Raw genomic sequence first — 142919 nt, forward strand, 5'->3', positions numbered from 1 at the left:
TTCTTAAACTTCCTGAAACAGTGTTACCAACAGGGAGCTGCATCTTCAAATACTGTAGCCTATGGAGAAATTCTTCGCATTCAAACCATCACACACAGCTATCAGTCCAGTAACACAGTTTGACAGGAAAAGGTCACGGCTTCAGAGACAGCCGCTGGGAGGAGACTTCATTCCCAGTGGCAAGCCTTTGGAAAACCAATCTTAAGAACAAAGGCAAAGGAAGGCAGAGTGCTAGTGTTCAACCTTGCACTACCTGTGAGCCCCACCCACTAACGTGCTTTTGCGCTTCTGTAGTGTCATTAAAGTAACAAAGGACAATTGCACCAACACATTTCCACCGTCCAGGCACAGCCCTGCAGCCATGGTAACAGACATGGAAGAGGCCTTCAGCGACCTTTTGAGTAGTGACACCATTTGAAGTTGACCAAAGGCTTCAGCTCTCCTTTGTCATGACATCATGGAAAGTTCTTTCCCGGGAATTCTGAACTCTGAGTTCTTTAGAAATCAGGTGACTGAGACAGAGCCTTAAAAATGAGTCAAATGAAAACCTCTGACTCTAAACCAATAGAATCGATGACCTTACAGAGGAGGTTAGAGGAAGGACACTGGGGGACAGTAAAGATGCCAGAGTGGTAAACCACCTGAAAGCCATGCAGAAGTGCCTAAGAAGAAACCAGGTCCACCGATATCCTCATTCCAGATTCTCAGCCTCAAAAGAACTGTAACAAAACAAATTTCTGTTGTGTAATCCACCCATTCTGTAGTCGTCTTGTTAAGACGTTCCAAACAAATAAACAAATACAATATATAATTATTTAACAAAATGACCTGGTTAATGGAAATCTCTAGGAAACCAGGACCGCTCTGTGAGGTCATTTTCCAGAAAGGACAGTGATAGCTGAGGTCACATAGGTGAAGAGTCACGTGACGAGAAATCTCCCAATCTGAAGAACCCTGACCCCAAATCAAACATCAAAACCGAACGGCCACTCACTGCCCTGTGCTGTGTTTATTCAGCCTGATTCTTGGCCACCAGCGACAAAGGCTGACTCTTGTTGCTTTAAGTAGAAAGGACATTTGAGATGCAGTGCGCAGACCCCCTGAGAGAGCTGGAGAAGCAGGAGTGGTGGGTACAGATAGGGTGGAAGGAATAGGCTGTCACCATTCTTTATCCTTGATCCCTTGCATCCTGCTGGTCTCAGTAGATCTCAGCTTGGCACCCAGGCTGAGAGTGAAGGAGCCACATTCATGCACCCAGGCACTGTTACAGGGAGGACGGAGGGTGGAGAGTGAGCTCCTGCTTACATGGCCGGAAGCTGCCCCATTTGCCTGGATTCAGCTTCCATAGTAGGATATAGGCTTATTCTCCCAACACACTCAGAAGGTTCAATAGCCTGGGGATAGTAAGAGGCTGAGTAGCCAAGAGGAAAACATCCTTGGAAATTCTCCTGCCTGGTGCAATCATAGAACACATGGACCTGGGTCGTTGTAGGAATTTTGGGAGCTGTGGGATCCTTTACAGCCCTGTTACGCATGACCCAAGGACCTAGGGTATCAGACACAGTCATTGTCCTAACTTGTTATCTACCACTGTCATAAAGACCATGGCTGAAAACAACACGAGGAGGAACAGGTTCATTTCATCTTGCAGCTTACAAATGTCATAAAGAATCTGGAGGCAGATTCTGAAGCAGAGGCCATAAAGAAGTGGTGCCTACTGCCTTACTCCCCATGGCTCACTTAGCCGGTTTTCTTGTAGGACTCAGGACCAGCTGCCTAGAGGTGGCACCGCCCACAGTTGGCTGGGCCCCCCTACATCAATCATCAGTCAAGAAACTGTCCACAATCCTGCCTGCAGGGCAATCTGATAGAGGCATTTTTCTCAATTGATGTCCTCCCCAGACGACTCTTGCTTATGTGAAGTTGACAAAAAAATAAAAATAAAATCTAACCAGTATAGTCACCAAAGGTCATGCTAATGAAGACTAAGAAGGTGAAGACTAAGAAATGAGCAAAGCTGGAGCTTTATTGAGGAGAACTAGGGAAGACTGAGAAAATGAGGGACAGTGAAAAATTAGGGGAAAGTAAGAGAAATTCTGGAGTGTGTGTGTGTGTGTGTGTGTGTGTGTGTGTGTGGGCGGGGGAGTTCCAAGCCACCACCCTTCCTTCCAGGGTTTTTTTTATAGGTCTATGGTAGGACCAGAACAAAGGATGAGGTCATTGCTGTGGGTCTGCCTAGTTCTCTGGAGCTACTGCAGGAGAGTGTCCTGTGATAGCTCACCAGGTAATGGAGGAACCACATATTCTGTGCCTGCTTCTCTCGGCCCAACCAAGGAGATGTTCACAAGCTGTTCATATCCTCCACATCCAGTTAGGGGTGATTGAGGTGCAATTCTGTCCACCTCTGGCCTGCCTTTTGTCAGGCACTGACCTTGACTGTCTGCTACTGTGAGTGCCGACTGACACGTCCGCCATCCGGCTTGCAGGTGTCCTGCCATCTGTTAAGAAGGCTGCAGCCTCTTTGCTCTCACATTTACATGATCAGCGTATAGTTTTGCCGCTGAGATATAGCTGCAGCCTTCCCTGGTTACCTCGTTCAGCTCTTTTGTCTGTCTGGGAGGGGATCTGGGGTTCCACTTCAGTTGAAGCTCCATGCGATTTGGTCCATTCCGGTTAGTTTCATTAGAAGCCAGAATATGCGAAGTACAGTATCGGCTTACACATGCTCCTCAAGGGCTTCAGGTGAGCAGCAGGTACTCCTCCACTGTCCCAGAGCCCTGCCGGATCCTCTTCCCCATCTCGCTCTGTTGCTGTAAGCTCCTGCAGTCACATTCCTCACTGTTCTCGATCTTGCTTTGCTAATCCTTGGTGGTAGTTTGGATGCGAAATGTCTCCCAGAGGCTCGGATATCTGAATACTCCAGACCCAATCGATGGCACTGTCTGGGGAGGTTTGGGTGGTGCAGCGGTACTGAAGATACACGTCACTCAAGGCAAGCTCTGAGAGTTTATAACCTCACCCACTTCCATTTCCCTCCCTGTGTGCTTGCGGTTGAGGGTGTGAGCTCTCTGCTTCCTGGTCCTGCTGCGGTGCTATTCCACCATGATGGACTCTTATCCTTCTGGAACCATAAACGCAAACTAATGCTTTCTTCTGTAAGCTGCCTTGGTCGTGGTGTTTCATCACAGCAACAGAGAAGTGGCTCATAGGCCCCGACCGAATCTTCCTTTTAATCCCAGCTTCTGTTGTACAGCACACGTGCAACGTAGAGTTTTCACCATGCCCCTCTCCTCTCATTATCTACAGAGAGCTTGCATCAGCCTAATCTCAAACAGCGTGGGCAAGAAGACGTGGTCTCTGGTGAGCTCAGGACTCAGATGACGTGGAGGAGGGACGCGGGCTCCCTTTGAACCTAAACAGTCCTCTCTTCAGAAGACACAGATAGCAAGGCCCTCCAAGGACCCCCGTGCACCTTCAGTGAAGAAGCAGGAGCTGGTCTAGGAGGTAGGGGAAGGGAGTCTGTGTCACATGACATTGACCTGGGATGACCTTGAACATTCCACGAACATGTGACCCTAAATCCATTTTGTGGCTCTTCTGGGGGAGAAAATGGACTATGCCTCGTGCATTCCATTTTTGGCACAACGAAAAAAAGTCTAATAGTGAAAGACCTGCCGCTAGAATTGAAAATACGTGCGCCCAAAACGTGAATAACGAAACTTCTCGATAACTGTTAAAGGTGACAATCGGGTAGGTGGATAGCAGATGGCTGCTTAAGAATAATTGCTGGGTGAGCTTTAAAGGTGCAAATTGCTATTCAAAGAACCCTGGGTTTTAGACAAACTCCCACAGACATCTTGCGAACATATCCTCCGGCTGGATGAGTAACGAAGGCCGATTCGTCAGGGGTCAGTCCCGTGCAGTAGGCGAGCATCCTTCTTCATTAGCAGCCTAATGAATTATGGTTTCTGTGTGCTCGGCGACTGTGCTGGTTCTGTGCTGCTCCTCCTTCTAACCAGCACTTAGCAAGGGCCACGTGGATTATCCAAGCCGTAGCTTTCGACAATAAACATCAAGTGCCAGGTTTTCTTCTCAGGCATTTGGGAATACGTCCAACGATGAGCCGAGGCTTGCTAGCTACATACAAGGCATGTGTGTTCACTGTAATTCTATGAAGCAGCTAGTACTGGGCTGGGTAGGTGGTTGGGGACACAGAGATATTCTATGGCCAGATGTGACGGCCATCAGGTTTTGGTTCATTAGCACGAATCATTCCGTTTTATGAGCTTCAACAAGGATATTACATATACATGCATCATGTTAGAAACGACTTTTCTTCGGCTCTGCCAAGCTCACCACACGTCCAGGTCTTGCTAGGAACCTCCTCTCTGGCCTCACAGACAAGAAAAGAGCAGAATGCCTCTCTGAAAAACAAGTGACGTAAGGCAGGTTCAGATGAGTTTGATCCCCTGGAGTCACTCGTGACCAGAGGCCATCCACAGGTGTGCCAGTCCCTGGAGGTTCACCGGGGCCCAGAAGCAAACCTTGCCTGCGGGGTGTCACTCCACCCTCGAATTGCTTTCTGCACTACGTGGAAATCACCCAACTGAGAATAATTGAACTATAAGGTCTAAGAAAATAACCTCACGGCTTTTAAGTAATAGTCCTACCTAAAATAATAATAATAATAATAATAATAATAATAATAATAATAAGCATTTATTTTGCTCTCCAACAGTACGCCAAAAATTTAAATCCTAACTCTCCAAAGAGATTTGTGAGTAGCTCACTCCAGCAAATCTATTTTCTCTTGCCAAAAAAAAAAAAAGTGCTGGAAAATACCCAGTTATGTTGGATCACGGCTCTTAAGACAGTCGATAACTAGTCTAAGTTAGGTATCTGAAGTCAGGAAACTGCATATGTAAATTTAAAAGGCCCTGTGGAAGGAAGAGGGTGCGGTGCAGCCTTAGTGCACAGGCTGAGCGCTCTACAACCAAAATGGGAAGCAGAGCAGACAAGCAGGAACAGACAAATCCCTCAAGCACCAGAAAGGCACCCACAGGGCCGCCTGATGAAGTGTGCATTTGTGCCTGTGTGAGTGTGTATCCCCGTGTCAGATTCGTGCACACCAGGTGAATCCACTATCTCTTACCTGTTACGAACCAAAAAAAAAATAAAATAAAATAAAACATCTTACTCCGTATCCTCAAGGTTCAAGCTTCTGTTGTGGGCTGGAGCCCCTCTTGCAGATAATCTACACACACCTTTTCTCGGGTAAGTGTTGTAAACCTCAGAACCACGAAAGACACAACAGAACTAAATCCATCATTTTGTGGCAAAGCCAGAAACCAAATAACTTTTCGCTGCTGCTGTTAAAACCACTCCAGTCCTGGGAGGTAAGAGCAACTCTTGTTTTCTTCTGAGCAGGTTTATAAACGAACCTTCACAAGAGGATGTCTGTGAAGTAAATGTTTAAAGGCATATCTGGCTATAAAAATACTCCATCAATAAATATTTGGGGAAAGTCGAGTGTTTGTGAATATAGCGTCACCATGGGCGAGCTCCAGAGCAGGAGGGAAAAGGAGGGTAGGGGTGGGGCTCTGCCATGGGGCCCTTGCATGGCCTGTGTGAGCACTGGGACCATCCTCTGAACTTCAAAACAAACAAACAGAACCTCTCCAATTATAAATGTTGAATAAACATTTATTAACAGACAGTAATGAGCTGTTAAATGTTGAGTCAATTTTAATTTGTTGTTTCAGTGTGATGGCTAATCAGGGTTGTCAACTTGACTGCATCTGGAATCAACTGAAATCCAAGATGCTGGGCGCACCTGTGAGGGGTTTTTCTTGATGAGACTACTTGAAGCAGTAAGGCCCACCCTGAATGTGTGTGGCACCTTTCGGTGACCATCCACATAACGCATGAGGAAGATGGAAAGGTTGCTTGCTCTTTGCCAGCATGCCTTCACTCTCACAGGCGAGTTCTTCTACCCTGCTGCTGCAGCATCCCTTCACTGATGCAAGACTCAACTTCCTCAGGATACCAGTGCAGCCTGAAGATCAGCAGCTCTCCAGGAATCCTCCCAGCCTTCAAGGCCAGATGGAGACTGAGACATCCAGCCTGGCGGACTGAACTACTGGGTTCTCAGCCTCTCCGGCGTGAGAAAGCCGTTGTTACACTATGCAGACCACACTGTCACCCCATCTAATAAATCCCCTTCTAATATATATCCATTCCCTCATCTCTGTTCCTTTAGAAAACCTTACCTAATGCATTCAGGAATCTAACTTTGTTCAAGCAAGGTGAGGGAATTCTAAACTCCTAGGGAACTAAAATGCACTGCAAGCAAAACAGATGGATGCAGACAGTTGAAAGGCAATGAGAGAGGTGTGAAAACATGCTTGAGTCAGGATAGAGAGACAGAAATTATGGGACATGGGAAGAGAAAGTAAATAGACCCTTACTCTAGAGTCTAATTCAGTGGTCCTCAATCTTCTTAATGCTGTCACCCTCTATTACAATTTCTCAATTGTGCTGACTCCCAACCATGAATACATTTTTGTTGCTATTTCATAACTGTAATGTTGCTACTATTATGAATGGTAATGTAAATATCTGTGTTTTCCAATGGTCTTGGACAACCCTTGTGAAGGGGTCATTTGACAACCAGAGGGATTGAGAACCACAGATTGAGAACCACTGGTCTAATGAAAGCCCTTTGTTGGGTGAGAGGCAATTCCAACACTCTTAACATTTGCTGTGAAAAGGCTACAGACACGCAATAATTGTTCCTTTCATGAAGGACATTTATATTAAAGAAATAGTGACCCAGGCTTACAGCCTGGATATGTGTGAACTTGAGTGTTGCCTCTTTCCTTTCCTAAGACATCTAGAAATCTCAAACACAACCATCACAGTGAAAAGAGCCTACTTTGTTGTGTCTGAGCCAGCTAATCCGGTCAGTTGCCCTGTAGGTTTTGTCAGGTGATTTCATTAGTTCTCTTAGAAACATTTGGATGACAGGTTGCTGAAAACTTCGCCAAAACATTAAACACACTACTGTAAAAAACAAAAGAAAGCAGCAACAAGCTGGGAGTAGTGACTCCCCCGGAGAGCTCGAACCCACACTTGGTTATGACTCACTTGCTGCGACTGACTTTTCGAGAAGCCCACAGCCATATTCTCCTGTGAGTCTTTCAGACCTCTGAGAGTTTCCTCTCTAACCTCATGCTTAAAATATATTCAAATATCTCCCTGAAACCCCAAATCTACCTCATTCTGGCTAGTACTAAAATTCCTCTCTGCATCCAAGCCACAAATCAGGAGTTGGCCCGAGCTGAGGTCCCTAAAATTCTAAGGGCCGTTGAGGGTGGAGGAGGGAGTTGTACCCCAATAAACTGGCATCCTAGTTGACTGCTATAGAAAGGATGACCAAATTGAAACACACAGGAAGTAGTGGTGCACACCTTTAATCCCAACACTCAGGAGGCAGAGGCTGGTGGATTTCTGTGAGTTCCAGGCCAACCTGGTCTACAGAGATAGTTCTAGGACAGCCAGGGTTACACAAAGAAACTTTGTCTCAAAATCAAAAATTTAAGTGAATCCCAATACCGGGAAGTCACTTTATAAGCTCAAGCCACAAGCAAAGGCTTGGCTATCAGGAATCACTCATTTGCACTCCACTCTTACTGTGTGCCAGACTGGAATGGACTCTGGTCAGGTCTGTCTTTGGATTCTCAGAAAATGGCCACAAGTCACATTTTTCAGGGGCCTAAAAGGACAAAAGCCATATCCACCGCATTTCTCATCAGCTCCAATCAGGGGCAAACATACATCCTGACGTCATTTCCTGCCTACAAACCTCCCGCCTACATCCAATCAGGGGCAAGTGTACATCTTATTTCTGGACCTATTTCCGGTCCGCTCACCGCCCCCGCCCCCACAGAATCAAGTGCTTGCACATCCGGTGCAGATGGGTCAAATAAGCATAGGACAAACAGGAACTTATTCTTAACTGCAAACAGAGCTGCTAACCTGCAAGGTGTTATTTTTCCTGTCTTGGTCTCACAGTACCATGGAGAAAGTGCAGATACCGAGATAGATGAACCCTAAGCCATGATTTGCTCTCCTTGTGCTCTGAGACAAAGGTCACTGAATGAGGTGAAATTCCAGCGTGCTCTGTGTATCATCCATCAAAACTATGGGACGGTCCCTCGTCTCAGACACAGAGCTCTACCGTATATACAGTTAGTTTACTGGGCTTCCTGGGACTGTCTCATCACCCCTGGGATCCCCACATCCCTCCATCTTGGACCAACTGGTTGCTGGAATGAAGGAATGGTCCAAGTGGGAAGGGAGGTATAGCTAACAGATATCTGTAAGCAAGACCTGGTGATGGCAGACTACATTTGGCCTGATGTGTGAACACGAGCTCATTAGCATATAGATGATAAGGAGGAGCAGGAAGCTCCCCACTGAGGTGAGAACAGGGTAGGTGTCAGTCCAAGTGGGCTGGGTCTCCGGTCCAGGTGGTCTCTAAGGCTCAGCTGGCCTCCCTCCATTCCTCTTCAGGTAACCAACCACACCTGATGTTTGCTGTCACCTTGGTGGTCTGACGTACCCACACCTGATTTTATTAATTCATGCTTGCTCCTTTGTCTTGGCTCCATTCCCTGGCCAGCTGTACTCTCTCTGTTCTATTTGCTATCTGAGCAGTAGCCTCATACCTCCCCTGCCCCTTCTTTTTCCTTTCCTTGTCTGGACTTAGTTCTTTTAATGCCAATAGCAGCTACTGGACGGATTTAAAGAGCCATTCTCAAAGGAAACTCACTATCAAAGTCAGCAAGAAATATGCTTTCTGATAAATCAGTTTCTGTAAAGGAAAGAGCGGGTTGGGAGAGTCCTTCCTCCATGCCACATCTGTTCCAGATGATCAAATCACGCCACGTGTGTGTGTGTGTGTGTGTGTGTGTGTGTGTGTGTGTGTGTGTGTGTGTGACCTACGATTCAGACGGGTCTTTCCACCTCAGTTAACCCACACTAGAAATTCCCTCCCAGACATGCACAGAGGTGTATACGGTCAATAGACCGTACACACCAAGCCTGAGATGTAGCAAGACAGAGCCGACAGCCTGTGGCAGCTGGGAAGACTCTAAGTAGCTTCTGTGAAGGAAAGAGGAGACTGGTTTTAGAGTAGAAACACTATAGGAGAGTGACACTGTGAACCTGGGACGAGAGAGGGGTTAGAAGGGGGTGAGGTAATTATCCTGGGTCCAGAGGCACCAAGGCAGGGGACTGTTTTCAAGGAGCATATTCAAAGGGGCTGGAAAAGATTCCCCGGGACAAATGACAGTTTTCTCCTGTCCTGACTGACCCAAGGCTACAAGTTCAACCCAGGCCACTCTTTTAAAATGAGACTCCGAACTGATCGTGGTGGCCTTTAATAACCACATAGGCGAGTGGATTTCTCTGAGTTCCAACCCAGCCTGATTTACATAGCAAGTGCCAGGCCAGACAGAGCTACATGAGACCTGATGTTGAAAAGTACCAGACTCTATAGGGAACACAATGGCTTTGGCTAGTTGTCACATAAATATTTCAGACTCCAGTGTCCAGATCTGACCTTATTGTTTCCTAGTTGTACAAAAAAAAAATCTTTCTTGGGGAGATGCTACTAACTCCAGATAAGGATTCCACAACAGACCAAAGTACCACCAAAATTCAACTTGATGAAGCAATGAGTTTTATTGAGGTTACTTAGAGGAGTGTGGCTCAGGGCTCACTTACAGGAGCAGAAATAACTCAGAGATACCTGCATCACTAAAGCTCACCCCAGCATGGATGACATCGCACAAAAGGTGGGAACCTGGAGCCCACTGCACAGCCTACAGGCAGTTTAACTGGTCAGAAAGTGTCTTAGTCAGGGTTTCCGTTCCTGCACAAAACATCATGACCAAGAATCAACTTGGGGAGGAAAGGGTTTATTCAGCTTATACTTCCACACTGCTGCTCATCACCAAAGGAAGTCAGGACTGGAACTCACAAACCATGGTGAGATGTTATTTACTGGCTTGCTCAACTTGCTCTCTTATAGAACCCAAGACTACCAGCCCAGTGATGATACCACCCACAGTGGGCTGGGTCCTCCCCCCTTGATCATTAGAAAATGCCTTACAGCTGGGCCTCATGGAGGCCTTTCCTCAACGGAGGCTCCTTTCTCTATGATAACTTCAGCTTGTGTCAAGTTGACACATAAAACCAGTCAGTACAGAGAGTATCCTTTCCGTGTGACTCAAGTGGTCTAAACCTCTTCTAGGCAGCAGATCTGGTCCCAGGGTCTTCTTTGCTGCTTTTATTGCTTAAAGTGAAACTGGGGCCAGTGAATCTGGTTCATTTCAGGAACTTCCTGAGCCTATTTTTAGTTGTTTACCTTCTTGTTTAGGGATCTTCTCTATTAGATAGATTGCTTCAATCTTGGAGGAAACTTCTGCACATTTCCCCGGCTCTGGCCCCATTCCAAGAAGGAGTCATCACCCCTTAAGTCAGAAGCCTGGTTCTGGATTCCTTGTCTTTTCCTGTACTCCATAGTTTCTGCCTTAGTGGCACTGTAGTGGTTTGAATAGGTTTGGTGCCCATAGACTCCTGTTTGAATGCTTGGCCAGTGAGGAGTGGCATTATTAGGAGATGTGGCCTTGTTGGAGGAAGTGTGTCACTGTGGGGGTGGGCTTTGAGATCTCCCTACTCAAGGTCCACCCAGTGTGGAAAGAGAGCCTCCTTCTGGCTATCTGGTTTCCTTTCGGTTGCCTTCAGATAAAGATGTAGAACTCTCAGCTCTTTCTCCAGCACCATGTCTCCTTGCACACCGCCATGCTTCCTGTCAAGATGATAATGGACTAAACCTCTGAACCTCTGAAACTGTAAGCCAGCCCCTATTAAATGTTTGCCTTTAAAGAGTTGCCTTGGTCATGGCATCTCTTCACAGCAATAAGACCCTAAGACAGACATTGCTGAACGCATCCTTTGCTTGCTACCACGACCTCCAGTCTCATCATTGCTTGCCTCAGTGTCAGCAAGAAGAACCTAACTGTCTCCTGAATCTTTGCCTCTTCAGGTCTGTCTTCCTTACTGTATAAAGGGACTTTTGAATGGCAGATGTTACCATGTTTGAATCCCCTGTGCTTTAAGCCTAAAGAATAAAAGCCATAAGCTAAGAACAAAGAGAAACTTCTGAGAAGAATAGGAGAAAACGATATCATCTTCCCAAGATGGACTCTGCCCTCTGGATGAAGCGATAAATCCATATTCATGCACAGGACACTTAGATATAATTTGCCATCCTTCTTTGTGTCTGGAGTTGCCAGTGATCTCTGGGTTAAAAAGAGTGGGCATTCTTCTCAGTGAGATCTCGTTGGAATAAAAATCTTAGTTTATTATTTTAAACATTTGAGCTTAAAAATGGCTCAATGGCCTTAGTATTAGCAGTCGGTAACCAGCCAAATCCCTCTTGGAGACATATGAGCCTAATGTGAGACAAAGGAACACTTTGTTTTCTTTTAAAAAAAGAGCTCAGAGGGTACCAGCACCTAGCACCCTGCCTGATGACCAGGGTTCTATGTCTGGTATCCACATGATAGAAAGAATAGATTCCTGAGAGTTGTTCTTTGACTACCACGACAGTGCTGTGGCGCGCACACACACACAGACACATACACACAAAGAGACACACACACAGACACACAGAGAGACACACACACAGACACATACACACACAGACACACACACACAGACACACACACAAACACACACATACATACACAGACACACACATACACACACAGACACATACATACATACATACACACACAGACAGAGACACACACACAGAGACACACACAGACACACACAGACACACACAGACACACACAGACACACACACAGACATACACAGACACACACACATACACACACAGACACACAAACACAAACACATACACACAGACACACACACATAGACACACACACATAGACACACACACATAGACACACACACACACACACACACACACATTAATGTAATAAAAAATTATTGAGCTAAAGGAAGAGCCTCCCTTCACTCCACCCTCCCTTCCAGATGTGTGTAGCGCTCAGCCCTGGCAGTGAGTGTCACAGAAGCAGGGCAGTCTTTGGAAAACTGAGAATGTGTAATCAACACATATGTATGGCCTCGGCTCATTAGAAAACCGGTGGCGCTGTGAGCGAGACTGGCCACAGTGTTCTCGGAGAACTTGCTGTTTTGTGGCACTCATGGCCTCACGGTACTTCCAATTTCCCAGAGGTTTGCTCTTGGTAAGAAAACACTTTTGCCCAAACTCACAATAGCTATGAAGTATTATTCTGAAAAGTATGTGTCCCAAAGACAATGAGGATGGGACCAGGAGAGATGGCTCTATAGATAACAGCATCATGTACTGCTCTTCCAGAGAACTGGAGTTTGATTCCCAATATCTACCCAGCAGCTCACAACCATCTGTAACTCCAGCTCCAAGGTATCTAAGACCTTTAGCCTCCCCAGGCACCAGTAAGTACACAGACTCACACAGATATATGTAATAAAAATAATAGGGCTGGAGAGATGGCTCAGCGGTTAAGAGCACTGACTGCTCTTCCAGAGGTCCCGAGTTCAATTCCCAGCAACCATACGGTGGCTCACAACCATCTGTAATGAGATCCAATGCCCTCTCCTGGTGTGTCTGCAAACAGCTACAGTATACCCATATAAATAAAATAAATAAATCTATAATAATAATAATAATAATAATAATAATAATAATAATTTAAGTCATTAAAAAAGGACAGCCACAGTCATATCACGATTCTACCCATAGATACCTTAGAAGCAAGATCCAGAGCTTAGGCTGGGTGGTCCAACCTCAAGGTGATGGGTACAATGTCAGGAAGATGTTCCTGTGGGAGTCACTGATGAGGACTTAGAATGCAAAGGGGCACCAAGCATTTGAAAAGCAAGTCTCTGTGGGGCCCTGGGTGATCCTGGCTGAAAGATGCACGTTACCCAGGAGAAAAGATGCCCAGAAACTAACTTCCAACAGACTCATCTCACTGCCTCTGCCATTAGGAACTGCAAACCCATAGCAAAGATTTCAACACACAGCGGTGCAGGCTTATAATCTCAGCACTCAAGAGCTGAGACGGGAGAACGGCGAGTTTAAGGCAGGTTCAATGCCAGCTTGTGTTACGTTGAAAGTGTCAAAAAGAAGGCAAGAAAGATTAAAATATGCAGTATGTAATTACAGGCTTTTAATATGGTCTTTTTTGTTCTTTGGGGATATTGCCTCCTGTTGGTGTCTAAAAGACCCTCTGACATGTTAGGTGATCCAACTCCCTACACCATGAGAGTCCAAGTTCTGTAATGTCTGTCCCATTTGCCTGGTGTAAGGCCAAGTATGGGCTCAGGACACTCCAAAGACCCAGTTCTCAGCACCAGAAAGATTTATTTGCCCCAGAGAAACAAAGGGCAGGGGATAAGAGACAAACACAGGAAATAGAGGTTGAGAGAGAAGGGGAAGGGAACAAGGGATAAGGAGGAAGAGGATTTGGGGCTGGGGATTTAGCTCAGTGGTAGAGCGCTTACCTAGGAAGTGCAAGGCCCTGGGTTCGGTCCCCAGCTCCGAAAAAAAAGAACCAAAAAAAAAAAAAAAAGGAGGAAGAGGATTTGTCTCAGAGGGGAACAGGGCAAAGGAATGCCTGTGGCTAGTGAGGGGACAGACCATACGTGGACATGTTTATTAGGTGAGTCACAGGGGCTTTTGGTTGCTGGGCTTCAATACTTTGATAGCTGGATCTTGGTAGTCAGCCTCAGGAGGAGGAAGTGGCCAAATGAAGAAAAAAGACCTCGGCGTCTAGCTTTAGGAATGCAATCCAACAGTTTTTACCAAGACAGAGGGCACGGGGGAGAAGGCACGGCCTGCTAGAGCCTCGTTCGCCATGCCCGGGCGACTAGAGTTTCTTCACCTAGAGCTGGGTGTGACCAGTCCCTCAAAAACACACCCGTGAGAGTTCTTTCTTAGTGGGCAGTAGAAGGAATAACGTCAAGAGAAGGTGTTGACTGAAGGTGAGACACCCATACTCACCAGAGTCTAAGAATGCACAAGACCATTAGCTTTTTACGTGTTGCATACCATGTGAGGAGCCTTGTGGTGACACGAATTTGTAATCCTACCACTTGGGAAATGGAGGTAGGAGGGCCAAAAATTCATCTTTGGATGCATTGGAGGCCAGTCTTAAATACACCAATGTATACACACCACCACCACCACTACCACCACCACCACAACCACCATCAACAACAACAACAAAACCCACATGTGGCCCACTGTGAATCACCAGCAAGAAAGGGTCCATTTAACACGAACCTCAGATCTATTTTCTGTGATTGTGACTCCATGCAGAATGGCCAATGCAAAACTAAATGCGCTTAATGTGGATGAAAGGTAGAGAGAGCACTTATCACACAAGAGAGGCAGGAAAGCGGACCGTGGGAAGGAGAGGAGGAGCAAGGGACAGTGAACGTGCCCTTTACAGCATCTTAAACAGCACACACGGGGAAGAAGAGCTCTGCCCACCAGTCGGTGGGACAGCAAAACAGAAGAAAAACCTACAGATGGTGTTGTGCAGCTATTTCCTGGGAGTTGAAACATTCTCTCCTGGTGGAGGAGGCGGTCTCTTAACACCAGGAAAGTAAAGAAAAATGTGGTCGGCTCCGAAGCCTGCAAAGTCGCAAGGCTCCCAGGCTCCTCTGGGAAGGCGAGCTGCAAACAGTGGCTGTAGGGACAAGTGTTCAGTGGGGCTGTCTGCAAACTGAGCAGGGAGCTGGAGAGACGGCTTAGCAGTTAGAAGCACACAGGACTCTAGCAGAAGACCCAAGTTCAGTTCCCAGCACCTACACTGGAAAGTTCACAACCACATGTCACTCCAGCTCTAAGGAGTGGACGCCCTCTTCTGATCTCTGAAGGCACTGTGTGCACCTGCACATAACCCTCGCACAGACACGTGATTTCCTTTAATCTACAGGGCGGAAACAAGCAATGTACTAAGTACGTTTTCTAAAGAAATTACACCCATACCAGTCTGTAATATTTAAATACACAAATTGATTGTCTTCCAGTCACAGATAATTACCATTTTAATAGACATTGAGAAATTACAATTATGTATTTTTATGAATTATATGTATTTATATGTATATACAGATGGATTGCTGAACTGATATATGAGTACATATGCAATTAAATCAAACTAATTATCATGTCCATCCCAAATGCTCCTCTTCCTTCACCTCCTTCTCCTTCTCTTCTTCCTCTTCTTCTGTGGTAAGAATATTTGAAATTATTATTGGTTTACAAACAATTCCACTAGGCTACACCCTATGGCTTCCTAGCAACAGCTTTCATCGCTGCCAAGGGTATGAAGAGGGACTGCTTGCTACCCCACCTCCATCCATCTTTCTCTTTCTCTCTCTGTTCCCACATGTTCCCTGCCAGCCAGCCTCTCCTCCTCTCTTTCTCTCTTTCTTTCCTTCTCTTCCTTTCTCTGCCTCTGCCCTTTTCCAGGTCCCCCCTCCCCTCCCTTTCCCAATAAACTTTCTTTATATTAGGCTTGTCACATAGAGTGATTCCTCAGGAGACCACCTCTGCGATTATACTGCGTTATAAAACACGATAATTATACTTAGGGACCTAGACACGTATGTATAATACGGTGCTATTTACCGCCTCTTGCTTACTTTTCTTGTAGTGACACCTGAAACCTGACAAAAGCGACTCCAGGGAGAAAAGGTTTTTTATTGGCTCACACTTGAGGCACAGTCCATCTTGGAGGCGGGAGCTTGAGGAGGCAGCTGGTCCCATCGAACTGGCAGAAGTCAAAGCTTCCGGTTCAGCCTGATTCCTCTCTTTTCATAGTACAAGACTCCAGGCCAGGAAATGGTGCTGTCCCCTTTCAGAGTGGGTCTTCTCTCATCAATTAACCTAATCAAGATGATCTCAAAGAGACACTGCCAGAGGTCAACCTACTTAAGATAACACCTCACAGGTGTTCCTGGAGTCTCATCCCTGAGGTGATTCTGGATCCTTCCAAGGTGACAATCGACACCAGCCATCAACACAACTACGTTTGTCACACTGTGCAACAGGGCTCGGAAAAGAAGAGCAACCCAACGTATCCCTCCGGTCTGAGGTGAGGCTTTCTATCCTCTGATCCACATCTCCCCACCCCCACTCTGACTCCATAACAACCATTTTAATCTCGGTGTCTGGTGTTTAAAATCCCACAGATGAGTGGGAACAGGTGGTATTTGTCTTTCCGTGCCTGGTTTATTTCACTTAGCATAATCGTTCTCCAGTTTCATCCAGATTGCCAGGAACGACAGCATTTCCTTCCCTGCTGGACGTGGTAGCATTGGAATTGTGCGTACGGCGTCCCTTTGCTTCATTCGCTTGCCTGTGAGAACTTAGGTTCCACAGCCATCACTGGGAATACTGTCCCAAGTGACACGGGAGTGCAGCCATCATCTAATATACTGATATCAAAACTCTTGGGTAAGTAATCCAGACCGATGGATCATGCCAACTGTATTTTCAGTTTGCAGAAAACTCTCAATACTGTTTCTATAATAGTGGCACTAATTTTCATCTCCACCAACAAAGTACCAGTGCTTTGTTTCTTGTGTCCTTGACGATGTGTGTGTGTGTGTGTGTGTGTGTGTGTGTGTGTGTGTGTGTGTGTGTGTCTGTTTTGATGGAGATTGAATCCAAAATCTTGGCTAGACTAAGCAAACATCCTAAGTGCTCCATCCTCTTGGGAACACTCTCGCTGCTTACCTTTTCATTTGTTTTATTGCTTTTTAATTTGTTTGCATTTTGCTATTTTGAGACAGGGTCTTCCTAAGGTGCCAGGCTGGCCTTGAATTAACTCTGTAGCTCAGGCTGGCCCTGAGTTTGCACTCTTGTTGCTTTTGCCTTCAGAATGGCAGGGATTACAAGGCTAGACCACTAGATCTGGCTTTTATTCTTCATTTTACAATTTTGGTTTTTATTATGTGTGTATGTGTGTGTGGGGGCGGGGGGTTACACACATGAGAGCAAGTGCCCCAGGAGGCCAGGGGTGTCAGATTGCACTGGAACCTGAGGTACAAGTCAAGCCAGGAGCTATTCATAGTGGGTACTGGGAAGTGAACTCAGGTCCTCTGCAAGAACAGTAAGTGTTCTTAACTGCTGAGCCATCTCTCCTGTCCTGTTCTTTGATAATATCTGGTCTGATAACTGGACTGATACTTAACACTGTGGTTTATATTCCCCAATGTTTAGTGATATTAAGCATGTTTATATACTGCCGTTGATAGTCTGTCCCTTTGCAGAAATGTTTATTTCCGATCCCTAACCCATTTTATAATAGATTATTTTTTTTCCTCTAGAATTGTTTGAATTCCCTATATAGTATTATTGGACAGCCATTTTCTTCTTAGATAAAACATCCCATCTTTGAAAGAAGCTCTTAACTCAGCATGTCCAAAAGGGAGGTGAAACGTTTCATTCTGCAGGGCAATTGGTTAAACCTCATGAAGTAAATTCAACAGCTTTAGGAATTCCCTGAAACTAAACAGATTCAATAGGCCCCACCCCTCCCCAGCATTTATAAGCAGTAAGAGCTCCTGAGAGGCACTCAAACAAGAGATCAACCTCTTCCTCCTCTAATTTACTTTTGGTTACTGCAATTATCATGACATTGGAGTGAAACTATAACAGTCCAGCAGTATCTAGGTCATTTTACTTCCTGGTATAACTTACAGTGCTCTCTCAGGAGCCTCTGGATTTCTATGGTACTTATAACATGAAGTGGGAACTCCTGGTTTTGTTGGAGACCCAGTTCTGTTGTGTGTTGTTTTTCTGGAAGCTGTCTTATGAGAGGATGTTTTTCTGAGAACAGACACGTGGTGTTTTTCTGGAAGTTGTCTGGTAAAAGGGCAGGTGATGTTTTGTTAGAGCAGATGCTTGAGAGGCATGTGATGTTTGGAAAGGCTGATGCTCTTTACTGGTCATTGTTTGGCTTTGCTGGCACTGGTCTTCGCTGCCAACCCTCTTACATTGGTTTGCCTTGCTTTCTTCATTGATGTTGTTTCTTCATGGAGAGAAATGCTGCTTCTTGCCACTTCTGTGGACTGGTGCTGAAGGAGCCTTGTGGTTTCTTCTGGATCAAGCCACTGATGCTGATTTGGATCTGGTGTTTGCTGAGCGGACTGGACCACTGCTATTGATTTGTGTTTGGTGGACTAGACTACTGACGACGAAGATTGGAATCATCCCAAAGAAGTATTTCTAAACAGGTCTACAACCCCCGTTTCCTATTAACCTTTCTTTTCTCCTACGTCTGGTGGGCAGTCGAAGCATTAAAGAACCATAATTAAGGTAGGTTTTGAAAAATCCAAGCCTACAGAAACATCTCTTGTTTCTGATTCACTGAGTCTCCTCTCTTTCCCTTGTAGTTGGTCTTGCTGAGAGCTCCTGGCTTTATCATTTCAGCCAACCAACTCTTACTTTTACTGGTCTTTTGAGTTGCTTTTGGAGCCTATATTTCATCCACCTCAGCTCTTCATCATTTCTTCCTCTCCTCTAACAAACCATAGCTTGTTCTGGAGCCCTAATCCCACTGATTTGTCGTCTTCTTCTTCTTCTTCTTCTTCTTCTTCTTCTTCTTCTTCTTCTTCTTCTTCTTCTTCTTCTTCTTCTTCTCCTTCTCCTTCTCCTTCTCCTTCTCCTTCTCCTTCTTCTCCTCCTCCTCCTCCTCCTCCTCCTCCTCCTTCTTCTTCTTCTCCTTCTCCTTCTCCTTCTCCTTCTCCTTCTCCTTCTCCTTCTCCTTCTCCTTCTCCTTCTCCTTCTCCTTCTCCTTCTCCTTCTCCTTCTCCTTCTCCTTCTCCTTCTTCTTCTTCTTCTTCTTCTTCTTCTTCTTCTTCTTCTTCTTCTTCTTCTTCTTCTTCTTCTTCTGCAGGACTGGGTACTGCTAGTTTCTGCAGCTAGGTGCTCCTTAGGTAGAAGGGGTTAGAACACATATTATCTCCTCAGCTCCTCACATATTGCTTGGCATGCAGTAAGCACTCCAGACACAGTCACTGCATACATAGTGGATAAAACATGGAAGTGGTGACTATTTGCAGTTATTTACGTAAGTTTCTTAAAGCCCATCATTTTGCCTTCTGGATTGTACATTGAGAGAGTCTAGTGCTTCCCTGCTGTCCTAGTCACGTGGTGTGTGTGTGTGTGTGTGTGTGTGTGTGTGTGTGTGTGATGTTTAAGGACAGCCACCAATATGGATAGACTCAACAATTTAGAGTTTGAAGAAAAAAACATCTCCCAGGATGACAAACAGGTCATACAATATTTTCTGACTAATTTAGATGCTCTTTCCTTTCGGACTGTAATATTAGATTCTTGGTAAAGCTATATTCTCTGGGCTAGCAGAGAAGTAGCAAAGGTTAGAGCCATGTCTGGAGTCCCTGTGGCTCTTGGTTCCTGACACAGTCCCCTTAGAACTCCTTCAACTTCACCTCATCCATTCCCACCCCCAGGGTTTCTTTTCGGTTATGTAACCATACACAGATCTTGGCAGGCTCTGCCCACCACACCCCTTCCTTTCCCTGCTGTATCTGACCTCAGTTTTCTCTGACCTGCTCTAGCCCCAGTTCCCAGGGCAGTCGCTATGTTCTTCACAGCTCCTTAGGTTTTCTTTAAGGTGCCTATCATGAGCTTGTGGTTCTTTCCTTCTCCATATTAGCACCCCAGTGGCAGAAACAGATCTGCCCATCTCTCTGGGGATCATCCTCTCGCAGGGCCATGCCCAGGGGCTGGAAAATAGTAGAGGGTAAATAAATACTACTTCAACAGCACTTGCTGCTCTTTAGAGGGTAGACATTTCTGGACTGTCTGATGATTTTGCTGTTCAATGATTTTTTTTTCTAGAAAGGAGGTTATATTTAGTTGACTCTGAAATATACCTGTGATGTCATGAAAATGAGGAAATGTTAAAAAATAAATTACGGGTTAGTGTCTCACTGTTTACTCTGAGAATGGATATATAAAGAAGGAATCTGAATGTAGCTTAGTGGCAAAGGGATTTCTTAGCATGCTAGTCAAGGTCCTGGGTTTGATCCCCAACACACACACTGACAGAGAGAGAGAGAGAGAGAGAGAGAGAGAGAGAGAGAGAGAGAGAGAGGGAGACTTAAATAAATATATAGTCATAGCAGCTTATCACAAACACTGTGTCTTAGACTTTCATCCCGTGACAACAAAATATGTATTTTAGGCTAAACTTCAAATCAGATTCATATTTAAAATACGTATAGAATTTGTCTCCAAAGCAAGAAAAGCTAAGGCGTGTGAGGGCAGTTGCTCTCTGGTCTGAACTCTGAGAACGCAGCTGTGCCCCTTGGAGTCACATCTGCAGCTGACCTCAGTCCACGGCTATTACTTTTTTAGAACCCAGCTGACTTTCATTGTTTTATTTTTGAAAGTGAGGTTGGAGTTTTATTAAGAAGAAGTTTAACAGATTTAAGTGTGGGTGTTAAGAGAGAAAGAGAACTGCTTTTTAAAATATCGAAATTTATTTTGTGTACTTTTCAAGACAGGGTTTCTCTATGTTGTGTAGCCTTGGCTGTCCTGGAACTCACTCTGTAGATCAGGCTGGCCTCCAACTCAGATCTGCCTGTCTCTGCCTCCCAAGTGCTGGGATTAAAGGTGTGAACCACCACGGCCAGGTTAAAATATCAATGCTTTAATTTTGTTGCTGTTGTCAGCTAGCTATCTATTATCTATCTATCTATCTATCTATCTATCTATCTATCTATCTATCTATCTATCTATCCCGGCCAGAGATTACAGGCATCAAGTTTATCTGATGCTGGGAATTGAATCTGGGTTTTGTGCCTGCTAAATAAGTAATTTACCAACTGAGCTATATCTTCCAGTCCATTTACTTGCTTGTTTGTTTGTTGTTGTTTTTTAAAGGACTATTTGTTTTATGTATGTGAGTGTCCTGTAGCTGTCTTCAGGCACATCAGGAGAGGGCATTGGATTCCATTATAGATGGTTGCAAGCCACCATGTAGTTGCTGGGAATTGAACTTAAGACATCTGGTCAGTGCTCTTAACTGTTAAAATTTTAAGCAAGAGCTCTCTGGGTAGCCCAGGCTGGCCTCAGACTTGAGGTTTCCCTGACTCAGCACCCCCACACGCACTCACCCCCAAGTGCTAGCATTACATAGGAGCACCGGCACACCTGGCTCATAGCTGACTCTTTTAACAAGAATTGACAAAGAATAAATTATAACATTATCTTGTTATAAAGCTAACTTTCTACTCAAAATATGAGTCTTAAGAATCATGTTGATGTGTTGTCAGTTTAAAACAAACACAAATTAGGGGGAATTTCCTGTGGATTTGGTTAATCAGACAATCTCTTAAATGTGACTTTTAGGCAGAGAGACATTTGTTACTGAGCTTTTAAAGAAAGCAGCTTTGTCGTGTGTGTGTGTGTGTGTGTGTGTGTGTGTGTGTGTGTGAGAGAGAGAGAGAGAGAGAGAGAGAGAGAGAGAGAGAATCCATCGAGAAAGGGGAAACCTACCAGGAGTTAGATTACACCCCAAAGAATGACTCTTCCTTTCCTGGGAGCTCTCAATTTATTTTGTTCCCCTCTACGCCACTGTTTTGATCCTTATTGATTTCATCCCTCTAAAGAAATACTGTCCTCTTTATCTCATGGCTGAGCATGCACCCTAGATGGAGAGATGCTTTACTGGGCCTGTTTGTGATTCCTAAGCAGTCATTCCCTCGTGTGAAGTGTTTGCCAGGTGGCGGGAGCATTGCGGCTCACTAGAGAGTGTCTACAGAGTTCAGCTCAGTAAGAGGCACTTGCCATTGCTCTTGTTGTTCGTGGTAGGGCTGTAGCTGCTTTACCGAATACTTAGCACAGAGCAGGGGCGGCACATGGAGGAGCACTGCTGGGTTTAGTAATGGCTGTTCTGTGTCTACTCTCTTCTCTGCGTCTCACTTTCCTGGAAACCTACGTCAAAAGTCAGTTACTTTTGTATCAGTGTAACAAAATACCTAAGAGGGAGAATAAGCGAAGAGGGAAGGATTAAATTTGACTCACAGTTTCAGCGGGTTTTCAGTTCAGAAAGTGAGGGAGGCAGCTTAGTTCCTGGTGGAGGGGGATGTATAAGAGACTTGTTATCGTCATGGGTAGTCGGGAGGTAGAGCAGAAGACAAGAACCAGGGGCCAGGCTCTCATGGGGAAATCCCCATCCTGAATGACACACTTCCACTGCTTTCCAAAAATAGCACCACTAGGCTGGGAAACAAGGACTCCAAATGTGGTTCTGTTGGGGTAGATTTCAGACTCAGGCTTAACAGCATATGAGACATCCCCAAAAGGCAGTTTCATATCATGCCATGCACACACCTGTGGAGGATCCATACAGAACTTAGCTGAGGCACTGCTTTGGACACTGTCACTAACCTGCTTCCTAAAAGCAAAGTGGATGTCCCTTTGAAAAGAACATTTCTATTTGGAGTACATTTAAGAACCAGACTCATTCACTTGGATTTAATGTGAACCAAAGAATATTATTTATCAGAACAAGTATGTATAAATAATAGGTTACATGTGTAAGTGATGCATTGTGTGCCCAGTACTATGCTAAACAATATTTACACATTATCTTCACTAATTCTTGCATCATACCCATCTGTATTTTTTACATTTATTTATTTACTTACTTATTGGGAGAGGGTTGTACTCATGTCACAGCCTTAGTATAGAGGTCAAAGGGCACTTCCTTCTACCATGTGTGTTCCTGGGATCAAACTCAGGCTGTCAGGCTTTGCATGACAAGTGCTTTTTACCTGCTGAGCCATCTTACCTGTCCAATTACACCTAGCCTAAGGTGAGAAAACAGGCTCAGGGTGGCCTTGCTTAATGTAGTTGAGTTGACATTTGAGCCCAGACAATCAGATTTCCCAGCCCACCACACTGGGTCTCTCTCTCTCTTTCTTCCTTTCTTTCTTTCTTTCTTTCTTTCTTTCTTTCTTTCTTTCTTTTTCTTTTTTGCTTTTCTCTCAGTTTTGAGACAAAATCTCATAGACCCCAGGCTGACCTAGGACCCAGTCTGTAAGAGAAGCTGTCCTTGAACTCCTGATTCTTCTGTCCCTATCTTCCAACTGATGTACTATTGGTGTGTGACACTGTGCCCAGCTCTTGGAATTCTTTAATCCACAAGACAAACAAGTACCATTCTTGTGCTGAAAACCCCTAGTTATCGACTGGGTTATTGCTGTCCCATTTTCACCAGTAATGCTCATTGAACACTTGAACATGGTCACTGCTTGGGGTGGCTCATTTTCTCCTTTCTTCTGACTTAGAGATTTTTACAAAAAGAGAAAGCCATAAAAGCTGGTGGAACCACAAAGCATTGGCTCACCAGGAAGTACATCTAGAGACCTCATTCCTTCCCAAACACTCAGAATGCTTCACAGATGACTTAACCTAAACACAGTGTTTAGTTCTTCCGAAGTCAGATCAGACTTAAGGCAGGAAGAAGTGGGCACCTCTTCCTCTTCCTTATTTTGTTTCAAGATCCTGGATTCTGTCTACTCCTCACTCTGAGTGGGCACTGGAGCCCATGCCTTCTGCTCCCCCAGGCAAAGCGTCACATTGCAGTCTTGATTTCTACCCAGCTCCATACTTTGATGTGCGGTGTGTCTCCGACCGTTGCTTCCAGTAACCCAAGCATTGCCTAGGCCACACTTGGGCTTTCTCACCTCCTTGCTCCTTTTTAAGCTTTGTGCTCCGGGCAGCTGAGGAGCCTTTCATGGGCTGGGCCATTTGCAGTGTTTGGGGACTCATCTTTTTATACCTTTGATCATTTTCAACTCGCTTGTCTTTTTCAATGTTTCATAAGCTTTTCTTCTTTTGAGACGGATTCAGTCTAGTAATAGATCTAAGCTGTCTTTGAATTCACAATCTTCCTGCCTCATTTAGCAAATACTGGAATTAAGGTATATGACACCTAACCCAACAGGCCCTTAAAAAAAGATTTATCTATCTATCTATCTATCTATCTATCTATCTATCTATCTATTTATTTTGTGTAAATGAGTGTTTTGCTTGAACATATGTCTGTGTACCACAGGTATGCCTGGTGTTATGAAGGGCAATCAGAGGTATCAGATCCCCTGGAACTCCAATTAGAGATATTTATAAGTTGCCATGGGGGAGCTAGGAACCTCTGATCCATCTTTCCATTCTCCAAGACAGGGACTCACGCATCCCTGGCTGACCTAGAATTTACTATGTAGAGGAGTATGACCTTCAACTCTTGATCCTCCTGCCTCTACCATCCTTCAATCCCCTTTCCTCCACCTCTTGAGTACAGGCTTGAGCCACCACATTTCCCGTTTATTTGGTGCTGAGGATGGGACCCAGAGTTTTGTGCATGTTGGGCAAGCGCGCTACCAACTGAGCTATAACCCCAGCCCAGCCCACGTCCATTCATGCTTTCCTTCTCCCTCTTTCTGACATGGTTTAGACAGAAGTCGTTTGGAGTAGCAGCAGTACAAATAGCTAATACTTAGTGACTGCTGCTTTGTGCTAGACCCTCCGCTAAGTCATAAGCTCTGTACTCATCTAGGTAAGTGACTCGCACAGAGGCTGGCTCCTGACATGCCCTCCAGTCTGGATGCTTTTGTTACCTCCACCCCTACCTCCTCCAACCAGGTAAGTCACCTGCACTTTTAGAAGACTGCCTCTTTACAGCTACATTTAAGGAGTAATTTTTTCCATGTTCTAAGAGAATAAGAAATTCCACCACGAGTGCAAGGATTGATGGGAAGGGGAGCATAAAGAACATGGGAGATAGAAAACTGGCTAGAATTCTGACTCTGACGCACACCCCCTCCCATGTGATCTTGCTGACTATGATAATCTGCATTAACATCTGAAGTCACTTTGAAAATAAGAACGGTAACTGTGGCCGGCGATTATAGTGAGGATGGACTCAATGGGCTGCTGGATTTGGATCTGTGACAACATTAAAGATGATTGCTACCGGCTCCAAGTGGCAGCCTTCCTTCCCTGCCCTCACCACCACCGCAGTCAAAGGCTGATTTGACCTCACTGAGGCAATCAACCCTACAGGCCTCTGTCTGCTCCCGTGAGATGACTCATGAGAGTAGCCAAGCTTGGGCTGCTTTTGCTCCGTTGCCTCTCAGTGTGATCATTCACTGAGCTCGCACGGAGCCTCTACTTCTGTGTGTGAGCCTAGGCAAAGGAAGTGTAAATATGCTGACTTGTATTCTGTTGCAGCCTGCCCAGTGGGCAGCTCTCCTCCCCTTGTAGTAGTTCCCTAAAGCTGAGTTGTTGTTGTTTTTTTAAAATTCTTCGTTTTACTGCTTAACCTCTCCCGGGAAGGTTCCCCCCAAACCGAGCACCGGAGGTCTCCATCATCTTTGTTCTTCTATAGGTACAGGGGGACCCCCCGAGCCTTCAACCCTGCTCCCTCAACTGGCGCTGTTCAGGAAGGAGACAAGGAGGAGTGTTGGCGGGAATCGCGCCGGAGCAGTGGAGGCGCCAGTCAGCCAAGCCTTTTTCCCTAAGTAAATCAGCCGCTCAGTCGTCCCCGCCCATTCAGAACGCCCCGCCCCCTTCAGCCAGGCCCCGCCTTTGCTAAGAACTGCCCTCCCCCAGCTCCGGGCACAGTCCCTACTCGCTCCAGCCTCAAATTGCCCACGCCCCTTTGAGCAGGCCCTGCCCACGTCTGCCCCAGGATCGTCTAGGCCCCGCCTCTCCGACAGAGACTCCTCCTCAAAAGTGCGAATCCGTCCCGGGTTCCTACGCCCAAGCCTGAGCTTGACCCCGCCCCTCTCCCGCCCCGCCCACAATTTTGGCACCGCCCCTCCCGCGGTCTCTGCTTGCGCTCCGCCCTCCTCGAGCCCGCTGTTTGCGCCCCGGCCCCGCCCGCGCTCGCGCCCCGCCCCGGCCCAGACCACCTCTGCGCCCGCCGGCGGGGGCTGAGCGCTCTGGGCCGTCGCGGTGTCTGGGTACCTCACCACCTCCGCTGCCTCGATCGCTGTGACTGTGGTTCTCGGAGCGGTGCGCGCCCCCGGCCGGGTGAGCCCCACAGGACAAGGGAGCCGCAGGACCCGTGGGGCGCCATGCGAGCCAGGTAGGAGCCCGGGGCCGGACGGCGCACTCTACCCCCTTGCGCGCTGTGGCTTCGGGCAGCATCCCGGACCCAGGGGCGCGGCTAGCCCCGAACAGCTCCGAACCCCTTGAGCTCCCGGTGCCCTGCCCTCTGTGGTCACAGCCTGATCCGGGCTGCGGATCGTGGTCGCTAGGGCCTGGGGCGCAGGGAAGGCGGAGAGGGGTCGCGGCGCCACCCGCGTGGTTCTGGGGAGGAGCGAAGAGAGAGCGGCTCCGGGTTAAACTTGGTGACAATGCACATTTCAACTTCTTCGGATAGCCCTCCTGGAGGATGAAATTGAAAACTCCAGTTTCTGTCTTGGTGATCGAGTGACCGCGCAGCCCCGAGGTGACAGCGCCGGGGTGTGCGGGTGGGAGCGGTTAGGATAGAGGAGCGTTGTTCTGCAAGTGCTGTTTACCGGGAAGCCGCCCTGCGCCGCCCAGTGTGTCTTGTTAGAGGGTTTGGGGGCCAGGAGGCTCCCCGCTGGGATCTGGCGTTGTAGTGTGCAGGTTTAGGGAGCTTAGTGTGTACTGTGGGGCTGGCTGGCGCTGGCCCTTCCCCGGTGTGGGGCGCTTGCAGATGCCGCGCGGGAGGAGCGGTGGAGAGCAGGCTGGCCGCTCTGCGTACGCAGAAGGTTGTGGAGCCTCGTGGATCTACGAGATTGGAAAGAGAATACCATGCTGGGCTTTATTCATGTTTATTCTTCCCTTGTTAGTGCAGCAGATTGGTGTTCTGTGATTTAGCAGCAGAAATAAAGTTCGTATAACTTTTGCTCTGATTATAAAAGCAATGAGTGCCCAGAGCGGAAATAAACAACACAGGAGATCTACCGCCGATCCCACATTCGTTGGGGGTGGGGGTGTCACAGCCTTGTAGATTTAATCATTGAATTATACCTGGCGCCTCCTTGCCTAATCGGGAGAAAACCCTTGCATGAAACCATCCACTCTCTACCTTTCTGATTGTCTCGTGTCCAAAGTTTGGATTTTTTGATCTGCCTTACCACAAAGGCTGTTTCTGATAGTCACGAGTGCCCTTTTGATGTATGGGGTTTCCCATAAGATGGTGGGTACAGATGGAGAGAAGCGGGGACCCGGTACCTCAGCCCAGTCCGTGGTTTTGGTGTCGAGCCTTGTAAAAATGACAGTAATGATTCTCAATCTGCTTCCTAGGCTACCATAAAATTTAATGGATGGTTTGCAGAGCGTTTTTGGCATCCTTAGACGGACAGCGGCTGTATTTCAATGTGCTAGGGAGCATTTAGCTGTTGTACAGTGTCATCTAGGTAGCTAGGTAAAACAAGCTACCTAGAGCTTGGCTCTCCTGCCCAGGAAGCAAGATCTAGGCAGGCCTCAGGGATCCCCAGAGCACACTCGATTCTCCTGTTGGTGCAGGCGAAGCCCTTCAAAGTGAGAGGCTTGGAAGTAACTGGTCTTCTCAAGGATCCTTCCTGCAGCATCTTTTGGACTTGGGCGGGGGTGGGGGGGGTGTCCTAAAGTCAGGGGGCATTGGTGCCTGGGACATGCAGAGCTGTAGAATGCCCTGTAAATGCCTGCCCAGGTCACCCTCCAAGAGAGAACAGTTGGTCCTGGGAGGACACATGAAGTGAACAACCTGGTTTCCCAGCGATTTGTTTTCGGTCTCACGTGTTTACCGATTGAACAATGACCGGCTCCCAAGCTGGCTGCAGAAATGCCAGCAAGGCCTCTGTGGACTTTCCTTCTTTTCCTGTTGTCCCCAGGATCTGGCACCAGGCTTTACTGTTCTTAACGAACAATTAACAGGGATCCAGACCGAGAGGTGAGGCACAGGCTGCCTTTTGTCCTTACCCAGTCTCCCCGCCCAGAGCCAGAGTCAGGCTGGAAGCTTTTCTTCAGGTTCCTGGTGACCCTTTGATAGTTTTGTTTCTAATTGTTGCTCCCACCAGCACTTTGATGTGTCCTAGGTCTGGTTGCAGATGCGAGCTCAGACAGGGCCTTGGAAGGGTCCAGAAAGCTGGCTGGATAAATTGTTTATGAGGCACCCTTCGCTCTGGTTGTTGTTAACAGAAGTTGTGTTGCTAATTTTCTGGGTGGGAGTAGAAGGGGCTGGGGGTGGGGGAATGGGTCTTCCTAGAATTTCTCTTTTGCCGGTTGCTAATCCAGCAGCAGGCTGGAATTATTCCCCTCTGGGCTGTTTGCTTAGACTTTCTTTTTATTCTAATGTTGGTTCTAGTCTGATAATGAGATAGGAGGATGAATGATGAATGGGGTTTACACCCTCGATTCCTGGGAGGCCTCTTGGATTTGAGTCCTCTGTTCCCAGCCAATTAAGAGCCTTTGGCTTTCTGAAGCCAAAAGGGGTGTGTGTGTGTGTGTGTGTGTGTGTGTGCGCGCGCGCGCGCGCGCGTGTTCATGTATGCGTGCGCTTGTCTCTTGGGGAAGAAGGCCATTGGTGTCTCTCTGAGAACCCTTGACCTGAAGGAGTCCAGAGCCACCGTGCTCCTAACTTGCAATCCCAGCTCTAGGCACAGCATCTTAACTCCCAGTTGGAATCGTATTCAGTGAGTAGACAGCTTTGTGGCTTCCTATTGCTTTGTTATTTTCAGGGTTGACACCTGTGTGGGATTGTGTTACCATCTTTCTCCCGAGACTTGGAATCAGGTCCCTGGGACATTTCCCAGGGCCCTAGAGATAAAGCACCAAGATTTCTTTGTCCCTTTGTCCCTATCTGACGGCCAGGAATGGGGGTAACCAGCAGATAGCTTTGTTAACCACAAGTGCACTGGCTGCTGCATTTGTCGCTCCATTTCCAGCACAGCTTCTAGTGGCTTCGTCTAGGTCCTGGCTTTGGAGAAACTTTGCACAACACAAGCCCTACAGCTGCCCCTCTTTGGAGAAGTGACAGGAAAATTATTGACCAAACCCCAAGACACCCAGGGAACAATGCATCTGCATTCAGTGTCCTCCAAGAAGCCTTGGCCAGCTATTCAGTAGGCCCCAGGGCATCTGTGTTGCATAACTCCACACCCTAGGCATGAAGGCCAGCTCCTGGGAGAAGATGTGAGTCTCCAGAGGGCAGAGATTGCATAGTGCTTCAGAAATGAAGGCGGTGAGGCTGAGTTTTAAGGAGGGAGAGGTGACCATCCTAAATGGAAGAACATCTCATCTGTTGTGCACCTGCCAGATGCTCTGCACCTTCGCACCTTCAGTTGTCAGGGAAGCTCCTTAAACAGTTAGGTAAGCAACTCAAAATAGCTTCAGGAAGTCCCTGAAACTGACCAGACTCACTAGGTCCCTTTCAAGAGTAAGCAATAAAAGTGGGAGTCACTCTCAGGCTGCAAAGAGGACTCTGAGATCAGACCTGCTGCCCGGAAGAAGCAGAAACCATCCTAGCTACCTGGAAGAGGTAGAGACAAACAGAGTTACCTAGAAAGGACACTCCAACCTGTTGAACTGTCTGCAGGCTGTTGCAGTGTGCTCTGGGTTCCCAGCTCTTATGAGCTGTCACCCATGCTGGGATAGGCTTTGGTGACTCGGCTGTCTTGAGTCATTTTAGCTCCAGTAAGTAAGCCCGATAAAACTCATTGGCTCACCAAATTGGATTTTTGGTGGTGGCATTTATACTTTGGTCTGTCATGGGCTCCCCATCTGTGATAAATAGACATGTGTAGTGTCTCCCCAGGACAAGCCTTGTCACAAAAACAACATCACTCCAATGACATTTCTGTATCTTTTTGGAATCTTCCTGTATGCACTTCAGGGAGTCCACACAGATACTCCTGTTGACAGGGAAGCTGGCAGGATTTTGCTAGCTCTTCCACCCCGATAGGTTGATGCATGCTCGAACCAGGATTTGAACCTGGATCAATGCTATCCAGAACACCCCACACACACCCCACACACACAAACACACACCACACACACACACACACACACACCACACACACACACCACACACACAAACACACACAAACACACACACACACCACACACCACACACACCACACACACACACACACACACACCACACACACCACACACAGCACACACACCATCCCTCCTCACTGAGTGCTGAAGTTAAAGAAGCGAACACTCCCAGTCACGCATTTGGGGAGTGCTAAGAAACAGGCACAGAGATAGCCAGATCCCCCTTTCTTACACTATTAAAAGGAGCTCACATTCTGAAGGTGATGAAGCCTTCTCCGCCTCGTGGAAGGCAGCCTTTGTGCTCTCCACCCCCTCCTGCAGCGGGTGTCTTCACCCTACCTGTCTGCAGGGCAGAGCTTGATGTGTCTGGAAGATCTGAGGCTCTGCAGCTGCAAGAGGGCTGGCAGAACTGACTGAGCCTGCCCCGGTACCACTGAGAGAGGTATTCTGGACTGATGACATCACAAGAGTTAAGATTGTAGGAAGGCTGTTAAGTGAGCATAAGATAAGGATTCCACCTTCCTCTTTACAGCCAAATAAATGACACACTGACAAGACTATTCTTATCTGCTCAGTGGAGGCCTGTCCCAGGAGAACTTTGTGGATGCCTGGTATCTCAGCTCTTCCGAGCCCGTTGAATAACAGCAACAACAAAAACCCACAATCCTTCCTTTCAGAGAGTTTTATGGATCCAAATTCTTTTCAGTCTTCTGGCCACCATGAAGATCCCAGAGTTTGAATGAAATCCGATGGCCTGTTTACCCAGCCTCTGGTGTAGGAGGCTAGGTGCCAGGTGTGTGCTGGGAACCTGCTCCAGGGGAGGAAAACAAAGAGCCTGGGTGGCAGCCTTTGCCAATTTTTGTGGTGTAAACACTCCCACCCGGGCTGATTTTAAGCTCCCAACGTGGGCTGGCAAAATTCCTACACGTTTAACCATATGCGGGAGCCAGCCCCCCCAAAAAGGTTTCAGGTCATCTTACATGTGCTGAGCCCCAACCCCTTCAGTGAGGTGACAGACTTGCCTAGCTTGGGCAGGGTCTCCCTGGATGCAAATGTTGCAGAGGTTTTCAGGGGACACTGTGCAACCTAATTTGACCAGCAAGGGAGCTTCAGATGGCTTTAAAATCACTAGGGACCTTAAAAATGTGATTTTTGCTCCCACCTGGTAGGAATCTCTCTGAGTGTAGGCCTCCAGGTCTATAGAGGTAGGCGTGAGTGTGTGTGTGTGTGTGTGTGTGTGTGTGTGTGTGTGTGTATCTGTGTGTCTGTCTGTCTGTTGTACTGGTGAAGGTCAGATCAATCTTACTGTCACGCTAAGGAGCTACAATCACCCTCTTTTTAATTTTGCCCGCCTGTATATATGTGCACCACACGAGTCCCTGGCTCCTGAGGAAGTCACAAGAGAGTATCTGATCCTCTGAGACTGGCATTACAGGTGACACCACCCTGTGGGGTCTGGGAACCCAACCCAGGTCCTCTGCAAGAGAGACAAGTGCTTTTAACACTGAGCCATCTCTCCCGTTCTCCTATACCTTGCTTTTCAAAACAAGGTCTCCCACTAGCCTCAGACTCATCAAGTTATGCTGGACTTGTTGGCCAGTGAGCCCCCAGCCCTGGGATTTCAAGCGTGCACCGCCACGATGTCAGCTTTTTGCAGTGGGTGGGTGGGGATTGAATTCAAGTCCTCCTGCTTTCTAAGGCAAGCACCTTACCTACTGAGCTGCACCCCTGAACTCTCAGCTCATCTGTAACTTTCAAGTGCCCAGGTGATGCTCACATGAAACCAGCCTCGGTACCACTAATGTATACAAGGAGGAATTTGTGCAAGAAGAGAATTGGACAGGCAGCTTGGGGTGAGGTGTGGCCAAAATCCTGAATTCTGGTGTGTGTGTGGGGGGGAGGGGTGATGTTTCCCTGGTGCAGAAGATTATTCAGGGAAGTGCTGTGTTTTGGGGAGGGGTGGGCAGAGGCCAATTTTCCCAGTTGCCCTCTGGAGTCTTGTGTAGTCTTTTCATCACAGAGTAAGTCCTTCCTTGTCGGGTCTTGGTTGCTTCTTCTGGTTTGGAAGAAGACTGGGTAGAAGGGATTTGGTTCTCAGGTATGTGTGTGATGAGGTCATCTTGCATGTTAAAGCAGAGGTCAGGAGGCCCAGCCACCCACCCACTGCAATCCCCACCCACCCACTGCAAAAAGCTGCCTTCCTGGGGACCATCCAGGTAAAGGAGGAAAGAGGTCCAAGGCTCTATCAGGGTCTTTTTGAAATCATTGGGCTTCGCGCACATATAAGGGGTGCTTATATTTTTTTATATTATCAGTAAAATAATTAAAAAGTCTAAGCACACTCTTTAGCAGCATGGAGAGAGAAGTACATGGGAGAGAAGTGTCCTTCAGCCATGGTTAGCAAGACATCTTTAACCCCAGCCAGCTATGGTTAGCAGGGAAGATGAATTGGAATTTTCTTGGTGTGGTATGTGTAGTATTGGAGAAGACACCAGGTCACAGGCTAGGGAAGAGAAGGACCACAAGAAAGGGGACAAGCCTGGGCTCTTCTCTGCTTTGTGGGCTCCAGAGACTCACTGTGAAGCTGCCACTTTGGGCCACCCGTGAAGGTGGGCTAAGGGTCTGCCAGTGCAGAAGCAGGTGTCATCAGGTGCTGTGTTAGTAAAGGGAACCAAGAACCCTAGGATGAAGGCCTGGAGGCTTGTGGGTTAGGCCTGAAGGAGCTGTGCGGTTAAGACAGGGGAAGCCTCAAGGGCAGAGGGGAAGAAGAATTGTGAGTAGCAACAGAAGCAGATCCATCACTTAGGGGTAATCAAATAGACAGGATGACCAGGGTAGGACCAAGATGCTCTCAGATATTCAGGGGCTGACATCACGTGGGCAGTACTATTGAAGGTCCCAGGGAAGAAGGGAGAGACATTCTTCAGGACTAGCAGGCTAAGAACAACCTCCAAGTACCTGTCCAGGTGTTACAGCTGCAGCCCTTACCCAGCCTTTGTGAGCTTTTGTTTTAAGGACATGGCTCATGGGATACCTTCATCCCCTCTGCCTGGTTTCCTAAGGTCAAGAGCTGCCTTGTACCATTTATCTGTCTGTCCAGTGTCCTTTTGCCTCCTCTCTCTCTCTCTCTCTCTCTCTCTCTCTCTCTCTCTCTCTCTCTCTCTCTCTCTGTAACATACTTATGTGTGAGCACATTTTTGTACAGGTGACCATGCATGTGTGTGCATGTGTATGTGGAAGCCAGAGGACAGCCTTGGATATCATTCCTCAGGCACCATCTACTTGGTTTTTCTTTATAAGATGTTCTCTCAGACCTGGAACTCAGCAGGAAGCTCCAGGGGTTGGTCAGTCGGTCTGTCGGTCTGTCTGCTTTGTCTCCAGGACTGTGATTATGAGTGTGTGTCGTCACACTCTGCTTTTAGTTTTATAAGGTTTTGGGGATCGAACTTCATTCCTTTACGATTGGCCTCTTCCCCTGCCCTTTACCTGTTCTAATCTATGCACCTTCTGTGCACAGTGGGGTGCACTAGCCAAGGGAACCACAGTGGTGACTCTGTCTGGCAAGCCTCACTTTCTCTTCTAAGGTATCTTGGCACTCTTAAAATTAATGCCTGACTTTAGTAGTCTGGCTTATGAACAATAATCAGCTTACTTATACGTGCGGTAAAGTAGCCATCACAGAGTTGTATGCAATTTAATTTTTAATTCAGGCAGATATACCCGGCCTTTGTTTACCAGTGTTACATCATTGCTCTCTGTAAAGGGGCTTGAATAGCTTTAGGATACAGAGTTGTCTGTGGGATATCCTAAAAAATTCAAGTCCGTTTACGTGTTTGAAATTCACCAAGAATTAATGGCTCTGAAAGACAGCAGTGCCAAAAGTTTGCACGTAGCCCACACATACGTGGATATGTAATGATCTACTAGAAAACAATTCATGGGTGCCTACGTATCACATATGAAATATTAACACATCGTGTGGGCCCACAGCAGCCTGTGTCCTGTGCAGCCCAGTGGTGCTTAGTGATCAGAGGACAGTCACATAGCCCTGGCTGCTACAGTTTGCTCTTCTCCAGACATCCCTTCACAAAACTTGTGTTTCATTTCAGAAATCTGTCCCCAAAGCCTTTCAAAGAGCAGTTCTATTCCTGGCAGGGACTGGGAAGCCATTGAATAGCTCACCTTTTAAGGGTTGGGGCCAGGAAATGGCATTTGAATTTGGTACCTCTCCAAGGCCATAGTGGAGATAAGACACCAGGATCCATGTAGACGCCATCAGTTGCTGCCATCGTTTCTGTGCACACCTGCACACTGAGTTTGGCTTATGTTTTTATCAGAATTATTCGGATAGAGGCAAAGGACCTGTCAATGTTTGGACACACACGCAGACGCATACACAAGTGCGCGCGCACACACACACACACACACACACACACACACACACACATACTTGAAACAACTGTTCTTTTTAAATGAGTTTTCTGTGATTTCAGGTTCTTCCTGACCTTACTGGGCTCTTCCCTCTAGCAGGCATTGCGACATGTCTGTGACATGTCTTTAAGTAGCTGTTTCTTTGTGGTCAGTCAAATCTGAAATGGGCTAGTTTGCATAACCCCAAGTCATCCAGGAAGATCCTGGCTGGGAATTAAGTGACTGCCTATCAGGTTCTCCTAGCATGTTGCATTTGCACCAGGCCATTGTGGCAAACAATAGCTGAAAGAAGACTGTGCTGAGCTAGAATTTGAGAAGTTCCCTTTCCCTAGGGGCCTCTCCAGTGGCCTTTTGCTGAGCCAGTGCAGAAGAACCTGGGCTTCCCCGTTCATTCCTTTTGAAGTTGGGCCTGTGAGTGGTGACCTCAGGGCTGACCTCTTGCTGTTGGGATTTTTCAGATGAGGTCACTGAGAAGCGTCCGCACCCTGTCTGAGGTGGACTGAGGATTCATTCTGACTTTGGGCCTCTTGTCCATTGGAGTTTGTTTTTAAATATTGAGTGAATGGAGCATGTTGTGGTCAGGGCAGCGACCTGGTGAAGGCGTGACCTGGTCAGGATGTCTCCTGGTGAGAACAGAGTGCTGGGTTTTGATTCTTTGGATTTCCAGCTGACCTTTAAAGAGCAAGTGTGTTCACCTCGCCCTTTGTTCAAGGTCCTGGGAGGAGGAGGAAGAGGAGGAGCCCAATAGAGGTAGAGGAGGGGGGTAAGGAAGAGGAAGAAGAGAGATGAGATTCTGCAGTTTGTGCTCCAGGACCCCAGACATAGGTTGGTCTGCTCTGCCTGACAGCATAGAAAGACCCCAGGAAGGTAGGAAGCAGCTTGCTAGAGGATTCTGTGCCTTGCTTGGCTGGGGGTGGCCAGCACCTTTACAGATGCATGAATTGTCCACAAAACAGATGCTTCTTCCTTTTTAAAAATTATCACACCCCCTAACCAAAATCTGTATTGATTTCACATTATCACTCAATAACTGTGCATTTCTTTTAGAACAAAAGAGAGTGTTAAAGGGGAGGAAGGTCACATCAGCAGTGGTTCACACACCAGGGATGGAGCCATTCACATTTTTTATGTGAGTGTCAAGGTTCGAAGTCATGGTGCTTCTGGCTACAGGGGTCTTTTTCGAACAAATACTGTTGGTTTTGTTTTGTTTGTTCTGGGTGCTTGTCTGAAGTTCATGTTTTCCTGTTGATAAACAGAATTTGCATTCCTGCTTCTGACAGCCAGGTTCGTGTTGAGCTCTGTCGGGTCCATTTTATATTTATTGAGACAGGGTCTCAGTCTGTAGCCCTGGCTATCCTAAAATTCGCTGAATAGTCCAAGTGGGTCTTGAACGCACAGGAGATTCTCTTCCCTCTTTCTCCAGAGTGAGAGCGCTGGTATTAAAAGCAGGCTTAAACCACGCAGTTCATAGTTGCCCAGATCGTAAGCTGCATTCAGGGAACATCTCATAAACATAAGCATCTTTCAGTATAAGCTTCCCTTAGAATTAGTCTTACTTTTATTCTGTTCAAAATCTATAAAGCACCGTGTTTGACTGTTGGTGACTGTCATCCCAATACAGTAAAGTCCCTCACCAGGCGATGCTGCTGGGGGCAGTTTCTGTTTGCTCTAAAAGCAACTTCCCTTCCCCACTCCTCTGAAGGGCTGATTCCCCAAGGCGCACTACTTTTGGAAGTTTGGCTTCTGTTGGGACCCTGGGGTGGGATGAGGAAGGGGACAGATGGGTGGTGACTTCCACCTGTTCAGGTTCAAGAGCTGAGGCCTTGAGCTCTTCTGGTCATGCCACAGTATCTGGGGAAATTCATGGGCTCTTTATCAGAAAGACTGCATTGTGATTTAGCTCAGGGAAGGGTGCCGCCTTGACTTTGGGAATCTCTGCGTTCATTGAAAGAAGCCCTGGTTCAGGCTGCTGATGGCCAGGTCACAGTTCTCCCTCCAGACTGCAGTCCATTGTCACAGGATTTCTCCAGTCTGGCAAGCGAGGAAAACCAATTGATGGGTGGAATATTTTTCTGGCCTGTCTCCTGAGAGTGGTTTTGGCACTGGCTGATCCTGTGACTCATCTACCCATTGGTAACATGAAGCAGCATTTTGGGGGCCTTGTAAAACCCTAAGGAGGGTCACAGAGTGGCTTGACTGGCGGTCTGGAACGCTCAGGGCTCATTAGCTTTGCTATTTGGTTCTGGGTGCCAGGTGCTGCCTTCACTGGGTTTGAGGTCGAGCTCTGGGTTTAATGTTAACCCACTCACTGCCTGACTAGGTAGGTAGAGGCGGTATGAAGACCCCAGAGACAGCTCTGCTAGGGTGTTTACTCACCACAGGAGAAAGTGTTAAAGTACACGGGGTAGGGCTTACAGGTTGAAGTTGGGGTGGGAGAGGATTCCCAAAGAAGCCTTATGGCATGTAGTAACGTGTGGGCCAAGGTAGGTAAGGTGGGAGTTTGTGGGCTATGGGTAGTCAGGTTCCAGGCTTGGGGAATCCAAAGAGCCAAAAAGGGATGCAATGGTAAGAGAGTTGTCCCAGAGCAGCCGGGGAGGATGCCAGAGGCAGGTACTTGGTCGGAATGGCCCTTCTGGGCCCCGTCAGCTTTGAACTTTATTTGAGGACACTGCGGAAATTTGATTAGATGGGTGAGCATGATTTGAAAGGCCAGGGGGCAAGCTGCCCAGGGGGTGAGCAGTCCAGGGGGTGACATAGCTTAGGAGGTGACCTGGCAAGGGACTGAGCCCTTGGGTCCCTTCCGTGAGGACAGGTGTCCTCTGCACACAGAGTTGGGTTCCCTGCCTGCAGCCTCACATGAATGCCACACAAGTGGAACATTTTCCTCCAGTCCCGTTATGAGATTTTTATAAAATTACTCTCTGTTGAAGAGCCTCTCCCTACAGTTCTACAATTTATCGCCCGGTTGCCTCTGCTGATGGGAACAGCTGCGTGGAGTCTGCCTGTGTACTGGCTTCTCTGAAGTTGATCAGGAAGGAGGCTGGTCCTCTATGGAGACCGTCTTCTCTACCCCCAAGTTTACTGTTAATGTGTAGTTCACCGACTACCAGAGTGATGTCTCTCTAGCACACATATGCCTAGATAGTCTCGAGTGTTCTTTGGGGAATTGGATACATACAGCCTGCTTCTAAAGAAAGCGAAGGTCCTCAGCATCCTCAGGGAAAGTTCTGAGGATGCTGCCCTGAAAACTAAGAGTGATTGTCATAAACACCTTTTTAAAAACCATCCAGAAATCGACTGCTTGCTGAGCGTGAGTTTGAATCTTATAACGGAGAGAAGGAATGATTCCTGTGAGCTGGGAGAGAGTGAGAATGGCAGTGGTTATGCGATTCTGCTACACCAGGAGGCGGAGTCACAAGTGACAGACACACTCAGAGCTAAATGCCAATTGACTGCTTAGCAGATGATAAGAAACTGGGCATTATGGGAAAATCTCGGGGCGCCTGTGATGGCGAGATTATTAGTTTGTCTGTGGTTCTCTTTTGACTTCAGTTGGTGCTGCTGGCAGTCATCCCACAGAGCTCTCGAACAGTGGCCTGGAAAGGAACATGCAGGAATCGGTTAGGTGCAAGCTTTGACATGGAGACCATTGGGTCACTCCTCCCGCTATTTAAGGAAACAAAGCAAAGTGTGCCTTTGAAATGGGAGCAGAGAGGGTCAGAGAAGCGGTGGCTGCTGTTTGCAAAGTTCTGCCAGGCGGTTGGTTACTACAGCAGGAGGATCTTTGATTTACTTAGTCTCCAGGGATGTTCATAGGGTTAAATGGTCCTGACCCTGGTTGACCAGAAAGAACTGAAGCCAGATAACCATGCAGGAAACCAGGGCCTTGCTACTTAGAACACCAGGCAAACATGGTTAACCCAGGCACCTGCGCCTTGTGCTTAACTTCCTGCTCCTCTCCACCTCTTCTACCTGAGCTGTGGAAGCCTCTTGTCTTCCTTTGAACTTCAAGGTTCTTCAGGAACTTCAGAAATTAAGTCATTTTCATGGGATGGCAAGTTCTCCCAATATGGACCAATGTGGGCATCGCCTGTCCAGAGGAGAATTCAGAGCTTTGCTTTGTTAAGCTAGCTTTATGGGTGAGAGAAACCATGACCGTACTGATGTGAGAGGCCAAGCTTTTATTGTCTCTCCTCTTGAGCCCGACCTGTCTCTGTTGTGTCAGAGTAATTGTAGTGACAGACAGGACTTCCTTCATTTCTGACAGCCTGTCCAGAGTCTTCAGCATTTTGCCCAGAAAGTTATTTTTCCTGTCCCAGTTGAGAGAGTGAGGAGTCTTACTGTGTAAGAGAAAGTAAATCGCACTGTTAGAGCTGAGAACCACAGAAGCCGGCAGTGAGGACCAGACTGTCTTCCTCAGGCTGCTCTCTCAGCCTGGCCACAGGTCCTCTGGACTCCCTGGGTGGACAGGCCATTGCTGGAACCAGTCCGAGGAGCACAATGGGAGGTGGGAACCTGGAGTGTCAGGTGACAAGTGAGAGGTGGGTGATCGGAGGAGCCTGGTGTGGTCCAAAGGCAGGATGACTGGGTGAGACCCTGGGTGAGAGCATGAGGAGGTGTTAGAGGGGCCTCCATCCTCACCTTGATGCTTGGCTTTGCCGTCTCTCGCCTCCTGGCTGTCCCTAGGTCACCTGTGCTCTTGGCCTCTGGAGCAGTCTGTATACAGCAGTTACCACCCTCTACCCTGCTCCCTCTACATCTCTACACTTGAAGCTTAGGGCAATAGAATCAACCCTGTTCTTAAGGTAAAAGACAATTCTCCCATGCTGTGTCTAGCGTCTGCCCTCACATCAAAGCCCCTCCTCACATCACAGCCCCTCCCGTCCCTTTCCCTTTTCCCGTAGGCTCTTACCATCCAAGCCCTTCAGTATTCACATAGATACTGGCACTGTAGCTGCCTCGTCCAGAGCCCTGGTGCAGAGTACTCAGGTATGATGCGACACCGGCTGCTTCTCCTCATGCCCTCCTTGGCTCCATCAGAGCCTGCTGCCTGGTTGAGGAGATCTGCTCCTGGCCCTGCCTGGTAGGTGTTGGAGAGGCATCTTTGACCTCAGTGGTGTGTGTCACACATCCCCATATTCTGTTCTTCTGGTCACCCACCAGTAAGAAGCTCACCACTTGGTGGACCAGAGTACCTCCTGCCACTTGTACAGAAACCCACCCCTTCCCTGGAGGTGACCTCAGACACCTGGTCCTTCTCACGAGTCCTTGGTGGAAGGAGTGAAGTGTGGGGGCTGTTTGGACCGTGGTGTACCAGAGACTCCGTTCTCAGATTAACCGAGGGATAGTAATGATGTCTGACAGAATGTTCTAGAATGACCTTCCTTTTTCTGACACGGTAGTGATGGCTGATGGAATGTTCTGAATATTTTTTGAACTCTGCTTGGAGTGGGTATTTGGGATTGGCCGTGTTTTTGGTTATTCTTGGGCACTTGCAAAGTGGTTGTGTTTTCTCTGTGACGGAGAACTTGGCATTGATCACTGATGTTGTGCTTCCTGTTTGCTGTATGATGAGTCTCTTTATCAGGCAGCCCCGGTATGGACAGAAGGGTTGCTGTGGTTGGTTCACACCTTGGTGATAGCTTCCTCCCTCTGGTCTTTCGAAAGGTAGACCTAGTTGTCTTATATAGCCCAGACCTCCTTTTCATAGGGATTGTGATACCCACAGTGGGCTGAACCCTCCCACATCAATTATAAAGAATCTCTCCCAGACAAGGTCATAAGCCAGTCTGATCTGGGTTATTAATTGCAGTTCTGCCTTCCCAGGTGATCCTAGATTGTGTCTGATTGACAATAAAAACTAACCAGGATGGGCCGTGATGCTTACTGCAACCCAGGGTTATACCCAGACTCCTTCTCCTCTTCCCAGTGGCCCCTGGAGGGTAGGGAATGCTGTGTCTGCTAGTGCTGTAAGGCATTTTCTTGTTTCTGATATCTAGTTTATTAGTGTGTGCAGTATTTTATATGGGTTTTCCTTCTTTGTGCTTAGTCTTGATCTGTGAGTGACTTTGGAGTATAACAAGGTCTTTCTACCTCAGCGTACAACTCTGTCTTCACGGAAGCTTGGAGATCACGTGTTAACATGAATGCTCATGGGTATCCTGGGACCTTGAAGTCCTGCTACAACCTTTTGTGAGTCACAGTGTGGCCAATGAGTTAGTTGCACGTCTTTGAGCCCTACCTCCAGCTTTCTACGTTTGCTTCCTGGATTCACCCAGGAGACACACTCAATACCCTTCACACATGACACACCACTGAAGTCTTGGCTCTTTTCCAAGAACCAGACTATGGATCTGATGGTGCCTTCTCCTGGCCTGTAGGTGACCAAGGGCCTTGTTGTGTCACAGAGTGAGCCCAGGATAGCATACAGAGTCTTTAGCTGGCTTTCCAGCATCTCACCTTTAGCCTGCCTTCCCTGCAGCCTCTGTATTTACACAACCTTTCATGGAAGGTGGGAGGGAATGAGCTTCCCCACCATTGCTGCCTGGAGCCACTTGAAACCCTTGCAAATTAAGACTTCGTTCTTTGTTGAGACAGACTGGACCTCAACTCACCCTGTAGCTGAGGCTGTCTGTGAACTCCTGATTCTTCTGCATCAAATGCTGGAATTGCAAGGCCGAACCGTTGTTTAGGGCCAACATGCATGGTGTGGCAGCAGACAGCACATAAAACATGTCACGGTGGAGGTTCAGACCTGAGATCGGGGAGCATAAGGCTCTCAGTGATGAGCACAGTGGAAATGCCCAGTTTGTTTGAGTGATCTAAACTCACTATAGACGATTTAGAAAGTCAGAGAAAAAATTAAAAACTTATCACTATTGCCATGAGAAAAATCACACAGACATTATTTTCAAAGTGGAATCCTTGTTGTCAATTTTGCAGCCTACCATTGTTACTGGCCAGGGCACAAGGATAACATCCACTAGTGGACACCAAGGTCACCGGCAGGTCATCCAGTTGTGCGACTGTTCTAGGGGTTAAAAATCACTTTCTGGGCTTCTATCTCCAAGACTTTTCATTGACTTAGGACATGAGGTTGCCTGCTCTGTGCATTCTGGGAAGTAACTGTTTCAACCCACCCTTCCTCTTCAAGACTGGAATAGCCACAGAGCTGTCCAGCTTCACTCTGCCTAGCTGCTTTCACAGAGGCAGAATCATGACCTAAGCCACAGCCGCATTTCTGGGAAAGATGGATGCCCCCTGCCCTTGATTGGACAGCCAGGCTCATCAAGCCTTGTAGTTGCCTAGTCCTTCTTTCTCAGCCTGGGGTCTGAGGACCACGTTGCCAACAGGGACTGCATCCCTGAGTGCTTTCCCAGATCAACTGGGGCTTCAGATTTCAGCAGCTTCTCAGTAACCTGGGGACACAGCTGTAGGATGAAGAATATTCAAGGTCCCGTCCCTGTTTGTGAGGGACCCTTGTGGAAGCACAGGGAACTGTGGGGGATTTTTAGCTTCTGTCTTAGAGATGGTGCACTCCACAGGGATGTTATGATTTAGTGATTGTGGGGTGTTGGGTTCTATTTCTTGCTGTATTTTATGGTGTCACTTAGCTGTCGCTCAGAGCACAGGCTAGTGGCAAGTTTCAGAACATGACAAAAACATGGGGCCTGTCCCTCCTCAGACTGTTCACTGGCTAGTACTAGGGAAAGGGAGGAACTTGAGCTGGCCCACATCTCACCCTGAGGTTGAGTTTCACTACCACGGGCCCTGTCTGTTCATGACATAGGCCAATTTGTAATGGGGATGACGATTTGTAATGGGGCTCACAAGAAAACACCCCGATTAGAAGGGGTGTGGAGTGTGCCTGGCACGAGCCACGGTCCTGCTCCTCGGAACCAGCTGTGCCTAGTCGTATAAACAGCCGCCTTTTTCAGGGGTTCAGGAACTGGCAAGGGAAGGTGGTGAGCAGTGGACCTTGGGAGTCAGTCGTGTGAGGGAGTAGAGTATTTCTGAGGGTGAGTGTGTGCACACAAGAGCTCTTTGGATGACAGGTGTTACTGTGGGTTGGATCGTTACCACAAATGGAATTGGTGCCCTTTCTTTAGAGCCTCAGTGGCAGCTGCCAGGCGGCTTGTAGGTCTCAGGGCTCTGCCTCTCTCCCACTGTCGTCCTTCTGCAAGGCCCAGGGCCTTTCATCCCCAACTGAAGTTCACGGCAGTGGGACATGAGCTCAGAACCCTGGTTGCACCTGAGCGCGGTGTCCTTTCCTTCCCACACTTGGATGGTATCGCCACCAGGCTTTTACTGGCTGCCCGGGGACTAATTCTAGAGTCTGACCAGCAAGGCATCAGTAACCCAAGACACTAAGCAGTTTGCCCAGGCTTCAAGAGTCAGCAGCCAGGCACAGGTAGATAGTTCTGGGACCACAAGATCTGAGAGATCCTGCTACCCAAATCCTCCCAACTCCTGTGTATGAGCATGTATCTGTTCTCCCTCCTCACCTTCCTGTCATCTTCAACACAGTCTGACCCCAAAGAAGCTGGTCTCTGAACCCTGAGCCTTGTTCTCACAGCCATGGGGCCTAAAGCAGAGTCCAGGGCCTGATGCAGTCAGTGGTTGGCTGTGCCTTCTAGTGGTTAGCGTCCCAGTTTACACCTGCAAAGGATACCTGCAGACTTAAAGCACCACTGTCAGGTGAGCAAATCTGTCAGTAGGAATGACTGCTTCAGGCTGAGTACAGATCAGGCAATGACTGGTTTTGTCAATCAATGGTACACTAACTAGAATCACCAGAGAAGAAAGTCTTGATGGATCTGGAAGAGAGGCTTCTCTGGGTCTGGTTAGCTTGTGGGCATGTCTGTGGGTGACGTCTCGATTGCCTTAATTGATATAATTGATGTGGGAAGACCAGACCGGTTTGAGGCCTGGACTGTAAAAGAGTAGAGAAGGCTAGGTGAGTACTAAACACGCGTGTATGTATTCCTTTCTGCTCTTGATTGTAGATGTGGTGGGACTTGCTGCTTCAGGTTCCTGCTGCTTCGACTTCGCTATGATGGAGCTTCTAAGAAATGCATGGATTATCTGTTATTACCTATTATTATTATTACTACTACTACACTATTACTATTATTATATTAAATCCAATATTATCCAGAATTACCTACTTGACTAGGTGGTGGAAAGATTCTGGGGAAGGCAGGTGGAATTCAGACCCCCTTTTTGTTGTCCTGTGGTAAGCACAGATATCACCTGCAGACATTTTTTCCCTGCCATTCCCACCGAGGCTTCAGTGAGTTCACAGACCACTCTTTCAATAACAAGTAGTGACTTCAAGTGCATCCAGATGTCAGGGCAGGTGTGAGGGAACTCGGGGTCTCACATATGACTGCCTGCAGTTAAGCCAGGGCTTCCATCCCCTGGATTTGTGCTTCCTGTTGTGTAATCCACGTGGGAGCTGGGTCTTTGCCTCTCTTGCTGGCAGTGGCCCAGAAGCATCTTCGAGCGGAAGGGGATAGGAGCCAGGGAGGGGACAGGGGCCTGGGGGAGGGGTTTAAAAGACGCTGGCCAAGTGTCCACAGTCCACCTAGCAGTGCTAAACCCTGACAGTCTGCTGTGATGACAGCGGAGTCCTCCTGTGTGGTCATCCCACCAATGACACATAACCGCATAGAGCTAGTGAGAAAAACGCAAGACAACTCCCAGCTGCAAAGCAGCTTTTAAAGCACCTGACTGGTCCTCAGAATTGTCAAGATCACCTAGCAGAAATATATGGGGAAATCACACAGTCCAGACGGCAAGATGATGGGTGATGCCCCGAATGGGACCCTGGAGCAGATGAAAGGACCAGAGGGAGGCAGTAAGTGGGGAAGTCCAGCATCTCCCTTCTCTGCAAAGCGAAGCTCAGCCAGTTGGGCCCCGTCCTTTTCCTATCAGCAGCCTCTTTGTTCAGTCCTGACCTGGACATTTAGAGGTGAGCTAAATGTCCCAGCTAGCCGTGGTTGAGCTTCTAAGCAATGCAGGGATTATTTCTTTGCAGAGCAAACCTGAGGGAGGGAGAAGGGTGCTCAAGACAATGGGCCATTAATAAACTGCTCTGAAATTCAGATCCCAGGGCACCGGGCCTTGGAGTGAGCTGGCAGGTGTATTGGGAACCTGTCAAGGTCCATGCTAATCCTGCCAGTGACTTAGGGGAGGGAGGATGGAAAGCAGGATGGGATTAGCTCTCCTGCAAAGTTGACTGGCTAAACTGCCCAGAGACTGAGTCACATCAAGACACCTGTTGAATTAGATGGAGTTAGTCAGTGTACAAGTGAGCCCAGGTCTTAGGAGTAAGCATTTGCATGTGCTCAAGTCTGTCTGTCTATCTGTCTGCCTGTCTGTCTCCCTCCCCCCCTTCTCTCGTGCGCACTCGAGTGCGTGGGGTGTGTTTTTGTGTGTGTGTGTGTGTGTGTGTGTGTGTGTGTGTGTGTCGGGGGAGAGGGAACTTAAGTTTCTAATTTTAGGAGAGGGCTTCCTTCCAGGGCCCAGCTCACACATGCTGGAATCCTCCAGCCTGTGACTTCTCAGATCTTGCTTGCCTGTCCAGAAACAACCTAGCAATGTAAGAACGCAGCGTGTAGCCCAGCAGGTCCGGGATCGGGGACAGCTGCTAGCACGTACTGTGCAGAGTTCTGGATACCTGTCAGGTGTTCCTATCCACAGTAACCTTCTGAGATGAGATCGCTGAAGAACTGAGGGTGAACAGGCCTGTGGCTTGTGGGAGGGGTGGCACTAGGTTCCAATCCTGGAGAGTCTATGGTCTGTTCCGACCTTCACACCTGAAGCGTCTCAGGGGGGACAGGTGGCCGACAACCGATAGCTTCCACATCCATGAAGATGACTTGGCTGGATATCAGAGGCCACCTGCCTTGGGCCTCTGAGATGTTACAGTTGGGGGTAGACACCTTGAGGACTTTCTTGGTACACACTGGGTGCTGGCCTGTCTAGATGAGAGCCACACCAAGGGGAGCTGACTGGTGTTCCGTGCTTGTGGTCCTCAGAGGCAGTGTAACCGACCGACAGCCAGACTTGCCAAGCCCTGGCCCACCTTTTCCACAGGCACCGTTCTCCTGGGACCACGCTGTCCTGGCTGCACCCTAACTTCACCTTCACCCCACCCCACCCCCACCCCTGCAGGCTTCCTCCAGAGCCCCAGCATCACGTTTTCTTCCTCATGCCAATGCACGCCTCTCTGAGCTTACTGAAGTGTACGTTTGAGGTCTGATGTTAGACACAGACCCCCCCCCCACACACACACATCTGCCTCACGTACCTGGTATGCTCTCCAGGAAGAGCCTGAAGGTTTATGGAGCGCTTTTTCTTTCTTTTTCTTTTTTTAAAGCGAAGGCCTGAGTGTTGTGGTGGAGACTTGAAGGAGTTTCACTCCCCGGGCTGCCATGCACCATGGTCGCAGACCTGTAGTGAGCAGCAGTTCCTCCTCTGATTTCTGTTTACACACACCCTTCTTCAGCGTACACACAAATGCCTAACTCCCAAGACCTGGGCTCACTCAGTATGCTGACTAGCCCCATCTAATTCAACAGATGCCTTGATGTGCCCTCCTCGGTGGAGAAGGACCACAAGGACCACGGTCATCTGTTCCTTGACTCGGCTAGTGTCTGATGGTGCTGAGGTGTGAGGGGCAGGCACAAATGCTGGGCCCCTCACCAGACCCTCGGTCCTTTTACTGCACAGAGGCCCAGGGCTGCCGGTTCATGCGGCACTCCCTGGTGAACCCTCCTGGCCTCCTTCCTCCTTGCAGATGGCGTCTCTCCTCACGCCTGTTTTGGGAGTGTTTGATTGGACACTCTTTACACACAGAATGCAGCTTTGTGTAACTCCCAGCTTCCGACAGTCAACTGGTGTTTTCAGTTGCCAGAGAGGTACGGACACCCCAACAGGAGGATGCTTCAGGGTCCTGGGAGCTCTGACCCAATGAAAGAAGCCGAGTCTTCATAGCTATGGCATGGTGGTTAATCCAGGTGGGGCGGTCCTTGAGTACACTAACCCCACCTGGGAGGAGCAGCCGCGCCTCAGAGAAGAATCTGAGGCCTCTGTTGAGGTTTGGCAAGAAGGGCAAAGAGGATTTCCGGGCAGTGGTATGGGCTAGAGCTGGCCTGGTTCTCTTTCTGAGCAAGATGAACAGGAATCAGGGATGCCCAGGAGGACCAAGCTGAGTTTTCTGAGGCTCTCGTTGTGCTTAGTATCTGTTGCCCCTGCCATGCAAGGGACCAGGCCAGGGGTTCCCTACGCTTTGGGTAGCTGTAGACAGAATGCAGAACGTCAGTGTGGCCGTTGAAGAGTCACAACAGAGAGCTCTTGTCCAGACATACACAGCCACTGCTAGGACAGACGGACTTCAGCCTGTCTTCCCTACCCCCGTTTCAGATGTTTTATTTGTTTTTCTAAAAGATTTCAATCTTTTTCTTCATGCCTATGAGCATTTTTTTTTTTGCCTGCACACATGTGCACCGTGTGTGTCCCTGATGTCAATGGAGACCAAAAGAGGGCATCAGACTCCCTGTGGTGAGAATTACAGATGGTTGGGAGCTGGGAATCGAACCCCGGTCCTCTGAAACAGTAGCAAGTGCTCTTAAAGGCTGACCCATTGATCTGGGCCAGTCAGTTCTTTTGTCTGGTGGATCCTAAGTAAGTGCGGTGAGCTATTCCTGTCCTGACTGTGTGATGACTGTCTGCTTGATTGCATTTGTACAACACAGAGTTTGGTCTGGTGTTCTCTCCTGTCTCTGGCTGCCTCCAGTAAGATTAATTCACCAGAATGGTAATAGAACTTGCCTAGCATGGACAAGGTCCTGGGCTCCATCTCCAGCACCGTTTGGCAGGGCTTAGTGGCGCACACCTGTGCTCCCAGCACCCCAGGTAAAAGCAGGAGAGGCAGATGTTCAAGGCCATCCTAAGCTACACAGCCTGGGTTACAGGATTCTCTGTCTCAAGTCAAAACGAAACACAGCAAAAGGTCAATGTCCCTTCTGCTGTTAGGTGAGGGAGCTTGCTTAATAACCCGTTGGCTTTGTTCACAAACTCCCCTGTGAGTCGTCTCACACCAGCACAGCAAAGAAGCCACAAACCACTGTTCACTCCAACCAGGTGATCAGGTTGATTCCTCCCGGCAGGGTCTTGATGAGATCTTAGCCTTGCTTGAGAGGCTGAGGACCCCCACCCACCCACCTGGAAGAAGATGGTGTTTTCACTCAGCTAAACCAACCCTGATTCCCAAACCACTGCAATGGAGAAATGTTCAACCTCTGTTGTCTGGGGTTATTTGCCATGCAATGCTGGGTTCCTTTTGACCCGCCAGGCTGACCTTGGATTTACCTGTGCGGTGCGTAACTGAATTTCCCCCATTTTCACTGTGGGGATTTCTGTAGCATGCCTTGTCTATGGACTTGTCCCTACTTCTTCCGAAGGGGAAGGGCTTTGTCCTCCATGTCCACCCCAGCGTACAAACTGCCAGAGGAAATTGGATCCCCTGCACACCTCCACCCTTGAGCTGTTCCTCCGAATCAAGCTCCACACTGACCACCTTGTGCTATCGGAGCTGCCCGGGGTGATGTGTATCTGATAGACTCTCAATGCAGGTACACCTGCCTCCCCTCCCCCAACTCACGGTTCTGTGTGTGTGTGTGTGTGTGTGTGTGTGCGTGTGTGTGTGTGTGTGTGTGTGTGTGTGTGTGATTATTTGCATGGTTTCGGTTCACTTTTCTCATTGAATCCTACAAAGTCTTCCAATTTACTAGAACATGGCAAACTGCTCTTCCCATGTTCTTTCACTGTGGGGGAGAGGGGTACCCCACCATGGAGGGCTTTAAGACCGAAGGAGACTCATTGGAATCCTCCTGCCCCAAGGGACACTAGGCAGGATTGTTTTCCAGCTTTTCCCAGCCGAGACCTGGGTGCTCGGGCCCTGGATTCAGCTCTGTCCCAGAGACATCCTCCGAGAGGGCCTGCCTGAGAGCTGCTTTCTCTCTGGGCTCCCTGGAGGTGGCTGCAAAGGAATGTGGGCCCCCTGGCTGAGCGTTCCAAACACACACGCATTCCTGAAGCAAGTTAAAATTAGAAAAAAGGCCGCCACATTTCCTGCCATTCAGGCAGTCGCTGGTGTTTGTTTGCACAAAGGTTCTTCGGTAACAATCTGGACTGGGTTTGGGAGGAACAGAGGTGAAGTCATGATTTTTCGGGAGGGAGGTGAGCGGTTTCCATGGCGACCTTTGTTGTGGGCGTCACCCCGCTTTGAGTCCTTGCGGGATGATCCTGGAATGGAAAAATGCTGTCAAACAACTCCTTTTGATAGCTCGCAAGAAAAAAAAATTTAATTTTACTCGATTTATTTCTAGAAGGCAGCTGGAAAGGGAAGAGAGCACAGCCTCTTCTTCCGAAATGCCTGCCTCTCTTTTTAAATGACCCTTGTAAGTTTGACTGCTGACCTCCGCTTTCTGCCTACTCTGGTGGTGGGAGGGTCATCCCCTACACACTCATCAGACAGAGTCCTCTCGGTTCACAACCTGTCCACACTGAGGTATGAGAGCCTCAGTCTGGGTCCATGTATGAGCACTGTGAACAGCCAGCAATCATCTCTACAATAATGTCTGCTAGCATCCCGGGGCTTCCTCGTGCACAAGAGATGGGGACAAATGTCTTGTCTCATAGAACACTTACTCTGTAGGTACGGGGACAGGGGGAGGTGAAGGAGAGGCAAGTGAAGGGGAGAGAGGGTTGGGCAGCAGAGTATGCAGTGTCTGATGGAGTGTGTGCCCCGAAAGACACCGGGACCCTGGTCTTTGTGATTGTTACCTGTTAGAGCAAAGGGAGGTCTTTGCAGATCGGAGGAGCCTGGGGTTGTCAGGATTTCTTGGTGTTTTAGAGAATTGATAAAGAGGAGATTCAAGAGCCTCCCGCCAGCACAGTTTGGGGCATAGCACTGCTGTAGGAACTTGGGTGGTGAGATCACCAGGAGAGACAGAAAACTAGACAGTCTAGGACAGGGCAAGGCTTGTGTTCATTTTTAGGGGCGACACTACCACCCGATTGCCTTCTGCAAGGCCCCACCTCTTAACGCATTCATCTTAGCATCTCCAGTCTGGGAGACTTAGGGTTTCAGCATTCAAGCCATGTCCCAGCCATCCCATGCGAGGCTCCTACTTCTGTCCTACATGCAGACACACATGTCTCTGTAAGAGGTGGAAGAGAGAGGTGCGACCCGGGGAGCTGATGACAGACAGAGGCAGACGAAACGAGCGAGCTTTGGGTATGGAGGCAGGGATCTGGGGATCCAAAGACTCGACCACTACACAGAGCCTTCCTTCCTTCCCGGGGTTCGCTTCCCTGCTGATTGGCCTAGGACCATGGCACCTGCATCAGTACCCAGACCTAGCTGACAGCCCCAATCCATGACCTCTGGTGATCCTTAGCCTGGGAGTGATCCATGGTGATTTTCTGTATTATTGATGAGAAAGCCACCTACTGGAGTGCAGGTGCCCCTTTTTCTTTCCCCTCTGATCTAGCAGGGGTGTCAATGCATCATGTTAATGGAACAAAATATTTGCATTACTTTCTAAGTTGGATTTTTTTTTTTTTGGTACCAACAATACAAAGTCACCCTCCAACATTGACTAGAACCAGCCAGGAGTCCCTACCCCCATCCTCCCACCCCTCGCCCCTGGTTTTTTTTCTTTTTTTCTTTTTTTTGTTGATCAGTCTTGTGTTTGTGTCCTGGCAAAAAGCCAACCCAGTGACCTAGAGCCAGCTGTACATTTCCCATCTGTTCCAGACTGTGACCACCCCACCCCCACCCCAAAAGCAGAGCCTGGTATTATTTAGATGGCGACCACACAGGATCAGGATTTGGGGCCCTGGGAGGATCAAGGGAGAGAGAAAAACAGCAAGGAATGGCCTTGTGGACATGGAGGCTGCACTGGGCTGGGACCTTCTTGAGGAGCTATGAGACCATGCCTTGGAACTGTTCCTGGGGACAAGGAGCATGGATCCTAGGATTTCTTTGGGGTATGTACTGAGGCCCGGTGTGCTGCCACAGGGGAGCACCCTCCACAGGGAGCACTCAGCACCTGCACTTACCCTGGTTGCCCCCTGAAAGGGATCTGTGTGTGCTGTGGTGTGATACCCATTATGGTTTGCTGCCTCTTGCAGTATGGGCTTCTATTAGGCTGTCTTCGTGACCCCCGAGGGTTGTAAGAAAGGGAAATGTATTGGTCAGGGTTCTCTAGAGAAACGGAACGGACAGAACGAGTATATATGGGATTTATTAGCGTGGCTTACAGGTTATAGTCCCACAGTATAGTCCAGCATGCCTGTTTCCCACTGGAAAAGTCCAAGAAGCCAGTAATTTTTTTTTCTTTAATTGCACGCGGCTGGCTGTCTCAGCACAAGAAGTCTCTAATACCAGTGAAGGAGTGAAATTGCGGTCAAGAGCGAGGGCAAGCAAAGAGAGAGCTTCCCTTTTCCCTGTCACCTATATAGGCTACCACTAGAAGGTGTGCCCCAGATTTAAGGTGCATCTTCCCACTTCAAGTAATTCAATCCAGAAAACTCCCTCATGGGCTCGCCCAGCTGCTTGGATTGTAGTTAATTCCAGATGTAGTCAGGCTGACAACCAAGAACAGCCCTGGAAGGGAGTATTTCTTCTCCATCCAATGGGCGTGGGGAAGGTGACTCCAAGCCATCGCTGTGATAACGCTGGGAAGAACATGGGAGAGGTGAAGTTTGAGCAGCTCGGAGGAGCCTGTCCTCCCTGTTGGCTCACAGTCCTCGTCATTCCGGGATGGGGTTGCCTTTTTTTTTTTGTCTCGTGCTAAATCGTGCAGGCAACTTTCATCTCTCACGTTCAGCCTCACCCCCCTCTATCTCTGATTTCCAGCACACTTGCTAACCTTGCCAAACTGCTGTTTCACAGAGAGAGGCAAGGAGGAAAGGGAACTGATGAGGAGGGTGAGGTGACAGAGCGATGGCCGCCGTAACTTCACATCCCTTAGAACCACATGAACCCTGGCTGTGTGTGGCGGGAACCCAGTTCTAGTGGGCTAACTTTTCGTGACTGATTAATGGGGCTCGTGAAGAAGAAAAGTCGGAATAAATAGGTATGTAGAATAGTCACGGGAGAGAAAGAGAGAGAGAGAGAGAGAGAGAGAGAGAGAGAGAGAGAGAGAGAGAAGAGAGAGAGAGAGAGAGAGACAGACTGAGGCAGGGCCCACTCTCATGGCCACATGGCCTCTCTGGGCAGGTGTGTACCGGATCACTGGAAACACGGCTTCTGTTTGCTTCTGCTTTACCGAAGCGGGGCGGCTGTGGAATCAAGGCCAATAAACGGAGCTAGCTGACAGGTGGGTGGGTCACTCAGCCCTGTACCACAGATCCAAAGGCCTCCCGAAATACTTCACAGTCCAACAGAGAGATAGCCAAGTTGCTGGTTTTCAAGTTTGCATCACTTTCAATTAAAAAAAAAATGTGTGCTTAAAACTAAGACATTGTCTGGGATGGTGGTACACACTTAACTCAGGAAGTTGAGACAGGAAGACTTCAGATTTGAGTTTTTGTTTTTTTTTTTTTAAATACAAGATAGTTCTTACAGACTGGAGAGCTAGTTCAGTCTGTAACATGGTAACAAGATAAGCCTGAGAACCTGAGTTCAGTCCTCAGCATGCACATATAAAAGGGAACCGTGGTACGAGTATCCCAGTCCTGGAAAGGTGGCAGGTCCCTGGGGCTCCCTGGCCAGTCAGCCTGGCCTCGTTGTTGGCCTCTGGTCTTGGTGTGAAACCTATCTTAAAAAAGAAGGCCCCTCCTGGGGACAGCTCCTGAGGTTGATCTTGGCCTCCACACTCGTGCGCACATACACAGGATGCGTAAGGAACAAATAAATGAAAGGTATTTCTTGCGATGTGGGAGTTGCTTTGTGTTCTGGGTAACGCTGTGGTCAGCCCCTAGGGATTTCCACTGAAGTTTCATTTGGGAGAAAAGTTTAAAATACAGACTGGTCTTACAACTTCACGCAGGTTTGGGGCTCCGAGGGATTTTCCTTTCTCAGTTTCCATCTCTGGGGGGGGGCGTGGTGGATTTGAAAGGAACAGCCTGAGATAACCCATCAGATCAGTTAACCACAAGTCCTTGGAAAGTAAGCTTCATCACCCTCTTCCCACTTTGCTCAGACGTCTGGTGCGGCCTTTCTCAACTGTGACTGTCACTCCATCCTGCCTTCCCCCACCCCCACCCCATTGGGAAGCTAAAGAGGGAAGGAAGGTTCTTGATCCACAATGAGTTAGGCATGGAAAGAATTCGGGTCTCATTGGAAAGCTTGGAACTGTGGCTGCATTTCTTTCTCTTTTGCCCCGACACTGTTGTCAAGGTGAGAGGTTGCCAGGGTGAAGATTTGACCTGTAAGAAGGAATTCTGAAGAGGTCAGCTGACAGCTCCATCCTTGGTGGTCCTTGGTCAGCATGGGACAGGTCTCCTCTCCTGGCCACCCGTTCTATGCTGCTGGAGGGAAGGGAGCTGGCTGAGAGGACTTGAGGAAGCTGGAGCCAGTGCTCTGTGAAAACTGTCAAGCCATGTTATCTTATCGCCCGGCCTGGCATCCAGGAGGGAGGATTTTACTGTATTCCAGGGCGGAGCTGGGATTTGAGTGCCTGCTCCTGGATAACCCAAGGTTTCACACACTCACCTTTGCCCCCACTCTGCGGCCCCCACTCCATGTTCCTCAGAGGCCCAGGGCCTGGCCACAGCTGCCTTCATCTGCCTGAGGCAGGATATTTAACTTTATCCCGACTTTTAGAACTGGGAGGTTTTGTCACCTGTAAGGGAAGGAGAAGGAAGGAAGTACAACACAGGACTGCATTATGTCGCTGCCTGCAGACTTCCGGCCCCTGCAGCCTGCTTTGTGAAAGACTCTCCCCTTTGTACTTCATTCTCCAATTATAGAGGTCGCAGATATTGGCGGCGTACTGCATCAGTTCACAACCCCATCTCTGCAGCCTCTGCAAGCCTCTGAAACCTTCCCTACTTGGTGTGCTTGGGGGGAAGGGGGGCACCTGCCAAGCCGCCTCATGGGCTTGCCGAGGAGAGGACCGATGGAAAAACACATCTCAGGTTCGCTATAACAGTGATTTCAAAGTGTCGGCTAGGGTCCTGTAAGTATACGTTCTCAGGCTTCAGCGTCAGGAACCTGGGCAGGGTGAGGATGGCCGTTGAGTGGTCTGTAGCAAACAGTTCTCTGATATATGCCAGTGTCTGGGAACCCCAGCTTTACTTGGATGTAAGACATGGAGTTCTGAGCATTCAGAGACGTTTCTACTGTGTCCTTGGTGCCGAGTGTTGGGTAGCTTCTGTTTTGAAGAAATGAAAGACACGGACCGTCCTCTCTCCCAAGAGGTCCATGGGCTTGTTGGGAAAAAAAAAGGCGGAAAATGACAAACTCATGTTGGAGGTTTTCACTTGCTACAGAGAGCCTTGTTTTAACAGATAGGGCTATGGAGGTCCAGAAAATGTGCTGATACCAGACCCATCAGGCTCTTCTGAATGCATACACACACGTGTGGCTGACGGTCACCAGTCCCCCATCCCAGGTTGTTTGTTCTCACACACAACAAGTCCTGCAAACGGACTGCTCATTCCCACAGGCCCCAGGGGTACTCCTTCACCACTGGTTCCCCAGGAAAGTTGCCAGGTCATAACCGGAGTGCCGGCTGCACTCACCCTGGGGAGATGGCTTGCTTCTTCAGTGGCTTTTAGACAGTGGTCATAGACGTAGCTGGTCAAAGTCTTCAGCCCCAGAGGAAGGCAGAAAGATCTAGAGGTATCTTTGGTATCCTTGGCTGTGTAGTATATAGACCAACCTGGGCTACATGAGGCCTTGTCTCAGGAAACTGAGGTAAATAAAAACTCTTCTGCTAGTACAGGCCAGAGTATGAGGTGGGTCAGACTGTGAGGGTTCTAAGGGCTGGCGAGATGGAGGAGGCAGTTAAAACCTGGACAAACAGCTTTTCAAGAAATGTCGAAAGCCAAGTATTGGTAGTCCACACCCCAAGAGTGGTGCTGGGGGTTAAATACACAGCCAGGCCCTGGAATTTCAGGGCACTCCTAGACGTCACAGGGGCTGGTGGAGCTGACCTGTACTTAGAGGCTTTGGGAGGCAAACAGGTCACCCAAGGGATCAAGGCTGTACCCCTCCTTTATGAAGGACTTTGGGGGGTTTTCTCCTCAGGTTGGAACCAACTCAAGATACTAACTTTGAAGTTGGGTTGGGTTGGTTCTTGCTTTCCTCTGTGGCCACACGTCTTTGCTCTTCCCAGGCCCTCATTGTGCTGGCTGCCCTTGGCACCACTCCTGGCCTCCAGCCCGCACCTGTGGGTGGGGGCCCACTTGCCTCTGGCTTGAGCCTGCAGCCTTCTGGCCCTGTGCCTGTTGCGTAAGTAGCCTGGCATGGAACAGGGGCTTGTAAACATCTCTGGAAAGCCAGGAAACAGGTCTTTCAGCTTTGTGGGCCAGCTTTGTGCCCCCATCATTATAGCACAGAAGCTTCAGAGAAGACAGTAGCTGACATGTTGGTTTATCCAGTGAGACATCAGTGTAAGGAGACTTCGCTGTGAATGTCATGGAATGCCTACCTCATGAAATATCTTTTGATTCATTCCACCCCATCTCCCAACTGTGTAAAAATATGTAAGCATCCGCCTTTTCTGGACCTTACAGGGGCAGATAACCATGTTGGGTTCAGCCCACAGGCCATAGTTTGCCTCTGGTATAGGGTGAGGATTCACGTATTTCTGTCTTGTGTATTTATTTGTTCTAGAACCTCACCACTTGCCCATGGGAGGATTGGAGATGCAGGCAGGAGACTTGGATCCATAGATGTCTGCTGGAACGCCGTCTTGTGGTGCTAAGACAGACTATAGAGCTTGAGCTTGGCTGGATTAGAGAGCCAGGCAAGGCCCTTCGTGAAAGCAAGTGGATGGGTGTGAGAACATTAGCTGTCTCAGGCCTGTCTCCGTCCGCAGCATCCAGAGTGGCAGGACCCTGATACCTTCTGTGTTTTGCAGATGAGAATACTGGGTGTGGTAGATTATTTGATAGACAGTTTTAACGGGGAACCACAAGGCATGGGGTAGCACGGACAGCAAAAATTAGTTTTCCTAGAATCCAGCATGTGTGTGGAGGCAGAGTAGGCTCCCTCAGGGGCTGGGCCTTGGACAGCCGATGGCAGCTGGAGGCCATTGGCCATTGCCAGCATCGCATCCATTTGTTGCTATGAATGCAAGGCCTCTCCACATTTTCCATTTAGCAAACCACCTTGTCATACTTCGTTAGGGCCTTAATTTCATTTTGCTTCCTTAGAGATTCCCTCTCCAGATGGAGTCACATTCTGAGATACTGCAGCCTGTGCGGGAGGTCATCTAAGAACGTGGAAACAGAGGGACTTGCTAGCCATTCTGGAGTAGGGTATGGGCAGTTCTGTTTCTCTGTAGTTTGCTGCTTGAATTTGGTGGGATGGTGGCCACGAACCTTTACTCAGCCTTCTAGCACTCAGCTAGGGTCAAGCTCTGAAGTTTCATGTCTTCCTGGACCATGAGGGATGACCAGAGTGACATGAGCACCTTCTTGTTGGGCAGTGGGAGAAGACTTGAGACTCCTGAAAGCACATCAGTGTGTCCTCTCGGTGTTGGGGCTTGTAGGAGGCTACCCGGATTCCTTCCAGTGATAGCACTGATGCTTCTTGAAGCAAGTATCAAGATGTAGACACCTTCTGGGCTTTATGGTGATTCGGTCTGCCCACATTCATTCATATGGTTATCTTCAATGTTGTGACAACTGATGGGCACTGGCTCCCTAGTCTTTGCACAACCCTTTCTTTCCTTGTGCAGAGACCTTGGGTTTCCAGAGAGTCAGAGCAGGAGGAAGAGACATGAAGTGACCTCTGCTCCTGTCCTCTGGGCATCCCGGCATAGTAACCTCCGGCTAACTCTCCCTCCCATCCCCCAGTTCTGGGAGAGCAGATGGTTAGTGAGCCACAGCCTGGTTTGCTGTGCTCAGGGTCTGTCCCCGTTTGACATGGACTTTCTGACTGTGGGCTTCCTGTAAGTACTGTGACAGGGATTACCTGGAACTTTGGACTCTTTTCACTTAAGGAAGCTGGCCCTTCTCCAGCAAGCCCAGCAGCTAGATAGACCATGGTGCCCTGAGTGCTCCTTCCCACTGGTTTCCTTTAGGATTGAGGTCTCTCTTGTTTATGAACAATTCTTCTTACGTTGTCCTAGCCCTTCCAGTGATACACATCAAGCCGAGTGATGTTTTTCTCATGCCCATGATGTCAAACACTGCCTTTGTGTTTACAAGTCCCATCTGTTTCCTCAGGTGGCATTTCCTGGGGCGCTTTAGTGGGGCGACTTTTCCCCTTTTGGTACATCTGGGATTTGTATTTCCATTGAACCAGAGGTGAAGCCCATTGGGTGTATGATCCATAGATACAGGGACAGGGACCCGGGTGCTGGTTTGTGACAGTATGGGGCACAGATATGGGTCTGTGTGCATGACAGCTGTTGTGTGTAGAGTGGCATTTGAGGTGGGAAAGTGTTTAGAATGGACTCCTCTCCTCCTACCCTGCCCAAGACGGTATTCCTATTAATGTGCACAGCAGTACAACCACCCTCGTTCTCTAACGTTGACCTGGGGTAGATGGCATAAGAAACTCAAGCCTTTAGCCCCACCATATCTTACATGGTGCATAGTGATCAAGTCTGCCCTTGCTGGTGGTCTGTGACTGCCTCACTGTGTCACCAAGATACCTCAGGTATGTCAGGAAGGGACCACACTGCTCCACTGGACTGGAATCTGCCTGGGTTTGGCTGCTGCTCTGATAATAACCAATGGCTGGAGCAGAAGAAGTCCACAGATGTGTCCTTTCAGCAGATCAACCCTGGGAGGCCTGCAGTGAAGGCCTAACTGTCTGTACCTACCCCCACCTCCGCAAAGATTCCTTTCAACAGAGCCCTCTCAGAATCTTCTCACGCTGCCCTTTCTGTCTCCTAGGGCATCCCTCTTCTCCTGGACGGAAGGTCAGGTCTTGGAGTTCTTCCTCTGACATCAGGAGGCCAACATCCCCCAGCAGGTAAGCAGACTGCTCCCTTTAATGTGCACCCAGTAGGGCAGCATCTGGTGCCTGAGATGCACAGACCAGTGCGTGCATGTCAGGGTTGGAGAGGAGGGATGGCTTCCTGCACACAGAGACTTGCTGAAGCAAGGGGAGATACCTTTCAGAAGTCTCTGGTGACCCGCGTCCTTTCACAGGCCCCAACCATCAGCATCTCCCTTATAACCCTCTCTCTCTTCGTCTCCTCCAGTTCACAGTGTGCCCAGCTGGCAAAGGTCAGTTGCCTGAGGCCGGCACCTGTGTGCTTCCGGGATGGCCGCGTTCCTGTTTACTTTCTGAGAATTCCCATTCATGTCCTATGGACAAACCAGCCCGGCAACTTGCTGTCTCTGGTGACAGCATGGAGCAGGGCCAGTGGCCTATCCTGCCTTTGCACAAAGGAGCTGTTATTCTAACATGGAGCTTCCCAAGTCCAGGGATACGCAGTTGGTTCCATTGGTCCTGAGGTTATAGAGCACCCCAAGCCCCACTGCAGGAGCATCAAGAAGAAGGGCTGGACCAGAGGGTTAGTGGGTACTTAGTGTTGAATTCTTCGGTTCGTTTCTGACCTTTCCCATCCGGCTGTCAGTAGGACCAACTGTCACTGTCCCCAGTAGAGTCAGTGAAGGAGGAATTTCCACGTGATAGGGTGGCACCTTGTGTCTTTCCTTGTCCAGTGGGAAACAGTGGCTACTGCTAAGCACGAGGCTCTTGCTCTGGAGACTGACAAGGGAGTTCGAGGACCATCTGCCGGGTCATGTTATCTTCCGGTCTGTACCGAGAATGCATTTAAAGAAAGCCCACAGCGGAGAGTTCCGGCATTCTCTTTAGATCCACGGTGCCCTCTGTGAAGCCAAGCAAGCTGCTTGATACTTGTCTCTATGTCTCTCCCGTCCTTTTTGTCTTATCTGTGTCCATGTGTGCACTAGGGTAGGCAGAGTGCCTGGGTGTCCTGGGATACCACAAAGCACAGCAGGAGCTGCCAGTCCCGGGGTCAGTGTTCAGGCTCTGAGGTCTGAGGCTTAATGCCCAGGAAGTGACCAGCAGCAGGCCTTTTCCTTATAAGTGCAGTTCCTTGCCCTGTAGATGCTGATCTGTTTGGGTTGTGGAAGCAAGCTGAGAGCCATCCACATTCCACACATTCCTTGGTCGTGGCATTGGCCAGAGGAGGGGCCAGGGCGCTGAAATTACTATCAGTTGCTGTAGCTTGATTCTCTCTGGATGAACAAAGGGGTTTCCAGAGGGTTGTGCTGCAGGAAATGGGGCAGGGGGCTGTTTCTGCTCTCCCCCATCAGTCTTACTGGTCTTGGCTATGGGGTAGAGGCTGGTTGAGCAGGCCCTGTTCTAATCTGTGTTAGATGAGACTAAAGGGCGACTGCTCTTTGGCCCCAGCACTTTCCTGGGTGGTATTTGTGTGGTTTGCTTTTTCTGGCACTCTGCCAGATGCACAGGGCCAGTAAGATGTCAGGGGAGAGGAAATAGGAGGTGCCCTGGGTGGCTTTTGCCTTGGTGTCTCCTACTTGGGAACTCAGTGAGGGGAGGCAGGCCCTGTGTGCTCACCCTGCTCACCTTGAGTGCAGTTCAAGGACTATATGCCGGTCGTCTTAACCCTCAGAAAGCCCAGCACATGGTGGCTGTGATTCATTGTGGGCAGGTCCTGTGATTTTTTTTTTTTTTTGTCCCAGGAAAACAAATGTCCTATGTTCTCAGTCTTTACCTTCATAACCAGATTGATTCAGAGGTCATTGTGATAGAAAGCTGCCCAGGGATTCTATACCCAGAGTTCTGCACTGGTGGCCATTTCTGTTGTTTACCTGGAGCCCCTGCTATAAAGGTGCAAAAGCTTAGCCTGCTCTTGACCCCTTTGCTTTTGCTCCAGTTGGAAATATTTTGCCCTGTGACCATGCATGTGGCTGCTCAAAGTGAGGGGCAGAGCGGTCGAGTCATTTCGAGACCAGCGTGATCAGCCCATGTACCAGTGATATAGTCTGGGTGTCTTGCCTGATAGGTTCTACCAAGTAAAGGCAGGAAAAGTCTTAAGCACCGCAGGTAGCATTGTAGACATCGTAGAAACACTGCAAACAGGAGCAGAGAAAGTCAGCAGTCGAAGGAAACGTTTTAGAGGGTTAAAAACACAGGCATACAGCAGGCACACAGAGAAAAAGGCCCTCTGACTGCAAAGCAGAGGGACAGAAGGACATCAGTCTCTTTAGGACTGTTTGTTTTTTAAGTCTCTGAAGTTTTCCCCTCCTAATGTAGGGTTACTTAGTTTGAAGACAGGTATGAAGGTTGATAGGTCCACAACTGTTGTCCTGATCTAGCTTTGAACTTGCTAAGCTGGACCATCAGCAGAGAGCCTGCTAGTGGGAGACAAAAGCCTACAGGATGTTTGTTATAGGCTACCGGGGCTTTTGACTGCTCATCTTGGAAATTAGACACCTTTATTACCTAGCTATGGCAAACTCCCCCACCCCCTCCTTGTCTACCGGGGAGTCTAAATCTTAGTCTCTCACCCAAGACAGTTAGGAGCTCAGCCCAGCAGGTTAAGAACGAGTAGGGAGCCTGAGGTCTTGGAGAACCCGAGCTCTCTGTCCTGTGGGTCCCATCGTCCCCCACCCCAGCCTTGCCACTCTGAGGCCACCACTGTGTTCCACACCTGAGCGTGGCTCCAGCCCCCTGCAGCTTTGATGCTCACCCGCTCCTTTCGAATTTTTTCAGGCCCTGAGCTCTCTGTGTGCCCTGCCCATTTTACAGATGAGAAAATAGGCGTCTGAGAGGGCCTCATTCAGACTTAGCCCAGAGGGGTTAGTATGAAGTAGCAAAGCCCAGGCCTAGAACTCCACCAGGTTTGTGTGCCCTCCAGGCTTCCTTGACTCACTTCTTAGCCTGTACCTGGGAGGCCACAGGAGCCATTGGAATGTCCTATATCCCTGATCCCTTCACTGACCTGTATGGAGAACCACAAAGGAGCCACAAAATAGAAATTAGCAGGTGAAGTTAATATTGGAATGGTAACTGACTTTCAAAGTCAAATAGACAATTAAGAAATTAAATGGTCTAAAAGGAGGGTTCCATCAATCTATGGCGGCTGGCCTTGTTGACTGTTTTCTTTAGGGGGACAGCTCATGGACATTGCGGAGAGTCACTAACAAACTTTCTGACCCTGTGTTAGACCTTATATCTTGAATGTCCCTTGAAGGCCCATGTGTCGAAGGCTTGACTCTCAGTCTGGGGTACCACTGCCGGGTGATAGGACCCTTAGGAGGTGTAGTTTTATGGGACAAAGTCATGGGCCCACTTTTGAGCTGTGAATTAGGATTAGGACACAGGGCAGGAGATAGTGGCTCTCAGACGGAGTCTTAATAACTAATGCCCACAACCCAGCCTGCGTGGAACCCTCAGACCATCTCCAACCAGCTGACATTCAAGTGCGGAGTGGGCCCCCTTGGGGGTCAAGTGTGACCTCATAGTTTCTGGCAGGTGATGAAGGAGGCCGGTGGTTGGCAGTGGCTACAGGAGGTTGTTCTTGGTGTCTTCCAAAACCTCTACCTTGAAATAGCAACAAAATACCTTTGCATCTCCAGTCAGGAAAGGACTTGAGCTGAAGGTAGGCAAGATCAGCAGCAGGGGGTGGGGTGGGGTGGGGAGGCTGGATAGAGAAAGGAACCTAAGCCCACTTGACAGCCTCTTCAACCTCCTTTAAGCAGGTGTGCCCTGGGGACAGGGAAGACATTCTTATCATACTTGAGGCAGGTTGTAGAGGAAGAAAAATTCCAGTATTGTTTATATTAAGGGCTTTAGAATGTCTCGATGAAATATACTTGGACTCGCGGAAGACCCTTCCAGGCCGTTCAGAGACACGCTCATTCCCAGGCCCTGTGCCCTGAGTTCCCTGTCAGCTCACTACTTAAAGCAGGCCGTGTAGACTGACAAGTAGGGAAAGCAGGGAGGTATAGGACGGGGTAGTCTGAAGGGGTTCTGGGTCTCATCACTCACCCCTGTGGCTACCAGGTGAGCTGTGCACACCGTCCACGCGCTTTCCCTACCTGTCAGTCTGCACTGTCTGCCCTCCATGGTGGGGTGTCCCTCTCCCCCGCAGTGAAAGAACATGGGAAGAGCCCGTGTTTGCCATGTTCCAGTAAATTCAAAGACTTTGTAGGATCCAATAAGAAAGGTGAACGGAAACCATGCAAATAATCACACACACACACACACACACACACACACAGAACTGTGAGTTGGGGGAGGGGAGGCAGGTGTACCTGCATTGAGAGTCTATCAGATACACATCACCCCGGGCACTGACTATAATCTACGTCCTCCAACGTACTCCACTGCTGCCCTGTGTGACTCTTAGTACCTGATACAGGGCAAATGCCATCTATTCTTTACACTGTATTCTTGAGGGAGTAACCATGAAGAAAAGCTATTCATGTCTCTTACAGACAATTTCTTAAAGATTTGCTTCACTTTTACTTATGTGTGGAATGTTTTTATCTCTTCTCTGAGAACTCCATGTGTGTCTATAGTGTGTTTTGGTTGTATCTACTCCGTCCTGTTCCCCTTGGACCACCACAACTTCCACATCCTCTTTCCAACTTGATGGCCTCGTCTTTTCTTGTAACCTACTGAGTCCCATTAGTTCTGTCTATATGCACACCAGTGTGAGACCAGCCCCTGGGGCAGGTCCCTCTTACCATGAGGGGTAACCTCAACTTGTGTGTGTGTGCGTGAGCATGCTAAGACAACATTGCACAGCATCCCTCTGCACTCTCCTACTCTCACATTCTTTCTAACCCTCTCTTCCCTGATGATCCCGGATCTTGGGGGAAGACTGACATAAATTCCCCATCCATGGCTGAGTTATCACAATCAGTTATTCTCAGCATGTTGGCCAGTCATGAGTCTCTGAATTAACCTTTGACCTATTTTTTTTTTGTCTGAATCTGTTTACCTGTGGTTGTTTGGATTCCCGGATGAAGGAGTTCTGGTAAAGAGGTTGAATTGTATTTATTTGTTTAGCGAGGGCCTCACATAGCCCAGGTTAGCTTTGACTGACCATGTAATCAAGGGGCTGGCATTGGGCTCCTGACTCTCATGCCTCTGGGTTTATAGGCATGGACACCATGACTGTTACGCAGACTGCACGCTGGGCAAATACTCTACCACCTAAGCTACATATTTAGCCCTGTATTTCATTCTTGAATTATTAAAATTATCTATGCAAAGAATGTATAGCGTGATGGCCCATACCTGTAATCTCATCCCTTGGTAGACAGAGGCAGGAGGATCTCTGCAAGTTCAGACCAGGTAGGGTACTTATATGCACACGCAGTAAGACTCTGTTGAAAACAAAACAATTGTCCTCTAAGTACAGACAATTTTTTTTTTTTGGTTCTAGCCACAATAGTATTTACATAAATTAATGTGGATTTACATAGATTAGTTTAAATTTGCATAGACTAGTTTCCTTGGACACTCATTTCCCCCGCCCTGTAAACAGGAATCCAGAGTCTCGGAAGATTCTCAAGGACTACAAGGGAATCGGATGTGTGCTCAGACTTGATGGAGAAGGAAGGGACTAGACAACTGGAAAGATCCAGAATCTTAACACAGCAGGCCCTAGGAACCAGACCTTGAGAAGTGAAGCCGCCCTTCAGGATTTGCAGAATCACATGTCCGCCCTTGTCTGTCATCCTGCCCTGTCACCAGGCCTCTGCTTCTCCCTCTAGGAGCACCTGACCCAGGGATGGCTGCCAGCCCTTGCATAGTAATTCTTTGTGGGACATGGTCCTGGCCACTTGGGATTTCTTAGTTTGCCAAGGAAGATACTGGGGCTTATGAGTAAGGGACAAACTTGGACCTTGTGCTCCTGCAGTGTGGTCTGTTGTTTTGGTGTGTGGCAGACAGTGGTGAGGCTCATTTTCCCTCGGGCAGAGACAGATCCTGGAGCCTGGTGTGTGGTGTGGACCAACCACACTGTACTAGGCAGTTGAAGAAGCAGAGAGTTGAACATTGGTGGCTTGTGCGAAGCCTCATTGATGAGTCACCTATCTTGTCCCTGTCCAGTGCCCTGCCGGGGTCGCCAGCAGCCCTGGACTGTGTGCTCAGTGAACACATCTTGGGTCCTTTCCTTTTCCCTTGACAACATGGCCCACACTCTGTCTACCCAGAGAGCATTCGATGTATACTGGGCTCAGGAACCCTTAGTGTGGTTCACAGAGGGTTCAAAACACCTGTCGTTCCTGCAAACCTTCACAGTACTTCGGTTTCCTATATACCTTCACTAGATTTAGTTTTAAAAAATTGTGTGTGTGTGTGTGTGTGTGTGTGTGTTTTGGCTGCATGTGACTGTGCAGTGCCCTGGTGGCTGAAAGAGGATGTCAAACAGATCTTTTTGGATGGGGGTTACAGATGGTTATAAACTGCTGTGTGGTGCTGGAAACTAAATTTGGGTCCTCTGGAAGAGCTCTTAACTACTGAGCCACCAGCCACCTTTACCAGATTCTTGAAGGATTGCCCTGTAAAAGTAGCTGGCAGCCTGGCCTCAGAAGAAGGCCTTAAGGCCTGTGAAACATAACTGACCGTACACCAGTCCTCACGAAGGAATTGAATGTCTCCCAGAAGCCACCAACAGAAGCCATTGTCAAACCTGTGTCCTTGATAGATTTTATGTCTTTGGCATTTGAAAGGGCATACACTCATATGTTAATGCGCTCACTTTTGGAACCACCTGCCTTGTGAAATCCCTGTGGATGCTGTTGAACTTGATGGAAATCGGAATGTGAAGGTGCTTTCCAATGACTGACAAGCCCAGGGAGCAGGTCCCGGCCTCTTACTAGAAGGTGGTTCCTGGTCAGCAACTCTTGGTGCTGAGGTGCTAGGGTGGACTTGGGAGGAGATTTGCGAAAGAGGTGGGGTTTTTTGTTTTGTTTTTCCGAGACAGGGTTTCTCTATCTAGCCCTGGCTGTCCTGGAACTCCCTCTGTAGAACCTCAAACTCTGAGATCCACCTGCCTCTGTCTCCCCAATGCTGAGATTAAAGATGTACACCACCAGTCCCCCCTAGGAAGTAGGTTTCAAGTGATGTTCTCTTTGATCTTGACAAAGGGGGATGCGGGAAAACAGCCTGGGTTTTGTTCAGCATTGGTAAAGTGCTCTGTGTTGGTTTATGATGAAGCTTGGTCTGTGCTTAGCAGCGTGCAAAGCTCCAGTTGATTTGTCTTTCTTGATCTGCTCAAGGCCAGGGGCCCTGGGCTAGGCATTCATTCAAGCTTCAAGTTTACAGAGGAGGGACTTGCGCCTCCAAGTTGAACATCGTTAAATCAAGGCCAGCAGCTGGGAGAGATCGATCCAGACTGGGTCATCTGAGCTCAGCACCATTAGCCAGGACCCCCTAAATATCCATGAGCTCAGATGTTGCAAAGCCAGAGAAGGTTCTAAAATGGCCCAGCGTATGAAGACATTGTCTGGCAGTAGCCAAAGGCAGAGAGGCTACGCATGAGCCACTGGCTCTGGTAGAGTGTTGAGCACATGACTCCTGTGTGGCTTTGATCTCTTGGTTTCAGGAGAGCTTGGTGTCCTCTGCTGAGTAGTCTGCATCCAAGTCACTATGGAGGCCTTGACCCAACCTGAGGTGCTGAGTTTCAGTGGATTGTATAACTTGGCCTGACTTCACATATCCCCTAAAGTTCTTTAGTTCTTTATCCCACAAAAGTAGTTTTCAAACTGAGTACCCCAGGGGTCTTTTGGACATGACACCAACCTCCCTGTGGACAGCCCATCCCTGCCACTCAGACCTGATCTGTCTTCAGTTCCCTTCAGAGAAGACTGGGAGGTGGTCCAGGAAGCACCCAGCAGCTAAGGCCAGCTGAACAGCAGAACTGTTCTCTGGCTGGGGCCTTCAGGGCCTGGGATTCTACAGGCTGGGACCATATAAAGTCAGAGTACTACTTAGCGGATAGGGTGGCATCCCCACTGAACATCAGGGTCTATGGTACAGAGAGAAGAGCAGCTGCTTGCTCTCCTACCTGCCAAGAAAGACCCCTCCCCTCAATCCCCACCCACCCCAACCATTTTATGGGACCCCTTTTCCCACTTCCCAAGTGGTTCTTAGGCTAAAGCCTAGATTTGAATTCACACCTTGGCCTCTGGCTTACTTTGTTCCTCTAGAAGACAGGAGTGAGAAGTTCAGCTCTGAGTGGGCTCATACCAAGGTGAGATAAACCTCGAGTATATAGACACTGAACCCACAGTAGGTGACAAGATGCCAGAGGCTGCCCCTCTTCAATGTCTGTATCCAGGTGGCTCTAGGGCCAGACTCCCATCCTCCTCTCAGCTAGGGTCAGGGTTTGCTCAGCCAGTTTGAGTTGGTCTAAAGGAGAATGCATGCACAAACACTTTAGGAATCTAAAGCTCCAGGGACAGCACCAGCTCCTGTGGCTCTCAGCACCTAGAACCGGCCGCCGTTTGCTGGTGACAGCCTGGGGAAGCTTCCTGAAGCCTCCCTTGTTCTGCCTCTTCTCTTTGTAGAGCCTGCCTCTGTATCTGGACACAGGTTTTCTTTCTGCCCATCTGTGCCTTGATCCCGAGAGCAGAAACACGTTCTCACTGTACACGTTTCTCCATACGAGCAACTTTTCAGATGGTTCATCATGTGGGTAAACTCAGGGACTGACAGATTTCAGTTAGGCATGACACTAACCCATCACAGTCCTGGTGGCACCGCACCTCCTGGGAGTGACTTTGTTAAAAGTATTGGTCAGTGTAGTGACCACTGACACGGTGGTTTTCCTCCAACACATCTCACATACACTCCTGAAGGTGATCCGGTAGGCGCTCAGTTTAGGGTAATGCTTTGTCTGATGACCCCCATCTCGAGAGTTTGACTAAGGCTTCTCAGCTCCATGGTCTGCTTGTCCACACTCACTCCATCATGAGCTGTTAGGTTTGTAGCGTTAGGAGGGTTCATTTGTATTTCAGGACAACCTAAGTCAAAGAACGTTCTCAAATGTTCTACAACAGTCTGAGACTTTCAGTGAGTGGAGTCTTCCACTTAGCACGATTCCGTTATACTATGGCGTGCACTAGCATTCTGTTCCTTTCTGAGGCTGTATAATAATTCTGTCTTACTGGTCTGTTCATCCTTCAGGGGTCATGGGGTTTTTTATCGCCTCTTGGCTGTTGCTGTGAATGGTGTGAAGTTGTTTCATTTAATCTTTGAAGAGCTGACTTCTCATGTCCAAGGTCTTTGAGACCTTCAGCCGTTGACCCCCTACTCCCTCCCCCAGGTTTGGCCCCAGTCTAAGCCTTAAGGCTTGGTTTGCCCTGGAACTCCAGTTGTCTTATGGTCCATGTGAGTCAGTCACACATTCTTTGCTGTAGTCCCCAGTGTGGTGTGTCCCCCAGCCATGTCCTAGTGAGCCCCAGGCATGTCAGGACAACCTGAGGCCAGGTGTGCAGTCCTGGGGTTAATCACAGGAAGCTTTGTGAGGAAACAGCTTCCTGGACAACCTCTGAGCTGCAGCGTCTGAGTCCACCCTGAGAACCTTGCTGCTCCTTCTGAGGGTCCATTGAAAAGACTGCATCCCAGGCTGATGGGCCTCTCTGCCCAGTGGGTAGAGGCAAGAAGTGAGGGAGGAAAGAATCTTTACAGCCACTCCTAGGGCTACACAGGTTCCTCTCCTGAGGGATTCCTATCTCCTATAGCCACTTCCCCTTCTTCCTGCCCGCTCCGTTCCTCCCCTATAGCTCCTTCTACCCTGCCCACAACTTGAAAAAAAAAATGTTCCTTTTCTGTTGGGCCCAGAGTGATGGCTGTTCTTGTCTTTGCTGGATGAAGTCCTCCGAGGTGGGACAGGGAACCTTCATTCTGAATCTTCTTGCCACCCTTAGGTTCCACAGCAGGGTAGGCTAGACTTCTGCCTAAGTTTTGAAGCTTCAGAGGCTGATACATACCTTCTTACAGAGAGGGAGAAAAGAAGTCTATAAGGAAAGAAGTGTTATAAGGAGAAAGATGAGCCCATCTCTGACACAGCCAACATAGGGCATACCTGACTGGGTCCGCTCATGCCGATTACCTGACGGCTTCCATTGTCTGGATCCCACCGTCTGTCCAGTCTGTGCTTCTGACCACAGAGACACCTCTGGTGGGTGAGAAGCAGGCTTTAGCTCCTGCAGCTGTCAGTTCCAGCCCTCCTGGCTCCACTGCTAATCCTGCTGTAGCCACCTGTCCTGGTCCTGGTGCTGGGCAGACTGGTGCCTGGGAAAGCTGAATGTGGTGCTGCCTTTGTGCCCAGAGCATGTGTTACCACCATCTTGTCCTGTTCATGGTGCAGAAAAAGAAAGGTGGCCTAGGGCAGACAGGTGGGGAGCCGCCTGGTGTCCTGTGTCACCTCCTGCAGTGCAAGTTGCTTCCTTCAGGAAATTTTCAGGCTGCTTGCTTCCCAACTTTGACCCAGTCCCCAGGGAGGAGACAGGCTGGACCAGGATGAACACAGGACATAGAACCCTTGAAAGCAAGCAGGAGAAGGAAATGACAAAAGAAAGATGAAGAGTCCCTAGCAAGAGTGAGATGAACCCCCAAGCAAGAGGGAGCAGAAGGAGGCCTCTGTGTGGCTAGGAGGCCATGCAGACCCTAGAAGGGGCATTTGGAAGATGTTCTTGAACTGTCCCTTCCCCTCCTCTCTGGCCTCATGAGGCCTGAGTTGGGTGCTTGGTCCAGAAAGGCAGGAAAGAGGATGTTTGTGAGCCTAGAGGAAAGAGATTTTTCAGTCAGTCTGGTAGACCACAGGGCTGGGCCAGCCAGCCATTGGGAGGAAGGGAGGGAGGGAGGCCTGCTGCTGTGAGAGCTGACAGGCTTCCAGCTCCCTCGAGGGCCCAAAAGAAGGGTCAGAAGCAGCCACTGAGAGGTTCGAGAAGACCATATGGTCATAAAGCAGAGGACCCCAGACAAGCCGCTGGCCGAGGCCAAGCCACTTGCTTCTTTAATGACTGTGTCTCCACTGGACCTCATACCGCCCCTGTTGTGTGTAGCCCTGTTCCTTAGGCACTTTAAAGCTAGAGGCAGAGGAGCCTCGAGAAACTGCCCTGTGCCTTCTGACTCTAGGTCACCCTGGCCCTAGTGCCAAGAACCTCTCCCCTTGCTCTTTCCAGAAGAGTTGCAAGAAAACAAATCTGGATTGCCAGAAGGCCCCAGGCCTAGCTGGGCCCATTGTCCCATGAAAACCTGTCTGATAGGTTGCCCATCTGTTGGGTTCCAGCCGGGGGCAGAGGCAAGGGATCACGTTGTGCCATGACTCCAAGGGGAGAGGATAAAGCAGGAAGGTGCCTATCTCTCCACCAAGTGTCCTGTTAGTGCTGATGACCACCACATGCCTGGGGGCCAAGTCGTGGTCACCACAAGTCCGTCACCCAGTGAGGTAGGTCCAAGGGATCAGGGACTATTGGAGGGACCGGCTGGAATTGCTCTTCCAGGACTGGAAGCCAGCTGGTTTGCATGAGACTGTGTAGCTGAGAGCTCTACCCTTCACAAATGACCTTTTGCTGCTGTATAGAAATGGTCCCTCTAGAATACACCAATTTTAAGAGCTCTTTAAGGCCCATTGTCTGAGGGGTTGTGGTGGGGAACGTACTTTTGGAGGGTTGCCTGGCCCTTCAGCCACACACGAATGCTTCTGCAGGCCTGACCAGGCTTCCTGCTCCCACCCGTATTACTCAGCTTGGTTTGCTTGTGTGTGTCTGGAATGGGGGAGGGAGGTCTTCTTAGTGGTTCACCCCCTGCCTCAATGAGGGGGGAGTGAGGTCCTTTAGTGGCCCACCCCTACCTTACTGAGGCTGGCGGACCTTGGCCAGGCGGCCTGGTTCTCCACCTTCATTTCCTCATCTGTGGAAGTGCATGTATGAGTCTCTAGCATAGGGTGGCCACGGTGTTTGTGCAAATCTAGCATACAGAAGCACTCGGAATAGAGTCCAGTACATAGCCACCCGCAGGTGGTACTCTAGTAGCTAGTGGTAGTTGGGGTGCAGCTCAGTTGTAGGGTGCTTGAGCTAGTCTGTGTGAGGTACTAGGTTCTGTCCCTAGTTCAGAAAAAAATTACACTCTCCTATTTTATTCTGTTGATCCAGCCAACCTCAGAGTCAGTATTCTGGGGAACAAATAAATATACTGTTCCGAGCTTTATGTCCTGGTCAAATTTTTTCCCCTGAACATTAACAACATAACAACATTTAAAGGGCACTGGAGGGTACGTATAGGTTATCTGTAAACATTATGCCCATTTATATAGGAGGCTTGAATGTCTGCCAGTTCCTGGGAGCAGTTCCCTCGGACTCCAAGGGAGGAGTAAACCATGCAGAAATGCATTCTCTCATAACCTGGTGGCTAGAAGTTTACACTGGAAATTTGACAGGGCCCCTCTCCCTCAGGAGTTTTGGGGATCCTCTGTACCTTTGCCTCTTCCTGGCTTCTGGTGATGGCAGGGGATAGCCCTAGTGCCCAGGGCTTGTGGCCACATCCCTCTGATTCCCATCTCCCTCCTCACATGGCCAACCTTTCCTCTCTCTGCATGTAATCCTCTTTTCCTTAAAGGGGTAGCCATGAGTGGATGGAAGGCTCACCCTAACCCACTCCGAGCTTGCCCGACTGAACTTGACCACATCTGCAAAACTGTTTCCCAGTAAGCTCACATGCACACAGCCCACGGAATGAGGATTTGGACCTACTGGTGAGGGGCACAGTACAGCTCATGATTGTGGTACTGTTCCTTGGTGTCATCAGCATGGTGGCTTCCACCAAGCAGGGGAGTAGTGACAACTTGGCTTTTCTCTCTGTTTCTGGTAGATGCCCAGGCCAGCAGCTGTGACTTCAGGGAGCCTCCACTCCTCACAGCCTTTGCATCTTCAGAGCAGGAGCCTGCACCATGCAGACAGCAGTCAGCAGTGCACATAAGCACTCCTGGCTTGGGGAGTGAGCACCGTAGACCTCTGTGTGCTGTTTGCTAGGTGATCAGTGCTGAGTCTTGGGTGCTGTGTTGTGTGCTGGAGACCGAAGGGCAGACACGGCTCTGGCCGTGGCCAAATAGATTCGAATGGAGTCAGCAGTTCCAATGAGGTCCTTTCACAGTAAAGCACAGGCCCCTGGGGCAGGTGACCAAAACCTCGGTGTCAACCCAGAGTAGCTTGAAAGATGTTTCGTGAACCCTCGGCTGCAGGGAAGGTGTCACAGGGTGCTGACTTACTCAGAGCACCCTGGGGACAGCTGGCTGATGGGAGATAGGAATGGCCGAGGACCTTCTTGGACAGGTTCCCAGGGTTCCTCTTACATTGAGCACTGGTCAGTGATCGACAAGAGGCATGCTCGGCGGGGAAGGCCAGGGATAACCAGCTGTTCCATGAAGTGCTCTGAGTGGGAGCAGAGCCATCTGCTACTTCTCTCTTTGTTCTCGTTTTCTCGAGTACTTGTGTTGCCGTAAAGAAAGCCTGGGAGAGCCCATCCCCAGTGTGTGATGGGGGCCCACATCCCTGAGCCTGGTGAGGGAGGACCTGCGTGTCCACAGGCCTTGCTCTTGCCAATCTCCCTTCTCCCCCCGACTCACATGAATGTGTTCACACTCAATCAGACTCCGTGTCCCACGTTTTCTTTTCTTGCTATGCTGCCTCCCATGCTCAGTCTGCACCATGGACTGGTTTAATATTCCACTGAGGATCAGATGACAAAGCCAAGCATCACTCAAGAAGACCATGCCAGCCTTGGAACAGAGTGGGCCCTGCTAGCTGTGGGTCATGATGCTGAGGGCTGACCTGAGTGTATAGGGTCGGGCCTTTCTCTTTTAGAGTGGTGGTAGCAGTCTGCTCATCACACAGGCTTCGGAGACAGTCAGGGGACTGGTGTATGTTTGTACAGCTCTCTAGTCTGCTGGTCTCTCCCAGGATTGCTGTCTCTTGAACGGTGGCGAGGTTCAGTTTGTCCCAGAAGACCTGTTTTAAGATCTCGAGGTCCACTGCAGGGCATGTCTAGCCAGCGTGGTAAGAGATGAGTTTTTTGAGGCTCCTTGTCCATGTGGCCTTCTCTCCAGCCTATGCCATTGGTCCCCATTGTGGGGACTGCATGCTTTACTGCAGTAACTATGTGGGTGTCCCTTTGCATGGCTTTGTTGGTTGATGTCTGTTCTGCAACAGTTGCCAGGGCCCAACAGGACTTCTGATAAAAGAGCATCCTATAGCTATGCCTGCAGGGCGTTAGGGCCCCATTCTCTGGTTCTGTTACTCCAATCCTAGTTTCTAATGGGGTGGTGTGTTCCTACTGAATCGCACTGTGCAGACAGCATCTTCCCATAGCCATCTTCAGAGGCCCAGTTACTTGCTTCCCTTCAAATGCCTCTCTATGACTCTTGAAGTAACTTAGCAAGATATTTTAAAATCCCACTTGGGGCCTAGAAGTGTAATTACTGGTTGCCCGCCAGCATCACACTCATCCCTCAGGAATTTGCCAAGCAGGACCAGGCAGTGGCTGGTGGTTTTCGAAAATACACCCAGAAAGTGCAGGACAAGGAAGTCTTACCCTCCCTGTGAGGAATTGTGTCTGGGAGATACTGTTGAATTACTTGTGACCCCAGAGTTTGCTAAAGAGCAGGGCCACCCAGGGTTCACAAAATAGAGTGTTATTCTGCAGACAAATTATAGTTTTAGTCCCTGAGCAAGCTGTGCAGGCTCCCTGGGCTGGACAGGGCCCAGCCAGGCAGAGCCATGAGTTGTGGAACAAGGAAGGTAGTTCTGAGACGTGTGATGCCTTGTGTGACTGTTGTAGAATGTGTGTACGTAAGTTAGACCATCTCTGAATAGGTCATAGGTTATGAGACCACATCACACATGCAGTTCATCATTGACCCTGAAGTACTGTAGGACTCGTGACCTTAGCACATGGTGGCTTAACCAACACAAGAATGTTCTGTGAAGGCCAGAGACTGGAAGTTCAAAACCTAGTACCTGCAAACTTGGTTCCCTGTCAGCAATGGAGGGGAACATCCCCACCATTCCAGCTCTGGAGTCTTGGCATCATTGGCGCATGGAGGTTTCCTCACTCTCTGTATTTTCTCTCTCCCACTATGTCTGTGTCCACGCCCATCTCTTTTCATAAACAAAGGATTGCCCATCAAACTCGGTTAGGGTTACCCTAATGATGTCATCACTTGGTCATCCACAAGGAAGATTGCACCAGGCCTCAGATCAGCGTGCAGGAGGGAGCCAGACCCTCCACGTTTTCTCTGGAGTTAAGATGCCAGACAAAGCCGCTGCTCTCATCCTCATGCTGTACCCCTGGTGAACGAGCCCTCGGCCAGTTCTTGAACATCTCAAGCAACCGAGAAGAGGGTGCACGAGAGTCTTTAAATCTCCAGTGCACACAGCCCACGGGACAGAAAGGCCGAAGGAGGTCGGGCTTAGAAAGTGACTAATGTTTTATAAAGTCAGCCCGCCTGTTTAATGAAGTACCTAGAAACCCTCTGTGTTTAAACCACAGTGGGGTGGGGCCATTAGGAGGTAACAGAACCGGGCAGAGCAGTCCGCAGCCCATGGAGGTGGGGGAAGGCACAAGGCACCTCTATGGGTTTTGACGTACTAAAAACCACAAGCTATCTACAGAGGTTCCCTGCCCTGGCCTGAGTTTCTAACACAAGACTGCATTTCCAGGCCTTATCCCCTGTCTTCTCTTGTTCCACCTTGGCTCAGAGACCACACTAGGGTCTCTCTCCCTGCTTCTCAAGTCGTTTAGCTAAGAGCTAAAGAGTGTGAACTTGGCCCGAGTATGTAAGTATAAACTTGATGTATTCTGGGGGGATCCTCTCTTGGGTACTCAAGGGATAGCTTGAAACCCATCTCAAGCTGCAGAATTCCCCATGAGCCCCTTTAAGTCCTTGGGTCCAGGCAACCCCAGAATGGTGCTTCAGGGAGGCCATGCTCAGCATGCTTTGTTGTTCAGGCCCAGCTCAGGGCTATGGGAGATGTAGGTGGGCCGCTTCATGGGCTTCTCACACTGTTAAATATCAGTCAGAGTCATATGAAGGGCCCTTGCCAGGCTTGGGGGTTATACTTGAGTCCCCACTGGAGTTTACTCTTGCAACATTGGAGTCCTAGAACCAAGAAGGGAGGGGAGGAGGTTGCTAGAGAGTGGGGCAGAAAGGCATAGCAGATCTGCCTGGAAGCTGAGGACAGCCCCTAGCACAGAATTGCCTGATCCCCAAATGTGTGGGTAGCGTCAACGCTGGGCAGCCTGGTTCCTAGACGTAGCAGGGCTGGGAGGGAGGGGGTGAGGAGGAGGCCATGATGTCCTGCCATGTCTTGAGAGTTGGAAATAAGAAATGCCCTATGTGTTGCTCTGCATTTTAGGAGGCGAGGCCATTCTGTGAGAGCGAAATAGTTTTCTGTGGTAGGCGCAAGAGCAGCTTGTTCGCCAAGGTTCCCAGAGTTGGGCGGACAGTGGGGCCGAGCCCGGCCTGTCCTCAGTCCCTCCGTCATCCACTGCCAGTTCAGTGTGACCACAAAAAGCCCCTGTGATGCCGGAGAGGGGCACACGTGACTACTTCCTAGAGTAGGACATAAAGGGATAAAATGATGTTACTTTCCATGCCACGCACAAGAAAGAAATACAGAGCAGGCTAGAATATTAAGATGCTTTACATCTAAATCACTGTGCACATCTAAATTGTTAATGTCTTACTCAAGAACAGGGCCATGGGCCTGAGGCTGCCCACATCTCCGTACGAAACCCTGGGGGTAGAGATGGGAGTAGAGGATGATGGTGTAGTGAGTGTGCTCTATAGGAAGCCATGGGGGGCTTTCTTGAACAAGGCGTGCTTCTAGAGGTGAGGGTGGGGAGTGGAGAATGGACAGCAGGTGCCCTGCGCCCTCCTCGTCTTAGTGGAGGCCAAGCTGTAACCGCCCAGGTTCCTCCTTGGGCTGGCGGGCACACTTCCAGAGCCTGCTGCCTGCCCTGAACCTGAAGGAATTTCCTCCTCCAACCTCTCGTGCTCTTGGCAAGGGAACACTATTAAGGGTTGTGAGCTGTGCTTTTAATGGGCATGGCTTGGGTGCCTTTTAAGTTTCCACCACAGAGTACAAGAGGCTGCTGAGGCTCTGGAGTCCACAGGTTGAGAAGAGGGTGCTGTCTTCAGATGGGAGGGCACAGGACTGTGAGTCGTCAATCCGCCACTCACGGCTCTAACTTTTAGCTTTAGTTTTCTTGCAGCTGAGCAACTTCCAGCCCTGCACCAGGAGGCTGACTCCAAGTGCTCTGAGGGAGCTGAGAACAGGTTAGACCCAAAGAAAGCAGTGATGGAAGCAGACAGGAGCCAGAAAGGAACCCCCAGCATAGAGTGACTGCAGCTGCACTGATGAGAGGCTGAGGATCTTCAAGACGGACACTGAATGGAGGGTCAGTCAGAGAAACTGGGGCAAGTGAGGTTCTGGGGGGCGGAGCTTGCCTGCCAGTCAAATAAGTTAAACTGCAGTAGGAGAGCGTGGGGTATTGTGACAGGGTGGGGAGTAGGAGAGGGCGAGTGGTCTTCTTTACAGAGCCAAGAGTTCATTCAAAGCACCACTACCTGTCCAGATGCTGGAAGGAGAATGGTTTCGAAGTGTGTCTGAGTGTGGGGAGGGATTGGCTGAGAGAGAGCAGAGGTCCCTGCTGTGAGCCCAGTTAGAATCCGGTCAGATCAGAGAGCAACAGAAACAAGGTCAGTCAGATCATGGCTGTATCAGAGACCCTCTGCAGGGAGGAAGGAGGGAATCGTTGGAGAACGTGGCACCGTTGGCAGAAGGGACAGATCTTACTGTCACCGCTACCTGTCCTACTGTTGCTGTCTCTTCCGGAAGAGGCTGGTCCTTGAAGTGTTCTGGAATCACGTCTTTCAATATCTTGTTGCAGGTGAGCAATCTGAGGCCTAAGTCCGCAGGCTACATTTATTCTCTTTAGGGATTCTAAAGATTAATGTTTTAAAGAACACAGCCTGTCTCCACCTCTGCTCACGTTACTCATGTGGGATCAAGACAAGGTGCAGGAGTTGGTCTGTTCCTTCACCGCATGAACCCCAGGATCAATCTCAGGTTGTCCGCTGAGATGCCTCACCAGCCTAAGAGTTGCATTTCAAAGCTTTGGGGTTTGTTTTAATGCATACACATGGGTCTGTGAGTGCGTGTGCATTGTGTGTGTGCATTGTGTGTGTGCAGGTGCCAAGGAGGCCGGAGAGGGCAGCATATTCCTTGAAACTGCAGTCACAGGTGACTGTGAGCTGTTACGTGGATGCTGGGAACCAAGCCACACCCAAACCCAGGTCCTCCGGAAGAGCAGTGGTTCTCAACATGCGGGTCATGAGCCCCCACAGAGATCGTCTGTCCTGCGTATCTGATGTTTACGTTGCAATTCATAACAGTAGCAAAATTAAAGTCATGAAGTAGCAAGGAAAACAGTTTCAAGGTTGGGGGAGGTCACCATCCCATGGGGCCGTCTGGTCATACCTCCAACCCCAAGAGCAGAATTTTTAAAAGAAAGAATGGCACATTAAATTTTCTGTTTGGAAATGTTGACCATGATACATATGCATTTATTTTGTTTGGTTGGTTTGGATTTTGAGACAGGGCCTTCACTATATATCAGGGTGACTAGAACTCACTGTGTAGCCCCAGCCGCTGTTAAACTCATCCTGCTTCAACCTCCCAAGGGCTGGGATTACATTCATGAGTCAGCCTCAGACGTAATATTTTAAATCAGTTATTGACTAGACTGTGAGAAAGAACTAGCATGGATCAGTGTGCCAGGAAGAGGGTGGTAGGTGATGAGGTAAGGGAAGCGTGGCCATGCCGGGCACACTGGTGGGCCAGGGCACCTAGGCCAGGGCACGGAACCCTGGTATGCACCAGTTGATACTGCTTGTCAGTATCTATGAAGCAGTGGCTCTCCACCTTCCTAACGCTGCCACTGTTTAATACAGTTCCTTATGTTGCGGTGACCCCCAACCATAAAGTTATTTTTGTCATTCCTTCATAACTGTAATTTTACCACCATTCTGAATCATAATGCAAATATCTGATATGCAGAATGTCTGATAGGCGACCCCTCTGGGGGTCATGACCCACAGGTTGTGAACTGCTGCTCTAGAGAAAGATTTTGGCTACAGAATTTAAACTGGGTAGATACATAAGTCAGTGACTTTCCTTTTCAAAAATTACTCCCCTGGAAATACAAGAGTAAAAGGAAAAGACGCTCACGGCGGCAACTCCATTGAAACCTGGTTTAAAATATGTCTGAGATGCTTTCTGGACAGGAAGTGAGTTGGCTATTTGAGACAGGTCCCATGTAACCCAGGTTGGCCTCGGACTTGCTGTTTAGACCAGGCTGGCCTTGATTTCTGGATACTTTCATATTCCTAACACCCCCAGACAGGGATTAAGGTTTGGTGAGTGCTGGACTCTGAACTGCACATGCTCTTAAACTTGACATTGGGAGGAAGTAAACCGTGGCCCACCGTTTATGTTTTATCAATAACACTTTATTAGGACATAGTCACAGATGTTTGCTTCATGTTGTTTGTGATTTGTTTTGGACTAAAAGAACAGAATTCAGTCTTTGTAACAACATTTGGCCTTTAGAGTTCAATTTATTCTCTGTCCCCTTACAGAAAATTTAATAAATGGAAACCCACCACACCTTTAGACAGAAAAGACAAACTAACATAAAGATGTCAATTCTCATTGACAAAAATGTCAAGAAAATCCAGTGGGGTCACTCTTTGAGGGAATTAAGTGGTGAGGAAACATTTTATATTGAATTATTCTAAGGCTCGTGCAAGAAAAATATAGGTGTAATAGAACTAAGATAGGATTTTGCAGAAGGGTGTCCAATGGAAGGGTGCCACAACTATCTCAAAGGATATTACCACAAAAATTGTCAGGTCACTGGCATAGAACGGCCCCAGTGAGGACCCTCATGTAGGTATGCATTAGAGTGTGTGTGACATTGAATTAGTCTGGAAGGGACATGTTGTTCGGGAACGTCATGCAGAAGTAATTACTCAGTTCTTTGCTAATTAATTTTGTGACATTCCTCACCGAGAAGCCAAATAAATTCTTTGTACATTAATGTCAGCACACGGACCAATTTTTTAAGTAAAGGAAATAGATGGGAATACTCAACAAATTTTTCATTAAGAGAGGCCATGCTGTGCATCCAGGGACAGCCAGACAAGAAAGATTGATATGAGTGCATAATTCAGACTTCAAGCCAGCCAGTGGATAAGCTGAAACAGCAGGGTGGGAAGGATGCTGGCAGCTGACTCTGTGTGAGAGTCCTCCGCGTGGGAAATAGGGCCAGACAGAGAGATGTGGGCTCTTACCTCACAATTAAGAGCACTGGCTCTTGCTCAGGACCTGGATTCAGCTCCCAGCTTCCACATGGCAGGCAGCACATAATTATCTGTAATTTCAGTTCTAGGGATCTAATGCCCTCTTCTGGACTCCTCAGGTACTATATGCATGTGGTGCATATACATACATGCATACGTTCATTCATTCATATACATGCATGCAAACATTCATATGTAATGTACATGCATATGTCATACATTCATACAAACATACATATAGGAAAACACACACATATAAATAACTTTTTCTTTTTCTAAAGAGAGAGAGAGAGAGAGAGAGAGAGAGAGAGAGAGAGAGAGAGAGAGAGAGAGAGAGAAACGGGCCTGACACATGACAAGGTGTGCTCTAAGACACATAGCATGAAGCCATCCTGTCACTGTTCAGCCGGAAGCCTGACATGACCGTGTCACCAAGTGCTACTGTCACAGAACCACTGTCCTCTTGGTCTGTTGTTGACTGCTTCAGGTGACACTGAGTTCTGGGTGATGGGGAAGGATAGTGACTCAAACTTGAATGTCTGCTCCTACTTAGCAGATTAGTAGAGCTTTCCTTCAGCTGCCTACGAAGGGTGAGAAACAAAATCCCACTGCTGTCGAGAGGTTGAGCTTCCAGAACCTTCCAGCAAGACTTTATTGTTCTCATCTACACAGTCGTCCTAACAACGTGATTTAGAAGCCAGCTGTGGAAGCCCCGGGTTGTGATACCAGCAGTTGGGAAGTAGCGGCAGAAGGACTGCTGTGTGTTCAGGCTAGCCTGGGCTACAGAGTGAGACCCCCCCACTTCTCACCCCATTCCCACACAGAAAAGGAAGCAGGGAAGGAAATCATTCAAAGTGCAGTAAGATTGGGTATCAGAATGAGCTGAGCGGAAGGCATAGGGCATGACGGCCAGGCCTCTGCAGACCTGAGGCTGTTTGTTTGGTCAGTCTAGCTCGACTTGAACTTTGCCCCCGTCTGTCGGGGACTTCCATCATCTAAGGAGTGGGATGGTGAGGGAAAGGAAGCATTGAACAAAGTCCTACGGACTCACCCCAGCCACAGCACCGGGTCAGGGTACCTCAGGTTCTACCCACTGAGGTCAGTCCCCTCCATAGGTGTCAGAGAGAGATTGAAATGTTGGGGACCCACTCGCGAGCACGCCTCTGTGCTGAGAAAGTGGCCTTGCCACATTGCAGAAGACCTGCAAGAGCTAAGGCTTGATGCAGGGGCTGGGAATGGGACTTCCCATTAAATGATGAAAAAAATTAGAAAATAAGGAAATTCAACGTTGTAAAAGGAAAAGGTCCCCGCCGCCCAAGGTCAACAATTTCCTTTTCTGTCAAATGTACGCCTCTGGAAATGCAGTAGATTGAGCATTTGCTGTTAGACTTACTGAACTGATTTATTTCTGTATTACGTTGCTCTCTGAGCTATCCTCTGTGAAGGGTGCCTTTAAAGAGAGATGCTACCCTCCAGCTCACGAGGGTGCTAAGGGCATTCCATTTCCATGGCACCGTGGACAGTTTATCTCCATCCGTAGTTTCCTAAGGACAGATAGACATGAGAGGCGGTACAATGGGTAGAGGGTCCTCCATTTCCCCAAGTGAGCCTTGGCAGAGGTTGAGTTTGCAATGGGTTTATTGCGCTCGATACCTGGTCAGTGACTCATGGGCAGCTGCTCTCCAGGAAAGAAATATGCTTTCATCCCAGGAATTTTACCAATTGCTTACTGTGGTAAATGGTGTCTCCCCTGCCTTCTCTAGAACTGGTCTTACTCTGTATCTGTCATGGCATGTAGCTGTGGTTGGTTGTTTGGTTGCTTGTTTGGTTGCTTGTTTGGTTGGTTGGTTGGTTGGTTGGTGTTAGCCTTTTGTTTGTTTTCCAGTATGGAAATCAGTGACTTCTCAAGAGTGCTGACGTCCAGTCTTGAGTAACGTGTCAGATGAAGTCTAGACTCCAGTTAGATGAATGGACCTCTCTATTTCTCGACCCTGTGACCACACTTGAGAGATAATTGGGCCTTTTCTTCGGGGTCACTGAATGGAGATCAGAGCTTGGAAGTGTGTGTGCTGTCTGGGCTGGTCACAAGATCTTCCTCATGCCCCGTCTGCCGTCAGCTACACCACACACTGGCGTGGTTTCCCACATGGCTCAGCAGAACAGACCACAGACGTGGTTGTGATGAGTAGCTCTAAGGTCCTAGGAGACAGGCATTGCTGTACTCTCATTGGCTGGCCCTCCAGACTCTGAGGTTCTCAGCAGCATGGGGCACAGGGGTTGCTTTGTCCACTACTGCATGAACGGTGTGGACCAGGAACTCTCTTGATCTCCACCACAACCCTGTGCTCTCCCAACTCAGTTCCCTGAACTTTGTTACTGACCCAGCCCACTCTAGCCTGCTTGGTCACCATTGTTGCAAGGTAGCAATGTCTCTGGCCCTTGGGCTCCCCTTCAAGCTGCTGGTAGGTCCTATACATTGTAGGGATGGTTCGTGAAAGCGGACAGGTTACTGCCTTTCCCCGTGGGACATGGAACCTCAGCTGTGACTTCTGTGACTTTATGCCATGGTGGCAGTGGACGTGAAAAGGGCATCTCATCTTTAGAGTCTGAGACAAAGTCTTTAGGCATTCGCACCTCACATTGTCCCCGACTCCCTCAGTGGCAGAGCACAGGCTTCCTGCAGCTCCAAACCACTGCTGCCTACTTTCTGGTCTCACGTGGTCCTGAAACACTCCACACAGGAGCCAGCACTGGAGTCTAGTCCTCAGGCCCCCTTTGGAAGCCATAGGGCAGCATTGTGCTTTATCTACAGGTGGCTGGAGGGAACAGAGAGGCTGTCTGCCAAGCTGTGGGCAGGGTTCCCCTCCCCCTGGGCTGAGCTGACCCCTTCAGGAGGAGGCTTCTGAACGTGCTCTCCTCACCCGCTTCTCTAGGCAAGCCCTGACTTGGAGCCATGCTGTCCCCACGTGGGATAGTGCTCACGCCAGTCTGGTAGAGGGTTAGAGGCAAATTCCCGTGGCTTTGCCATCCCTGTGAGATCGGGTGCTGAAGTATTAAGGCTGTGGAAGTCTTCTCGTCTCAGAGTGACTCCTAGGAAGCCAAGTTGCTACTGTACAGCCATTTCTTAGGGAGCCAGAAAGAGGACAAATACTACGTTTTTTGTGCAGAGGCTGGGGGTGTGAATCACAGGGCAGGTCAAAACTTACACTTTTATTGTTGTTTACTGGAAGAAATCTGTCGAAATCAGCCCGGTACTCCACAAACTGCAAGTAGATGTAAAAGGTGAGTCATGTTAATACAACCGGAATTGGCGAGGGAGGCTAACGTTCATGCCCTGCTCTCCGCCAGAACTTGGCTCTTCCTCTCAGACTCCGGGTTTCGGCCCAAGTCACACATGGTCCTGCTAACCCAAGACACACCCATCTTCGCGCCTTTCCTGGATTGGGTAGTTTCATTGTTCCTGGAGCCAGGGTGTTGGCAGAAAGGCCACCACATGCAGATCCCGTGACTGGGGGTGCAGAGAGAGCAAGCTGGCAGCAGCAGGGAGGGTGTGGAGCGCCTGAGGCAGCCAGCAGGATCTGTCAGCACTTCTGTCTGTGTAAAGTGCTTGCCAGCCTCCTAACCCCTGGGGTCTTGTCTCTAAACAAGTCAGCCCTGACACCCAGAACGGGGAAGCTCAGTAGTCAGAGGAGTAAGACCCACAGCAGCCTTCTGGACCTGCAGAGGGATGCTTGCCTTCCCAAGCACCATCTGGAACATTGGAGTGGAGCTATGTATTGCCTGCCCCTGTCAGTGTCCTGAGAGAGACTAGAGAATAGGCAGCCTACCCTGGAGAAGGGATGGCTGGAGACTGAGACACGGAGGCATCTTTTGGAGAAATATGGCTATCTTCTTTGGCTTGGCCTGGATGTCTGGATACTTCTGAGATACTCTGTCAGTGTTTTGGGGGAGAATCAGCAGGGTGGGTTTCCCAAGTTCAGCGTGCTGTGTGTTATCAAGACACACCAACCTCTTGGCTCCATAAAAGATCATTCAAGATGCTTACAAAATACCTCAGACCCATCTCATCGTGGTATAGTAGGAATTCCTGACTTTGAGCCTGCACAGCACACAGGAGCAGAGACTGGGCGAGCTCACGTTCTACGGGCATCTTGCTAAGGAAGAACAGGACTTTAGTGGTGATGAGACAAGTACAGGAAGAGTGTGGGGTGAAGGTGTTCCTCTTTCTACCGGTCAGATGCTATACATGAGTGAGTGAGTGTATGGATGAATGGATGGATGGGTAGGTGGGTGAGTCTAGTGATTGCCTGGGGATAACCTTTCAGGCCTCTGAAACAGCATGTACTGAGGTCCTGTTGTGGGAAGTGAATTTTGGCAAGACCTATAGGAAACTGACCCAAGAGACAGCAGGGTGGGCATTGCAGGGAGGGCCTGGAGGTGCTGTTAGCACTCCTGCGAGCAGAGAAGGGTGGGTGGAGAGACCTGGCAGCCTCTGACTGCTGATTGAGGTGTGGACTGCAGGATGCAGGCAGCCTGGTGAGAGGGAGCCAATTACTGTAATTGAGCTGAACTGAGGTGGTGTGCTGGTGCTGGGAAGGGTCAGGTGTAGGCTACTCTCTGACAGTAGAAGTGTGTGTGTGTGTGTGTGTGTGTGTGTGTGTGTGTGTGTGTGTGAGAGAGAGAGAGAGAGAGAGAGAGAGAGAGAGAGAGAGAGAGAGAGACTGAGGAGCGTAGGGGGCCCTCTGGCTGCTTGGCTGGTTGGGTGGAGCAGTCAGTGGCTAGTAAGAGCTAGGGAAGGTGTGAAGCTTTCAGTTGGATTTAGACCCAGGAAACCCTAGACACCTATGCGGTCCTGTATTTAAGATTGGTGTGTGTCGAATGGGAGTCTGGCCAGCCACTTGAGCCTTGAAGGACCCAGAGAGTGATAAACAGTGAGGAACGTGGTAATAACTTGGATGAGAACCCTGGGGACACTGGTTGACTGAGTTAGTCTGATGAAGGCTAGCGCCCATGAGTCACCTAGAACTTGCAGAGCCCCTGGGGAAGTGGGTGGAGTCAGGAGGGAGGGGATTGTAGAGAAGCCAGGCTTTCTGGAAGCCCAGGTAAGCCATCCTGAGTTTCATTTGGGCACTGAATGGAGAGTGCAAGGGCAGCTATTAGGCAGGCCTGAGACACAGCAGGTCCAAATGTAGTCAGGAGGGGTGTGCAGCTCCACAGAGCTGGAGATGAAGGTGAAACTAAGCCACAAGGGCGCAGCAGTCCTGGCTGGGCCGCTGACTTGCTTCCTTAGAAACGGGAAATAATCCCTAGAGATTTGAGGGAACAAGATGGCCTAACCTGGGAGAAAACAAGATTCCCACAAGGACAGATGGTGGAAGAATCAAGAAGCTCCCAGCACCACGGTGAGGCTGTGGAAGAAGAGGCCAGCCAGGCAGCAGAGAGCCAAAGCCTCTAAGGAACTATTCCTTGTCTGCAGGGCCACCTGGCCCTCTTGCCAGCCTTGAGGCTGTCCCAAGGCCTCCTGGGGTCAATTGCTTCTGCAAGGTGAGTGAGAGGCTGAGGGTTGGTCCCCAGGTCTTGTCAGCTGTGTTAGAGGTCAGGCCAGGACAGTGAGTAGCCCAAGGGTTTTGTGGGTGATGTCACAGAGGGCAAGGCAACTCCAAGTGCTGGTAGCTGCCACACTCTTTGGATGCAGGGCACAAAGCGATGGAGTTGGTCGAAGGGGCTTCACGTTCCAACTGCCTGGACTGCATTCTGAGGAGAGAGGAGGGAGGCAAGTGCAGAGGGACTAACTGTCCTGTCTCTTTCCTTCAAGAAAATGTCCTGAAAGGATGGGGCAGTTAGTGTCCCTGTTTGCACTCAGTGTGGTATTGAGAGTACTAGGGTCCAACTCAAGGGCTGACCATCACTGGAGGGGAAAAAACTTTCATCCTTGAGGGTTTTTTTCACCAGGAGACAAGTAGGGGTGTGTGTGTGTGTGTGTGTGTGTGTGTGTGTGTACCCAGCTGTGCCTGAGTGAGCACATTGGCACCAGTTTACACACAAGGCATGTCAGGGTACTGGTGGTCACACTTAGGAGCTTGGCTTCTCCATCCGGTGGCAGATCCATAGGTGGAAACCTGTTTGTCCCTCGAATGTCTCCTCTGAAGGTGTCAGGATTTTTTTTTTATATATATCCTACTGGTCTCTGCTGACACCCCTTTTGTCCATCCTCTGGCTCAGGGCACTAGCTATGTCCCTCCCATAAGAGACAACTATGATTCATCTTTTTACAACTCTATGTCCACTCCTGAGGCCTCTCTAATTCAGAGATCTGCCTGCCTCCCGGGTACTGGGATTAAAGGTGTGATCTGCTACACCTGGCCTGCGTGTTCTCTCTCTCTCTCTCTCTCTCTCTCTCTCTCTCTCTCTCTCTCTCTCTCTCTCTCTCTCTCTCTCTCTCTCTTCCAGTTATTCAAGGCAGGGTTCCTCTGTTTAGCTCAGACTGTCCTGGAACTTGCTCTGTAGACAAAGCTGGCCTCAAACTCAGAGATCTGCCTGCTTCTGGCTCCCAAGTGCTTGGACGGTCATGAGAGAGCCCTGGGCTATTTTTCTGTATCGATCACTTGTGTTTTCCACTGACCTCTGAGTCCTTCACGGTGATTGTGGAGAAACTGCAGAGCCTCAGCCTTGCAGACTCGACATACGGTGTCCACCCCGTCTGCCCTGATAAAGCTGCCCACTCAGGAATCTCCCAGTACCTCTGTGTGCCATGGCCTTCTGTTCTAGACTTTGAGAGAGGCGAGGCTATCCAACTGAGCCTTCGGTGTTGTGTTCTACCCCTGCACCTGGCCTACAGCGTTCCACCTTCCTAGACCGGAATGGTCCCAAGGCGTTTTTCTCAACTACATCGCAAGACAGTTCCCAGCCAGGAGTGTTAGTTTCTTGCCTGTGGTTATGATAAAGCACCATGACCTAAAGTAACTTATGGAAGAGAGGATTTATTTTGACATATGGTTCCAGAGGGATAAGAGTTCATCGTGGCAGGCAGGCAGGCATGACAGCAAGTGTAGTAGAAGGTACAGGAAGCAGAGGGCTAACACACTGAACCACAAACACAAAGGCAGAGGGTGGACTGGGTACAGCAGGACCTTTTAATCTCAAAAAAAAACACCCTTGATGACAGACACACTTCCTCCAGCAAAGTTGCACCACTGAAAACTCCCCAAATAGGGCCACCAACTGGCGACCAAATACTGGGGCCTATGAGAGACATTTCTCATTCAAGCCACCACACCTTCAGTGGCTTTTAAAAGTCCTCAGGGAAAGATGAGCTGGCCCATCCAGCCCTGGTCCCCACTCACTTGGCTAAGCACTCCAGGACCCAGCCCTTAAACTCCAGGGCCAGACCAGGCTCAGGGGCCCTTAAACAGGGCTGCTCTGAATCCTCTCCTACGGCCCAGCACATCCCTGGCTGTTTGCATGGGAGCCAAGGCAAGATTCTGCCCGGGGTTCTAAAGGCAGGAGGTTGCCTTGAAGCTTTAATGCCCCTCTTTTGTGCCATCTGGACTCTGTTCTTTAACCCTCTACAAAATCAGTCTTGTGGCCTGGACTGGGACAGCCTATAAAACACACACACACACACACACACACACACACACACACACACACACACACACACACACCTCCTTAAGGGAATAAGAGGGGAGGGATGGCAGAGATGACCAATTCATTTCTGATGGAAGGACTTGTTAGACACAGGCAGGCACAGGTAGTAAATACCTGTGTCCCTAGAGCAGATGAAGTGCCAAAACATATCCCTTTCACACAGGGTCCCAGAGCAGCTCTGAGCTCCACCATCATCATCAGGACAAGCATGTCATGAGCTATCACACCCAGCAGACCTCCTAACCTCACCTTCCCTTCTATATTGACTGCACAGTCTGCTGCCTCTCCTCAGACACCAGCCTTTAGAGTCTCGGGACACTTGGCATTGCACAGCTGGAACACCAACAAGCTCAGATAATGTACAGACTCTCACCCATTTCCCAAAGTGACGTTTCTCCGGCCTGTTTCCTCCGTCCTGATTTTCCCAGTGTCCGTAAATGACAGCGAGTCTTTGGCATAGAGAGCTTGCGAGCAGTGATCTACTGGAGTCTTAAGGTGGGCGAGAAGCTGGAAGCCTTTCTTGGATCTCTGCCCACTGGTCACTGGAGCCGAGGCTGGCCTCTGACGCTCCGTCGTCGTAATTGGTGTTCATTGAGACCTTGCTTCGAGTTCTATAGCATTTCCATCGTGCACATCCCTTTAAAAGATTGCAAGCATAGTTAATGAGGTTTTAACGCCAGGCGAGGAGCGCAAACACTGGGATGGCTAGGAGTCAGGTTGTGCACTGTTGTCAACAGGAGGTGGGTGCCGAGCCTGTTCCTTCTCTGCATGGGTCTTCTGAGTGGGGTGGGGTTGTGGGGGGATGTAGTGCCTGGGGCTGTAAGCTCACTGTGTGTGTGTGTGTGTGTGTGTGTGTGTGTGTGTGTGTGTGTGTGTGAGAGAGAGAGAGAGAGAGAGAGAGAGAAAGAAAGAGAGAGAGAGAGAGAGAGCTCTGTGAGGATGCCACCCGTGTCAGAGGCCCCATTTCCAGCCCTGTTCTAGATGGAGGGTTGAGAGCTCCACTGTTTGTGGATGATAGTGACCGGCTGAGACAGTATGCGTTGGTTTCTGACAGAGAACCTGCAAATTTCACACACTGAAATCAGCTCTTGTTGCTCTTTCTTGTCTGTCAATCCTGGTTTAGGGTCTGCTCCAAGCCAAGTAACATCCCGCTACCAACACTTAAAGCCTGGTCTACCTCATCCCACTCCGAACAAACCGTGCTCACAGTTATGCCCATCACTTGCTTAGGAATGGCAGTTAAATAGTGTGCCTAGTGTCACATGAATTAGCTATTTGGTACCCCTCAAAGACTGGGTTTATGATGTCTGTTGAGGTCCAGTGGAGACTGGGGGTACACAAAGGCAGGGAGCAGCACCTCGTCCCATCCCCCTCCACCCCCCCTCCCAAGCCACCATGGCAAGGCTTCAAGAGCAAATGGTGTCACTGGCTCTCTGTTGTTTGTGCCAAGCCTCCCACGGCTACTCCTCCAATAGGACCTGCCACTCTAGACAGACAGGGACTGTTTTCTTCCTGAGTTCTGGAAGTGGCAGTGTACCACACAGTCGGTGGCTGTCCTCTTTGACTGCATTGAATGGCCATCCAGGTGCTGGGACACATTTCACAGACCCCATTGTGCCCTAGGAAGAGCGTCTGTGTGTGCCCAGTGGGCACGGGATCTGGGCAGCTTGCTGCTTCTGCTCCCTGGCCAGAGCAATGAATTGGGCCTGTCTTCACCGGAATGGTCTGGAAGGAGGAGGACAGCCTCCTCCCGTAGGATTACCCTGGAAGCTATGCTTCGCTTGTTCAGAGGAAATTATTTCTCCTCTCCCTTCAGGAAGAAGCACACTGCCAAGTGGAGCCTGCCGTGTAGCGTGACTGTATGAGACAGCAGCTGCCGTCCGTGCTGGAACTAGGGGAGGAGACATGAGACCATAGTACCTCACCCACCCAAGAGGTTCGCCATGGCAGCCCAGCGCATCCGGGCAGCCAACTCCAGTGGCCTCCCTCGGTGCAAGTCGGAGGGGACTCTGATCGACCTGAGCGAGGGCTTCTCAGAGACAAGCTTTAATGATGTCAAAGGTAAGCTCCAGCCAACCCCTGCCCGAGGGGCACACTGACTCTTAGGTTTACAGTCTAACTCTCCTGCTAGTCCTTCCTGAAACGGTGCCATCTATCTCCGGGAGAAGGAAGAAGGTTGTGTGTACACGTGCACGCACTTACTAACTTATGTGTGCAGGAAACACGTGGGTTAGGAGACACGTGGACGCAGGTTCACTTGGAGGCCAGATGTCACTCAGATGCCACCCACCTTGGTGGTTGAGACAGGGTGTCCTCCTGAACCTAGAACCTATGATAGAGTGCATTAGGCTGGTGAGCTTACAGAATTGGGCTGTTGGGCGAGCCTTTCAGCTATACGCATGGATCCCACCCAGGATGTCATTCGATTCCTGAAACTCTGCTTTGACCTTGCTGGACCACATCCAGTGGCTTGTGCCTTGGGATGCATTGGTAGCATCAGGGTCCCTGAGTCACTGTGGTCAGCCTTCTTACCGCAACGGCAGTTCATTGCTGATGCCACACGTGTGCATACACACACACACACACACACACACACACACACACACACACTTCCTCCTTGAAGGGGACCAGATATCATCGACTGCTCACTCTGAAGTCACTCCTTGTCTTCTTTCTCACACTGAACACTCAGAACTTTATCTCTGTTCCTTCTCCCTTGGCAAACCCAGAACTATGTGATCCTGGACTGAAGCCACGGCCCCCGAGCCTTTTGCACCAGTTCCCTGCTCCCCTGCCCTGGCTTAGGCGAGCAGTATGGAGGGCTGCCCGCAAGTGTTCTTTGAAAGAAGGAGAACGAGCTGGAAGGTGTTATAGCAACAGAGTTAGTGGGAGTTGCTATAAATAATGGAACATTTGGGTTTTTGTGGTTTTTTTCTTTTTTCTTTTTCTTTTTTTTTTCTCTTTTGGTTTTTGGCAGTCGGGTGATGGGCAGCGTGTTCTTACTTTAAGCTTTGGGGGCAGACAGATAGAAAAGGTGAGTGGAGCATGCATGCCTGGCTTGTGCTCAAAACCTAGAGGAGAGAGCTGAGTATTTGAAAAATAACAGCAGTGACCCAAAAGCAAACGGCTTTGACCAAGTGTGCAGAGCTGGCGAGCTGCAGGGAGAGCGTTTGAGAATCTGAGGTCACTCGGGACTGAAGAGCCTCAGTCCTGCCCAGGAGGTCCCTAGGTAGGCCTTGATGACAGCTTCTCCCACCTGGCTGCATCACGTTTGTTTACCTGGTGCCTACATCAAAAGGCACAGCTCTTGCCACAGCACCTGCAGACAGAGTCTTCTGTCCACCTTCATGTTTTACCTACATAAGCACTTAGGCCAGGGCATAGAAAACCCCAAAGTTGCAAACACCCAGGGAGGTATTTTGCACTAGAAAACGACCGATCTAGGCTGTACTCCTCACATCCCATTAAGATGGGATTCCATGAGGATTTGGAGGAGGAAAATCTCTGTCCCCAGGTCCTCTTGTTCCCAGGTGTTGTCAGCATTTGATGGACGTGATGCATGCATGTCCTCCAGAAGAGAACTGAGGACACAGTCCACCGTGGTCGTTCTCCAAGGGACAGGAGAGCCAGATCTCTGAATGAAATGTATTTTCCTGTGTCCTAGAGGGAGAGTGCTCAGAATTTTAAGTCAAACCCGTTCTTATGCTTCAGCCTGGTAAAGCTAAGATGATAATTTGTATTGATGTGTATCAGACTGTGCAAGCATGCTTTAGTGCCTTGGCTCTTCTCTCTTTTTAATTTCGAAAATATTGCTGTAAGAGAATTAATTACTCGAAGAGAACACAACAGGAAAGAACTTTGGAGGGAGCTGTGTATTATTTAATTTTTACCTATGGAGTTGTTTGTTTGTTTTGTTTTGTCCTTTATTTCTAGTCTATGCATCAGGGAAGAAATTGCGTATCCTGTTACTAGAGGGCACAACGGGCCGCAGATGTGGGAGAGAAGCACTTCGGTGGCCTCTAATCCTGCCCAAGTCATTTTCCTTTTCCCACTTGTCCTGCAGAGTGTCTTGGGGCCGAGGATGAAGGCCTCAGAAGCACAGTGTGACCAGCCCCCCTGTCTCTGCCCCTTCTTGACATATCAAAGAAAGAACTCATCAAGAAAGAATTCCTCCCAGATGGTCAGGGAAAGCTCTGAGCCAGGAGGAAGGCCTATGACGCCACCTAGCCTTCCCAAGTCTCTGATCTTAGTCAGATGTGAGAAATTAAGACGCTTACTCCAGAGGAGCCCTGCCCCACGCCTCAAGGAGAAATGACAGAGCCAGAAGTTAGGAGATGGGGTCTCGCTAGGGCCTGGCTTTCCTTCTCATCCAGCTGCGTCTCCCTGCTTGGCCATCCTTCCAGGGTTATCAGTCATCAGTTCCCTTGGCCTGAGGTTCTAAAGCTTAAAGACGTGATTTTGCATCTTCTTGTAGACTGGGCTCCCATAGACAGGAAGTAAGAGCTAAGTGTGACTTCCCTCGGGTTCTCTTGCCCTTGACTGTTACCTGCAGTGTTCACATTAGCACACTCCAGAGAGGAAGCTGCTCTGTCCTTTGGGGGCCTTTGTTTCCTCCTTTCAGTGGCAGGATTTGTGTGACGGTTCAGCTTGACAGAATTGAAAATCACCTACGAGACGATTTAGCCAGTAAGGGAGTTCCCAGACTGAGTTAGGTCGGGTTAATTAGGCTGACGACCTAGCCTAAATGTGGGCACCATCCCCTGGGCTAGATTTTAAAAAAGGAGAAAATGGGGAAGCCATCTGAGCACCAGCATTCATCGCTCCCTGCTTCCGGATTGCAGACCAGCTGCCTCACAAGGCTAACCGTGCATTCTCTGCCATGGTGCTCTCAAAGCGAGAGCCAAAACAAAGCCTTCCTCCATGTCATTGCCTTGGCTGGGTATTTTGTCACACTAGGTAAAGGGAACTAATGTAGTTTGTCACTGTTGTGACTTGTGGCAGAAGGGCCCAGTCAGGGGAATTCTGACTTGCTTGTCTACCAGCACCATGATTCAAACATTCTGGTCCTACCATGTGACTGTCGGCTCATGGATGTTCCCTGCCCACCTACTGTGTGCCAGGCTCCTGTGGTGCTTACAACCTTCTGAGAGACAAAGACTTCCGCCCTTTCAGACATGGTCTCTTTAACAAAGTGATTGATAAGTGTAACACATACAGACAATCTTCATGTATGCTAGCAAGACATGGGAACCTTTAGGGAGAAGTGAAGACCCCCAAATTCGAGGCTAAACTTGAAAGTCTCTAGGCAGGTTTGATGTATGAGGAGTTGTAGGAAAGGGCAACAGGACAGGAAGGTAAGAGTTAAGTGTGCAGTAGCCCATCTGTGTGAGTCCCGTGTCTGGGGTCACATTTGCCTGAGGCACAAGGAGGGTGCCTCCTACCTTCTCAAGGACTCCAGGCGCTGTTGTGAGATTCCTAAATCTCATCAAGTCTGCAGTGTGGTGATTGTAGTGAAGGAACGGGGGCAGGGAGTGTAGATACAGGGAGAGATTCCTTCTTCGAGGAGTCCAGACCCAGGAAAATTCTTCCTTCCTTCCCTGGTTCCCATTGCTAAACTCACACACTTGGACAGACTTGGATCGACCTTGTTGGCCCCTGATTTCATCTGAAAGAGACTATGGCAGTGTTTCCAAGCACATGGTTTTCCCTAAAAGTCATGCACTATTTTCCTTAAAAGTTTCTGCCTCCCTGTACACCCCACCCTTTCCCTTTAGAAAGGAGAGAATTCCTTGACTCCTCTTTTTGCACACTAGTGAACGTTACCTTCTCTTCGATTTAAACTTGCCCTGTTTATTCCATGGAACTTTGAGGGTAAAGGAGAAATTTCCCCCTTACCCTAGTAAGGAGAAAAAAATGAAATTAGAAGGGAGTGAATGGATTTCAAATGGCTTATGTATGACTCCCAACTTCAGGGTGAGCACCGTCAGGCCTCACCACAGCCTACTGAGAAAGATGGGGCTCCAATGGTTACATGGCACCAAAAGAGCGATTCAACTAAGGTCTGGTGAGGCAGCAGCACCAGGGAACTGGTGTGGGCTTTGTGTCCTTCTAAAAGTGAGGGAAGGTTCCAGGGCCCAGGTAAGCCGGGTGCAATCTTACCAGCAAAGAGATTCCTTACTGCTTCCCCAGCTTGACCAAGGAGACAGAATCTGATTTGTTGTGTCCCCTTTCGAAGAAAAAGGAACTGGCAAGAAGTGGTGTCTGGGCAGCCAGTGCGACAGATGAAAGCCCAGTGGCCTCAGACTTCATCCTGTATCCAGCAGCTGTTAAGTTGGTTTAGCTGAGAATTTTGTCCTTTTGCTTGTTTCTAGATACACAGTAGGTTTTAGAAAATATTTTCTTTGTGCTAACAAGATGGTTTAGTGGATAAGAGTGCTTGTTGCTTAAGCCTGACTATGTGAGATAATTCCTGGATCCCACAGTGGGAGGAGAGAATCTAGTCCTGGAAGTTACCCTCGGTTTCCCGCACCCTCACCATGTGCATGTGTGTATAGACAAACAACTTAATATCATTTTAAAAGGAAAGAATGTTTCTCTCTGTTAGCTACGGAGACCATATGTCTATAGACTAAATAAGGCCGTGGCAGAGGGCTTGCCTTGGGGGATATTCCCCTGTCTGTTTCCATCAGAAAGCATTCTCTCTGTCCCCTGAATAAGCATCTCCCCTGGGCCTGGCACACGTGGGAGGTGAACACGTTCATTATTTTTCCAAGTACGCATCCTGAGAAGATGACTTACTTTGTCTGTTCCAGGTGTTGTCTGTCTGTGGTAATCACAAGCATAGCTGGCGAAGAACCGTGAATTACCCTGGGTTGTTTCTAAAGTGATGGTTTCTTAGGCTGTGTTTAAGTAAAAGTAGTCATTGGGTAGTAATACGATGCACGGCTAGACTTCTGATTGTCAAAGAGCCAGGGGCCCCAGGCTTTAAATAATCATTTAAAAAAATAATGTGGCCAGGCGGTGGTGGTGCATGCCTTTAATCCCAGCACTCGGGAGGCAGAGGCAGGTGGATCCCTGAGTAAGGTGCTAACCTGGTCTACAGAGCTAGTTCCAAGACACAGAGAAACCCTGTCTGGAGAGGCGGGTTGGGGACAGACTCCAAACAAACTCTAAATCACTGTCACGTAGTCAGTGAGGGATGGGTGGCGCTTTGAAACGGAGTTAGACCTAGTTGTCGAGGACTTGCTCTGCTCCTCTTCTGTCTTCCATACCAAAAAAGACAAGGACTTGGTGATCTTCACTGGAATCTGAGGACCCTCGTTCCCGGTCTGTACATGCAGCACGCTGCTGCCTAGCCCAGAGCCTCACCCGGCCACTTCCTAGCCCAGAGCCTCAGTACTGTCCAGCATTTCACATCTGTCCTCTCTTTCATCATAATGACAGTCCTGGTCAGAAACATCAAAATGAGATGTTCAGAACAAGGGGACATGTCCACCACCTGTCATGTAGTCTGTCTTTCTAAGGTGGCTGAGGGACATTCTTCCCAGTCCTCTGCCTCAACCGGAAGGTTGGCTCGGAAGGGGTTGAGTGGCTCTTCACCGTGGCTGGTTTCTGTTGTTTTCCTGGCCGGGTTGGTGACTGCATCATGGCACCGTCTGTTTCTAGCCCGTCCCACCCACCTGACCCTCCCAGTCTGGAAGCATCTCCCATACTGGTGCGCCCGACCTCACCCTCTGTCTCTTTATGTTTTACGCAGTGCCTTCCCCCAGTGCCTTGCTAGTAGACAACCCCACGCCTTTCGGGAACGCAAAGGAAGTGATTGCGATCAAAGACTATTGCCCAAACAACTTCACCACCCTGAAGTTCTCCAAGGGCGACCACCTCTACGTCTTGGACACGTCTGGCGGGGAGTGGTGGTACGCTCACAACACCACTGAGATGGGCTACATCCCTTCCTCCTACGTGCAGCCATTGAACTACCGGAATTCTACCCTGAGTGACAGTGGCATGATTGACAATCTCCCTGACAGCCCCGATGAAGTTGCCAAGGAGCTAGATCTCCTAGGGGGCTGGACAGATGACCAGAAACAGTCTGGCAGACCCTATAGTAACAACCCCTTCTGGAATGGAGTCCGAACAAACCCTTTTCTGAATGGGAACGCACAGCCCAGTATGGATGAACTAAACCCCAAGAGTACTGTGGATTTGCTCCTGTTTGACACCGGCACATCTTCCTTCACTGAATCCAGCTCAGCGACCACCAACAGCACCGGCAACATCTTCGACGAGCTCCCAGCCACCAATGGAATCCACTTGGAGCAGCCTGTCAAGCGAGACAACCCCTTCTTCAGAAGCAAGCGCTCCTACAGCCTTTCGGAACTCTCCGTCCTGCAAGCCAAATCAGATGCTCCCCCAACATCCAGCTTCTTCACAGGCTTGAAGTCACCCGCCCCGGAACAGTTTCAAAGCCGAGAAGACTTCCGAACCGCCTGGCTGAATCACCGGAAGCTGGCCCGTTCCTGCCATGACTTGGACCTGCTCGGCCAAAGCCCAGGTTGGGGCCAGACCCAAGCAGTGGAGACAAATATCGTGTGCAAGCTTGATAGTTCTGGGGGCTCTGTGCAGCTTCCTGACACCAGCATCAGTATCCACGTGCCAGAGGGCCACGTCGCTCCTGGGGAGACACAGCAGATTTCCATGAAGGCCTTGCTGGACCCTCCGCTGGACCTCAACAGTGACAGGTCCACCAGCATAAGCCCCGTGGTGGAGGTGAAACTGAGCAACTTAGAGGTGAGTACCTTCATCATCTTGGAGATGAAGGTCTCCGCCGAGGTGAAGGGCGACATCTTTAGCAAAAGCACAGTGGTCCTGCAGTGCCTGAGAAGCGACTCAAAGGAGGGGCCTTATGCACCCATCCCCCTCGCCTACAGCTACGGGGACACCATACAGGTGCAGCTGGACAACCTGGAACCCTGCATGTACCTGGCCATCGTCGCCCAGGGCTCCAACATTCTCTACCCTTCCACCGTGTGGGATTTCATCCACAAGAGGGTCACCGTGGGTCTCTATGGCCCCAAACACATCCACCCATCCTTCAAGACGGTGGTGACCATTTTTGGACATGATTGCGCCCCTAAGACCCTCCTGGTCACTGAGGTTACCCGACAGGCTCCCAGTCCTGCCCCCGTGGCCCTACAGCTGTGGGGCAAACACCAGTTCATCCTGTCCAGGCCTCAGGATCTCAGGGTGTGTATGTTCTCCAATATGACCAACTATGACGTCAAGTCCAACGAGCAAGCCAAGGTGGTCAGAGGGTTCCAGATGAAGCTGGGCAAGGTCAGCCGTCTGATCTTCTCTGTCATCTCCCAGAACCCCAACGAGCTGTCCGACTTCACGCTGCGGGTGCAGGTCAAGGATGATCAGGACGCCATCCTCACACAGTTTTGCGTCCAGACTCCACAGCCACCCCCTAAAAGCGCCATTAAGCCATCCGGGCAGAGGAGGTTTCTTAAGAAGAATGAAGTTGGGAAGATCATCTTGTCCCCATTTGTTGTCACTACCAAGTATCCGACGTTTCAGGACCGCCCCGTGTCTAGTCTCAAGTTTGGCAAGCTTCTAAAGACAGTGGTGCGACAGAACAAGAGTCACTACCTGCTGGAGTACAAGAAGGGCGACGTCGTGGCCCTGCTCAGCGAGGAGCGCATCCGGCTCAAGGGACAACTGTGGACCAAGGAGTGGTACATTGGCTACTATCAGGGCAAGGTGGGCCTGGTGCACACCAAGAACGTGCTGGTTGTCGGCAAGGCCCGGCCCAGCCTGTTCTCAGGGCCCGAGCTGAGCACCTCGGTGTTGCTGGAGCAAATCCTGCGGCCCTGCAAGTTCCTCACCTACATCTACGCCTCCGTGCGGACCTTGCTCATGGAGAACATCAGCAGCTGGCGGGCCTTTGCTGACGCCCTGGGTTACGGAAACCTGCCCCTCACCTTCTTCTGCCGGGCAGAGCTGGACAGCGAGCCGGAGCGGGTGGCGTCTGTTCTAGAAAAGCTGAAGGAAGATTGTAACAACCCTGACAACAAGGACCGGAAGTCCTTCCAGAAGGAGCTGGTGATGGTGAGTCCTAGGCAGGCGTCCGAGCTTCGGGTGAGCTTCCTGAGGCAGACAAGCATGGGTTATACGGGGCTGAGTCACGAGGGCACTGTTGGGAGTGTCGTGGGGTAGGATCCTTAAAGACCCCTAAGGAAAGTGTCTCTCCCCTCTTCTGCCACAGCTCCGAGCCTCTGTGGTTTCCTGTGGTCCTGAATTCACTGGTTGGTTTTTTGACAACTTGACACGACCTACAGAGTCCCTAAGAACTGGGCACATACACTGAGAAGTTGCCCCCATCAGATTGGCTTAAGGTCAATCTGTGGGGCGTTTTCTTGGTTAATGAATGGTATGGGAGGGTCCAGTCCACTGTGGTGTGTGGTGTGCTGTCCCTGTCAGCTCATCCTGACCTGTATAAGAAAGCAGACTGAGAGAGTCATGGGGAACAAGCCCATCCATGGTTCAGACTCTGTTCCTGCTGGAATTCCTGCCCCAGCTTCCTTTGGTAATCAGGATGTGTAAGCCAAATAAATCCTTTCTTCCCCCAGGTTCCTTTTGGTCACGACGATTATCACAGCAATAGAAAGCAAACTAGGACACCATGGGAAAAGGGCACAGGGCTGTGATCCAGAAGTTTCTACCTGGGTCTTTGAAGGGTATCTCTGTCTCATTACATTCGCCTGTAGGCTGTGATGGAGAGGTAGAAGTCTTTGCCCCAAAGCCTGGCTTTTGATGTGTGTTCTTGCCTTATGTTTCCTGGCGCCTCCAACATACTGGGGTGCCTTCTCACTGCCTGGGGTTCATTTGAGTCCATGGGAGCCAGACTCTTGGCTGGTATAAAACAAATTGTGAGTCTCAGAAATGCTTTAGAAAGGAGAGATTTGGGGTTGGGGATTTAGCTCAGTAGTAGAGCGCGCAAGGCCCTGGGTTCAGTCCCCAGCTCTGAAAAAAAGAAAAGAGAAAAAAAAAAAAGGAGAGATTCCATGCCTGGTTCTGAGACACACTGACCTCAGACCAGCTAGGGATGTTACTGGAGACCTCCTCGGGTCAGGCAGCAACCTAGGCTTTGGAGCATAAGGTAGTGGAACGGCCCGGTGTTTTCCCACAGGCCGCTCACCTCCGTTGAGTGGTTCTAACGTTGTCAGTAGAAACACTTGGTGAGCTCCTGATCCTTCCTGCTTCCACTGTCCTCAGCTTTTTGGCCCTTCTACTCCGTGTCCTGTCCCCACCTGCCCTTCTGTGTGACATCATCAAGCATCTCACTGAGTCAGTGCAGATGACCCTCCAAGGTAGAGCAGGGCCTTTGAATAGGACTCATGTCATGACACAGCATGGGACGAACAGGCCTCTGACTCCCCCAAGAAAGCAGATGGCAGCGTGGATTGTGGTTAGGAGGGGTCTTGACAGGTCCCAGGGGATTTTGATGGCAGCAGTTTCATTGGGAAAGAAGCCAGAAGTGAACGGGACAGCCATGGGCTCTGCATGTAGATCTCCCACAGGGGTGGAACAGGTCTCTTTCATCTATAATGCCATCTGAAGTGGATTTCCAGAAGGTCGTGGAGAGTCCCCCTTGCCCTGGCCTTCTTGGCTAGTTGGAGCTAGCATGTGTTCCCTGGGAGCCCTTTGACAGAATCCTTCATTGCCTGAAGAATTAGGCGCATCTATTGTCCCTCCCACCACTGAAGAACATTTGCTTGGAACAGGCCCAGTTCCTTCCTCTATGGGAGATGGGAGCTCTGCACCCATCTCCTGAATACTTTCATGGTCTCTCTTAAACAACATGGCAAGTTTGGAGAAGGTTTTTTGGCTTTTTGGTCTGTGGAAGGGGTCGGGAGGGTTCCGACACTGAGTCCCCTCTGCCTTCCAAACTGGAGGAGATACAACTTGGCCTTGCCTGGAACTTGGCCCTGTGGCAAGGGCAGTTTCATAATAAAAAAGAAAACAGGTTCCTCCGTTTTCTGCTATCCTTCCTTCCCAGCTATCTCAGGCATTGCCTCCCGAGGAGCTGAATTTTAATAGCTGGCCAAACCTTAAAAGCCCACTGCTGGCCAACCCCAGCATCGTCCATCTGCTGGATTTTTCATGGATTCATGACCGAGGGTCCGTTAGGTTTTTCTATAGACTTGGCTGCAGCCAGCAGGTCAGCTAGGCCAGTGCCCTCTTGTAAACTGCCTTAGCATCGTCGCCACCTCTGCTCTGGCAGCCATAACCAGAATAAGTAGGAAGTTGCAGGCTTCAGGTGTCCACTGTGCAGAGTAGAAGGGAGAGGTCTCACCAAGGACTAGAGGCTCCTCTCCATGGCCATCAGGCTCCTCCCCCACACTGTGGACCTGTGGCTGCCCATGCCTCTGCCTGTGGCCTTTTCTCTGTGTCCTCCACGTAGCAGCTGTCCCCTTGCTGGGAGCCCTGGAAGCTGGTGTCTTTCTTGCCTGGAGCTCCTGACCATGAATTCTCGCAGATGTCCACCCCAGTGTCCTTTCCAGCCCCTGATGGAGCAAACTTGTGATCCAAGACCTTCATGGTGCTCTCTCAAGTCAAGATTGCTGTGTATTTGCTTCTCACTACTGCCCTCCATTATACCTGAACTCCATGGAGGAAGGAGGGCACAGAGGAAATCCTCAAAGACAGAGCTGGTGGGGGAGTGAACAACTGGCTCTGTGAGCAGTGGCTTCAGCTAAGAGGCATCTGAGCCTTCTGCGCTCTTGTGGGTCTCATGGTGCTTCCTTTCTCTCCTGTCATTCCTGCCCTGTGTGTATCGAGGGCCTAAGGCACAATGGGTGGGATTTTGCAATGGGAGCTCCACAGTTGGCTTTTCTGCGATAGCCTGCACTCGGGTACCTTTTCGTATTTGATGGGAAGCACTGGTGGTTTTGATGATCAAAGCGGGAGAACCTCTGGGAAGCCTGTGTGTTATGTTCTAAGTCACAGGCTCTTCCCAGGGAGCAGACTGCACTGTTGGGTACATAGATAGCCAGTGTCACTTTGGAGTCAGCTGGCCGAGAGTGACAGGAGACACTTTGAAGGTTCTGAGAAGCACCATCCCTGAAGTCATTGCCCAGACCCTGGCAGGGGTGGGGGACTTGGTTCTGTTGCCTGAAGTTTGGTATGGGGATTTGGGGTTATTTCCCAAAGGAGAGAAACTGCAGAATGTTCTGTTCTGAAGGTTTTAGAATCCTGGTACATCTTCTGTTGTATTGGGTGGGCCATGGGAAGAGGGTTCTCTGAGTGTGTTTGAAAGCCATGTGGGAACACATGTCCATGTATATATATATTCTGTGAATACACTGAGTGAGGAAACCGTTTGACTGCAGGCTTGTGTGCACATTCTAGATCTGAGTTACTGTCATCTCGCCAGCATAGGTCTGAAGTAGCCTGGGGAGAAAAGGGTCATAGGCAGAACGCACAAGGGACCAACTCTAGGGACTGTGATGGGTTGTAGCCAGTAATATGCTTTTTAGTTTAAGGCTTTTAAAAATATATTTGCTTGTATTGGGTCTGTGTGTCTGTGTGAACACATGCTTTGGTCCCCTTGGAGACCAAGGAGGGGGAGGGGGGCATCAGATCCATTGGCACTGGAGTGACAGGCATTTGTGAGCTACCTGATGCGTGTGTTGGGATCTGAACTCTGGTCTTCATGACAGAGCAGCAAATGCTGTCTACTTACTAAGCAGTCTCTCTAGTCCCACACAGCATGCCTTTGGTGTGAAACACTGTTTCCCATTTTAAGGACACCACCTTGAATGGCCCCTGTGGTCTTTGTTCTTTTGGGGGGAGAGAGGTTGTTGGTTGGAAATGAGAGGAAAAGAAATTTAAGTAGAAAGAACCCACAGTGACACCATTAAAACCCTGGGAGGACTGTGAAAGCCTCTCCCAAACCCCAAACCGTATCCTGAAGACAAAACCCCCAGCAGTCCACCGGATCACAGCATGGGACTTATAGAAAGAAAGCTACAATGGGCACATTGCAGGAATGTGTGTGAGAAGGAAGGAGTGAGATTGTAAGGCACAAACTAGGAAGGCAGTTGTTTCCAGCAGGGCAGTGGATCAAGTTGCCCAAGAAACCAAGGTGGGTGGCTATCAAGAGAATAGAAGAGCCTGGGCTGGAAGAGTGGCAGGGAGACTCAGGATGGATCAGGAGGAAAAGCCCACCTTACCCTGCAGACCAGGAGACCACAGAGACTGAGCTGCTAGCTGTGTGGTTAACTGGGTGAAGACACAGCTCCATCAGTCATGTCCCTTGTGTTGTGAGGAATCTTTTCCTTCTAGACTGGAGCATCTCAGGAGCAAACACACTAACAAAAGCCCAAGTACCAGCTTACCTATTTTCCTAAGAGCTCGTAAAACGGGTCAGCAACAACATGGCCTGTGTCCAACTGTTACTGTAAATAGTACCTCACAGTGACAGCGTGTCCCTTGAGCTTCCAGCTGTCTGTAGTGGCTGTGATGGTTAATTTTAAAGTCAGCCTACCACAACCTAAGATTGTTTGTAAAAAGAGTTTCTGTTGAATTGTTAGATGCAGTGGTCATGACTGCAGGGGGATTGTCTTGATTGATGATTGATGTAGGAAGACCCACCCCGCTGTGGGCCGTGCCATTCTCTAGGCATGTAACCCTGAGACTGTATAGAACAGAAAGCAAGAAGCAGACAGACAGGACGGGTGCGTTTATTTCCCTCGGCTCTTGACGGTGAGCATGATATGCCAGCAAGTTGAGTTTCCTGCCTTGACGTCCCCTCAGTGATGGACTCTCACCTGAAATCATAAGTCGGATAACCCCTTCCTCCCGTGTTTCTCTAAGTCAGGATGATTCTCACAGCAACAGAAATCGAAGTGGAAGAGCTGCTGTCTGGCAGCGTCTTTCTGCCCCTTGAATGCTGGGACAGAAACCAGTGGCCTACAAGCTACAGCTTCAATCTGTCCCTTCAGTCATGTTAGCAAAATTCTACCTGAAGTCAGTATCGTGTTTTGTTTCCTTTGGTATTTTCCGGCATGCCTTTGTATACTTGGGTAAACCATGTGACGGGTGGGGACCTCCAGAGCTGGAATCCTGAGGCGCGTTTTCCATTACTAGTACTTGCGTGTTTCCAAAGCTCGCCTATTTGGAGAATGCGCTCAAACACACTGAGTAACAGGCAGAGCCAGGGCTGGGCTCAGAAAAAGTGGAACGAGAGGAGTAGAGTGCAGGATAGGTGAGACACCCTCATAGCTGACGTCAAAAGCACTAGCCTAGTCGTTAACGGCTACTCCCAGAAATGGAGCCTTAGCTGCCCTGGACCTGGCCCTGTGTTCTCTTGACCAACAGTGGCCAGAGAGTGGCCTGGATTTCTCAGGACCTTTGTATTCCATGCCCAGAGCCCCAGGGGACAGAGCTGGTTTACTGGCTCCTGCCAAGAGTTGACTTGAATCAGAAGCAGGTGATTTTTGACGCACTCTGTCACCTAGGATATAAGGTCACCTCCAGAGCCAGGCACCCAAGTGCATAGACACCCAGACTTGTTTGATGTGACTGAGTGACTTGCTGTCAAGCCATCTGTTCATTTGCATCCTCCCCCCAGGGCAGCACATGGAGCTGAGGTGACCTTTCCTGCCTCTGTTTATCCCTAAACTCACAGCCCATCAAACAAAGCTTACACCTGACACTTGACCACCATCATACCACACATCTGCTCCGAGACACATTCATATGATCATAGTTTTCTTTCTGGAACATAAACACATACTTAGTTCTATTTAAAACAGTTTCTTTCCAGATATCAAAATCCAAGCAATAATTAGCCCCTCTCAGGAATACATAAGTAGTTGACATGAGGTATAACCCTTCTACCCTGGCATCATGTTTGGGTCAACACCTGGTGTCATGTGCCCAGCATCATGGAGAGAACCTCAAGAACTGGGACCTGCTTCTGCCGCTGGTCTCCCTCTGGTCTCTGTCTAAGGGGCTCTGGACTTAGCCAATCAGCATCTGTCAATGTGTCCTGTCACCAGCACAACAGACACACTTGGCCAGCTTGAGTCAAGCCTTCCCATGGCTGGAAATACCACTCACCTTCCCCTACTGCCTCTGGGAAGAGTATCAGTCCGGCCCTGGTTCATAGGCGGGTGGCTCTTATAAGGACACTGGCCATGGTGGCCTGCCACTGTGACCTTACCATTGTTCATGTTATATCCCAAAAGCCCTGTAAGGCTCCTCTTGCACATGCACAGTGCTGGGCAGGGGGCCTGTACGCTCCACAGGCCTTAGAACTCTTAGGCAAAAGAGCATCATCAACAGGTTGACTGTCCCCCAGAGCCAAGCCATCCCTGGCCTCATGCTGCATTTCATCTTCCCAGGCTTTGCTGAAAATGGACTGTCAGGGCCTGGTGGTCAGACTCATCCAGGACTTTGTGCTCCTGACCACAGCCGTCGAAGTGGCACAGCGCTGGAGGGAACTGGCCGAGAAGCTAGCCAAGGTCTCCAAGCAACAGATGGATGCCTATGAGTCTCCTCACCGAGACAGGAATGGGGTGGTAGACAGTGAGGTGAGTGGGGCTCCAACCCCTTGGTTACTTTCCTTGCCCCTCAGTCTATCCTAGGACCAATGGGATACAACAGTAAAATATCTACTTCATAGCACTCTGGCAGGGCAGGCTGAGGTGAAGTGAGTTTGCCCAATACGGCGGGAGCCGTAAGCCTGTCTTCAGAGCCTGGTGTAGAGGGATCAGGGCTGCTCTGCCACCATCTGGGAAGTGCGCGCTGCCCTCTCTTACTAATTTTACTTTTAAATGACCTCCTGTAAGATCAATGAGTATATTAACAGAGCCCTGGGGGGTCCACTCTATTGGCTGAATCCCTGCTATGTTACCTAACTTAGACAAAGGTGGGTGTGCTGAAGTCATGCCCATGCCCGACACTACCTGTTTGTGGAGGTGACCCTGGAAAGCTGATTCAGACTCACCAGACAGGGAAGCAGCAAGTCCTGAGCATGAGTGTGTGCTTCCTTTGCATGGGCACTTTCTGATACACGGCTCAGGTGAAAGCGGTGCTATAAGGCAGGAGAAGTCCATCCTGTGACTCAGACACAGGAGGACACCACCCTTCCCCCAGTGCAGGCCATAGCAGCTCCCCCTGCTGCTGTTACAGGAGTGACTGAGGGACCTCACCATCCTGACTTTTCTCTCTTCCTTTTTCCATGTTTCTGCTCCCCGAATCACCCAGGCCATGTGGAAACCCGCCTATGACTTTTTACTCACCTGGAGCCACCAGATTGGGGACAGCTACCGAGATGTCATCCAAGAGCTGCACATAGGCCTGGACAAGATGAAGAACCCCATCACCAGGCGCTGGAAGCACCTCACGGGGACACTGATCCTGGTGAACTCACTGGACATCCTGAGGGCAGCTGCCTTCAGCCCCGCGGACCATGATGACTTTGTGATCTGAGCAGGGCCCCTGCCCTACTGCTCACCAGGGCTGGGGCTCCACCCAGTAGTACTGGGACTCCTCCTACTACTGCTGAGACTCCGCCCACTAGTGCTGGGACTCCGCCTACCAGGGCTGAGACTCCACCCATCATCTGTCCACAGGGGGCGCCCATGCCATCACCCGGTGGTGCAGGGAGGGATGGCCGCTCAGGTCCAGGCCCATCTACCAGCCATGCCCAGGAGGGACTGAGGACTTTGACTCTCTTCCCCTCCCCTTTATCCAGGGGCAGGTCCCAGGGGGCTTTCTACTTCCAGTTGCCAATTGTGTTGCTTTCTATATGTTGAAATGTACTTTAAATTTAAAATCACTTTTTTTAACAGAAGACTTAGAGAGAACGTGAGAAAGGCGGTATCTAATTTTTTAATGGACTGTAAAGGTTATTTAAAAAAAATCCACCTTAGTAAAAGCAAATGCTGTTGAGGTCTATGTGTTCTTTAAAGGCCTTTGTAAATTATGTCCCAGGTGTATATGGATATGTTAAGGCCATGGGTGTTTTCTGAGTCCCAGACATATCTTGCATTTTGACATTCAAAGTGGGAACGATACTGGCTTCATGCAGACATGTTCCACTAGTCACCTGTGAGAAGGCAAGTTTGTGGGCCTGGTGGCTTTCAGTAGGTGGCCCTGAGGCTGCCCACCTTCCCTCCTTTCTTGCTGTCCTCAGCGGCCATCCACACAGCATGTTGCTCTGTGTGCTTCGGTGAACTGCAAAGTCCCTGCACGGTAGCTCGGTACCATTGAGATTCTTCCAACAAATAAGAAATCAGCTGGAGTTGGGGGTCCCTGTCACCCCTGTGTGTTTGGTTATTTGCAGTAACCAGTCTGAAGAACAATGCCCCGAGAGCAAGGTGGTCCCTGCCACTCTGGGCCATTGAATGCTGCCTCCCTCAGGGCAGTCCCACCTCTGCTATAGGTGGGAGGGACGCCCTAGCACCCAGCCAGAACCTGGTGGCCCCTGGCTCTTCCCAAGTCCACCACGGTCACCTGGTGACTTTTCAGGTGACATCACATGCTGGCATGTAGAGGTGTCATCTGCCATTGCCAAACTCCATACCTGATCTCTCACGTTTAACCTCCTCCTTCCTGGTGCGCCCACATCTCCTTAGGATAACAGTACAAGGGGATAGTGTAGTTGTATAAATGTTAGCAGGGGGAACGTTTTCCCTGAGTGATGCTCTCTGGAAAGCTGGGAGCTTGCAGACGATTATATTGAACATCAAGGTGATGTTGACTTCCAGGCTCACACAGAAGCCGTGGCATTTGTGGAGGAAACAGAGAGTAGAACACATACCAGAAAGACCAGCAGTTAAGTGACCCTGGTAATGGGAAAAACTCGAGCTGTCTGTTTACAGGGCCAGTTCCAGACCCGCCATCTGCTTTGCAAGCGCGGGCTGATGACCGGTGTACAGCCTCCGCACTGAGCTGAAATGTCTATAGCTTCTGAAGCGGCACCTGCAGACCCCGACTCAGAAGTAAACAGTGGGCATTAGTGCTGCAAGAACGAAGTCACAGGACCCCCTGGTCACCGCAGTAACGAAGGCCTGTCACGCTGTACCTTCATTTTGTCCAGAGAGCATCTCTTTTGGCCTTTTTCCCCCAAAGAAGAAACAAAACCAGTCGCACCTTAAACCATGGATATTTTTCCTCAGGGGCTTTGAATAGTTTCCTATGCAACAAGTCTTGTAGCACAAATTAAATTCTACAAAAGTTGCGGTAAATTTTATTTGGATATTTGAACTGGTTAGTGTGTGTGTGCGTGCGTGTGTGTGTGTGTGTGTGTGTGTGTGTGTGTGTGTGTGTGTGTGTCTTTCTGTGCCCAGCCAGACTTTAAATAAAACCTAGCATAAAGTCAGTCAGCGAATAGGTTCCTGTCAGTCACTCTGACAGTGTGGCAGTTAATATATAGGGGACGTTTTCTCTAGCTGTTAACTTAATTGTTCCTGAGTGGGTAGTGTAATCATTCATGACAACCAGGTAGGCGTCAGTGTTACCCAGGGCACCCAAATGAAGGAGGCAGATGTCTCCTTGTTCCTGGTTCCTACCACCAGGTAGGAACTGGTACCATCATCCCCCTTCACAGAGTACAAGACCCAGCCGTTTCTGAGTGTGCTTGGCATCTCTGGGGCCTGCTGAAAGCAGCAAGCAATGGAGGCCTTGCCCTGGTTACACTTCCCGTTGTCAGGAAAAGTGGAGCAAGGAGTGAGTGTAGGCACTGGTCCTGGGGACCAAACCCAGCTAGAGGTAGTGGGGAGGAGCTGGGCTCATCAAGAGTCTGTCTGAGAGGGTGTCTTCAATTGGACAGCTCAGGACAGGCCAATTAGTCCTGGACATCAACCCCTGGTTTAGTCCAGATAAACCTGTTCTCGATTTAGGATGATTTGATAAGTTTTTGCCTATTTGGTAGTTGAAGGCCAAGTCCCAGCTGGACCAAAAACAGGCCAGACCTGGGAACTGTGTCTATAGGGTTGACACATGGGTAGCATTGAGAAGCTAAGCCTCTGAATGGTCTAGGCTTGTCAGATGGCCCAGAGCCCTGTGAGCTCAACCCCCTCCATTGTCTATGTCTACGTTAATTCTGACTACTCCTTCCTGGATCTCGAATGTCCCCCACAGGCCCTGGAGTTAAAGGCTTGGTCCTCAGCAGGTCACTGTTGGGGGATGGGGGTGGAACCTTTAAAAGGTAGGACCTGATAGGAGGAAGCTAGGACACGGAAGTGTGCCCTCGATGAGCACTGGGAGACGAACTCCTCCCTTTGGTTGTTGTTTTGGGATTTTGGTTTGGTTTGCTTTTAACCTGGCCATGAAGTAGATGGCCTCTTTGGCCATGTAGTCCCTACTGTGTATGTTTCCAAAGGCTCCTTAACGGCAGAGCCAGTCAGTCCTTGACAACAGCTCCTGATTTGTGAGTCTAGGTAAACCTGTTCTCATTTCAGAAGGATTTGCTGGATTTTCACCTATTTTGCAGTTGAAGACGTAATCCCATGTTAGCCTCATAACTTACGTGTTACACGTGGCTAATAGGAAGATGGATTTTTTTTTTCAAGCGATAAGTGTGGAAACTATTAGAGCCTTGATTAGGTTGGGCAAGTGCTGTGCCACAGAACTATACCTGGGTCCCACCCCCACCCCCCCGCCCCAGGCCAGAAGCAAGGATTTTACCCCAGAGCAGCCCTAACAGATGCTATGAACTTGAAAACCGCAACCTCTCACCATTGCAGAGCCCAGAAATCTAAAATGAAGCTATCAGATGACCTAACCAGTTCATTCCCTCATTATTAGGGCACCAATAGCTGAACTTAGGTCCCACCATAACCTAACGTGGTTTCATCTACACAGACTAATCCAGATGACTCAGAGGTAGCAGATTTTGACACCGTGCAACACAGCATGCCGTGTCTCACCTTCCAAGCCGCTCGGTGAAAATCGGTGTTTTAATTCTGTTGACACAGATACTATTGATATTGACAAGTGGCACACAGCTTGGGAATTTGTAGGTGTCCTTTGGGACCGAATACTGAGAGAAGATGTAAAAATTAGATACAGGGCTTGGTAGCATCCACCTTTAATTACGGCAGGTGAATCTCTGAGTTCAAGGCCAGCCTGGTCTACGTATCGAGACCCTGCCTCAAAAAACTAAAAACAAACAAAAGTAGGGTGGGTGGGGGTTGCTGGAGAGCTGGCTTGGTGGTTAAAAGCCCACACTGCTCTTGCAGAAGACCAGAGTTCAGTTCCCAGCACCCATGCTGGACAGCTCACAACTACCTGTAACTCCGGCTCCAGGGAGTCTAGCCCCACTTGCCCCTTCAGGTTCTTGCTTTCACACAAGTACATACCACATACTACATAGCACATAGCACATACCACATACTTAATTACAAATATAATAAAGCTTTAAAAGAGATAGGCTTGGTTTCCGAGAAAGCAAGACGGGTTTTACCCATGCTAAGTTTTTGTTTTGACCTCCACCCTTGGTACCTACCGAGTCAGACTTTAGAAGTTCTTTTCTCGAGTATTTATCACCGGGCCACAACTCCCAACTTATCATAGAACCTTCCTATCAGGTCTCACTAGAGCTTACCAGCCAAGCAGTGAGGCGGGAAGTAAGATCTTTGCTCTCACCATTGCCAACCCCTCCCCAAATGCACCACATCCTATTTCCGGTGCACTCTAGCGTCTCTCTTCTCCCCTATGGAACACAGAAGTCTTCTTTAAGGGAATTACTGGGGATCGAACCTAGCCCCTCACCTATGCCAGGCAAGCACTCTATCGCTGTGCTAACGTCTCAGCTCTTGATTTTTTTAAGATACAGTCTCGCTAACTTGCCCAGGTCATTCTTGAATTCCCTCTGGAGACGAGGCCTTGGACTTCCTGCATCCCTCTGCCTCAGCGTTCCAAGTAGCTGGAATTCCAGGCCTGGCTCCAGAAATCTTTGCTGCCCAGGTGTTCCCTTCCCTCCCTCCTGGCAGGGTTACACACTGAGCTCTGCACAGAAGAAGCCTGTCTGTCTCTCAACCCCAAGATGTTTGTTACAAGAGGGGGGTCATTGCTATGTGTAATAGATTTTAAACTGAGAGGGCTGTAGCTATTGGAGTGGGTAACAGGCTTCGTGCTGCGCTTACTACCAGCACAAAAGCAAGTGGAAACTTGAATAATGAATGCATCAAAACTGGCTCAGATCCGAAGAGGTCAAAGAACATTTCAGGAATGGAACTCGGTAAACCGTATCCCAAGAACAGGCGCGCCAAGAACCGGAGACCTTTCTATTAGGTACCTGATGCTGTCACAGAATTCCATGCTTTGCAAACTAGCTTGAAAGGAACTCAATTAGCTCTTTGTGCCACGGGCCCCTTGACAATTTAATGAAGGCAAGAGACACCTCACAATTCTATAAATGCTTAAAACCTGGGAGGACAAAGAAAGGCACTCCCCCTGTATATGTAGCAAAGATTATGACTACTTTTAAGTATGCTGCTTTACACATTAATAACACCGCCTAGTGAAAGCGCTCATCTGCACCGGATGCTAAGCACAGTGATTGGAGGTCTGGGCACCACACTCCACAGAGCACACAATGGTTGGACTTCCTGCATTTTACTCAACCAGACAAACAATGGCTGCAGTCTTGTCAGCACCAGACATGTGGCACACTGATGGAGGTCTTATCTGACCAGGCAGTCAAGACAGCAATGGAAGGTCTCATCCACACTAGACACTCAACACATCAGTGGAGACTATTCAATCAGACACAAAATAGTGGAGGTTTTTATCCCACCAGACTCGCAACACAGTGATAAGCATTTAGACATCTGCAAAAAACATTCACAGACATAGAGGTCTGAGAATTCTCTGGAGTGTCTATAAATTAGCTCCTTGAAACTCTTGACAGAAATGATAATGCCCAGAAGATAATAAAAATAAAAAGTCAATTTTCCCTTCATTAAAAAAAAACACTCATTCTGAGGGAGCCAGTCTCCAACACTTTAGCTATCCACATTGTTATAAAAATCTCTTGTGTTAGTATTTTTGCTCCAAGCTAGGAAGGGTGATCATTTAAATTTTTTGATCCTCTAATTTATTATTTTGCCTGATGGGAGAGAGGCTAAGACCGGAAGAAATTAATTGGGGTGCGAGGTCAGGTATCTAAAGTCATTTTTCTTAATTTTCCATTTTAATTGGCTTGTCTTAAAAATATCGGTACTCATATATAAATACATTATGCATTTTTTTATAAACTTAGCTGGGTGGGATCTTGCTCTGTGATTACCACTCCAAAATCTCTCTCTTTTTTTAAACATTTATTTATTTATTATGTATATATACATCATACAGCTTTCTGCCTGCGTGTATGTGCCTTCAGGCCAGAAGAGGGCATCAGATCCCATTATAGATGGCTGTGAGCCACCATGTGGTTGCTGGGAATTGAACTCAGGACCTCTGGAAGAGCAGACAGTGCTCTTACCTGCTGAGCCATCTCTCCAGCCCACATTATGCATTCTTATATGTATACATATACACATATACATATATGAGTAATGCTGAGTATATTTCTCATCTCGGAGGGTAACCAAAGACTTCTCAGAGTGCATCAATTGTCCTGTGAGCTGCAGGTAGGTGGAGCCTATACACGCTCAACAATGCCTGTCACCAACATGGGGTTCAAGGATGTCCCAGCAGGGGACCATCAGTTCTTTTGGGGGAGGTCTTACACAGAAGCGAGCAGGTGAAGGCATGCTCAGTGGAGTGGATAGGGAAGGGGGAGGGGCCCATTGAGGGGTCTCCGGAGCAGGAAGAGCAGCTGCGGGGAGACAGGCAGAAGAACGGCACCCATAAGATACGTACCTGTACCCCTACTAAGAGTACGGGGTATGGGGGAGGCCATGGAGGAGAGAGCTGTCCTGGAGGCTCTAAGAGAGAGAGAGGTGCTTTAGTGGTATTTACTAGGCACTGCCCTAGACTCAAGGGGTGCGCTGTCCCGAAGGAGCCAAGAAGCTGATAGGAGCCAGTATCTACCAAATCAGTATCCAGGGTTAGGTCAGGAAGAAGCCAGAGCTGAAGAGAAGAATTCCAATCCAGGGCAAGAATAGAGGGTAGCCTTGGCAGGGAGGGGAGAAAATCTCTGGGAAAGTGCTGTGTGAAGAACAGTGACTGCAGTTGGTTCTAGGTAAACCACACACACACACACACACACACACACACACACACACACACACACACACATGCCTGATAGAGTGATATAAATTTTAATGATTCTACTTATTATACATTTATTATTAATTTTAATTTTAAAAATTAGAAAACCAAATACCATGTGGTTTTGATAAATGTTTACACTGTATCATGGTTAAATCCAGTTAAGTACTTACCTTGAACATTTTTCTTCTTTTGAGACAGACTCTTGTGTACCCTCAGACTGGCCTCAAGCTCAATATATAGCCAGGGATACTTAGGAACACCTGATCCTCCTGCCTCTGTCCCTCGGGTACTGGGGTTGCCAGTGTGCACCGCCTCACCCAGCTCTCAAGCAAAGTACGTTGTGGTGAAAATTCTCCAAGTCCTTTCAGCTCTTTGAAATGTGTAGGGCACTGTGGCTCTATACAGGCAGCCCCTGTCTAACAGCTCACCAAGCAACCGCTCCTCAGCCTCTTCCTCCTCAGCCCTTAGCTCCTGTGAGATAGGAATTCTCCATTCCATGTGTGGGTTTGAGAACACATATGTGTATGCATGTATAGATATGTATGTACATACATGTATGTATATGATACATATAGATGTATGTGTGTATATGTGTGTTGCTGTTGGCATGGATGTAGACATGTTTCCAGGGTGTATTCATCTTTGCATGCAAGTGGAGGCCTCAAGTCCAGAGTCTCTCGCTCTCGATCATACTGTGTAATGGCTATTCCTGGTTGTCAGCTTGACTATATCTGGAATGAACTAAAGTCCAGAATTGGAGGGCTCAGCTGTGATCCAGATCTTGAGGCTGGAAGACACAAGTTTCTGACCTGGATCTTGGTATGGAGATCTTGAAGCATAGTGGCCATGAAAATCTTAGGCCCAGGCAAGGTAGTTAATCCCAGTAGACTGAGGTAAGGAGATCCGTGAGTTCAAGATCAGCCTGGGACAAAGCAAAGCATGGTTGTATGCACCTTTACTCTGGGCCTCATCTGCTGTAGACCTAACGTAAGGACATTGGAAGAAGGAAGATTCACTCTTCCTTGCCTGCTTGTGTTTACTTTGCCAGCACATCTGTTGGAATCTACTGAAGTCCAGCTGAAACAAGGAGCCCAGTGGGACTGAGAAACTACAGATTCTCAGACTTCCCATCCACAGCTGCCCACTGTTGGGTTAGCTGGACTGCAGACTGCAAGTCCTCACAATAAATTCCCTCAATGTAGAGAGACATTTCCATAAGTGCTGTGACTCTAGAGAACTCTAATACAATACTCGACCTCATTCATTCATTCATTCATTCATTCATTTTTTAAAACAGGGTTTCTTGGTGGACCTGGGGCTCCCTGTTTTGCATAGACTGGACGGCAAACAAGCTCCCAACTTTACCTGTTTCCCAACCCCCAGTTCAGGGTGACAGGCGCATACCATAGCAGCTGGCTTTTAAGTGGCTTCTGAAGATCAGAACTCGGGTTGCCGTGCTGCCCCCTTCCCCAAGACCATTCTTTGCCTTTCATTCTGTAGCAGTCACATGCCCGAATTCACACACATGCACACACAGGCATGCACACTAAACATATGCAAAGAACAGAGAAGTAAGTGGCAAAGTGAAAACAGGGTGTATGTGCTGTGGTTTGGAATGCACCGCTCAAATGTTCAGACATTAAGCCAAGTGCTATATGTAGTACATGGCCATGATTTGGGTGTTCAGAAAGTTGAGGCAGGAGAATTATGGATCTGAGGCTGTGGGCTACATAATGAAACCCCATCTCAAATTTACTTATTTATTTGTTTGTTTATTTATTTATTTATTTAAAATTCACGTACAGAGCTGAAGAGTTGGCTCACTGGTTAAGAGAACATATTGCTTTTGAAGAGGACCCAAATTCAGTTCCCAATATCCACACCAGGCGGCTCACAACTACTGTAACTTCAGTTCCAGGGCATCCTCTTCAGTATTCCATGGGCACTCTATCCACACACACACACACACACACACACACACACACACACACACGCACGCACGCATGCATGATTTAAAATAATAAAAATTAAAAAATTAGATGTGAAATATAACGGCCAATGTATGATCGCCTTTAAGAAGTGATTGGATTACTGAGGGCTCCTCCATAGCACTCAACTCACTGGCTCCTCTGCGCTCACCCCCCCACCCCATCCTGAGAAGCTCTACAGGAGCTCTACAGCTCATGGCTTCATCCTGAAAGAAGAGACCCGTTCTTCTCCATAACCGTCAGCTTCCGGTCTCCAGAATTGGGAGGGTCTTTGGTATTTTGTCATAGCAGTTCTCCAAAAAGTGAGTCAGATGAGCAATCTAGGCCAGTGACCAGTCTCCCACCTCAGACACAGCCACAGAGGATGTGGGACGCGGAGGAGAATCCATTCCATCTGTGTTCGATTAGGCGGGCGGCTGTGGGTCTCAGAGAGTGGCAAGGTCCCTGGACTGGGAAGGTATTAATATAGAACTTTCCTGGAATGTGGGGGCAATAAGGTCAGATGCTGTGTCTGGGGAGAAAATCAGACTAAAATATAAGTAAATACAATACGAAGGGCACCATGTATCTAGAACTCCGGCTCCACCTTGTAAGACTGGGACAGAACTGAAAGAGTAGAACTGAAAGAAAGCCAATACGTAGGAAGTAAGATACGAGACTCTTGTCACATCCATCGCAATGGACATTAGGCTTTAAAATCAACTACTGATCATTCTGCTCCTTCTCAGCTCCCTGTGACTGTTACTCGAGTCTTGTCTCCTCAGCTCATCCTCTGACAGAACGGTCCTTATGAAAATTAGCCTGTGATCCTCTCTGCTTAACCTGCCTCTTGGGCTCTCCCCTTGTCTCCAACGGAGATTTCTGTGCCACCACACAGGTCATTGAGGACTCAGTGTGACGTCTACCTACATACATGAGAGTTTGGACATCGCCCTGTAATTGTCACTAAAACACATTTTGGCAAATTGGTCTTAACCCTAAAATGCATCCCTTTGTTTCTTTTGGGTGGTGATGTGCCTTTTATCTGAGGACTGACATTGGTTGACAATGGGTGCCAGTGATGGCAGTTGTTCTAATGCCTTACTTGGCAACCCAGAAGGCTGGGTGGGGGCAGGCACCACACATCTTTCAAGACTTGAACTGTGGATTCAAGGAGGGCTGTGGAGCACAGCTGACACTTCCTGGCTTTGTGAGCCATGCAGCTCTCGGTGGTCTGGATCATGCCTTCTGTATGTCTTTCATCTTGCAAACACTCTCACTATATCTGGAACCCTCAAAGCACAAATTCTCAGCTTCCTTTGCAGCTAAATATATACTCATGACCAGCTTCCGCCATGCAGAGCTCTGGTTTGGGAGCCAGGGACTGTAGGAGCAAATGACTTGAGAGAAGTCTCCAACTTTCCAACAGGCGTTGAGATGATCCTGCCATGGGGTTACAGGAGACTGTGACAGTTTACTGCTTCCCTAGTGCCGGACAGGCCTGCTACTGCAGAATGTTCCTCTCGGGGACAGTTCTAGACATTCCCTGGCTGTTTAACATTGAGTGGGGGACATCCCTCCTGGAGCTCCAGTGCCGGTCAGCCCTTGCCACTTGGGTTGCTGGTACCTAAGCATCTGCCTGTGGACTGCTGACCTCTTCCAGTGTCAGCTCTGTTGGTCAGATTCCTCTTAGGGCATTTTCCTTTAAGATGCTAAAGTCCCTTCCTTTGCTTTCCACGGCTGACCTTTTTTTGCAGTAACTTGGTGTGACCCACACTGTGAGTGGGGCGGCCAAAATACCCAAACACAGGCAGTCAGTTTGTGGTTGATTGAACAGTCATGGCAGGCAAGTGCTCTGAGGAAAATGAGGCCAGGTATTCATGCCGGGAGATCTTTGGGTGCACCTGGTGTATTTTCTAGTTTGTTAAACAGATATATGGGGTTTTTTCGGGGGGTGGGGGTGGAACTTTCTATGCTGTTTCTAGAAAGTTCTGTATCTGCTCGTTTTTGGTTCCCTGGTCTTTCCGCTGCAATATTGCATATGTTCAGCCCAGCCGAGATTCGCACATTGGGAGGAACCAGTGCTTGCTTTAGTTTTCACACACCCACATGTTTTTCTGCACTCCTAAGTGCAAAATCAGCTCGCGCCCAGGGTGCAAGATCATCCTTCGTGGGTGTGAACAGCAGATGCGCGCTGGGGAGCGCCGGCAACTCAGGTCCTCTCTGAGTGGCCAAACCCTTTCTGAGTGTTGGCCCATCACATCCAAACAGTCGGGAGACAGGGAGGGGGCCTGAGGGGATGCAGGTAGCTGCCTGGCATGCGGTTGCTCAACTTCGCATGTACTAGAAAAGCAGAGCAAGTGAATTTAGTCCCTTCCCTGTTTGACTCCCAGCCTAGCTGGAAAACAAATACAGAATGGATTCCCGCCGAAGTCCACGCTCACAGCAACTTGTAACAGGAGCCTGTGCACGAGAGTCAGAGCATGCTGTGGAGGCAGATTCCTTATGCGGCCAGCAGATGCCTAGGAATGTAATTATGCTTCAAAAACTTCAGAAGATTGGATTAGCCTTCTCCGAGGCATCCGCACAGCACCTGTATATAACCCTAATTATCACATCCTCCAATGTGACAGATGAGTTGAGAAGCCGAAGGGAGAGGAGGTGAAGACTGTGTGCTGGAGACCTGGAGTACTTGACCTAGTTAGAAATCATTCACACAGCCCTGGGGATTCATATGCAATTCCTATGACGTGGGAGACACTATCATGTTCAAACGTTAGATCTGTACAAAAAACATAGAGATGTTCTGATGGCTAATGTCGCTACCCCACTGAGCAACCAAAAGAAGAGAAAATGTGTTTCGAGGGAGGCCTCGAACAACTCTTGCAGAAGAGTCCTGGCCTCTTGTTTTCTTCCTTTTAGTTGGCTAAGGGTTCCTGATGCTGTGATGAAACATGACCAAGGCTTGGGGAGGAATGGGTTTGTTCTGCTTACACTTCCAGGTAAGAGTTCACCACTGAGGGAAGTCAGGGCAGGAACAATAGAGACCAAAGACTGTGTTTTATAAAAAGAAAGAAAGACAGAGCCAGGAATATGTTCAGTAGAGGCACGGTATGGTGAGGTGAAAGGGGGTGCCTCTGTGGGCCCATACTGAGGCATCCCTTCTCCCCTGAGGGAGGGAGGGAGGGAGGGAGGGAGGGAGTAGAGGCTGGCCATGAACATGTGGAGTGAAGAAAGAGTAGGGAGAGAAGGGGCAGAGAGGGAAGAGGGTAAGAGGGTAAGAGAGTAAGGGAGTGAGGAGGGGGCAAGCAGCCCCTTTTATACTGAGTCAGGCATACCTGGCTGTTGCCTGGTAACTATGGGGTAGAGCCTAGAAGGAATGCTAACAAAGACCACACATGTGCAGGCAGTTGCTTTTGGGTTTCATTGTTTCCCAAGAAAAACAAGAGAATGTAGTTGTTGACTAGAACCCTAAGCTGGATGGAGGGAAGGTCTCCTGAAGAGGTGTCCCCTTAGCACCTGGAGGAGACTGTTGATTGAGAATGAATACTTCACATAAAAAAGGTCTCCAATCCCCAAACAGAAATTGACATTCGAAAAAGGAACTTGGTTTTGTCACGAGTGACTGTATTCTGGAATATAGTTCCCCTCCCTCAGAAGTGAGCTCTGCCTTGCAATTATATGGTACTTCAAACAGGCAGCTTTTCCCTGTCCTTATTGATAGGATTGGTTTCAAGATGTATTCAGCATACAGTACCTCTCTTTGCATTATTTAAATGCTTACAATAGGCCGGGAATGGTGACATAAACGTTTAACCCCAGCACTCTGGAAGGCAGAGGCAGGGGGATATCTTCTTTGAGTTCAAGAGCTGCTTAGTCTGAGTTCCAGGACAGCCGGGGCCTCATCCAGAAAATCTGTGTCAAAACCAAACAAACCAACAAAAAACCAAAACAAAAAAAATCCCAAAAGTAATGAAAACCATTTACAATAACTGATCTTATTTTGCAAGGCATTCGGATGGCAACAGATGTCTGGCTAGTTATTAAATATAATTATTATTTTCTTCTCGCAGCTGGGGGAGGAGCACCAGCCTGGTAACCTGGGGAGACAGAGGGACTTCAACCAAGATCTTTTCTTTTTCCTTTTTAATGGAGCAGTGCAGATCATGGATCACCATTAGACCCAATAGGAGGTACACAAGAAAAGCAATGACACTGGGGTGTGTCTGTCTCAGAAGCGGGGTGGTGCGCATCTGCATTTGGCGAGCTTTCCACCTCTTTCTCAGGAGCACTGAGGTGTGAAGAGAACTTTGGTTTTAACTCAGTGCTAAGACACTGGGCTGAAAAGGAGGCTGTAGAGTGCGAGTCTGGGAGGGGGCCGGGATGTTTCTGATGTGCTTCCTGTTTCACTAATATCCCCTGCCAGCTGTTCTCCCTGTCCCTCTGAACTTCAATTAAAGCCAGGCCATTGTTTTCTGGGAGTTTTCTCTGATATAAACTACACAACTGTGACCCCAGCTGCCCCCACATGAGGGAGAAATAGCCCCAGGGTTTTGCAACAGGGCCTTTATCGCCTTTGCTGGTGACTCCCAGCAGCACAGTGAGCTCCCAGGGGAGGAGAGAAGCCACCTCAGGGTGTGAACACAGGACTGACAGAGAGGCTATTTTCGGGAACAGTGGCCTTGCAACGTGGGCAGCTAGCTGTACAGGGCTGGAAATCGATGCGGACCAGTCTACAGTTGGGGCTTTGCAAAAGGGATTTCCCACAGCAGGGCAGGCTTAGCAGGTCCTCAGTTTCAGGGAAGAAGTGGCCTGTGTGTTTCTACAGGATGTATCAGAGCAATCCGGCTCCTTACTGTGGGCTATACATTCAGTAGGAGCCCCCCTGCCATCTCTACTGGGGCATCTCAAAACAAGACAGCAATGCCCGCAGGTCAGTAAAAAGCGAGAAGATAAATCACTCTGAAGACAGTTCAGGCGACTGCATCTGCTTTAGTGCACACAAGCAACCACTTACATGGAAGGAGCCTGTTGACCGTGATTGGTTAGCACATTACCTGGATCGTGAACACTCAGACCACCAGGGTCTCTATGCAGAGAAAGCACATGGAGGAAGACGTAGGGACTGAAGACTCATCGACAGGCCAGCTGCCTGCTACTCACACTGTTTCAGAACTCAGAGCTCTGACTTCCGGGGCATAGTGGGCCACTTCCGGGGCATGGTGTGCGGTGTTTCTTCTTTAGAAGCATGGTGTGCCAGGTAGGCTGTCTGCCAGGCTGTGCCTGAATTTTCTCCTACGTTCACTCCCCTCTGCCCCCGTTGAGTGTCCTTTGCAAGCACCCAGGCTAATAAAAGCCTCAGATATTTGCTTAGGGCTTACTTGGGGGGAGGGGGGAAGGGGACTTCAGAGACAATAGCTTATTGGACCCTTATTGGCAATGTCTTTTGTGGTAGGCACAATTATTGCCCATGTTTCATAGATAAGAAAGGAAACTGCCGGGGTTGCTATGTAAGTGCAGGCCCCCAAGTTCTGGTTGCCCCAGAGACAAAACAAAAAACAAAAAGCAACAACAACAACAAAAACCCTGCAGATAGACCCAAGTCATGCAGTGTGACCTTGCCCCCAAGTTATTTCTGATTGGTGGATAAAGATGCCTATAGCTGGACAGAATTGGGATAGGTGGACCTTGGTATTCCTGGCCTTGGGGGTCAGAGGAGACCATGAGGGGAAGAAGGTAGAAGAGAAAGGGATAAGACGCCATGGGTTAGGAGTCAAGAAAGCATGATCCTGAAAGTTGGCCAATTGGAGTAAGTTATAATTTGGAGTTATTGATAGAAAATAGATTTTAATAATGTACAGGGTTGATATCTGCCTGCAGTGGCGAATTAATCTGCTCTGTGTTCTCCGGGGGTCACACTTCCAGCCACCCACCAGAGCCCTCTGAATTCGCTAATGAAAGGCACACACACACACACACACACACACACACACACACACACACACACATGCTTAATTTTGAGATGCCTTGACTAGCTCAATGATTGGGTACTTCTGAAACTCCCTGGAGCCAGCAAACACTGTCCTCCAGTATTCCTGGTTTAACACTTCCTAAATCTATATTTTACCTTTACTTCCCTGTCTCTTTCTGGGCTACCCTCTATCTTTGCTGCCCAAGACATTTCTGGGCAGCCCTTCTGGGGGCTGCTTTCCTTCTGGTACCTACATTTCAGTCTTTATTCCTTCCTGGTCCTTCCCAGCGTGGTCTTTCCTACCCCTTCTCCAGTCTGCATTTTCTTCCTCCTCCCTCATTCTTACCCCAGGAACCTAGAAGTCCCACCTCCTTCATCCTGCCCAGCCACTGGCCATTGGCTATTTACTGATTAATCAAAAACCAGCTGGGGACCGGAAGCTTCAGTGGTTGGACATGCAGATACCCCATTTGGGGGGCTGAATTAAGACAAAATATTAGAACCAATTCCTAACATTTGCCCAGTTGATTAAGGCTTATTATAAATATAAAGGTTATATGTGTCTTTTATTCAGAAACTAAATGTCAAAGGCAGGGAAGAAACTCCCAGATTGGGATTAAATATTATCAACAATAAGAAACAGAAAGGCTAAGCAATTTTCCCAAGCTCACACAGCTAAGGCACTGAAGTCCACTTGTAGCCAGCCAGTCTCTCACGGCATGCAATGTCCCTTTCTCAGTGTCTTGGTCACTGTTCTATTGCTGTGAAGAGACACCATGACCAAGGCAACTCTTATGAAAGAAAGTTTGCTTACAGTTTCAGAGGTTAGTCCATTATCATGGCAGGGAGCATGGTGGCAGCAGGCAGACATGGTGCTGGAGCAGTAGCTGAGAGTTCTACACCCTGACCTGTAGGCAGAGAACGAGGGAGAGGGAGAGGGAGAGGGAGAGACTGAACCTAGCTTTTGACCCTAGGTCAGCTTCCTCAAACAAAGCCACACCTCCTTCTAATCCTTTCAAACAGTTCTAACTCCCTTGTGACTAAGCATTCAAATCTATGAGCCTATGGGAGCCATTCTTATTCTAATTCCCATACCTAGCATGTTCAGGTAGTGGTTAAATGTGACACGGAAACCCCTGGCTTGAACTGAGCAAGGTGTTTGCCACACAAGCAGGAAGACTTGGCTCTCCAGTAGTCATGTTAAAAGCTGGGAGGACATGGCTGCCCACCTGTTGTCTCACTTGTAAGGATGTGGAGATAGGGGATGCCTGGAGCGATTTAACCTGCATGGAGCCCTGGGTTCAAATGAAAGACTATACAGAGGGTAGAGAGTGTCAGAGGACAGTACAGTGTGACACTACACACACAGAAACACACACACACACACGCACACACACAAACATAGATACACAGAAACAGAAACACACACACATACGTGAAACATACAAACACAAGTAGAAATATAGACACAGACACACACAGAGAGAAACAGACACACACACACAGAGAGAGAAAAACACTCAGAAACAGACACACAGACACAAATACACAAATAGACACACACACAGAAACATAGACAAATACACAGAAGCACACACACAGAAACACACACTCACACACAGAAATATAGACACGACTTAGAGTTTCTATTCCTGCACAAACACCATGACCAAGAAGCAAGTTGGGGAGGAAAGGGTTTATTCAGCTTACACTTCCACATTGCTGTCCATCACCAAAGAAAGTCAGGACTGGAACTCAAGCAGGTGAGGAAGCAGGAGCTGATGCAGAGGCCATGGAGGGTGCTGCTTATTGGCTTGCTTTCCCTGACTTGCTCAGCTTGCTCTTTCATAGAACCCAGGACCACCAGCCCAGGGATGACACCGCTCACAATGGCTGGGCCCTCCCTCATTGATCACTGATTGAGAAAATGCCTTACAGCTGGGTCTCATAGAGGCATTTCCTCAAGAGAGGCTCCTTTCTCTTCGATAACTCTGGCTTATGTCAAGGTAACACACAAAAACAGCCAGTACAGCACAGAAACATAGACACACACCCAGGTACACACACACACAGTCACACACACACACACACACACACACAAATACACACAGTCACACACACAGAGTCATAAACCCAAACAAAAAAATAATCCTTAATGCAAAGCAAATGGTGAGATTAATGGTAATATCTAGCTTTGGGAGGTTTTAAGAGAAGGAAGGAATAAGCAAAACAAAGCTTAAAGGTTTTTACTTACTATTGGAGTGTGCACTGTGTGTGTGTGTGTGTGTGTGTGTGTGTGTGTGTGTGTGTGTGAGAGAGAGAGAGAGAGAGAGAGAGAGAGAGAGAGAGAGAGAGAGATGTGTACCACAAATAGGCATTTGAAGGCTAGAGGCATGTGGGTTGGGGGATCAAACCCAGGGGGCCAGGCTTACACAGGAAGCATGTTCACTTATCTAGCCTCGTTGCTCAGTCCAGAAGAAGGGTTTGCTGTAAGCTTTTTGGCTTTTTTAAAAATTTCATTTCAGGGGGTTGGGAATTTAGCTCAGTGGTAGAGCGCTTGCCTAGTAAGCACAAGGCCCTGGGTTCGGTCCTCAGCTCCAAAAAAAAAAAAAAAAAAAGAAAAAAAGAAAAAGAAAAAAATTTCATATGCATGAGTGATTTGCCCACTTGTGTATCTGTGCACCACATGTGTGCCTGGTGACAAGAAGGTCAGCAGAGGGCCTCAGATCCCCCCCCACCCCCGGAACTAGATTCATAGAGAGTTGCGAGCCATCCTGTGGGTGCTGCGAGTCAAACACCAGTTCTCTAAGAGCAGCAAGAACTCTTAACCGCTCAGCCATCTCTCCGGGACCCTGGCATTTGGGCTTTAGTTTTCTCTGGTGGGGCACTCTCTCTTGTGGCTAACTAGGAGACAACCATGAGGCCAGCTGCACTGAGGGGACTTCCTAGGACTTTAGTGAACATGTCGTCCACTCATAGCAGGGCAGGAAAATAGATTGAAGCACATTTATGCAGCAAACGCTATTTGGCCATGACTTGAGGAAAAGCCAATCTCTATGACTGGGGTAAGTAAGGTTCTCCAAGATACAGTAAAGGAAGTATGCTTGTAAATGTGGAACTCACACTTCCGCTGAAAGGAACACATTTGGGCCTAGACCCCTGAGGTACCTGGCCCTGCGGGAGACTGGAATTTGAGGGGAGCCCGCTTCAGCGATACCTCCTTCGTGCTGTTTCGTTTGTTTCTCTGAGCCAACGCTAGTTTCCCAATCCTCCAGCTATTACAGACAGTAATTTATGAAATGACAGCAATTTGGAATTGGCTGTAAGTACTCAAGAAATAGAACGAATACTCCAATTTGCAAAATTAAAAACAATCAAAGTACCTAATTTGCATGCTATTAATCAACAGAGTGGGCATGTATCCGCAGATAATCAGAATTAAGTGTATACACCTAGAACAAGATTATTTATTTATTCTCCCACCCAGGACCCACGCGTGGCTTTTAAGGGTCTGTGAAACCCCAAATGGTGTATACATTTTTGTTAAATTGGTTTCTGTCTTCTGAGGAGACTTGCAGCTTTTTAGAGACCCTTAAACAGACTCACCATCCACAAAAACTTAGCTTCTAGCCTAGAACTGGGGAGGAGAGGACGCCATGTTGGGAGAAAGCTTGCGGTCTCCTCAGTCGTCTTATCAGCGAGAGAGGAGTCTGTAGATGGAAGTCTGAAGCAGCTGAAAGTGTCTGCTGTTCATGCCGGCTGAGCCCACCTGCACCCCCCACTTGCCAGCAATACATCTGTGCTCCCTGCTCGTGAAGAGCATCATCTACAAGCTGCCAGGATGGCACTGGTACCCAGAGCAGCTGTGCTAATGAAAGGACTCTTTTTTTTTTTATTATTCTAAACTAACTGGTTATCCCTGTGGATGAATGGTCTGGGTTAGGAGACCAACCTCCTGTTTCTCCCTGCATGCGCATTCACCCACAGGGTACGGCTTTCCTCTATGATGTAGGAGGTTGGGCACCTCCAGACAGGAGCCCCATCTGCCTTTACCAAGGAAGCAAGGACTCTGCCACAGAGGTTCAGCCAAGGCCCTATGGCATCTCAGCTGGCAGGGTTATGCAGTGGACAGCTGGGGTTATCAGAGTTTCTTGGGCAGGGACATAGGTTCAGAATGTAACCACGATCATTAGGGACTCCGTATGTGGAAAGGAAGGCCCAGCTGGTACAGTAGGCCAAACTGGCTTCCTGAGCCAATGGAGAGGGAGTGTGTTGTGGGGAATCCCCTGGCCAATGGAGGGATGGGGAGCCGGATAAACTGACTTACCTGGCCAATCAGAGGTTGGAGGAGCAGCCTTGGGGATGGGGGGCGTGGACAGAACAAACTGGCTTCCCTGGCCAATGGGGAGGGGCAGGGGGCCGGACAAACTGGCTTCCCTGGCCAATGGGGGGATTGGGGGAGTGGCCTGGGGGATGCAGTACAAACTGGTTTCCTCCACCAAACAGGAGAATGTAGAGTACACATGCTTGGGAAATACAAACCAGAACTAGGCCTGAAAATTGACATCCTAGTGTGGCCAGAGATCAAAACTCACTGTTTCACTCATGATGGTTGAGAACAATATAGGACTTCTGTTACCGCCCAGATAACAGAGAAGGGAGAGGGAGAGACACATCTGGGACATCCTAAAAGATTCCCGGATGAAAGCAAAACGTGTCTTTTACTTTTATTCTGTGCTTGCTTACTTTGTTTATTCCTTTATTTCAGATAGGATGTTGCTGTGTTACCCAGGCTGGTGTCCATCTTCTGGGCTAAAACAACCCTCCTGTCTCAGCTTCTCTGAGAGCTGTAACTATAGGTAACTTCTACCCTGCCTAATACACAAGTGGGAAAAAAAGACCTCATCTGTCTGTCTGTCTGTGTGTGTGTATGTATTTTAAATTTTAAATGTATTTATTTACTTAGAGAGCTTACACCACGTGGCACATGCGAAGATCAGAAAGCCGTTCTCAGGAGTCTGGTGTCTCCTTCAGTATGTGGAGTGCAGAAATCAAACCCAGGCCGTCAGATTTGTTGACAAGTACCTTTACCTGTCATCTTGTCAGCCCTAAAATGTCTTTTTAAAAAAGGAAGAAAGAAAGAAAAGCCAGACAGTGATGGTGCATACCTTTAATCCTAGCACTCAGGAGGCAGAGGCAGGCTGATCTCTTGAGTTCCAGGCCAGGCTCTTCTACAGAACCCTACCTTGAAAAAAGAAAAGAAAAGAAAAACAGACAAACTACAACAAAAACCAAACCAACAAAACAAACAAAAACCCAAGACAGAAGAAAATAATATTCAAATTAACCAAATGCACTTCATTCCCCTGGAGGCATAAAGTCCCAGTTTTGGGCGCAGCCCTCTTTGTGGGTCTTTGTGATCAGCAAGCAGCTCAATATGGCTGACCAGGGCACACCTTGCCCTATTCTTGTTCTCTATGGCCAGGAGAGGTGGGAGGCCTTTCCTTGCTGGGTACCCTGAGTGTCTGAAGAACACCCTTGGGTGTTGGATTGTCTCCTAAGCACTCAAGAAGGGAAAGATGCCCTCTCACCAGCACTGAGGCAGGCGGAGGGCAGCAGGAGATGCTAGACTCCCAGAGGGAGAGAGTCTCCACGTGACCAAAGAGGTACCCAGGGCACACAGGACTGCCAGTGCAACCCTCTCCTTCAACATAGAGTTCAAGTCCGTGAGGTAGACTGACTTCCTCTCCTCCTGTGATGTTCCCTCATCTCTGTGACAGGCTTCTCTCTCTGACAGCCTCTCAAGGCCATGGCATCTCTGTCACCTCAGGCACAAACAGTCGAGGGTCCCACTACACCCATTAATCTGCCAGCAAACGTCTAGACTGGGCTGGGCCACTCCCTGCAGAAGGTTTTAGGGTTTTTCCCCCCAGGGAAATTTGTGCCACGTGACAATTTTCCAAAGACCAAGAACTCGTTAACTGTTAGACAACCGACAGAAATTTGATTTCCTATTTTTGTAGCCCCAGGTATCTTTGAACTAACAGCCATCCTTCTGCCTCAGCCTCCTAAGAGCTGGGATTATAGTCATGTGCCAGCAGGCTCTGCTAAACTATTTAAAACATAAATTAAAAGCGTTTTCCCCTGGGTTGGGGATTTAGCTCAGTGGTAGAGTGCTTGCCTAGCAAGCGCAAGGCCCTGGGTTCGGTCCCCAGCTCCGAAAAAAAAAAGAAAAGAAAAAAAAGCATTTTCCCCACTTCCCTTCCTTGTTCTTTACATTAACTATGGAATCTTAATTGGAAAACTTTTAACCTTAAAGAGATGTAGCTGGAAACGTCAGCCTTCAGATGTCCCCTTATTGTGACACAGTGGCTGTCTTGAGCACGCTAGAGATCATTTCGGCTCAGCTAGAAGGGAAAAATTACTGAGTCTATCTTCAGAAAAATACAGCTGAAGAGAAAGAGTAAAATTCCATCTCTGAAAGAAACTCAAAACACTCGACTCTTGGCTCAGTCTTTCATTAGAATTATTAGAGAATATTTTCAGACCCAACCTCCCTTTCATGACTGAGCAAGATGGTATTTTTTAAATCATCCAAAGTACCTTTGATCTACGTTTTCTACACACCCAGGGGAATAGCTGTGCACTTCTGAGAAGCTGTAACTCTGGGGCTTGTCAGCCCTTTCATTAAAGCTCTGAGGGTGAATCGGAATCCGGGTCTCTTTCCCATAAATCTTCTTTGTTTATCGTTCCTCTGACCCATCTTAAAGGGAGTATATTTCATGAAGTGTGAGTCTTTAGAATATGTTAGGCTTTCTTCCAATGACGTGTGAATTTTAAAGTGTCTGAGGCTCCATCAAAAGTTAGAGAGGCACTCCGCGGGCTGTGTAAGAGGCCCTAGCATCTCTGTGGAAGTTGACCTATAGTCCTGAGAGAAACTGGTACAACCCCCAGACACTCAGTAAATGGCCAGAAACTGTTATCAAACAACTCAGGAATGAGAGTCGAGTCTGCCAGCTTGCACGACTCTTCCAAAGCAGGGCCTCTTCGGAGACCATGTGAGTTCACAAGGATCACAGCTGGCAGCTGAGAAAGCTAAGCACAGAAGTGTGGTCTGGCCTTGGACCCCACTCAGAGCACAAGGTGGCAACTCCTTCCACGGAGATGTCTCTTTTCCTTATATCTATGCTCAACCCTCCTGTGGGTGCTGTCCCCAATAGCATCCTAGAGTATCTCCCTGGCCCTGGCTTTGGTTGAGCACTGCTAATAAAACCCTCCTAGCTCCGTGGGATATAAAGTTACTTTCTGATTGTGCCTCCCTCACAGGGACCGTTGTCTTCAATCGTCCCACCAGGAGACTCAGGGTGGTGCTCTGCTACACCTCACATCCCTGATGGCTAGTAGAAGGGGGCAGGGATGGGCACACTAAACCTAGCATGAGGCAGGGTGTGACTAGAAAGAGAGAGAACTAACTTGTAGGGGAGGGGTGGGGAAAGGGAGGGGGAGGGGAGGGGGGAGATGATGGAAAAACACATGGCAGAGTTTGTGAACAGAAGCCGGGCACAGGGCTGATTCTGCTGGCTATATTATAATGCACTGTTTCTCCATCTTCCTAATGCTACAACCCTTTTAATATAGTCTCTTGTGTTGGGGTGACCCCCAACCATCGAATTATTTCTGCTGCTACATCACAACTGTAATTTTGCTATTGTTATGAGTCGTAATGTAGACATATGATACTCAGTTGGTCTTAGAGTGACACCTGTGGAAGGGACCATAAACTCCAAGGGTCACAACCCACAGGTTGAGAATCTCTGATCTTATTATGCAAAGGGCTGGCCACAGCCAGTGCTGGCTGGCCAGAGAGCTTCTTTCTCCAGAGAACTCAACCAGCCCAGTGCTGCCTCTTCACTTCTTTCATCCATTTAAATTGTTTATGTGTATGAGTGTTTTGCCTGCATGTAAGTCTAGACCACATGTCTGCAGTGTCTGCAGAGGCCAGAAGAGGGCGTCTGAGCCCCTGGAGCTGGAGGTAGAGATGGTGGTGGGCTGCCAGGTGAGATCTAAGCAAAGAACAGCCAGTGAGTGCTCTTAACTGCTGAGTTTTCTCTTCCACCCTCCGCTTATCTTATTAATATCCCTTAAAGAAGCTTCCTTCACTGTGATTGCTTAAAGGAACAAAACTGCCACCATTATATATATATATATATATATATATATATATATATATATATATATATATTATGAGACATATATATATATGTGTGTGTGTATATATATATATATATATACATATACATATATATATATATATTCTCATAACCCCAGCTCTAAATGTTTGTCCTGGTCTGGAAAATCCCTGGAGCCTAACATTTTTACCTGCAGCTTTAAGGTCCAGCTCTGTCAAAGTGAAGGGCTTTGTGGACCCACAGGCACTTGGGCCACACCATCACAGTGCTAAACAGACCAAGATCTGCCTGGGGAGGGAAGAAGGGTGGCAGCCAGTCTGTTGGACAGTTGCTAGAGTACATGGTTCTGACCAGATAGGCAGAAAACTACACCAAGCAGCCAGGGCCTCCAGGAAACAGTTCAAAAGGTTATACATTAGTCACAGGCAAGAACCATGTCGGGAGCCCAGGCAAGTCTCAACTAGATCAGCCTGATTCAAAAGTGACGCAATGCCAGCCACAGATGCTAAGTCACTTCCTAAAGGAAGACAACGGAGTGTAGACCCTCCGCGATGTAGGATTCTCTGCACCCAATATCCAGCCTGAAGAGGGGGGAGATGGTGATACACAGTTACAAGAGCAGACTGTTTTATTTTCTTGTCTGCTTGCTATGTTATAATGTCCAGTCAAAAGCAATTTAAGGAAGGGTTTGTGTTATCTCCCAATTAGAATGGAGTTTGAAGGAGATCAAGGTGGCAGGAGCTTGAGGCATCTGGCCACTTAAGCCAAGTATTAGAAGAGAACAATATGTGCTTGCTAGTGTTCAGCTTTGTTTCTCTACTATATACAGACTAGGATCTCAAGCCTAGGGAATGATGGTGCCGCCCATAGTGGGCAGGTCTTCCCACCTCAATTAATGTGATTAAGAGAGTCCCCTATAGACATTCCCTGAGGCTTGACTCTCAGATTCTTACAAGCTAACAATACTAAGAATCACGCATACCCAGGAAAGAAGTAAATGATGGGACAAACATATTTAGCAGAGAAAGACTTTTTAAAACAGCGGTTATGGGGCTGAAGAGATGGCTTGGCCGTTAAGAGCACTTGTTCTCCTAGAGGACCTAAGATTCCCAGCACCTATTATCAGACTCATGGTTCCAGAGGATAAAACATCCTCTTCTGGCCTCTTCTGGCTGACACTGTATTCACATGGTATACATACATACACACACACACAGACACACACACACACACACACACACATACCTATACATACATAAAATAGATAAATGTTTTAAAAACATATTCCATGGAGAATAATAACATAATGAGAAATGGATTCAAAAATAATAGGAGAGGGGGTAGAATTAGAACAGAAAAACAAAAATCAACCAACCAACCAAACAAACAAACAAACAAACAAACAAAAATGGGACATGAGAGCTAGAAAATACAATACTTGAAACAGTCTGAGTAGATGCTAGGGAAGGGAAGATTAATGAACTTAAAGATAGAGAGGAATGACCCAAATGAATACCAGGAGGAGGAAACCGTTTTAGTGAGCTAGCGAGCAGGACTGAGCAGTCCAGTGAGCATACAAACAAAGCTCCAGCAAATGGACTCTGTCGGGAGGTGGGCATGGAAGTGTGTGACAAAGTGTCGGCTGGGATGCTGTGCGATGCTGTGCGATGCTGTGGGATGCTGTGGATGCTGTGGGATGCTGTGGATGCTGTGAGATGCTGTGGGATGCTGTGGGATGCTGTGAGATGCTGTGGGATGCTGTGGATGCTGTGGGATGCTGTGGATGCTGTGAGATGCTGTGGATGCTGTGGGATGCTGTGAGATGCTGTGGGATGCTGTGGATGCTGTGGGATGCTGTGGGATGCTGTGAGATGCTGTGGGATGCTGTGGATGCTGTGGGATGCTGTGAGATGCTGTGGATGCTGTGGGATGCTGTGGGATGCTGTGGATGCTGTGGGATGCTGTGAAATGCTGTGGATGCTGTGGATGCTGTGGGATGCTGTGGATGCTGTGGGATGCTGTTGGATGCTGTGGGATGCTGTGGGATGCTGTGGATGCTGTGGGATGCTGTGGGATGCTGTGGATGCTGTGGGATGCTGTGGATGCTGTGGGATGCTGTGGATGCTGCGGGATGCTGTGGGATGCTGTGGGATGCTGTGGATGCTGTGGATGCTGTGGGATGCTGTGGATGCTGCGGGATGCTGTGGGATGCTGTGGGATGCTGTGGATGCTGTGGGATGCTGTGGGATGCTGTGGATGCTGTGGGATGCTGTGGGATGCTGTGAGATGCTGTGGGATGCTGTGGGATGCTGTGGATGCTGTGGGATGCTGTGGGATGCTGTGGATGCTGTGGGATGCTGTGGGATGCTGTGGATGCTGTGGGATGCTGTGGATGCTGTGGGATGCTGTGGATGCTGCGGGATGCTGTGGGATGCTGTGGGATGCTGTGGATGCTGTGGGATGCTGTGGATGCTGTGGATGCTGTGGGATGCTGTGGGATGCTGTGAGATGCTGTGGAATGCTGTGGGATGCTGTGGATGCTGTGAGATGCTGTGGATGCTGTGGGATGCTGTGGGGTACTGTGGGATGCTGTGGATGCTGTGGATGCTGTGGATACTGTGGGATGCTGTGGGATGCTGCGGGATGCTGTGGGATGCTGTGGATGCTGTGGATGCTGCGGGATACTGTGGGATGCTGTGGGATGCTGTGGATGCTGCGGGATACTGTGGGATGCTGTGGAATGCTCTAGATGCTCTTAGACTTTACAAAACAGCCAAGAAACACAATGACTCTATCATGATACACAACAACAATAGTACCAAAGTTCACAGATGCCAGTCTATATCTTGCCTCTGTATCTATGGCTACATTGAATCCACATGCCTCTGTCTATGGGTGATAAAAAGAGACTTAGAACATCTAGGTATGGTGGTCCATGCCTTTAATTCCCACACTCAGTGGACTGAAGCAGGCAGGTCTGTGAGTTCCCGGCCAGCCAGGGCTACATAAAACTGATTAACGAAATTAAGACAACCACAAATCAATCAGGAGTTATGTCTAGAATATACAGGGGCGGGTGTGGCTAGAGAGGAGGCCCAGTGGTTAAGAGCACTTGTCGCTGTTGTAGAGGATCTGAGTTTATGCCCAGCACCCACAAGGTGGCTCACAGCCACCTGTAACACAGCTCCAGGGGATCTGAAACCCTCTTCTGGCCTCCTCAGGCACATGGGGTACAGACACACATGCAAGAAAGCACTAGTATACAATAAAATAAGTTTTAAAATATTTAAGAAGGACTATCCAGTTGCCATATTGTTTGGAGATCTGCCAATTAATGGATAGGATTTGCAAAATAAGAGAAAATTAACATCAAAAAATCTGACAAAATTTGGTGTTGATGCTGGGAACAGTAGAAAGTTCTTCAGCTTAATGATAAAAGGTCTTTGTGAAAATTAATATCAAACTTACACTTAAAGAAAAGAGACCGAGATGTCTCCTGGGATCTGGTACAAGGCAAGGACATTAGGTTTAACCACAGTCTAGCCATGAGATAAGGAAAAGGAAGGCCATGTAAATCCCTTACTGCATAAGCTTGGTGACCCGAGTTCAATCCCCAGAACTCAAGGTAGAAGGAGAAAGCCAGCTTCATAAAGCTGTCCTGTAAACTCCACACACATGCCATGGCATTGTCCCACATACACACATGTGTGCACGCATGTATGCACACATACACATATATATTCATGCACACTTGGAGGAAGGCAGGCAGAAGGTAAACTTCTATTGTTCTCCGATGACAGACTTATTTGTAAGGCGAATCCCAGGGAATTTATTAAACCAGTTGTTAGACCTCATATGTGAGTTTATCAAAGTCTTTCGTATTATGTTAATTTGATCCAAGTACTATCATCTTATAGGTAATGGAAAGACATTAGAAAGTTAACAAACAAATCCTGTTTATGGCACCACGAAAACGCATAAAACACCCAGGAATAAATCAAGTAAAACATTACATTGACATAATATAATTATGAGTAGAAGACTCAAGCCGTTGAGGTGGCACCGCAGGTAAAAACTGGCCTGGATTATTCTTTCTTATCTTTTAATGGGAAAAAATAGAAACACACATAAAAGAATAGAATATGAAGGCCTCTCAGTGCCCGCTCCAACAGTCGCCCACATCCTGCACTTCCTAAGACTGAGCTTTACTTCTTTGAAGCATTTAAAGCAAATCATGTCAGCTCATCTTACAAAACAGAACAAAAGAAAAAAAAATCCAAGGACTTACTTGCAACCAGAAAGTGATTAAAGTTTAAACACACAGTATTATTATCACAGCTGAAGGATGAGAAGTAATTCCTTAATACCCTCTAATAACCTGTCTCTGCTCATTTTTTCCTGATGGTCCCCATTTATTCTGCTCTTGGCTTTTGGGTTTCTCATTCTCCTGTGACTGCGACAGTTGTGACTGTACCTCTGGCTCTTCTGTGCTCCTCATTTGCTGGAAACGGCCTGCTCATTTCCAGGTTCTTTGACTCTCTACTGGATTTGGTTGGTTGAGTGGCTGGGGGTGAGCTCAGGCTAGTCCTGTCCCTCCGTGTCACAGATGGCTGGATCAAGAGGGGCCGTGTGGGCTCAGGCTGTCCTTCATAGCTTTGAAGGTTGACAGGAGCCATGAATTCTGTATGTCCCGTCTTCTGTAATGTGTGAGTCAGCTTTTTGTCGCTGTAACAAAATCCCCAACTCCAGCTAATTACAAAGAAAGGGGGCTAATGGCTTTGAAGGTTTGAAGTCCAAGACTGGTGGCCCTGTTAGTCTGTCCTCTGGTGACTTTATATCATGGCAGAAGCAAGTGGTCACTACTGAAACAGGCATTTGAATGGAAGAGGGTACCACAGGGGACAGGAGAGGCTTTTATGACAACTTTCTCTGGAGAACTGCCCTCGTGGTTATACAAGAGATTCCTCATACCCCAGTGACCTAAAGACCTCCTGTGCAGTCCCATCTTCCCACAGAACCATTCTTGAGAGCAAGCCTTTGATCACAATGGACCCTAGGGAGTGTACACCATTTCTAAACACAGCAAAGATAATGAAAAGATAAAGGAGAAGTAGCCAGCCTGATCCATCTATTATTTAGTTCCCCGTCAGTTTGACACCCAATTTCCTCAGAATTTTAACATTAATACATCTTAGCTGATACTTCATGGCTGAGAAATTACATTGTTTGTTGGCTGACATTTGTTAATTGGTTGGTTAGTTGGGTGATGTTTCTTGGTCCCTTGTCATCATCCCAGGGGGATCCCTGTATGTCATCTCCAGGAGATTCCTCTACCATTCAGCTCCCTCCTTACGAGGCCTCTGCACCCTATCTTTGCCTCTGGTCTGCTCCTTGATGTTCCTTCCCATCATCCCTTTGGGCTGCTCCATGCAGAAACGATTTCATGCATAACTCTGACGAACTCTCCCGGTAGCTATGATACCTGGTCCTGATCCTAGTTTCCTATTGACAGGTCTGCTTGTTTGTCCAAGAGTCAAGCCTTTGAAGCAGCCGGTTCTACATCAGACTTGCTGATGTCACCATGTAATCATATTGACAGGCCTGAGGCGGAATACAGTGTTGGAGGCTGAAAGGCCAAGATTAGTTCTATTTTCCAGTGTTTTATTACAATAAGGCATCAATCATTCCTAGATCTGTACAAACATGCCAGAGAGTGAACCTGTGGGAGGGAAGGGAACACACTGAGCTGGCCTCCTCACTGGCCCGGCCCTCAACGATCTGCACAGACATATAAAGAAAGGAAAAACGGATCAGCAGTTAGGTCATCGAGACCTATGTGCATCCGAATCAGGTGGTAAGGAAGTGCCTGGTTATATCCATGCATGGGAGCGTGGCAGAGAGGACTTTGGGTAGGGAAGTGCTGCCCAGCTGCTTCCTGAGGAAAACAGCAGAAGGGTTAAAGAAGAGATATACAAAGAAGAGGCCGGGTGCTCCGCCCTAGATAGAACATCTATCTCAAGTTCCCTTCCTTTCCAAGGCTCAGGGACTCCTCAGAAGAGGAGGTGGAAAAGGTAAGAATGTGGGGGTAGGGGCAGGGGAGGCTGGGAAAAGCTGCCATCTGGACATAGTGTGGCTGTCCCACTCATGAACTCACGGTAGCCAAGGTTATGTGCACAAGACCCATGTAAGACCAAGCCAGGCGGGATTCCAGGGCAGACAGGGAGGAGCAGTCCAGGCTTCACCTTAATGAGGACCTACTGGTACTTGATGGTGGCAGGGGGAGGGGGAACCATTCCTTTGTGAGGTTTCTCAGTGATAGATTGCCCCTGTGCAAACGGGATAGCTTCACACCCATGAATTCATTAGCTTGTATGGGTTCTCTCTCCTTCTCTCCTTTCTCTCTCTCTACCCCTCCCTCGTCTCCCCTTCCCCCTCCCACCCTCCCTCTCCCCTCCCTCCCTCCCTCCCTCTCTCTCTCTCCATATATGTATATGTGTTAGGAGAATATGGGAGTGTTGGAGAAGGAAAATGGAGAGTAGGTATATTTCATTGTATATATGTATGTAATTCTCAAGAATAAATAAAAGTATAACTAAAGAAGAAGACACAGACCCAGGAGATGTTGATCATGAATAACGGGAGACACACTCCTTGCTGGCTGCACTTTTGACCTAAACAATAAACCAATGCATTCTGGTCTCAGGAAGGGTGGAAGAAGAAACCTCTCAGTATTACACGCCAAGGAACTACAACCTATCTGCACAGGACAGCAAGGAGGGGGCAGACCCCAAGACTGTGGAGACCAGCCTCAGGCTGAAGAGGACAGGCAGACCGGAGGCACCGCCTCTGCCAGAGGTGCTTTTGTTTGAGGAAATGACTTTGTCAAGTGGCTAAAAATAAGTCAAGAACTAAAGAAACAGATTTAGGTCATCCATGGACCTATGAGGCGGGCGTGTCAAGACCATTGATTCATCCAGATGAGGGTCCCGAGGCCCTGGTCAAGGGTAGGAATAGGGAGGAAGGAACTGCAGAGGTCTCAGGGGGATAATCTTCTCTGAGGTGGCGCACAGAAAAGAAGTCATCAGAGTGGACAGGGCCCCGCATGTTTTCTGTGTGCTTTTCATTTCTTTGCTAATGGAAACAGGCTGACACGGTGGGGATTGGTACAGGAAATGGTGAATTTCAGGACAGATTTGTGAGGAGGCAAGCAGGAAGGAGATGAAGCGGCAGACAAGCCTCCCTCCTTGGGAGTGGGGACCCCCTCCTTTCCCTTGCAGAGAAGCCTCAGCACTGCCCAGGTGCTGATTCCTATGTGGCTTCAGCCTCACAAGGCAGCGTGTCAAATGAGAGGTGTGTGGGAACCAGGTGTGATCCAAGACGCCGGCCCTGTCCCCACTCACCTTACAGACCCAGCCAGGTGCACGGGATGCATCCTTTCATTTGGACCTCGTGTGTCCACTTGGCCCAAACTAAAGTCATCTGAGAGGAGGGAATCCCTCCGTAAGCCTGGGCTCTAGGCAAACCTGTAGAGCATTTTCTTAGTTGGTGTTGGATGGGGAGGGCCCAGCCCATTGTAGGCAGTGCTATCCTGGGCTGCTGGTCCTCGGTTCTATATGAAGGCAGGCTGAGCAAGCCAGGTGAGCAAGCCAGTAAGCAGCACCCTCCACGGCCTCTGCATCAGCTCCTGCCTGCAGATTGTACCTCTGCTTGAGTTCCTGTCCTGACTTACTTCAGTGATGGACTACAGTGTGGAAATGTAAGTCAAATAAATCCTTTCCTCCCCAACTTGCTTTGGTCATGGTGTTTCATTACAGCAATAGTAATCCTGACTAAGACAGAGGGATTTGGGGAGCCAGATGAAGTACTAGGTCTGTGGTTCTCCAAATCCTTGTTCCTTGTCCCTTGATTTTAAATAACTATAAGACACAGAAAGGGTCAGGGATAGGGGAATGGAGGTGGGGAACAGAAAGGGGCGGGGGACAACAGGGAAGTGAGGCAGAGATAGAAACCCGGGTGCTACACACTGCAAGGCCATGTGTTTTGCCAGAGTTTCTGTCTTTGGTTGCATTGGAGGAAGTGGAGAATAAGGGTGTAGCCTCCGGCCCTTTATAATAAGTAACAAGGGGGCAGAGGCTAGACTCCACCTAGCAGTGCTGGACCTACCTGAGGGTCCTCGTCCCCTCCCCCCAGGGGGTGAGCTTGTCTTGGAGACCCACTTTTGCCCACAGCATGGGAGTCCCTATCCTCTTCCCTCCTGCAGCCAAAAAGAGGACCATGTTTCCCCAGCAACCATAGAAACATCTCAGAGAACAGTTGTATTGTTTTGAAGTGTTTTGAAATCTTATCAATGGTTTCCAAGGAAACATGAGATGATGAATAGTGGCCTTGCTAGGTAAGTTCAAGAAGCAGGGGGGTGGGAGATGGGAGTGGGGGTAACAGGCTGAATTCTCCAGCCACAGGCTGTTTGGCTGTTTACAGAGCTGGAGAAACATTTTAGCATGGATGTTTTAATTTTGTTGCCCATTCAGCTTTCCACACAGTCACTCCTCAGGGATGTAGCGTTATTTGCACCTCCATTAAAGAAACCCTACAGTGTTTAAAACTCAGGTCTGGAGAGAAGTTCACCAGCAGTTAAAAGCATGTGCTGCTCCAATAGGAAAGCGGAGCTGGGCTCCTGGAGCCTAAGTCAGGTGGCTCACAATCACCTGTAACTCCTGCCCCAGGGATCTGATGTCCTCCTAGGGCTCTAGTATTCACATGCATACCCACACACTGACATACACTCAGAAAAATAACTAGCATAATGTTAATTGATCTCAAGTGTCATTACATTCAGGGGAAATAAAGGTTGAAGTGGCAACCTGGATGCCAAACTTTGGTCACAATAGTTTGTCAATCAAACGCTGCTGCAGGGTCCTCATGGGACAATAGCAATCATCCCAGAGAGAAATAGCCAAAGCCTGGAAGTTTCTACCCTCCACACGCAATAGGCACAGTTCCTGCCGTCACCACTTTAAATGTGGGCTAAGTCTGAAGCCCCAGCAGAGACGGCTTTGCCATCCTTTAGATATACATCCTGAAGGGCTAGCATACTTCAAGCTTGTCTGTGTGTGGACCACAATGGTGAAGCATTTAAGGCATGGGGACCAGTGAGAGGTAATTAGGTCATGGCGTCTCTAACTTTGTGAATGGATTAAGTCTGCCTGTTGGATTGGATTAGTTCTGGAGAAAATGGGTTGATCTAATCAAGTTTGGCACCTGCCCTGAATCTCTCTTCCAAATGCATTCCCGCAATCATGAGACCCATCTGTCACGAAGCCATCTGCTATGGCCTCGCCATAGCCAACCAGATGCTGCCACTCTGAAACTTCAGAATGGTGAGCCAAATGAATCTCGTTTCTGTTTAAAGTACTTAGCCTCAGGGACTTTGTTATGGCACCAGAAAGCATACCAGGTGTATCGTACTTTTCATCACTCTGATAGAATATCCAAGAAAACAACTTAAGGAGAGAAAGATTGTTTTGATGTTTGGTCTCACCAGTTTTGATCCATGATCTTTTGCTCTGTTGCCTCTGGATCCATCATGGCCAGGAGCCCATGGGAGAGCAAAGCAACTCAGCTCACAGTAGACTAGAGGCAGGGAGTGACAGAAAAGGGCCAGGGTAAGGCACACCCCTAACACATATCCCAGTGACCAAGTTCCTCTGACCAAAGCCACCTCCAAGTTTTCATCACTTCATTCAGGGGACCCGAGTTCTTATCTCAGAACCCACATCAGGTGACTCCCAACCACCTATACCTCCAACTCAAGAGCTATATACTGCCATCTTCTGGACTCTGAGTGTAACTGCACTCACATTCTCTCTTACACACACACACACACACACACACACACACACACACACACACACACACACACAGTCTCAGTAAACCCTCACTTCCCTAAAGCCCCATCATCTGGCAAGCAAACCCTCGGCTCTCAGCACACAAGTTGTGGCAGATATTCAGCGTCCCTTTTGAATTTTGATGAGCTCACAAAATGTTCCACAGCTGCCTCACCAGGCAACATTGTAACTTTCTGAGTTCATCCATGACCTACCTCAGGGTTCATTTCCACTCTTACTTGCTTAAAAGAACAGTGAAGAGAACTGCAAGCACTCACATTCTGGAAGTCTGATCCAGTTTACACAACATCCATTTCATCCTTAAGTGAAACGAAATCTCCGTTCTAATATCCTGGGAAATAGTCCCCATCTAGTCCCCATCTTTGCTTTCTGCAAAGAAATTCTCTTCCATTTTTATTACTTTTTAAACATGTCTCAGTTAGAGTTTCACTGCTTCGAAGAAACACCATAACTAAGGATAATATTTACTTGGAGCTCGCTTACAGCTTCAGAGCTTCAGTCTGTTATCATCAAGGGGGGGAAGCATGGCAGCATCCAGGAAGGCATGGTGCTGGAGGAGCTGAGAGTCCTACATTGTGATCCAAAGGCAAACAAGAGAAGACTGACTTCCAGCCAGCTAGGACAAGGTTCTCAAACCCCACCCCCACAGTGACACACTTCCTCCAAAAAAGTGCCTCCTCATAGTGCCACTTCCTGGGCCTAACACACTGGGACTGAGTGTGTGTTCTGGAAAAAGTCGGGGTGATGCGGGGTAAGTTACTTCTGGTGCAAGACTTGCCAGAGCTGCTGGGGTGTGCAATGGTTATGCAGAGTTAAACTGTTTAACTCAGGGTAATCCTCACCTGACTTCTGTGTTTCCACTCAAAACCCCTTCCCAACTGCTTCTCCCCCCAAGAAGTTTTTTGCGTGACCCCAGATACTTAGATATATGTACACAGTTGCGCATGCCACACACTTACCCATAATGTATCATAAAGCAATTTAATATCTGGGTGTGCTGGCACATGCCTTTAATCTCAGCACTAGAGAGGGAGAGGTAGATGGATTTCTCAGAATTCAAGGCCAGCCTGGTCTATATAATAAATGCCATGTCAGCCAGGGCTACCTAGTGAGGCTCTGTCTCAAAATAAAACTAAAGAAATAGAGGAAAAGTATGAAACTTAATATCTATGTTTTTACTTTGTTACCCGTCTCTTTGAGCATAAGCAAAATGTTGGGTGATTGTGGTGGTTTGAATAGGTTATGACCCCCACAGACTCGTGTGTTTGAATGTTTGACCCATAGGGAGTGGCACTATTAGGAGTATATTAGGAGTGGCCTTGTTGGAATATGTGTGGCCTTGTGGGAGGAAGTGTGTCACTAGGGGCAGGCTTTGAGGTCTTTTTTTTTTTTTTGGTTCTTCTTTTTTTCGGAGCTGGGGACCAAACCCAGGGCCTTGAGCTTCCTAGGCAAGCGCTCTACCACTGAGCTAAATCCCCAACCCCAGGCTTTGAGGTCTTATAAGCACCTGTCTGGCCAGTGTGATGCAGTTCCCTTCTGCTGCCAAGATGTAGGGCTCTCAGCCCCTCCAGCACCACGTCTGCCTAACCACTGCCCTGCTTCCCACCATGATGATAATGGACTGAGCCTCTGAAACTGTAAGCCAGCCCCAGTTAGATGTTTTTCTTTATAAGAGTGGCCTTGCTCATGATGTCTCTTCACAGCAACAGAACCCTAACTAAGACAGTGATCTATGTGCTCAGGGTTATGTGACTAACTGGGTCAGTCTTTTTGTGAGGGAAGGCAGCCTGTGTAAAGTACCCATATGTCACCTATATCTGCTCTGAGGACTTGTGACTGTAAATTGATTTCTCAAACATGTCTCCCCTTTATCCTCTCAACTCCTCAAGGGAAGCTGGGCAGGAGGCACAGTGGGAATGCTGTATTGAGTTATGTGATCCAACAAATGCCGTCGCTCCGTTCAGTCAAACCTTAGGCTAGCCCGAGGCTACTGAGGAGGCAAAATGCAAAAATGAAATAAATCATAAGGAGGGCGGGGTTGATTATCGGAAGTCAGCGCAGAGCAGCTGTGCGCATCTATAGACAAAAAAGAAAAAGAAAGAAAGAAGGAAAGAAAGAAAGGAAGAAGAAAAGAAAGGAAACTCAGACTGCAGCACATGCAACCAATCAAGTATATGGCTTGAATATAAGGCAGGGACCTTTCAGAAGAAGGAAGGAAGAAGACAGAAACTTTAGGATAGAAGTCTTCTTTGATTTGACACTCAAAGCAGATTCAGAAAGGGGGAAAACAAAATCAACGCAGTCGAAAACAAAGAGCACTGCATTTATTGGGGACTAATTGGGATTGCAATCTAGGAAAACACAGGCTTCAGCGGCCTTGAAAAGAAGTCTCTGCGTTAGCTTTGAACCTCAGGGGGTTGGCGATGACATCATCTATTAGTCAGGGGTTTGTAGTTAAGCTCTTAAGAAGGGCCTCTGGCTTACTTGGTGGGTGGGAGCGAGTTGGAGGGGGGCGGTTAGTATGGGGGCTGTCAGAGGTGCTTCAGTGCTGAGCTATCTTCTGGGTGGGTGCTCTTGGCTTCATGACAGCTCCTTAATTGTCCGAACCCAAGCACCTCCATTTTGAATTCTTCTTCCTTGAAACCCCCTTCACAGACAGGCTTGAGGAGCTGAGATAGGAGGACTGCAAGTTCAAAATCAGTCCTGGGTTACAGGGCGAGTTCAAGGCCAGCCTGGACAGCTTCTGGAGACCACATCTTAAGATTTTAAAAAGGGGGAAAAAGGATGGGATGACTAGTTTTATGTCAACTTGACACAAGCTAGAGTCATTTTAGAAGGAAGAGCCACTGAGAAAATGCCTTCAACACACGGACCTGTTCGCAAGCCTGTGGTGTGGGTTTTGTTTTTTGTTTGTTTTTGATTGACAACTGAATTGGGAGGGTCCAGCTCATTGTGGGTGGTGCCAGCCCAGGGCAGTTGATCCTGGGTTATATAAGCAGGCTATATAAGCAAGCAAGCAAGCCAGTAAGTAGCATTCTTCTGTGACCTTTGCATTAGCTTCTGCCTCCAGGTTTCTGCTTTGATTTCCTGCCCTGATTTCCCTGAATGATGAACTACAAGCGATAAGCGGAAATAAACCTTTTCCTCCTCACATTGCTTTTGGGCAGAGCAACAGGAAAGTTAAGTAGGACAGAGAGGTGGGGGTATAGCTCAGCAATGAAGCGCTTGCCTCAGATTCTCTGTGCCCTAGGTTCAACCTCTAATACTTACCCAAAGAATAAAAAATATAAATAAGTATATAAACTGACGTTAGAAATGGCCTGTAAGCAATCAGGCACTTGTTCCGCCAGCCCAAAAAGGACCCTGCAACAGTGTTGACAATCAGGCACCTTCCTAACCAGTCCCTGAGGGACTTGGGACAAGACACGTCATCACTAGCTGCCCAGAGGAGACACATTTCCATATTACCCCTGTCATGTCCTCCTGCACATGCGCTATGGCTCCAGCCCTTCCCCCCACCCAGGCAGCCTCTGTACCTCTTTCTTTTAATAAACCTAATAAACCCCCACGTGAGACCTGTTGCATGTTGTGATTTTTGTAGAACCTGCCACTTAGTTCCATCGTGGCCAATCCCAAGTTCATGTATCATGATTCCAGCTCTTGGGAGAAATTGACATCTGTGTCAACTTCCCAACAGCTAAGGAAGAGTCCCCAGTTCTCAGGTTCTGTGGGGGCAGTTGACATCCCTGCCACAGCCAGAGGACTAGACCATTTTGTATAAGAAGCCAGCACCAACCTTAGTGTAAAAGGCAGTTTAAGGAGTCCATTCTGGGCCACTGTCGAAGACGCCCTATCACACAAAAGCGTCAATCTGTTCTGTTCAGCCTATCAAAGTTCATGTGTCAGGGCTACCCACACATTGTTTTTCAGAAAGGGAATCCACATTTCCAGCCCTAATTCTGAACCAAGAATTTTTAAGGGGCAGAGAAAAACCTCTGGATTAGTGTTATGTATCCAGAAAATTAAATTAACTAAAGCGTTGGCCCCTGAGGCAGCCAGAGAATCAGTTTCATTTTGTAAATCCAGATCTCCAATAGCAAAACGCATGCTCTGTGAATGGAGCCCCCGTGACTCTCTTCCAATCCCTTAAGCTTTCTAAAATCATTATGTATTACACCGATAAAATAATTTACCCAGAGCTAATTCGTGGTGGAATGGTATCTCAGTGCACAGCCATTTTCTTAGAATAAAGTACCATTTCTTAAAGACAACACAGTGGTCAAGGCAAACTTAGATGGGATAATTTATCACCTTCTCTACTGTCACGGAGATTTGCTTAACAAGTGGGTCTTTGGCTCAAAGTCAGGTGACTGAGACCCCGGAGTTGCAGAGAAAACCAAGCCAGCCACGTGGTGGAGCATCAAAGCATAGATTCGGAAAGGGGGCCTCTTGTGTACAAAATTCCTTGGGAAGGATTTCCCATCTTGTAAGAGCATTTAAGCAGCCAGGTCTCAGCACCACACCAGGTTGAATAAATAAACAAGCCTCGGAACATCTGCTTCCTGGCTTAATCCCATAGTTTGGCCCCGGGGGTGGGTTTTTTTATTATTATTATTAATTAAAAGCCGAAGTATGTATTCTTTCACCATGGAATTTTCAAAACATCAAAAGTACACAAAGAAGTTACTAGAATGGCTTTGATCCCCCCCCCCCCCCCCCCCGCCAGGGCATTCAGCACTGAAAGAGGCCAGAGGTCATTCAGGGGTGGAGGGATCCAGAAGCAACAGGTTGAGACTAGAAGAGAGGTGGGGGCAGGCTACAGGCAAGTTCGGCCTAGAGGGGCTTTGAAGGTAGAGGTTTCTGGAAGCCTAGGAGTTTAGCTACTCCCTCAGCAGCCCGGGAGGAGGCAGATAAGCTGAAATCACATTCCAAGCACGTCATCTGGAATGGTAAATATGCTTAGCAAAGTCGGCTTCAAAGAGGGGTCTGTATCTTATCTGAGTGAGGAATTGCTGAGAGTTGAGGAACCGCTAAAAGCCAGCCCTGTTACAGATTTCTCTGTCAAAATTTCTATCAGAAATTATGTCAACATTGCCCTACAGAGAATCCCAGTGGCCGGCTGTGGGAGACAGATTGAAGGGTTGGAGAGATGGCTCCCCGGATGAAAGCACTTACTTAGTGCTCTTAGAGAGAGGACCCCAGTGGATTTCCATCACTTAATCAAGATGGCTCACAAACGTCCCAAACCCCGGTTCAGAGGGATCTGGCGCCCTCTTCCGGCCTTTGGAGGCACCGCATGCACACAGTCCACTTACATGCACTCAAATATTCATACAGGGCTGGAGAGATGGCTCAATGGTTAAGGGCATTGACTCTTTTTTTCCATCACCCACATGGCAGCTCAAAACTGTCCAGAAACTCCAGTTCCATGGGACCTGACTCCCTCTACTGGCCTCTTTGGGTACTAATCAAGGAAAGCTGTGCAAACATGGTTGGCAAACACACACACACATAAAAAAAAATCCTCATAAAACAAATGAACCTTAAAAGAAAATGAATGCCTTGTCATCAGACTCTATGGTATCCTAGAGTGCCCTGTGACAGCAGATGAATGGTGTGGAGTCCCCTCCCCTAAAGGACGAGAGACCCTTTCCAGATCAGATGTTTTAAGATAAGATGGCATATCTAGGTGGCCTTGAAGATCCACAGCTCCAAGGAGTCGTCAGATGACCACATGGCTGGGCCTGAACTGCAAGTGAAGCCTGGGAGAAAGGTCTGCCTTCAAGCCTGGGAGCCTTTAATTGGCCCTCAAAGCAGGGTTAAATCAAAAGATCTGTTCTCTTCTCAAAGACAGTGCCATCTGCATCTGCATCTCCTAGGAGACTCTAAACACCAGATCTTGAGAGGCTAGGCACTTCTTCCAGGAATCCTCTGCAGCAGAGTTGAGCAGGAGATGTGTGAAACACCATTTGCCTGCAGCTAGACTTCTCTGTTTGCCTTTCACAGCAGACAGATAAGACTGGAGATCTAATCAAGACATGTTAAGTAGCCAGAAAGGAAGACAGTCCCAGACACTTCTACTTGGGACCTGACTCTAAGCAGCTGAAGATAAGAGGTTCAACCAGTCCCACTGAGGCAGGGTCTGTGGGAATCAGGGCTTCTGTTCAGGGCTGGGGCTGGGTGAAGCCAGTAAAGAAATGTACAGCAAGCACACTCCGGAGGAAGCAGCTTGTGAACAGAACTTCCCAGCCAGAAAGTGATAGGGCCCCAGGGCACTGGTGGAAGCCAAAAGGGTGGATCGCCTGCTAGCCAATCAGACAACAGAGGCTCTGCATAGATCTCAGCCTGGGTCCCTGGCTGAGCTGCTTGAACTGTGGGAATTCAATGTACTCACCTCACCTGTCCCCTCTCCTCCTGTGTTAATGACTGCTCTCTTACCTAGGGTCTTTGCTCTTCCGTGAACCATCCATCTACTACTAGACCTTTGAGATTCTTCCTAGCTTTTCCTTCCTTTTAAATAATACATATTATGGGACCCCAAAACCCCAAGTAGCACACATTGTACTCATGAAACATGATCATAGCCACCAAACATTGGGGAACTCAGACACCATGGATGCAGTTCCTTCTCTTGCCATAAGGTGGAGATGTTTTAAATCCAGCCCTCACCTGAGGCCTCAGGTCCATGAAGAAGCTAAGATCTGGACTTGGGCCCCACAGCTTCTTTGGAATGAGGAACTAGACCCTCTCTCTCTCCCCTCTCCCCTCCTC

General features: G+C 48.8%; 1 protein-coding gene and 2 long non-coding RNA genes across 6 annotated transcripts; 1 reads left to right on the forward strand and 2 right to left on the reverse strand.

The window, feature by feature from the left end:
• Positions 1-26113: 26113 nt before the first annotated feature.
• Positions 26114-105141, forward strand: Sh3bp4 (SH3-domain binding protein 4). 4 transcript variants are annotated; one of them, NM_022693.4, is made up of 6 exons: positions 26114-26289; positions 57741-57819; positions 87696-87940; positions 93636-95989; positions 102292-102480; positions 103157-105141. In NM_022693.4, exons 3-6 carry the CDS (start codon positions 87823-87825, stop codon positions 103379-103381), a joined length of 2886 nt encoding a protein of 961 aa, NP_073184.3. In that variant the 5' UTR covers positions 26114-26289; positions 57741-57819; positions 87696-87822; the 3' UTR covers positions 103382-105141. The 4 variants fall into 4 exon arrangements, with proteins under 4 accessions (NP_073184.3, XP_087423665.1, XP_087423667.1 ...); XM_087567539.1 differs by having other exon boundaries at positions 26141-26655; positions 103157-103849; XM_087567541.1 differs by lacking the exon at positions 26114-26289 and adding an exon at positions 35402-35513 and having other exon boundaries at positions 103157-103849.
• On the reverse strand, positions 37000-46687 carry LOC134480405 (uncharacterized). Its single transcript, XR_015629213.1, has 5 exons — positions 45961-46687; positions 41261-41400; positions 39559-39726; positions 38619-39242; positions 37000-38242 (listed from the first exon to the last, which is right to left on the reverse strand). It is a non-coding gene; the product is annotated as an uncharacterized LOC134480405 (long non-coding RNA).
• Positions 50948-54640, reverse strand: LOC148003838 (uncharacterized). The gene is made up of 3 exons (XR_015629214.1): positions 53747-54640; positions 53380-53509; positions 50948-53192 (listed from the first exon to the last, which is right to left on the reverse strand). It is a non-coding gene; the product is annotated as an uncharacterized LOC148003838 (long non-coding RNA).
• Positions 105142-142919: the final 37778 nt, after the last annotated feature.

This window comes from Rattus norvegicus, chromosome 9, assembly GCF_021556685.1.
Source record: "Rattus norvegicus strain SHRSP/BbbUtx chromosome 9, alternate assembly SHRSP_T2T, whole genome shotgun sequence".
Taxonomy (NCBI): domain Eukaryota; kingdom Metazoa; phylum Chordata; class Mammalia; order Rodentia; family Muridae; genus Rattus; species Rattus norvegicus.

Coding starts and splice junctions, on each gene's coding strand:
- Sh3bp4 (NM_022693.4), top strand. CDS start 87,823: ATGGCAGCCCAGCGCATCCGGGCAGCCAACTCCAGTGGCCTCCCTCGG. Junction 87,941..93,635: donor AAGCTTTAATGATGTCAAAG/GTAAGCTCCAGC, acceptor TGTTTTACGCAG/TGCCTTCCCCCAGTGCCTTG. Junction 95,990..102,291: donor TCCAGAAGGAGCTGGTGATG/GTGAGTCCTAGG, acceptor TCATCTTCCCAG/GCTTTGCTGAAAATGGACTG.